At 42.0% G+C, this 129,863-nt stretch overlaps 3 protein-coding genes across 5 annotated transcripts; 1 reads left to right on the forward strand and 2 right to left on the reverse strand.

Annotated features, from left to right (window-relative positions):
- Positions 1-68,579: 68,579 nt before the first annotated feature.
- ATPSCKMT (ATP synthase c subunit lysine N-methyltransferase) lies at positions 68,580-84,423 on the reverse strand. Its single transcript, XM_084881940.1, has 5 exons — positions 84,297-84,423; positions 80,519-80,808; positions 79,235-79,372; positions 77,947-77,997; positions 68,580-71,523 (listed from the first exon to the last, which is right to left on the reverse strand). Exons 1-5 carry the CDS (start codon positions 84,310-84,312, stop codon positions 71,353-71,355), a joined length of 666 nt encoding a protein of 221 aa, XP_084738066.1. The 5' UTR covers positions 84,313-84,423; the 3' UTR covers positions 68,580-71,352.
- A 232-nt stretch (positions 84,424-84,655) lies between these two features.
- Positions 84,656-98,220, forward strand: CCT5 (chaperonin containing TCP1 subunit 5). The gene is made up of 11 exons (XM_084881927.1): positions 84,656-84,853; positions 86,635-86,695; positions 88,725-88,889; positions 89,909-90,107; positions 91,885-92,077; positions 92,160-92,309; positions 94,508-94,627; positions 95,255-95,440; positions 96,042-96,179; positions 96,707-96,887; positions 97,859-98,220. Exons 1-11 carry the CDS (start codon positions 84,749-84,751, stop codon positions 97,984-97,986), a joined length of 1,626 nt encoding a protein of 541 aa, XP_084738053.1. The 5' UTR covers positions 84,656-84,748; the 3' UTR covers positions 97,987-98,220.
- A 5,413-nt stretch (positions 98,221-103,633) lies between these two features.
- On the reverse strand, positions 103,634-119,578 carry CMBL (carboxymethylenebutenolidase homolog). Of its 3 annotated transcripts, none has more exons than XM_084881929.1 (7): positions 119,428-119,578; positions 115,614-115,777; positions 111,734-111,967; positions 108,670-108,777; positions 107,749-107,891; positions 105,416-105,507; positions 103,634-104,259 (listed from the first exon to the last, which is right to left on the reverse strand). In XM_084881929.1, the coding sequence occupies exons 3-7, from the start codon at positions 111,946-111,948 to the stop codon at positions 104,080-104,082; spliced, it is 738 nt and encodes a 245-aa protein (XP_084738055.1). In that variant the 5' UTR covers positions 111,949-111,967; positions 115,614-115,777; positions 119,428-119,578; the 3' UTR covers positions 103,634-104,079. The 3 variants fall into 3 exon arrangements, with proteins under 3 accessions (XP_084738055.1, XP_084738056.1, XP_084738054.1); XM_084881930.1 differs by lacking the exon at positions 119,428-119,578 and adding an exon at positions 118,192-118,923; XM_084881928.1 differs by lacking the exon at positions 115,614-115,777 and having other exon boundaries at positions 119,428-119,574.
- Positions 119,579-129,863: the final 10,285 nt, after the last annotated feature.

A 129,863-nucleotide genomic window follows, 5' to 3' on the forward strand; every position in this document is an offset into this window, starting at 1 on the left:
ACCTTGAAAAGGAAGAGCTACTTAGAGCAAAACGATGCTCGATGCCACACAGGAAAATCCAGAATTACCAGTGTGGGCTAACATATTAAAGGTTTTCCTGTTTATGGAGTCAAGTGTGGGCTTCTCCATCCTATAGCAGAACATGTCCAGCAAGATTGGCCACAGGCAGGGGAGAAAGGACGAGTCGGGGCATGGGATGGTTTCATCAATTCTGCCCCACCTCCTCCCAGCCCCATGGCCTGTCTGCCTGTAGGGAAATAAGTGGGAGCAGTCTCTTCCCTGGAAAGTAAGCAGCTCAGGATGTGATTCATATGGACCATGCACAAAGCCCGTGCCCCCAGCCAGCCTCCCTAATTCCCATCCCCATTCACGCACCTGATCGCCACAGAGATTCCTCCCGTGTAAGATGGCAGGCTGCTTGCAATTTGTGACACTCCCGGACTCTACATGCCCCATGGAAGGGATGCTATGTGGCTTTATCATTAATGTCATTTCAAGGTACTAGCATGTGGGAAGCAATTATAAAAATTTAGAAATCATTCCTGGCCAAAGGTCAAGTTCCGGGAGTCATATAACGAAAGTTAAGAAGAGGCAGAATGAGAACAAAAATGAATATGAGCCCACATCAGAATCAAGACAGAGAATGAGCTGATAAACCTGCAGCAGGGATAGATAGTGAGTGCAGGGCAAGCGGAGTCAGGTGAAGAAGCATGAAGGGGCTGGAAGCACAGGGAAGATGGGGTTGCCTTGAGCATCGCTAATGAGAATGCAATGCAGGGAGAAAGGGTGCCTGTCACTGGACCTCAGTTATGTGAGTTCAGCTCTAACTTCTCTGCCGCCCCGCTCACTGAGCCTTGCCAGCCAGACCCACTCCTGTGCCTGCCTACACCTGCCTGCCTAAACTGGCCTCCATGAATTTGGCCCTTCATTAGCCAAATGGGAAAAAATAATAATCTGCTAGAACCTTTCCTTTTAGCTGGTTCCTGAGATGCTGGTTCTGTGCTGGGCCCCTAGTCCTGGCATCATCCACAGCCTGACATGAGAGTCAGGTTTATCTTTTCCTTTTTTTTCTTTTATTGTTTTTTAATATATTTTTATTGATTTTACACAGAGAGGAATTAAGAGGGACAGAGAGTTAGAAACATCGATGAGAGAGAAACATCGACCAGCTGCCTTTTGCACACCCCCACCAGGGATGTGCCAGCAACCAAGGTACATGCCCCTGACCAGAATCAAACCTAGTACCCTCCAGTCTGCAGGCCGACGCTCTATCCACTGAGCCAAACCGGTCCAGGCTCCTTTTTCTTTTAATTGCCTATTGTATAGTCCTTAAATGTGACCTTTCAAAAGATTTCCTTTCCTCAGTCTGTGATCTTGAATTTTTCTTAAGCCTCTTCAAGAAAGTGGTCTGCTTCCTGTTCTGCCTACTTACTGTAGATATTGAATAAAGCCTTGATTCTCAGCATGAGAACATTTATCCCAACAGATCGCGTTCTGAAAAAGGTTAAAGCAATTGAAAGAAGCCTTTTCCTTGATATCAAAGCTATAAACTTAGATGCTTTCAGGCCAAAAGAAACCCACTATAAAAAATAAAAAAAAAGTTTTTCTGAAAAGAAAAATGCCTGCTGCTTTTTGTGGCCCAGAAAATTATTAGTTCATGAGGTGACTCTCCCCATGAATAAACTCAATATTGATAGAAAAATAAATCATTTGACTGTCTACATTTCTTCTTTGTGACAGTCATCTTGTTAAAAAAAAGACCATTCTTTTTTATGCTAATGGAAGTGTCTGGCTAGATAAGACTTACATATTATCCAAAATATATAGAAAGCTTCATCTCTTCAGAGCATTTTATTCTCTTTAGCCAATAATTTTCTGCAGAAGTGCTACAAAAATAGGTTACAGTATCAACATCTGCCTTCAGAGATATGACTATTGAGAAACTTTACTTGAGTTCACCTTCAAATGACCTTAGCATTATCTTGGATTTTTCACTTCATACACTGTACCAATGAATGCCATCCATGCAGGGATAAGCTATGAATTAACAACCATCTGTCCCAGATTCATCATCTTTTTTCCGATACTATATGCTCCAAGTAAGCTATGTTACTTTTTTGTTTGGAAAATATGTCCATCGGAGCTTTGTCCAGGTCTGGTATCAAACAGAATACTTTGGTATGATACCAGCCAGCAGCCATTCTGATGTGTCGGTCAGTGCCCACACCATACCAGTGGTTAAATAGCTTGAGTAATTACTGCTCTCACTACAGCTCATCCATCACCCATTTCCATAGAGACTCTCTGCTCCCCTCTTCTTGCTCTGCTCCAATCTGACTTCCATCTGCTATGGTCCATTTGAATTACATTTGTCAAAGATTATTCTGGATGTGTCAATGAGGGTGTTACTAAATGAGATTACCATTCGAACTGGTATACTGAGTAAAGCAGATTGTCCTTCCTACTGTGGGTGGTCCCATCCAGTCAGTGGAAGATCTGAATAGAGGTAAAAGGCTGACCTTCCTTCAAATTAGGAAAACTCTTCTTACTTACCATACCTGCCTGCAAGCTGAGACATTAGCCTAGCTGCCTCCAGACTCAAACTGAAATATCCGCTTTTGTTGTGTCTCGAGCTTGCCAGCCTTCTGACTGAAACTTCACCGTTGGCTCTCCTGAGCCTCCAGTTTGCCAACTGCAGATCTTGGAACTTGTCAGCCTCCATAATCATGTGAGCCAATTCCTTATAACAAATCTACTACTATATATACATACATTCTATTGGTTCTGTTTCTCCTAAGAAACGCTGGCTAATGCAGTGCTATTGTACATGCTCTGTAAAGAAGAATTAAAACATGGCAGAACTAATAATCTCCCCATCTGGAACCCATTACACTCTCATTTTCTAAAAATTCAACAAAGTCAACTGATCCATGAGTGGCTTGCTATGGGGTTCAGTGGTCACTCCTTTGGAATGCTGCTTTGTCTAATGCCTCAGGTCTGTAGACCTCCTGGCACATTCAGCACATAATCAGAGCTCATGGAGCCAACTTGCCCTTGACCCTCTGTAATGGCCCTTGACTTCTCTTAAATCCTAGATGCCTCTATCCTCTTTAAATAAATGATGATGATAATTAATATCAGCCTAACAATCGAGAGTTAAAAATGAACCATTGATATTAAATATTTAGCGGATGTTAGGTACTAAATGTAACTTTATTACAGGAGTCCTGCTTTAAAATAAACACACAATATGCCATTTCCTATGGAAAAACACTATTCTGTTTAGAAAATCACCCCAATTAATATACATACATGTAGTAAAAACAAATAGTAAAAAGAAATTTTCTCTTACCCTTATTTATGTGGTCATGCCCAAATATTCAATAAACAAGTAGGCCAAACAGAAGCCTTTTCTATGAGTCTAACCACATGGTCATTATAAGAAAAATGGACCAAGAATTAAGTCCAAGAAAAAGTATAGAGATTAAAACAGAAAACTCCCATGCTAGGCAATGGGAGGATAGAAGTGAAAAATGATAAAGAATGGGGCAGGATAAAACACACACACACACACACACACACACACACACACACAGAATTCAAGGGGTGCCGGCCGTTGTGGCTCAGTGATTAACCGTTATCCTATGAACCAGGAGGTCATGGTTTGATTCTCGGTCAGGGCTCATACCCAGGTTTCAGGCTTGATCCCCAATGTGGGGCATGCTGGAGGCATTCAATCAATGATTCTCTCTCATCATTGTTGTTGCTATCTCTCTCTCCCTTCCTCTCTGAAATCAATAAAATGTGTGTGTTTTTTTAAAGAATCAAATGGCAAGCTTGTGCTACAACACATTCCTATCCCCATTCATACATTTATATCCATGATGAGTATGACTAGAGTACTGGATGCAATATAAAGTCTCTGTAGAAATGCACACATAGAATCACAGGTCCCTAGAACCAAATGGTGATGATTGACCATGGTGGGAACCAAAAAATCTTTGAAATTAGTAAAAGAACTAATTTCTCCAAGGCAACATGGAGGCCCACAAGTTCAGAAGCCAGCAAATTGCCATTGCTGCCTGGGGATCACCTGTGTAAAACACCCACCCCTTCACAGGGCTTCAACCCTAAACATCTGAGTGTCACAGATGTCATTAGCACCAGCCATTTCCCCCAGCCTGGTCCATCACCAATAAGGTTACATTCACTTTTATGTCAAAATTTCCAAATGTCTTTTTCTTCTGTCCATTAACTATAAGTGGAATGCTTGCCCCAGGTAAGATCCTGTGCACTCAAGGTATTTTGGTGCCAAAGATTTGAACCAAATCCCCAAAGACATTCCTCCGCAATAGAGATCCTAATAAGTTTTGATTGAGTGGATAATATTTGACAACAACTTGAAACTTGCCCATATCAATACCTTCATTGCTGACAGCAAGACACACATAGAAAGACAAGCAGGATTCATCTTGAATGACATGTGGCGAAGATAGTGCATGGTCTGAAATTCATCCTAGAGCCAGAATGATGTAAATTATAAAGGGGGGAGATTGACAAGCAGCCAAAGCCCTTTGGGTTTATTTTTCAAAATAAACATATAAAAAGCCCAATCAGCATTGATGTTAGGAAAGACTAAAGATACTTAAACCTAAAAAAAGAGTGTAATACAGCCTATTTTACCTAAAATCTCCCATATTTTTTACCCTCCTACACATTATAGGTGGGTATGCAAATTTTTAGAGCCATTTCTGTCTTTTCTCTGTAAGTTTTCAATTATATCACCCATAGCATTACATAAAGAGGGAATTTTAATCAATTTCTTAAATCCATGTGAAACAGCCAAAACCGGTTTGGCTCAGTGGATAGAGCGTCGGCCTGTGGACTGAAAGATCCCAGGTTCGATTCCGGTCAAGGGCATGTACCTTGGTTGCAGGCACATCCCCAGTAGAGGGTGTGCAGGAAGCAGCTGATTGATGGTACTCTCTCATCGATGTTTCTAACTCTCTATCCCCCTCCCTTCCTCTCTGTAAAAAATCAATAAAAAAGGAAAAGGACCCCTTGGATGTGGCACTATCAACAATTGAATCTAAATATCAAATTAAACATATAAGCAATCTAATGACCAGAATAAACTAGTGAATAAAATAGAATCAGAGGCATGGAAATGGAACAGACTGACAATTCTCAGAAGGAAGGGGGGTGGGGTGGGAAGAGATTAAACAAAGATTTTATATGCATATATGCATTATATGGACACAGACAATAGGGTGTCCAAGGCGTGGGGCCAGGGATGGGAACCTGGTAGAGGAGGTTATAGTTATGGGGAAGTGTTGGGAGGGACACCTGTAATAATCTCAAAAAATGAAGATTAAAAATAAAAAAAGAACACATTAGATAGATGAGTGATATGGGTTTTTATCCCAATTGTCCACTAAGGAGCTGTAGACCTTGAGAAAGTCATTTCACCTGTAAGACTTTGTTTCCTATTCTTGTAAAATGGAGTGTTGTTCATGCACTAATGGCCCAGTTCTTTACCCCTGTTGTAGTTTCACCTTTGCCAAGTAACTTGGTAATTCTCTCCCATTCTGACTCTAGACTCAGCCATGTGAATATGACTCAGCCCAAAGGAATACTCAGACAGTACAAGTATATACTGACAAATACACACATTCTTGCCCAAAGGAGGCAAGTTACTAGGTTTAAATGCATTTTTTTAAACATAAAATTACTTACCAAACACATACTAAGTGTCCACCTGTGTTAAGCACTGTACACAATTCAGAGGACTCAGTAATAAGCAAACCAGACATACTCCCACCCTCTCAGATGTTACAGTCTAGTGGAATGGGAGTCTACTCACCACCCAACAACTGAATGAGGAAGGAGCAGGACTAGAAAGATGAAGTGATGATTATCCCAGAAATCTAGATCTTTCAGGTCCAAAACACAGTCATCATTTTACTCAGCCTATGCCATTCCACTTATTCCTCCCTACTTACTCTGCAGAATAGTTGCCCCAGTTACAGATTCACCCACATGACACAGTTTCCCACATTTAAGTCAATACTTGCTATCTTCCAACTGTAGTTTTTGACAGTTGGGTGAATCTGGATATAGTGCATTTCTCTGGTTACTAATGAAATTGAGCATCTCTCCATATGCTTACAAGCATTTAGCTTTCCCTTTTGCCATATTTCTACTGCTTTCCTGCCTTTTCTTATTCACTTATAGATGTTCCTTAAGTACTCTAGAAATTAGTCATTCTTTGGTTCTGTGTCTTACAAATAACTCTCACCATTTATAAATGCTGGCTATGGTCCCCAGGTATATGCTAATTGTTAGTCTCGATACTACTCACCCTAAGGGGGTATTATAAATGCTTGACTCATTGATAACAAGCTTGGCCATGTGACTTCTTTTGGCCAATAAATGTGAGCAGATGTGATATATGACTTTTTCAAGCAGAAGTTTAGATTCATTGCTTAAACCGCCATGTATTTTTAGGCAACTACAATAAGTTAGGGGATACAGGTATTGGAAAAGAGCAGCCACAGTCACCTAAGCAGAAATAAACATTTGTACTATAAACCACAAGTTTGATTGTTTGGTTTTGGTTTTGGCTTTCATGGTAGAAGAGCTGAACAATTCAAAGACTAACACCAGAATTGAGATGCTACCATAATAAAACACAAATTTAGTGCATAGTCCTTAGGATAGAGTGGCAAGTGGCAAGTAAACTGACTGTAAAGGACATTAAAAGTTTTTTATGTAATGGGGAAGCATTAATAAAGCTATCACCTGTGATAACCTAGAAGGCAGAGAGTATAACTAACAAACTTGTGATCTTAGCAAAGTGGAAAAGCAGAGTGTTGATAACTTTGGGTTTTTGATAATGGCTGTTTTGACAAGGCACAATAAGAAGGAAATGAGTTCACAGAAGAAATGGCCATTTTGCAAGCAGAATTGAAAAGAGAGTTTGGAGAGGCCATAAATTTCAGGATTTGCAGGTTAGAAAATAGAACTGTTTCTCATCACCAACCAGTAAAAGATAAACCTGAGAAGGCCTTGAGCTACAAAGCTCAGTTAAGATGCACTCTCGGGGCCAATATGAAATCAAGTAGCCTTCTTAGCCCATTGTTAAAACTCTAATGGAGTATAAAAGAGGAGAGATCAAGTGTTGTAGGGGAACTAATACTTCCCCCATGAGAGGAAGATGCAAATAGAATGCCTAAAATCAATTTAGAAATATGGATGTGTAATTACTTTTTATTGCTGCATAACAAAGACCACAAACTTAATTGCCTAAACCAACACCCACTATCTCACAGTTTCCATGAGTCAGGTATACTGGCGTGGGTTAGTTGAGCCCTCTGCTCCAGGTCACATCAGGTTAAATCCAGGTATGACCTCATCTGAGGCTTGGGACCTTCTTCCAAACCCACTGGTTATTGTACGAATTCAGTTATTTATGATTGTAGGACTGAGACCCTCAGCTCCAAGACCCAGTGTAGATTTTAGGTACACTCATCTCACACACACACACACACAAAAAAAAAAAAACTGTGTAAGGAAATTATATGTTAATTACCTTGATTATAGTAAATCATTTCACCATATATGTGTATATCAAGTCAACATGTTGTACACCTTATATGGAAACAAAAATATATAAATTTTAAAAAGCAAAACAATATGGTTAAAATAGACACATGGGAAGGTTTTTCTCTGGACAAAGAAAGTTAGTTTACATTGATGAAAGCAAAATTCACAGTGATCATGTTAGTCTTTGCTATGTAGCCAGCCATGCATAACTTAGTAGCCTGAAGCAACAACCTTTTATCTAGCTCACAATTCTCTTGGGTTGGACTCAACTAGGCAATTCTAATGGTCTCAGCTGGGCTCACTGCTCACTTGGGATCGGCTGCCATGGTCTGCAACTGGGGCTGGCTAGCTGTTGGCAGGGCCAACAGTAGGAATCAAGCATGTGTGTCTTCTCATCCAGCAGTTAGCCAGGGCTTGTCTATGTGGCAGTGGTGGCAGGATTTCCCAGATCAGCCAAAGAACAAGTCCCAGTGGCCAGGTGGTTTCCAGGCTGTCCTGCCATGTCTGCATTGCAGATGTTTATAGGTAATTTAGCACCAAAATCAGCCACACAACATAAGAAGAAACAAAAACCATAATCAGCTTGAGTTTTCAATCTTTAAGTAGACAATAACAAATAAGGAATTAGAATTCAAATAATAAATGGGGATAAGGAGGTCAATAAAACCAAATTGGTTTCCTATAGGGAATATACATCATTTTTCAATGTCTTTGGAACATTTATAAAAATTACTCATATTTTTAGGTTATACAAGGAAAACTCAGTAAATCTTTTTAAAAAGAAAAGAAAAAGAAGAAGTTATTTAGGTAACATTCTCTGGCCAAATGCAATAAAAATAGAAATTAACAGAGCTATAAACAAGAAACTTAAACCACCTGGAAATTCAGACATTTTCCTAGATAATTTTGGGGGACTATAATTAGACTATTATAAAAATAAAATTAGTGGCAAAATTATATCTCAAAAACTATGGAATGCTTTCTATCAGAAGCCAGCAAACTTAACCTGTAAAGGGACCCATAGTAAATATTTGGCTTTGTAGGCCACATGTCTCTTTTGTGACTGAGTTCTGCCACGTGACAGCATCCATATACTACTATATATTGGACACATAAATGAATGGACATAGATATGTTCTAATAAAATTTATTTAGCAAAACAGGCAACAGACTGATTTGGCCTGTAACCTTAGTTTGTTGACCCCTACTTTATATTAATTAAATGTTCAACCCTGAGAAATTCCTAACTTCACATGTTTTTACTTATTGCTAAACAAGAAGGAGTAGAAATCAACGAAGTAAGCAATGCACTCTAGAAGCTAAAAAATAAAAAATAAAAACATCAACAACAGCCAAACAGGGAAAGCAGGAATTAAAGCAAAGCAATATGGTTAAAACCAAAAATTAATGAAATAGAAGACTGAAAAACAATAGCATTAATGAAGAAATCCAATATTTTAAAAGACCAATAAAATAAACAAACCTCAAACAAAGGTAACCAAGAAAAATGAGGGGCAAGGGGAAACACAAATACACGTTAGTAAGAACTAGAAAGGAATCGCAACCGCAGATGGAGGAAATGCTTTTTAAAATCGTAAGCAAAGCCTGGCCAGTTGGTTCAATGGTTGAACATCGACCTATGAACCAGGAGGTGAAGGTTCAATTCCCAATCAGGGCACATGCCCGGGTTGTAGGCCTGATCCCCAGTGGGGCGTGCAGGAGGCAGCTGATCAATGATTCTCTTTCATCATTCATGTTTCTATCTCCCTCTCTCTTACCCTCTGAAATTAATAAAAATATATTTTAAAATAAATAAAATAAAATTGTAAGTTAACACTATGAATGACTGTGGTAATGTGTTCAACTCTCAGTGAAAAGGTTAATTATCTAGATAGATTCTGATTACTAAAATTAACTCCTGAAAAGGGAGCAAATCTGAATAGACCAAGAGTAAGAAAAAGGCTAATGTTTATCCAGCATTTGCTAGTATCAGGTACTCTTTGGGTAAGTGCTTTCTTTGTAGTGTCTTGACAACCTCATTTGGTAGGTTCTGTTACTACTCCTGTTTGTTCAGATGAGGGAGAAGTTTATAATGATTCAGAATCTTCCCCATGCACGCAGCTGGAACAGGCAGAGTTTGACGCAGGTGGTCTGATGGCTGGCACACGGCAGAAGAAACTGAATATTAGGTCAAAGAGCATCCTCCATGGAGATGGGCGTAACATGAGTTCCTGGCAAGCTACTTCAATCTCTTGAGCAACTGATAATTTTTATCAAATTAAACTGTGTCAGAAAAGGAAAAAGAAAGTGTTTCATTTTATTTTAAGAAGCTTGAACCATCTAAAATCAAGACGTGATCAAGATAATTGCAAACTAATTGCACAAGTATAGATGCAAAAATTCTAGAATATCAAATCTAGAAATACATCAAAATAATAACATCCCCAAACACAGATAGTTTGTAATAGGAATGTATAGATGGTTTATCATGAAAAATAAATTCTGGAAATAAATTCATTATATTAATAGGTTAAGGAAGGAAAACAATTCTTCTCAATAGATGTTAAATGTAAAGTCTTTTCTTATTAAAAAAAAAAAAAAAAAATCAGCCAAGACCGGTTTGGCTCAATGGATAGAGCATCGGCTTGGGGACTGAAGGGTCCCGGGTTCAATTCCGGTCAAGGGCATGTACCTTGGTTGCGGGCATATCCCCAGTAGGGGGTGTGCAAGAGGCAGCTGATCGATGACTCTCTCTCATTGGTGTTTCTAACTCTCTATGTCTCTCCCTTCCTCTCTGTACAAAATCAATAAAATATATTTTTATAAAAATTAAAAAAAATCAGAAAAACAGGAATAGACCAATACTACTTTAACATTTTAGATGTCTTTTTTTTAACCAACAGTGTGATGTTTACTGTTAAAATATTAGAGTGGCATTTCTCAAATTGTACTTTATAGACTATCAACCACAGAAAAAGAAAAATTCTTTCTCTACTGTTGAAAGAATTCCATATTTCAACAAACACAGAAAATAATACATGTCGCATCTCCATTTGGGAGATTCAAAATATACCTTACTGTATTAAATCTAGAAGAGTAGCAGAAATAGCAAATAAATTCTAAAAAAGTAGATACATAAAACAGGTTATAAATATTCAGTATTAAAATATTGTGGTAATAGTAACTGAAGGAACAGACATAATAAAGCATTCCAAAAAGAGTAAATAAATGATTGTAGCATACGGTACATATGCCACTTCAAAACAAATAACAAAGATCAGATTATTCAATAAAAGATACTGGGACAACTAGAAAAATATCTACCAGACCTCAACCTCATCTTTTACAAAAAGAAAATGCCTGAGGGCTTAGTTTTATGTCAAAAATAAAATCATAAAGGTTAAGAAAATATAGATGAACTTTAAGTGTGAACATGTAAGTCTATATCTATCACTTTCTACTCCTAGAAATCATAAAAGCAACAAGCTTTACCAAAACAACACAGAAACTCTATTCTCATTGAAATTCGGGAAAAGAAGTACAATCAATGGACTTTGAAATTCATGTAAAGATCTAAAAATACAGCTGAAACTGAGCAGAACCACATGGAAGGAAGTAAAAAGAAAAACATACAGGGTTGAGAGAAGACACAGGTTGCCAGAAAGCACAAAATCACAGAGGATGCACCTCCCATACCTGGTGGGTCCCTTGTAAACAATGGTAGTTGTGAGAGGTGGGAAGTGGGCAGAGCCGGGGCAGAAGCTCTCCTTGGTGGTGTCTGGTTGAAAGCAGAGTAGGGTTGACATTACAAATCACACAAAAAGCCATGTTTCCAAGAAGTAGTCTGTCTCTGAAAAGCTATCTTAGCCCCAATGTACCTCATCCCCACACAGGAACCAATTACCAGCTGGCCAAGGAAAATATGATCATTCAAATGATGAATAATGAAAAAGGAGTCAGTGCAGCATTAGTACAAAGATGACCTAGGACAGTGGTCGGCAAACTCATTAGTCAACAGAGCCAAATATCAACAGTACAACAATTGAAATTTCTTTTGAGAGCTGAAAACCGACTTCTGCGCATGGGCCACAAAGTTTCAATTGCACTGTACATGCGCGCCCACACATGGTATTTTGTGGAAGAGCCACACTCAAGGGGCCAAAGAGCTGCATGTGGCTCGCAAGCCGCAGTTTGCTGACCACTGACCTAGGAGATTATGGGAGAAAGAGAATCACAGTGTATCACAGATGAAGAATGCTCACCAGAAAAAGCAGCACAGAGCAAGTTAAAAAAAAAATTTTTAACTAAATATTTCCCTATGAATTTAGAATATGCAATTTGACCATTATCTCTCTAAAGGAAGATGAGAAACACAGGATTCTAGGAAAGATATGCTCATTCAACAGAGCTAGTCTAAGAATAAATGAATACATATTGAAAGAATTGGAAAAGAGTCTGGATACTCTAGAAACTCACTAAGAAACATAAATAATAAGGAGAAAAATAAACTTTATAAAATAAAATTAAAGAAAAGTGGTTGTGTGACGTATGTGTTTTTTAATTATAGAGAAAAATGATAGATCTGGAAGGCAAGTAAAGGAGATTCAACATACATGTCACTAGAATCCCTGAAGAAACTCAAAGCAATGTAACCAAGAAAATAATTAATGACATAATTCATTAAATAAGAAAAGAAGAATGCAATACCGGGTACCAGGAGGGAAAGTTGCCATGAAATGACTAAGATCAAGACCTAATCATAACAAAGTTCCTGGACTTTAAAAAAGAAAAACATTTCCAGACAAAAAAATCAATCTGGTTTCAGATTTACCCACCATTAGACACCAAAGATAATGGAACAGCCTATATAAAGTTTTCATGGTAAAAGTACAACCTGTCCTTCAAGTATAAAGGGTGTAATTGTCTTTAGTTGAAAGAAATTAGGGTGTATTTTAAACAGGAGTCCTTGAGAAAGCTAGCAAAGGACATACTTCAGCCAACCAGAAGATAACTAGGAAAGCCTGGTGGCAAAGAACCTAGTGGTAAGTGTCAAATATAGTTAATGTAATATAGGACCAAACAAATGTGTGGACTAGGGTCACTGAGTAGAAGTAGATGGTATTCGCCATGACAATTCAGAGACGATATAAAGACAAAAGTTGGCAGAAGAAAGGGATGAGAAGGTAAAAGGCAGAGTAACTTCAGCCTCATTTTTTAAAACCAAGAAGCAAATGTCATTACAGCTAACGCAGAGAGTGGCAGAAGTATAACATAGCTGCCTCGCAAGGATAAATACTAAGACAGAGGGGTATTATTGACTAACACTGGGTGTCGGGAGAAGGGAGCACACACTGACTTTATCATTACTGAGAGAAACAAACGGACACTGAGTAATACACAGAAGGCTAAGGGTATTAATTTTATAAAGGTAATCATTTGAAGAAAAGTACAAAGTTTCATAAACTTCAGGGAGATTTTTGAAGAAACAGTCCACCTGGTGGATGACTTTATATAAATGCATAAAATTTAAAACATAATGTAAAATAATATTAAGAACTAAGAGCAGCTGAAACTGGTTTGGCTCAGTGGATAGAACATCAGCCTGTGGTCTGAAGGATCCCAGGTTTGATTCAAGGGCATGTACTTTGGTTGCGGGCGCATCCCCAGTTTGGGGGGGCGGGGAGGAGGAGGCAGCTGATCTATGTTTCTCTCCCATAGATGTTTCTAACTCTCTATCCCTCTCCCTTCCTCTCTGTAAAAAAAAAAAATCAATAAAATATATTTAAAAAAGAACTAAGAGCAAACCTATCTAGCAGTAATAGAGGCTAATGAGCATAACTGATCTATGATTGACAGGAGGGAGGTGGAAGGGAGGGAGGAGGGTAAGGGAAAGGTCGATGCCAAAGCAAAACCCAACTCTAAGCTGCACACACGAGCCATTCCAAAAACAAAATATTTCAGAAAGGCTTTTCAGTCTTTATGAATAAAAGGCTTTCAAAACTCAAGTACCAAAAAAGGGGCAAGGGTTGTGACCTTAAAACCACACAAGACAGACTGCAGACCACAAACCATTTTTTAAAAAGACAAAAATGGGCACTTACATTAGGCTAAATGGTATAATTCCACAAAGAGATGCAATAGTTCTGAATTTCTATACAACCTCCCTCTGCCCTTGATACATAAAGTGAATCAAAAATAAATTACAGAAGACCTAAATAGCATAATTAATAAAGTAGGTCTGGTTTACATATACAGGAACATGCATATGCCAACATTCACACACACACACCACACACACCCTGAAAGAAAATATCTTCAGCTTAAGTGCTCTTGAAAGTGTCATAAAAATTGAACATGGTGAGGCAAAAAGAAAATCTCCAGAAAGTATAACAGGGCAGAAAAGTTTCCATGATCACACTGCAATAAAACTAGAAACTGAAACTAAAATCAAAACACAAAAAGGCCTGGGAGTGGGGGGAATGCCCTTAAATTATCCTTGAGTGAAAGAGAATAAACAAACATTAAATACAAAATGTCTAAAAAACAGAAATGAAATGGTCACAGCAAGAACCCATAGGAAAAAGCTAAGCAAAGCTCAGCAGAAAACACTTCCATTCTATTGATTAAAAAGAGAAGAAACACAAAGAATAAATGGAAATAAATGAATTAAGCTTCCAACTCATAAAACTGGGCAAGCACAAAGTAAACTCAAGAAAAGATACATGAAGAATTATAAGAAAAAGCAGAATTTAATAAGTTCATAGACAGGGGGGAAAAAAACATTGAAAAATAAATCTGAAAGCTGGCTTTGCTCAGAGAAGGGTTTCTTTTGCTGTGTAACTTTTGACAGTTAAGTGCATAATGTTAAATGGCCATGCACGGTAGGGAGGGGGGAGAGAATTTCAAATAGAAGGACTTGAGTATTTGTAAAAGTAAAAGAGAATTTCCCAAGGAAGGACCAGTATGGGCCAGGAAGACAAAGAGAGGAGTTATTTGCTTTGGATAATAAAGTAAAGGAGCTTTGTAGAGACCCTGAAATGAGGAGTTAGGGTTCTGAAGAAGAAAGAAAGCAGGAGATAAGAGAAGTAGAGGGAGAGAGGGAGGGGGAGAAAGGGAAAGAGAGAGAGAGAGAGAGAGAGAGAGAGAGAGAGAGAGAGAGAGAGAGAGAGAGAAATAATAACATAACTGAGGAAGGTTAAGCCTCTGGGTGCTCCACTGTCATCTACATTTTGCTCCCACTTTGTTGCCTGCTTGCTCCTTAGTCTGGGAGCCCACCCTTCAGTAACTCCCTAACACAGGAAAGTAAATTACATTCTGACATGTCTGAAAATGTCTCTGAGTGTCCCTCAACCTTGACGGGTATTTTCAGCATAGAATTCTAGTGTAATTCTACTGTGAAATCACTTTCCCCCTGGACTTTCAAGGTATACTGTTTTCTATGTCTTCATAACCTGCATTGAGCAATTAAAAAATAAAGGATCCATATTCACTAAAATGGATGGCTCTGCAAGGAGCAAAGTGGAATGAAAACTCACGTCTAGGAGAAATTCATAAGGTGTGATACCTTTTATATCAAAAGAATCTAGCAGAGGATCTACCTGTGGTTCCCCTGGGGCAGACGAGGGGCACTGGCATTGTGTATTGCCTATGTATTTTTCAATTTATCTTATAAATACAAGTGCATAATTGTATTCCCCACTAATCCAAAATAAAGTTTGAATAAAAATTTTCTCTCAGCAGAAACACAGTTAAGTACACAATTCTATTTTCCTACAGCTTACCGCGTTTATCACTTTTTTATTTAAGTTTTTAATACAACTGGAATTGACTTAGTCGTATGGTATGACTAGACATCCCATGATGTTATTTTTTCCTATTACCTTACCGATTGTTCCCCCACCATTCATCGTATATTCTTTGCCGTCCCTACCAATTTAAAGTGCCTCCTGGAGGCATATATCCAGTTGAAAAATATGCGGTAGAGAACTCAGTTTTCCAGCCTGGTGATCATTCCACTACATCACTGAGTGGTTTTTAAATTACTTTTGCTTTAGACACTGTCTTTTTCTCAATTTTTAAAGTGTTCCACATTCCGAACTCTCTATTTTGTTTTTGGATTTGACTCTAGTCAGATTTTTATTCTCTGCTTTGGGGATGTTTTTCCAGGACATGGACAAGGGGTGGAGAGGAACACTGGAGTTCATTCATTTATTCATTCAGCAAACATTTCTTGAGCCCTCGCTTTGTTCTAGCTACTCTCCCTAGGGCTGGGGTATTAAGAGATGAGGGCAAGAACTTCCCTCTTACTTTTAAGTGTTGCCTTTTATTTCAAGCTATGTAGCCTTTTTTCCAAGTCCTTGCAGTTTACTTATTCACTCCATCCACCCTATGAACACCATTCCATTGACCAGTAGCTGACAATTCCTGCTCTTTGGTTTGGGATAATTGGTAATTTGGATATTAACTTTCCATTGGTTTTCCCCATGGCCCCAAAAAGCAATTTGCACCCAAAACTTGCAAGACCAAAGCCTGCCCTGCTCCCATCATGGAAATGAATTTCACTGTGGAAAAGTGGGGGTACAAGCTGCTGGCACCTGAATACTCAGCCTTTTTACCTCTGCCTCCGCTAAAAACATCCAGGATCACCCACGGGATCTATTGTACAGTTCCCAAGCAAAAGAGATCACCCATGAGATCTATTGTGCCATTCAGGGGGCACTTCGAAAACTTTTCCAGGTAGTTCTAATTTATTGAGCGAACTCTGGGGCTCCCATACCACATGGCTTCATGGAACGCTCTGCGGTGCTCTGGATCTATAAACCAATGAATAGATATTACATCTAACCGCAGGAATCATCTCCTCTGAGGTGAGTGTAGCATGGGCAACGGTCTTCGTTTAATAAGCCATTTAGATGCAGTAAGTGGCAGAAGGAAGGAGACACTCCATTGTAGGTTAACTCTTGCTTAGATGAAGTAGGCTCATGGTGAACAAAAGCACGAGGGTGTTTTGTGTTTGGATCCACGCTGAATCAAAAAGCTTAACAGGCAGAGTTGTATGTGGTCATCACCCTTTTTGAGAAGCAGGTGGTCATTTTCCTTGACTTTGACTGTGTACGTTACTGCCTTACTAATGGATAGTGTTTGATACCACGGTGCAGGTTTTCGTAATAAAGATAATGGTTTTGAACCTGAAACAGCCCTCAAGAAGAGATCTTCCCAAACAGTGGCGTTTGGTAGCCATTTGCATAGAACACACCAGAGCTGGAGAGGGTCCAGTGAAAGAGAGCTGCCCACTTCAGCAGCCCCCGTCCCCCCAATACCACCAGGAGGAAAACCCAGGAAAGCAGAGGCTGCCTGGCATCTGCCTGGCACCCATCATAGCTCTTAGCTGAAGGAGTGACGCTCAGCACAGCCCTCACGGGGAGTTTGCACAGAATTTGTTTCAATCTTCCTTTTGAATCCAGATAATGGAACATCTGTGGTGAAAGAGAAGCAGGGAGTGAGAGAAGTGTGTGGGTTTCCCAAGCTGATGTAACAAAACTTGGATGTTTAAAAATATTGGTTAGAGTTCTACAGTTAAATGAACATGGAACTAAATAAGTGAGGTAGTGAAGGGGAGGCGGTGGAGGGAGTGGGGCTGAATCCTCATCTCTCTCAGCAAGAAGCTATAGATGGCATTTGGAGTTGATAAAGCAACGGGGAGCCCAGTGAGTGCTTTGTTCAGAGACTCGAGGTGACCACCAGAAGACGCAAACACAGACTTCAAAGCAGTTTTGTTTGAAGAACTGACTGGGATGAGTAGGGCAGAGAGAGGCACTGTTACTTTCATTGCATGCCCTTGGTTTTATTTGGTTTCCTAATCCTATGCACACAATCCTTTTTTATATACAAAAGGAGAGAGCGAGGGAAGAAGAGAGGGAGGGAGGGAGGGAGGAGGAAAAAGAGGGAGGGAAAAAGGAAAGGAGGTAGGTAGGAAAAGAAAGGAAAAGAGGACATAGATTCACCTCTTGGTAGAAGAGCCTGTGGGATGAGAGGTGTTATGGGGACCTATCTTTGGACAATACAATCTGCCATAAAACCTCTTCACATGTCCCACATCCTCTCCTCCATCCTCAGGGATACAGGAACCTCGAAATCCTGGTGACTTGATTATACAAAGTAATTTGCTGCTCCCTTTGCCTCTCCTGGCCAGATCCTGGGAGACTTCCCCCTTCACGCCAGAGCATTTTCCCTAGTGGCCATCACTGCTGTACAGCCTGCAGGACTTGAATCTAGGAATTATGAAATACCCAGTCAAAGGATATCATCCATAAGATTGATTTTGAGCTACTCAGGCACAGAGAATTTGTTTCACCATGTTATGGCAGCCACATCTGCAAAACTGTATTAATACTTTACCCATAGTCAGGGGGGCAAAAATATTTAGTGAGTGAATGGATAAATAAATGAATCAATCAAATATAGACTATCAGCCAAAACATGGAAATAACCTCATTACTAAGAACTGAGTGTTTTAATGTTATTCATTAAATAGATTCTGTCTGTATTTGTGATATATGTGTGCTTAAAATCCATGCAGAAAATGAGGATTTTAATTACAAAATGCTGAAATCATTAATAATTTAAAGATCATCATTCAGCATCCCTTTCTAAGTAACCAAGTCTGCTAGGCCATAGACAAATCAGACAAGTACAAGGGCACAATCAAAGGGAAAGGAGGAAGGGTTAGCTTAAGCCCAACCAGCCAAAATGTATGAAGTGCATGGATGCTGTGGGAGACGGGGAAGGACTGGGAAGTCTCATGGGGACTATGAATCCCGGTGATCCCAGGTTCTACTGAGAGATCATGGCCCTCCCCAACATACAATCACCACCACCACCCCCCCAATCTAGACAACCTCCCCCAATGGCAAAGGCAGCCAAATTCTCCACCTTGATTCCTTTGTAGACTTTGCCTCCACCACCAGAACAGCACCTCTCCTCAAGTTCCATCCACTAACTCAAATCCACCCCTGAGGACCCTGTCAAATGCCAATTCCCCCTAAAAGCAAGAGTACCATCACCCAGCCCAGTACTGATTCTGCCTCTTCTGTGCTCCTCCGTTCTCTGTACCGTCTCTGCTACTATACTTCTCATATTCTCTTGTCTCTAAACAATCACTGAAGCCCAACATTCAGGATGCTTCTTGTCCTCACCGGCTCCCTTTCATCCATGCAGCAGTCCCATGAGGCACTGTGACTGTGTGGACTGTCATTTCACAGAACTGAGGCGGGAGAGTGAGGGGCTTGTTCCAGGCCATACGTCCAATGCTTGAAATACAGATGAATTCTGGGGCACCCACTGGACAGTGTGATCACCAATCACGAGGTCACCTGGAGTGAGGGGCAGTGGCCTCAGTAGGAAGGTCATAGAGGCACCCCCATGTCAGGACCAGTGGTACATTACAGATACAGCTGCCTGGTTAGAGAGATGTGCAGATTATATGCCTTTAAATAGCAAAATCAGTAAAGAAATAAGGGGCCACAGATAACTTCTATTACTTCACAGAGATCCTTTAGTGAAGGCAAGATACTTATCAGAGGTATCAAATACAAAGAATTTAGTTACACTTTACTTGCACCAAAACAATTAGTTTTCCATATTGGCTTGGCTTTTTAAAAGACAATTAGTGGGCATTCGGTTATCCAAATACTTTAATAAAAATAAAAATTAAAAATAAAAAAACAGACACACTCCCTCTCTAATTAAAGATCATCATTCAGCATCCCTAAGTAAAGCAACATTCTAATCTGAGTATAAAAGAGTCTTATGCTATGCAGAAAGCTTCTAAATACAGATACACAGAAATGTTTTCCTTATTGCATGACTTGGTGCCCACAGCAAGATAGATAAGATGTTATCTATTAAAGCAGAACACCAACCTCAGTCAAGGTTACTTCGAGAGCATGACAGAGTGGGACCAAGCAAGCCCCTTCCTTATTTTGTCTAAGCACAGGCATGTCTGCACACTTAAAACAGAATATTCGAATCAGTTTAAAAGATTACAATGAATGTTTTCAATGGATTTTTATTCCATATATTTTAAATTGCAAAACTAGCGGATGGAATCTTTAAAATGAGTTTAAGTTTTATCAAGTATATAAACTCAATTTCTGGAATTTATCATAAAATGGGATTTTTATGAATATTTGCCAAACTTATCTATTAACATCTTAAACATAACTTTTCCTTCTTCCTATGATTGATAAAAAGGAGTTCTTCAACTACAAGTGAAAACAGATTTTAAAAACTGGCTATATTATGTACTGAAAATAAATATGCCAAGATCAAAATTTATAAAAGTCATTGACAAATCTGAAGAAGTTAGACTTAAGAACAGAAACTCTAATGTTAGTATTTGCAAAAGAAAAAACTAGTTTGTACACATAAACATTTATTCCTTTTTCCTAGAAATATATTAATAGAAAAATTTAATATAAATCATACTTTTTTATTTTTTACTATAACTTATTTTTAATTTTTTTTTAAAACTGTACTGAAAGGATTATATTGATACAGTTCAATAAAGAAAAATTTTCACTGTCACAGAAATTACTTTCATGGTTTAGTAAGCACAGCCACTTGGATGTACATATATTTGTGAAGTCTCAGGTGAGACAATATTAAAACAAGTTGAATTTAGAATCAAACCTTCAGATAACCATATCACAATAGATTAATGAAATTTTTAATAAAGTCTATTTTATTATATTGCTATCATTAAAGTTTCTTCATATATTTTAATGACAGCAAAAAGAAAAGGTACAGTAAAGTTCAGTACTGTTATAAGTAAAGAGAAATAGATTATTTCAAACTATTGTGTATTTTATTTATAGATCATTTTTAATTTCTATTTTCATATGTTTTTATTTTTTTATTTTCATATATTTTACATAGTAGTGGCCCAGTGCACGAAATTCGTGCACATTAAAAGGTGATTAATTAGAGGAAATATTTTAATATTGCTATTTGTCCTTTCTCTATTTAACAAGTATCAGAGATGAAAGAAAATTAGTAAAATATATATAAAAATCTTCCTCCTGTCAGGATCTGGGGCACACCATGGAACCCAGAGTCAAGTTCCTGCCCAACCACATGCACCTAAAAATCGTGTGAGACACAGACCCAGATGCCTCCCTCATTGGGCTAGATCCAGACCCAGCTGGTTCCACCCTGTCAAGCCCCAATGAGTGGGGGAAGGGGGGGCACAGCCTCAGGTCCCCTGGCCCGGCCCTGGGGGTGGAGGAGGAGTGCAGCCTGAGGTCCCCCAGCCCAGGCCAGGGTGAGGGGCACACCTTGAGGCCCCCCCATCAAGCCCTGCCTGGTGGGTACGCAGCCTGAGATCCCCTGTCAAGCTCTGCCAGATGTGGGGTGTGGCCTGAGGTCCGCTGTCAAGCACTGCCAGGCAGGGGGCATGGCCTCAGGTCCCCTGGCCCAGTGCCGAGGTTCGGGGCACGGCCTGAGGTCCCCTGACAAGCCCCATGGGGCAGGGGGCATGACATGAGGTCCCCTAGCCTGGTGCCAGGGTGGTGGCATGGCCTGAGGTCCCCCGTCAAGCCCTGCCAGTTGGGGAGTATGGTCTGAGGTCCCCTGTCAAGCCCCAATGCGGGGGCAGGGGGCGCAGCCTCAAGTCCCTGCTGATTGCTTATTAAGGCTCATTATGGGAACTCAGCCTTCGCTGTGGGTGCAGCCATCTTGTGTTACGGAAAACCTCCCCCTCTGCTGTGGGCACCACCATCTTTTGTGGTGGAGTGATGGTCAATTTGTATATTCTCTCTTTATTATATAGGCTGTGTATTGTCAATGCCCTCCAGCCAAAAGCCACCAGAAATTCACTTGTCATTGGACAAGTTTTATTACGCATTGTGATGAGGGAAATCACACAAAATGGGAAATCAGAGGGGTGTGCCTGTAAGAGGATGTTAGATAGGACCTGTTATAGGATTTGGGCTTTGACTCGGTGATTTGGAGGAGGATCTAAAGGAGAGGTTCACTATAGATTGGATGCCACCTCCATATATCTTATCTATGTGAAAGCCAACTAGACAAAGTTGTAATTGGTAAACTATCAACCACTCATTTTGACTGATAGGGGGCTGTTAGGTACTCTGTGGGTGGCATGCTGATCTTGTTTTTGTTTGTGCTTAGGTATCATAAGGAAAGGGGCTTGCTTGGTCTCACTCTATCCTGCTCTGAGTAACCTTGACTGAGGTTGATGTTCTGTGAGATTGTGTCCAACAGAACAACACACTTGGCTGAGTGCCACACCACTTCCAGATGTCAGCATTGCTCAGCTTGCTTCCCTGGTATATTAACCATACTGTATGTTAGTACAGTAGTTCATGTTGGCGACTATAAAAAATAAATATACATATATTGTATGTGCAGGTTCAACATATTTTTACTTGTGGGGTACTTGATCAAAAATATTTGGAGACTAGCTTCACCATATCTTATTGAGAAATAACTATTTCTTTTTTTTAATATATTTTATTGATTTTTTTACAGAGAGGAAGAGAGAGGGATAGAGAGTTAGAAACATTGATGAGAGAGAATCATCAATCAGCTGCCTCCTGCACACCCCCCACTGGGGATGCGCCCACAACCAAGGCACATGACCTTGACCTGAACCGAACCTGGGACCCTTTAGTCCACAGGCTGACACTCTATCCACTGAGCCAAACCGGTTCCGTCAAGAAATAACTATTTCTTGATGATATACAAATAATATACATTGGTCACTTACTCAGCTTCATAATTGACATGACTTTATAGAAACCACTCTATCCTATCTAATAAAGAGGGAATATGTTAATTGGCCATCATGCCCTCACAAAGATGGTGGTGCCCACTGCCATAAGATGGCAGTGCCCAGTCCCCTCAGCCCCACCGGGGTGGCAGGCAGGTCCAGCTGCTCCGCACGCCTGCCTCTGGAGTCCCCCAGTCCCCTCAGCCCCGCAGCCTCCCAGGGCCGGCCCAAGGGACAACCAAATGACTGAACAAGCAGGCTGCATGGGGTAACCAGCCTGGCAGGGGGTTAGTGATGGACCACCAAACAAATGAACAAGAAAGCTGCATTGGGTGACCAGCCAGCAGGGGGGTTAGCAAGGGACAACTAAACAACTGAACAAGCAGGCTGCATGCGGCAACCAGGTCAGCAGGGAGGGGGCAGTTAGGGGTGATCAGGCAGGCAGGAAGGTGAGAAATTAGGAGCTAGCAGTCCAGGATTGTGAGAGATAACTAACTGCCGGTCTAGACCTGCAGTCAGACATCCCCCAAGGGGTCCCAGATTGAAGAGAGTACAGTCTGGGCTGAGAGGACACCCCCCCCCCCATGCACGAATTTCGTGCACCTGGCCTCTAGTTGAAATATAATTTACATGTCATTAAGGTCATCATTCAAAGTGGACAAGTCTTCTACTTGCTCTTAGGTCAGTTTTGATTATTTATATTATCTTAGGAAGTTTTTTATATCAGCCACGTTCTTAATGTATTATAATAGTATAGAGATATTCAACTCTTTTATAATGTTTAAAGGTTAAATGTATCTATAGCTATAGATCTTTTTTTGCTTTCCTCACAATATTTACTTTTGCTTACTTTCTTTTTTCTTGATTATACATGCCAAAAGCTTGTCAACTTTATTAATCATTTCAAATAACTTGCTTTTGGCTTTCTGGATTTACTGAATTTCTGGATTTCACTTTCATTAATTTCTGCTCTTATCTTATTTCTGTCCTTCCACTTGCTTTGAATTTGGTTTGTTGTTCTTTTTTATTGTTTCTTAAGTTGAAAGCTCAGCTACTTTCTTTTCAATCATTTTTGTTTTTTAATAAATGCAATTCTGGCTCAAACTTTCACTTGGCTTTATCTCACAACTTTATATGTAGAACTCTTATAGTCATTTGTTTTTAAGTACTGATAGTTCCATTTTTTTCTCATTGAAACATAAATTATTTAAAGGTATTTTTAATTTCTCAATGTATGTGGGGAATATTCTGAGCTTTTCTTGTTGCTGGTTACTATTTGTGGTGCATTGCACCCAAATAAGGACTCGACTTCAACCTTGGGAAATTACAAATATTTCTTTGTTGCCTAGGACATGATTAATTTTTACAAATTTTCTTACATATTTAAAAAGAACAATACTCAGTTGGACTTAAGTTAATTAACCTCTTCAAATTTTTGATGTTCTTATTAATTATTCTTTCACTTGATTTGTTTTTGAGAATTATATTTGATGCCTGGGGCTGCCATAGCAAATTACTACAAGCTTAGTAGCTTAAAGCAATAGATATTTATTCTCTCACAGTTCTGGAGGCCAAAAGTCCAAAATCAAGGTGTCAGCAGATCTATTAGACTTCCTGAGACCCGGAGGGTGCCTCTTCTAGCTCCTGCAGGCTGCCCACACTCCTTGGCTTGAGACCACATCACTCCAATTGCTTTCCATCTTCTTGTCACCTTCTCCTCTGTGTATTTTATCTCCCTCTCCTTCTCTCTTATAAGGACCCTTGTGATGACATTAAGGGTCCACCAGGATAATCCAGGGTGATCTCATCTCCACATTCCTAACTTAATTACACCTGCAAAGACTTTTTCCAAATAAGGCCATACTTAGTGGTTCAGGGAATGAGGACATGAACTTATCCTTAGAGCCACCATTCAACCCACTACAGCAAGGGTGTGTTAAAATCTCCTCGCCTCTGGGTTTGTCATTTTTTTCTTTATAATTCAAAGAAATCTTGCTGTAAATATTTCAAAGCTATGGTAGTAAATGTATACATTTTCAAAACTATTATATCTCCTTAGTGCATTTTCACTTCTATGAATATAAAATATCTGTCTCTGCCCTCCTTGATACGTTTCATCTTCAGTTCTAACTTACCTGCATGAACGTTGCTACATTATCTTTTTAAATTAGTTTTTAAACTTTCGGAGTCATTTTGTTTCAGCCCAATTTAATACCATCGCATCTAATAAATTTGGGCTTATCTCTGTCATGACAACGTGTGTGTTTTTTTCCCTCTTTACCCTGCTTTCTCTAGTTTCCTCTCAACCCTCTCTTCCCGAAATTTGACTTCTATTTACTTCTAGGCACAGCTGAAACCACAGCCTCAGGTGTTTTCAAGTTCAATTACAATTGCCAGGGTAGGTCTGGGTTATAGGGAAAATGCCATCGCTCCCCAAACACACACATCATGTTTCTTGCAAGCGTGAGTTCTGAGCGCTCTGGGAGTGACCAGTTACTAGTACGTTGTCGTTCTGCCAGAATCACCATTACTTCTGGCCCCAACAACAAAACTTCTTGCTCGCTAAGGTGTTTCAAGTGAATTCGCTATTTTAAAATTCGTCTGGCCGCACTGTTCTCTTGTTGGAAAGTAATAAAGAATTTAAAAGAATCCTGAAGACACGGCCAAAGAGGCCACAGTGAGGGCAGCTGTGGAAGGTGCCCGGTTGTAAGGGCAGCAAATGAAAGCTGAACAAACCCCGTTCTTTGAAATTTGTTTTATCGTCCACGGCCTTTTTTTTTTTTTAAACCACGCTGTGGCAGAGCTGATTCTGAAAAGGACCGAGTTACATAAGGGGGCCAGTGTGCTCAGAGAGGGAGCGGGACCACCGAGGCCAAGCCTGTGCGTTTCTTCCCCACAGCGAGGATTCTTGGCTCCGTTCAGCTGCAGCTGCTGAGCTAGTAAAATCCGAGAGAAGAAGGAGCCCAGTGAATAAAGAAGACAGAAATGAAAGGAGAAAGCTCGGCCAAGAGGATCTCCTGATAAGGCAGAGGCATTAGAGAGAAGAGGAATTTATAACCCAGAGAATACACTTAGCTGGGCTTTCTCACATGTCTACTATCTGAGTTAAAATCATCTGGGTTCAAATAAAAGAATGCTCTGTCCCGGTCATTATTCATGTGTGTTTTTTTAAGACGCAAATTCCAGCATAGGCAATTTTGGGGAGAACGGAGCTATTTATTTGCTAGAGCCTTGCTTATGACTGTTTTATCCAGGCAAGCAGAAAAAGCTCCCACGCGCCCGGAACGCCGGGCCGCCTTCCTCCTGCGATGACTCTGGAGGGGGCTCTGCCGGACCCAAAAGGAGGGCCGGTTATAAAGTCTCCGCAAGGCCAAGGGCAGAGGCAGCGCCGCCGGGTGAGCGAAGCCATAAACTAGACAGAAAGACATCCTAGCCCCGTACTTTCTCAGAACATACCCTCGGGCCTAGGCTTTAAATCACATTATAAACCAGTTTCCACATCTGTAAATAGGTCACTGGGCATCCACGAATTCAGCACTACGATGTGTGTGTGTGGGGGGGGGGGGAGGGGGGGGGGAGTGTGACCTGCAAGATGATTTAAAAACCAGCACAGGAAGGGCTGGGTTGGAACAAAGCATCCCTCACCCGGACCCAGGGCGCCGAGCCTCTGCCAATGGGAGGGATGTGGTGATTAAGGGCTGCAGAGAAGAGGACTCTTGGACAACTCAGGATTTGTCAAGGTTCCCAGTCTCTGGGAATACCTAGTGGACTGTCGATGGAATAACTCAAGGAAACTGTCCGCAAACCTAGAGATGGACATTTTTACAAAGTGGCAGTAAATATAGTGGAAATAGCTTATTGTTGTGTTTTCCTGGGTCAAAACTAAGCCCTGTAAAAAAAAAAATTAATAAAATATATATTATAATTTAAAAAGAAGAAGGAGGAGGAGGAGGAGGAGGAGGAGAAGAAGAAGAACTAAGCCCTGGGGGATGAGGAATGGATACTCCCTGCACCAATGGACCACTCTTCTCACCCCAGCCCTGGGTTGTGGAGTGCAAAGGTGTCGTCAGCGTTGAGAAGAGACTTCACATCCTATAAATGCAGTAATGAGTGTCTACGGCATTCAAGATATGGTTGGAAAGTGTGTTATTCTACCCATCCTATGTAATAAAAGCCTAATATGCTAAGTGTCCGACTGTTCAATCTTGACCAGTCACTATGATGGACACTGACCAGCATGACGCAGATACTCCAACCATTAGGTTAGCTTGCTGCTGGGATCCGGCCAATCAGGACTGGGCAAGATAGGCCAGACACACCCTGTAACACTCCCGTAGTTCTTCCCCAACCCCAATCATGCACCCTCTTGCAATCTGGGACCCCCTCAGCAGATGTCAGGTTTTGGCCCAATCCTGCAGGCCAGGCTGAAGGACCCCACTGGTGCATAAATCCATGCACTGAGCTTCTACATGGACATTCAACATGACAAGAAACATATGATCAAATGATCATTCACATTTTACTGCATTCTCTGAGTCAGACTTTCATTTTTGGTCACTAATGAGGAAGCATAGGAACCACCTTTGAGAAAGACCCTGGAAACCAGTGCAGATGGATAGATGGATGGGTGGGTGGATGGATTATGCACTGTGATGATATAATCAGACTTCAGCAAACAGACTGGGGAACTGCACAGATAAGAAGAGCTATACTGTTTCAGTACAAACAGATTCCAAAAAATCATGGTGTTATGAGTGAGAAGGTGGGAGCTGTGGAATTATTGGGGAATGGCGTCTTTGTCAATAAAGATAATGAAGAGATGGTTCCTAAACCTAAACAGAAGAGATGGTGGCACCTGGAAAGAAAGAGTTTCACCTGCATTGATTAAAGAATAAACAAGTACATACATATCTCTTAGCACCCATCACTCTGAATCGTCATTGATAAATCAATATGCTTCCATGGGCCCATGCATTTTATAACACATTTTTCAATCAAATTGTTAATATGGACAGGGGCCTCATAGCAGAATGTTTATCCATTCTCTGCACAACCTAGGGGAGGCCCTGGTGAGTACCACAGTAAATACTGGTTGAGGAGAATAAAGAAAAAGAACTTTATGGGCTGAAGCATGAGAGCTAGGAGAAGCCAATAATATACATCGAAGGAAAAGGGAGAATAAGACATTAGTAATGAGATGGTAAAAATAAATAAATAAATAAATAAATAAATAAATAAATAATTGATGGTATGCTTTGCATTTCAGAATAGTTATATTGTCCTTGTGTCTTATATTCTGGATAGGAGAGAAGAAAATCAATTCTATTCTTGTCAGAAAATAAATACATTGAGATTTAGAAAGTATACACATGGCTGGGACATTTTCTTTTCTAATGATATACCACTAACTTAGCCAACACAACCAATAGAGACATTAATATAGATTTAAACAAGTGTATCACCTAGGCAGATCCCTAAATTTCTTTAATTTTACATTAGAATATAAAATCGCTCATTCTAATGGGTTAGTAAATACATAGTCCTTCAGAAGTCCCATTGACAAAAATACCGCAAAGGCAGAGGGAAATATATTGTTATTTCTGCTCTAGCTGTTTCTCCATTTCCTAATAACAATAATGAACTTGAAGCATCATATTTGCATACAAATAGGTCTAGATTCCTGTTTTGCTGAGGCTGTACAGTTAAGCATGTCACTGATGTGCACTTCCCAGCCTCAAAACACAATTTAAAGACCACTTTATGGAGAGTCGAATTACAGTAATGTGCTTAAGCATTAGGGCTGTGGTTTTCCCAAAAATCGTTGGCGACAAAGGCAAAGTTCTATGGCACGTAAGTCAATCACAAAGTTCTGAGCTGTTACAGCTCATTGATTGCGGTTGTTCTTTATATTCCTTAATGTCCCAATCCATGCAATATTGCCACCCATTCAATATCCCATGCTTTGACTCTGTCCCTTCCTTCTACTTCTGTCCTCTCATGTTTATAAAGGACTACAGGGCCATGCACAGCACCAAGAATCGGTGCAACCCTGGCCAGTTTGTCTCAGTGGAGAGAGCATTGGCCTGGGCACTGAAGGGTCCCAGATTTGATTCTAGTCAAGGGCACATGCCCAGGTTGCAGGCTCAATGCCCGGTTGGGGGCATGCAGGAGGCAGTCGATCAATGATTCTCTCTCATCATTGGTATTTCTATCTCTTTCTCCTTCTCCCTTCCTCTCTGAAATCAATAAAAATATATATATTTTTTAAAAGAATCAGTGCAAATACAGTCTTACACAGGCCCTACCTTCTAGCAGCTCAAAGTCTCCAAGGCTGACAAAAAGACCAAAAAAAAAAAGTTCAATACAACGTGAATACTGGTGTGTTCCAATTGCCATGAAAACACAGAGAAAGGAACATTTGCCACTGCCCATTCAAGCTAAGCCTTTGCAAATATAAGTTCAACAAGCAAAGAAATGGCGAAAAATAGCATCCCCAATAGATGTGAAAGCACAAAGATGGGTTTAAAACCAACACACAAATGCACAACTTCCTCAGGAGATAGGGGCACGGTGGCAGGTGATGTGGCTGGCTGACCTTAAGACAGGAGAAGGGCTGGGAAGTAAAGGGCAGATGATGAACATCCTTTAACATTAAGCAGGACTCCATTCTACAGGCAACTGAGGGCCACCAAAGAGGTTATATTGGTTTTGATGCTTCTTGGTCATTGCTGTTCTTATTGTTGTTTCTTTGCATAGCAGGAAGAAACAATAACAGTGTGGAGGATGATTGTGATGGGATAGAAAAACAGCAGAGGCAAGGAGGCTAGCTAAAGGGCTATTGCTGTAGTTCTGGACAAATTCCAAGTTTAGAAAGAAGTCAATGACAGGGAGGGCAGAGATCAGTGGAAGACTTTGAGTGATATTTACCAAGAGGATTCACCAAGGGTTTGGTGTCTAATTGGATGTGAGGAAGAAGAGAGTGACAAGTGCATGGTCTGCACTACAGATGTTTGTTAATATGTAAACAGTTTACATTTGTACTAAGAGAAAACATGGATTAGAGTCATGAAAGCAAGACCCTAAAATAAAATTTTATTATTATAAAAACCAGACATTTTCCTTTATAGTAAAATTAGGTCTTCAATATTGCTTGTCTAATTTTAAAACCTTGTTTAATTTATTCTATGCCCCTCTCCTTGGATATAAGATGGCATTTCTTCTCAAACATTCTGTCTTTCAGACTGCTTCTCCCCCAGATCCCAAATTAGTCTGCTTTGATGAGGTTTTAATACAAAGCGATCCTCAGCTGTTGTATAACCTCATGTAGGAGTTAAATGTCTCCACTTCAAGTGTTCTTCTTGAGTGTACAAGTTGACTCTACCATAAAATTTCCTGGTGAACTTAGGCTAGTTAATTAACCTCTCTGACACATTTCTGCATCCATACTAACCATGCACCCTTCATTGGTGAGGTAGAGAGATGAACAGGGTATGGAACAGCACAGAGTAGACACTCAATACCAGCCATTACTAGTCTATACTATGTTGGGAGAGCATTCTATTTGTATTTACAATGAGATATGAGGCTGTCTTTGCTCAATTCTAGCTAAGGAACTTTTGGGGAAATTGTTGGAGAATAAGTGAAATAAAAGCTCATGCTTGCTTGGACAGATGGCTCCTTTCTGTTCTTCGCTGTGGCTCTCTGGGAGAAAGGTCTCCATTGTGCATCTATGCCATTTTGGCAGCATTGACTCATTGCTAAAAGAGAGGAAAACTCAGAACTCTAAATTCTGAATCTTTCAGACAGTCTCACCATTTTCCAAACATCATGAAATATTTTAAAGTCAATAAAAAATGGATCTGGCAGCAAAAGGCGATCATTCATACATTACCTGAAAACAATAAGGTGAAATACACGTCCCATTCACCTTTCAGGATTGTATGCATTGCAGGTGAGGATTTATTTTTAGTTGACTTTCCCCCTCTTTCTCTCTTTTTGCTCCAATTGTTAGTTGCCGAGGGTCAGAGAGAGTTCAGTGGTATAGAGAAAGTACTAACTGCCGAATGGCTCTGTCAGGTTCCTGTATTTAAGGAGACGGAATTGCATATTACAAGAAAATGATTGTTCAGCTACCTTTTCATTAACAATTTGTCTAAAAGGAGACAGACTTAACTGCTTCTATTGAAGTTGGGAAGCAACAAATTGAGTGTGTTCCATAAGGATTATGTCATACTTCAAGCATATGGTAAGCTCCAGACTCAAAGATACCGCATTTGGAAATGGTGGTGGGTCTACTGTTGTTTGGTGGCTATTTAATTGATTAGCTATAAATACTACTTTAAAAAAATAAAAAGGAATTGGCATTATCTGAACAACCTCAAATGAAATACTGCAATGATTTCTTTTTATATATGTGTTTGGTCAGTCCCTGACACACTAAAGAAATATCTATTGAAGGACCTATACTGAAGGTTATCAAGGAAACATCAATTACAAAATGTTGCTCAGCTGAGTTCCAGTAATGGGTTTCCATATGAGAGCACAGAGAAGACATCCAAAGGTGAGGTGAGGAAACTCCCGAACGAGCCCAGAGTTCATGAAGAAGGGGGCTTCACCAAGGTTCATGTCTGTCAATAGAAAGTTCAGTCCTTCCCCATCATCACCCCATAGTATTCTACCTTTATAACACACCAAATGATGGCATTAACTTGCATTGTCTTATCCTACATGGCCAACAAGCCCACAACAGGTAATAGCCCAAAAACTCCAACCATGGATTCAAGGGATCCGTAATTATTCCACACTGTGTAGGAGACATAAGTCCACCAGGAAATCCACTGTTGCTCAGTTGTAGAAGTATTATTTATTAATTCTCATTGTATATAAGGATCATGTGCTCAATGCCAAAACAGCTATTCTATTCTCCTATCCAATAGAAAGAGACCACTCATTACTGTAAGGGGAAAAATATAAACTGAAAAATACCTAATTATTCATAGAACAGAAGAAAATCATAAAGGCCACACTGGGCAGAGCTGACCCCAAATGTCAGCTGTGGGAGAAACAGATCATTACTGAGAGAATAAAGAGATCGTTTTCTAACCAATGTTTAAAGGTGGTGTACTGATATGACCATTGCTGAGATCATGAAGAAAGATACCAGAGCAGTTGTTGTCAACCCCTTTTCATAACAAATATTTTATTACTACCTCTTTACTATCTTGAATAAAATTCATATAAAATGTAAGTTAAAACAAAACTCATTAGTATGGCTGCTATAAAAATAAAAGAAAATAACAAGTTGATGAGGATGTGGAGAAGTTGGAAACCCTGAGCTCTATTTGTGGGAATGTAAAATAGTGTGGAAAAAAGTATGGAGGTTCCTTAAAAATATATATAAATAGAACTACCAGCAATTCCACTTCTGAGTATATAACTGAAGGAATTGAAAGTAGGGTCTCTAAGAGATATCTGAGACTGAGGTCCTGTGGCAAATGGGTATTATTTATAATATTATTATTACAGTATTATTTACAATAGCCAAGAGGTGGAAACAACCCAAGTGCCCATCAAAAGATGAATAGATTAAGAAAATGTGGTCTACACATATAATGGAATATGGCTCAATTTAAAAGAAAAAGAAATCCAGTCACATGCAACGACTCAGCTAACCCTTGAAGACATTATGCTAAGTGAAATAAACCACGCACAGAAAGACAAGTTCTTTACAATTCCACTTGCATGAGGCATCTAAAGTAGTCAAATTTATAGAAACAGAAACTAGGATGGTGGTTTCCAGGGACTGAGGTAAGGTTGAAACAGGGAATTATTTAATAGGTATAGTTTCAGATTTATAAAATGGAAAAGTTCTGGAAACCTGCTTTACTACAATGTGAATATATACGTAACACTTCTTATTGTACACTTTAAAATTGTTAAAATGGTGGCTCAGTTGATTATAGTACACCAAAAGGCTGTGAGTTCAATTTCTTATCAGGGCACATATACCTAGGTTTGGGGTTTGATCCCCAGTCTGTGAGTGTATGGGAGGCAACCGACCAATGTTTCTCTATCACATCAGTGTTTCTCTCTCTCTCTCTCTCTCTCTCTCTCTCTCTCTCTCTCTCTCTCCCTTCTTCTCTCTCTAAAATCTATAAAACCATATTCTTGGGTAAGGATTTTTAAAGTGAAGAAAAAGAAAAAGATATATATGTAACTCCTAACACAAACATAATTTTTTAAAATATATTTTATTGATTTTTCACAGAGAGGAAGGGAGAGGGATAAATAGTTATCAATAGAAACATAGATGAGAGAGAAACATCGACCAGCTGCCTCCTGCACACCCCCCACTGGGGATGCGCCCACAACCAAGGTACACACCCTTGACAGGAATCAAACCTAGGACCCTTCAGTCTGCAGGTCAACGCTCTATCCGCTGAGCCAAATTGGTTTCAGCACACAAACATAATTTTAAAAAATAATCAACACAATGCCATAACTGTAGTAAAAGGGGGGAAATAATTTTTTTTTTCCTAAGGATTTTAATTTTATTGATTTTATTTTATTTTATTTTATTTTATTTTTATTTATTTATTTATTTATTTATTTATTTATTTTTTACATATTTTCTTGATTTTTTTTTTATTGCCCCCCTCCCTCCCTCCCACACATCCCCTCCCTCCCCATAGTTTTATGTCCATTGGTTGTACTTATATGCATTTATACAAGTCCTTCGGTTGATCTATTATCTCCCCCTGATATCCCTACCCTCCCCACTGTAATTTGACAGTCTGCCTGTTGCTTTACTTTCTCTATATCTGTCTCTTGGTTCATCAGTTTATAAAGATCTTTATCATCCACCGATGTGTGAGGTCATGTGGTGTTTCTCTTTCGTTGATTGGCTTATTTCACTCAGCATGATGTTCTCCAATTCCATCCAGGTTGCTGCAAATGATGAGAATTCCTTCTTCTTTATGGCAGCATAGTATTCCATTGTGTAGATGTACCATAGTTTTTGGATCCAATCATCTGCTGACGGGCACCTAGGCTGTTTCCAAATTCTGGCTATTGTAGATTGTGCTGCTATGAACATAGGGGTGCATATATCCTTTCTGATTGGTGTTTCTAGTTTCTTGGGATATTTGTAATATTGATAAAATGGACATATACTGCAACACAGAAATGATCAAAGAAGGCAATACTAGAGGATGCAATATAGTAGTCAGATGCTTATCGCTGTCCCTAAAAGAACATGAAAGCCACAGAGGCAGATGGACAGAGGTGGCCAATGCCAGTAAGTCGACCAGAAGGCACCTTTCCAACTCTCAGTAAAGTTCCAAGCAAAATGATTTACATGGTGACTGACTTCCTGAAAAATTTAGGGCACATGAAAACAGAACATTTTCACCCACATGAGAGTCTAACGGGGCATTTGAAAGGCTGTCAGGACACTGGGCAATACTTCAGCGGGCAGTGCTGCCCCACACATTGCCCCAGGCCACACTCATTAAATGCTAGCAGAGCCTCCTGGTCATTGTCACAACCAAACATGCCCCTCCCATTTTCCATTATGTAGCTCCCCAGGTAAATCACCTTTAGAGGACACAGTGAGAATTGCTCACTAAACCGTGAGACCCTAAGAAATAAATCAAAGGGTCAGGCCTCTTATTTGGAGTTCTTTCCCCTGTCAATCAAACAGCTCAGGCCTCACCTACCAGACACTTGCCACAGTTCTCCAAACAAACAACAGACAAACAGACACAAAGGTTCTTCCTGATAAAAGCCAACTTAGGACAAAATTTAGATTTTTGTGGTTTTAATTTCTTTGACACTCAATGTATGTCCCACCCACATTCATGTCCCTGAAATAGAGTTTTATTTTACTTAGGACTCTTAATCCCATGCCTGGAGCAGCCCATTCTATTTGGCACTGATCCTGGGTTGAAGCTCTAATGTCCATGCATTTTCACTTTGTGATTGGCATCTTTACTCCTGCTGTGCTGAACTGTGCAGCTGCCTGGAGGCTGAACAGACCTGTCACAGCTACAATGTCACAGCTACATGCAACAACGGCCCACAGCACTTACTAGTGCTTGGAGGAAACAGAGACAAAGGGCCTAATGAGGAGTTGTCAAGAATAAAATAATAGTCTAAATGCCAATCAGACATTGGTTAACATCTTAACCACAAGAGTGGGAGAATGGCCTCCCTTCCAGAGCTATGGCGGTGTAGGAAGGATTTTAGAGGTCCTTATGCCAGCCGGTTCTCCCTGCACTCACCCATTCAACATACTACATTTACTGAGCACCAACTCTGTGCTGCTACTAACGCTAAGCACTTATTACTGAGAGAGACCAGGTACACCCAAGCAGCTCCAATTCAGGGTTCCGACAGCTGTATCAGAGGTAAATGCCACATCATCAAGGGTAGGACACAGAGAGGAGTTGAGAGCAGGCAGTGAAAACTTCCCCGAAACAAAATGCCTGAGATCCTGAAATGATTGGGGCAAATGCCAATCATATGCCTGGATGACCAACAACATTAAAAACTGTGGGCAAGTTTTGTGTCTAGACAGAGCTGAGCCTGGGAACTGTTTGCTGATATGCAATTTTCTACTTAGCAGAGCAGGTACGCAGAATTCAATTTGGGGGTGATCTGTATTCTCTTCAGTTTCCACAATAGCATTCAAATGCAGGCAGAGACAGGGGAATTTATCTTCCTGCAAATTCACTCCCTAGGGGTCCGATGGCTCTCAGCATGTCTCAGTGCTAGGGAGGTGGTGGCAGAACAGACAACAGCAAGAAATTACAGGCACAATCGCCCTGCAGGAGCCACTGGCTTCTGCCTGCTCCTGTAATTGCAGACCCAAAACTAATGCCTGGGAAGGAATAACTAGCCTGAAAAAAAACCATGCTTCTCCAGCTACCCATGGAGCTGGTCTTGCTCTAATCTACAGCAGAAATAGTCTTTTCTAACATTTCCTTCAGCGAAAGCTTTTTACCATGTCATCGCATTCTATCATATCTAAAATTTGGAATGTGCTCTGCAGTTAAATTGCACATTTTAAATGGTAGGATTTTGTTTTCTGACTCACACACAACAATACTGTTATTAACTTGAGAATGTGCTTTACAATTAATGATATCTTAGAATCCATGATTTGAAACATATGTCTATGAGACAACTATAATAGAATCATAAAGCTGAGAGGCTAAGCATTGCTTCACACATACAACCATGTCATCAAATACCTTTTGCTCAAATCTGAGCAACCCAGCGGTTCACCTTTTGGAATCCCCAGGGAGACAGCCTTCTGGGAAGACCTACTTTACACCAAGCCCCTGCCAGGGAAGTCCTCTGGCCAAGCTCTCCTCAGGAGAATGAACCAGCCTGTCACCAGTCTTAGGGAACAACTCAGAGACCAAGCTGCGACACATGGGTGAAGTCAAACCACTGAGCTCAGTCAGTGTCCAAGACAAGGACAGTGGCCTTGGCTTCTGAAGGGGTCAGGAAGGGTTGTGAATTAGGTCGGTGAAGGCTTGTGTTTGCCCCAACATCTCTCCAATGCTGTAGAAAGCTGGGCAGCCAAGCTTCATGGATACCCAGGGAAAATGGCATGTTTCTTAAAACCACTGACTGACAATGCTGCTTGAAGAGCAGGAAACCAGAGAACAAGTGTGATGGTGACCTGGTCCTGGGATAGAGCTCATTGGTGGGGAATCAGTCAGGATGAGGTGGGATCACCTTGAACCTTTCACCCTCATGTTCTCTCATTTTTCATGCTATTTAATCTCTTGGGCCCAGAAGTGGCTCACTAAGAAAGAATTGATAACAATGAACTATAAGACACTTATTTTTAAAGTCTTCATCTAAGAACTAGATAGATTTTTTTTTTTTCTAACCAATCTAGGATTTCCATGATAAGCAGCTGAATGTGGAACAAGGTTCAAAGAGCTTTAGGAAGTGCTGGAAACATCATTACTATCGACAGACACAGGCAGTGAAAACTCCCTCCCCCCCCCCCCAAAAAATGCCTGAGATCCTAAAATGATTGGCCAGTGGAGATTTGAGAGTAGAGTCTGGGTGAATCCATTTAAGGAACCTATAGTAGCCAGAGCAGTGTCACAGGGGAACCCAGAAGCATCCAGGCTCTGAGGGAGCTTGTTTGGGCAGGCATCTGTCTAAACGCCTACAGAAGCAAACTTTCCAGCTGGGAAAGAAGAGGAGCAAAACACACACTCTTGGGAAATGAAGTTTTATTGAAAACACACACACACACACACACACACACACACACACACACACACACAGAGAGAGAAAAGGCTGAAGGAAGATAGAAGGCTAACCTGAGATTTTAAAATAATGCATTGGTTGTTTTTTGGAAGCAAAAATTTGGGAGACAAAATTCTCAACATTAAGTTTTACTAAGTTAGCATACCATGGCAATATGGAAATATGAAAATCACCACATGTGAGCACACCTATAGTAGCCTGCATATTCATAGGAAAAGGTAGGGTTCCTGAATGATGAAAAGGCAGGAGCTTAGGTAGAAGCCAACTGCATGTTCCAAGGTCCTAGAGAATAGGAGCTCCACAAGATGGAAGGACCCTGGGGACGAAGGTCACCCACCAACGAGGAACCCCCAGTTGGGCTGTCCCGTCAGTGAGAAACAGAAGCCTGTGTTCAGCCCTTACAAGTGTCCTTATTCAGCCACTAGTGTGACCTAGCAAACATGCAGCTTTATGTCTATTAATACACAGTCTTAATGATGTGTTCTAAGTTCTCTGAGCCTTAGTGTCCACATCTGATCTGTAAAATGAAACTAATAATCCTTCTTTACAGGTGTGTTCTAATTACATTGGCAAGGGGATGGAAATATAAGCCTGACCCATTATAAGTCTTCAATAAAGGGTTGTGCTTATTTGTTTTCTCCAAGGAATAGAGATTAATAACCAGGAACTGCAATGAGGTCAATAAAATTTAACAGCATCACTAATAACTAGAAACAGATATAAGGGGGAAATAAAAGGGTTTAAGTATGGTTCTGTTCCATATAACAGGAGGCATTGCTTTCCAGCTTAGAGTTCTTTTCCTTTGAACTGCTCTCAGTGTTGGGGCAATTTGGAACTGTCCAGTGCAAGATGTGAGGTAGAAAAACTATTCTTGAGTCCTATTTCTCCTCTGCCTTCAGTTCACATGCTGATCTTATCCCGTCAAACTGAGCACATCCTGAGAGTGCAGGAAGGAACTTTGTGGAAGGAAGAAACTTGAGCGGAAGCAATGAGTGCACATCCCCAGTTCTCTCTCATCAACATTTCTAACTATCCCTCTCAATTCCTCTCTGTGTAAAATCAATAAAATAAAATATATATATTTTTTAAAACTGACTAGAATTGAAAACATTCATCCAGTCCACTTCAGTATACTGAGACAGCAAACAGTGCCAGAGATATTCCTGAGTTTTTGGTTGCATGCTTGAGAATAAGACACCCTGTGCAGTCCTGATGTCCCATCCTAGAGGGATGTCACAGTAGAGGACATCAATTTGGTCCATCTAGTTTCCTCCCTGATGAGGACTCCACTGAACCCACCCATCAGAGACAGGAAGGAGATGGCTACAAGCGCCAACAAGCTGTCTGACTTCTCCAATGAATGCATAATTTAAATGACGCACTGGGGTCCAGAGTGGGTGAGGCCTTCTCCAGGTGCCTCTTACTGAGTGCTGTCATAACCGGTTTAGCTCTAGGTGTGATCTGAGCTACTCAATCAGTAGAACTGGGGAAGAGGGAGCAGAGAGACAGAAATGCCTATGTTGAAACACTCCACGGGGGATTCTGACAACAACCCACACTAGGTGAGCTCCAAGTATAAAAAGCAAAATCTTACCTCCCTAATTCTGTCCTTTATCTTTTTGTTTTTTTCTGATAATATGCATGTTCATTATGAATTTTAAACATTAAGTAAAAAGTGAGTGAAGTTGAAAGTGAAAAGCCTCCAAAATCTGCTCATACCAAAAACAAAAAACAAGTAATAGATAAATGTATATCTATAGAGCTTTCTATATCTATGTAAATATTTGACTTTTCTAATCAACTGCATAGCCACACTATCATTGTGCCTTAATGTTCTAGCAGTAATATAGGCTTACAATCCATTGAAAATGAAAATTAATTATGAGAATACATTTAAGGGTAGGTTGATTTTTTTTAAATAATAAAAATGTCTGGCCCTAGCAGGTTTGGCTCAGTGGATAGAGCGTCGACTTGTGGACTCAAAGGTCCCAGGTTCGATTCTGGCCAAGGGCATGTACCTTGGTTGCAGGCACATCCCCTGTAGGGGCTGTGCAGGAGGAGGCAGCTGATTGATGTTTCTCTCTCATCGATGCTTCTAACTCTCTCCCCCTTTCCCTTCCTCTCTGTAAAAAGTCAATAAAATGTTTGTTTGTTTTTAATGCTCTGGCTTCTTAAATTTCCTGGGTTTTTTTTGTGTGTGTGTGTTTTTATTTTATTTTCTACCTACCTCCACCTGGAGCAAAATTCTCCCTGCTCTACACATAGTTTCCTAACTTCCTTGGGTCAAAGTGTACTCAGAAAATCACTGAGGGAAGAGGGGCTAAAATAATGAAACCACTCTCAGCAGGAGAGCATCCAATCTAACACGCATAATGAGCAAGACAGCTTTCAACTGTGTGGTTGTTATTTATTTTTCTACTTCAGGTCATTTATCTGATCATATTTTCCTTTTCATTTGCAGTCAGCATATGAAAGAAGTTTGGGCTTCATAATTTAAGGTGCTTGGAATTTTGGCATAACTATATTAGCCAAGATATTCTTGGGTTGAATTTTTCCCATAGCAATAACTATGGGGCGGGGAATATAAGTAGCCCAGCCAGTGAGGCTCAGTGGTTGAGCGTTGACCCATGAACCAAGAGGTCACAGGTTTGATTTCCTGTTAAGGCACATGGCCCGGTTGCGGCTGGATCCTCAATAGGGGGCGGACAGGAGGTAGATGATCAATGTTTCTCTCATAGATGTTTCTAACCCTCTCTACCTCTCCCATCCCCTGTCTCTAGAAATCAATAAAAACATTTTTTAAATTGTATATAATCAAAGCCTAATAGGCTAAGTGTCCAATCATCAGGCCAGCTGTTCAACAAATCAAAGCATAATATGCTTATAATATGCTTAGGCCACTCAACTGCTCTGATGTGCATTGACCACCAGGGGCAGACACTCCAACTGGAAGGTTAGCTTGCTACTGTGGAGCCAATCAGGACTGAGCAAGACAGGCCGGACACACCCTGGATCCCTCCCGCAGTTCTTCCTTGGCTGGCCAACCTCCCGCATCCCTCCCTGGCCTCGATTGTGCACCCTCTCGCAATCCAGGATCTCTCAGGGGATGTCGGAGAGCCGGTTTCAACCTGATCCCACAGGCCAGGCCAAGGGACCCCACTGGTGCACAAATTCATGCACCAATCCTCTAGTAAATAAATAAATTAAAGTGATGCAGTATATAGTTTCTCATTCCATACCATTCCTGGTTTAACATATGACTTTTATGTCTTTAACATTTTTATCTTTGTGCAAATAGATGGAAAAACAGCTAATGCAGTACAAAATATAACTGTGAAATAAAAGCTCTAAGTAAAGAAATAAGAGGAAATAATCAGCTACAAAAATACCTCCCAAGTTGAATAAAATAGTTAAAGTTTTAGCTGAACTATCAATTCTGAATATAATCACAGCCCAGTAGTTAGCAGAATACTCAGAAATGGATATTTTTAGTGTTCTGCTTTTCAAATTACAATGTGGAACTTTCAGCAATAAAGGGCAGTTTGTAGAAGTGAAAATCATAAAGTGGAGAATGTAAGACATCTAGCATGATCACGGGGAGTGGAGAGGAGGAGTGGAGAGCATTAAATGGGAAGGCTGTCCCTACAACATTAGGAACAGTAGCGTCTCTGATTTGAAACTGAACCATAAGGGGAGGTTGGATGAGTTGACTTTAAAAATAGAGTAACTACTCTGAAATAAATCTGAGGAGAACATTTTAGATGATGTCTGCTAAAATTAAAATCAGGGTTGCTAAATGGGAATTATCAATAGCCCATCGCTATGACAACAACTGCAACTTCAGGACTACTCACACAACCACAGAAAAAGTGATTTAAGCCCACCTGGCGTAGCTCAGTGGTTGAGTGTTGATTAATAAACCAGAAGATCACAGTTCCATTCCTGGTCAGGGCACATGCCCGGGTTATGGGCATGTAGGAAGCAGCAGATCAATGATTCTCTCTCATCATTTATGTTTCTCTCTCTCTCTCTCTCTCTTTCTGAAATCAATAAAAATACATTTTAAAGTGATTAAATACTCAAGAAAAGTTCATAGAGTGATTGTTCACTTAAATTTGGTAAACATCGTGTCTAAATGGTAATCCTTATATTCCAAACCAAAAATCACAAAGCTGAGCTCAACACATCTCCCAACACAAATGGGGAGGTGGGGGAGGGGGGAGGTGTTGGACCTCAATGCATTTAGGACAGCTGAAGACCCTGAGGGAGTTGCAATCCTAACTTCCAAGATGCTAAACAAGCCTACCACTTGCTCCAGAAGGAAATGCCACCTCTATCTACCAAGGCCCTTTGCTCTACAATCACCCTTAAAAAGATGGCCCAGAACAGTGGCTGTCAGTGCCTCCTTTGCAAAACATTCAGAAACACAGATGGTCATTCCAGTGACACAGACTTCTCTCCAAGAGCATCAGATTTCAGAAGACAATGGGGTAATAGCATTGAAGTGATTGACAAAATAATAATAGCCTAGAATTGTGTCACCTCAAGAGCAAGGACAAAATAAAAATATTCTCAGATAAATGTGACCTCCGTGATGGACTAGGCAAATTCTGGGATATAATCATAAAGGAAAGGAAATTTATTAGCATTCACTTTCACCTCATTTTTGCTTTAAAACTGCTAGTGGACAAGTTCCTTCTCTACAGCTGGATAAAGCTCAGAGCCATAAATATACTGGCCATTGTTAGATTAAATGTACTCGTCACTGTTAGAGGCCTAAATCACAAAAGATCAATTCTGCATTTTATTTTATTTTATTTTATTTTATTTTATTTTATTTTTACAGAGGAAGAGAAATGGATAGAGATAAAAACATCAATAAGAGAACAACACCTATCAGCTGCCTTCAATCAGCTGTCTCCTGCAAGCCCCCTACTGGGAATCGAGTCTGAAACTAGGGTACATGGAATTCAATGTACCCTGGGACCCTTCAGTCCGTGGGCTGATGCTCTATGCACAGAGCCAAATCAGTTAGGGCCAATTCTGCATTTCAAATATCCATGCCCAAAGAAGCATCAAAATTCAAACCATAATTCCAAGGAGAGGTTTCTCTACAACTGGCCCATAAAGTGCATGCAGTGGGGAGAGGAGCTGCCATAGCCTCTTCTCTCTTCCCCAGCCTGTGCTTCTACTCCTGCTTGTAAAAGACAGCTTTTGACCTCTCCAGGTCAGCAAGAGGGAAGAGAGGCAAGGAGATCAGAAAAGCTTTACTGACTAGTATGGGACGTGAGCTAGCATCAGTGCTCTGGGGGTTCCAAAGTGTTTATGTCTGACTTTCTTAAGTGTTCCTATTGATTTTAGAGAGAAAGGAAAAGAGAAGGAGAGAGAGAAAGAGATATAGATTGGCTGCTCCTACACATCCCCTACTGGGTAGGGATTGAGCCCGCAACCTGGGCATGTGCCCTAACCAAGATCAATTGGTGACCTCTTCGTGCATGGGGTGATGCTAAACCAACTGAGCCACACCAGCCAGAGCAATCTATATCTGACTCTTTATCTTATGGTGTATTGTGAACTGAACGTTTGTTTCCCCACACACACTTCGCAAAAAAAAAAAAAAAAAAAATCATATGCTGAAATCCTAATCCCCAAGGAGATGGGGCTTTGGGGAAGTGACTTGGTCATGAGGGATGAGCGCCATGGGAGAGTAAAATAAGTAGCTGTGCATCGGGTTGCTGGAAGAAAAGTCCATAAACTCCAGTAAAAAGACGGGGACATCCCAGAGAAAGTGCCAGCACAATAGCAGTATCTTCAGACAGTGACACGTGAAGGCTACCAGTGAAATGGCCACATTCCTGCACATCCAACCAGCCCCATCCATGCACCAAGTCCTGGTCACTTTTTAGTGCGCCACCTTTAAAGATGAACCACAGTCAAAGATCTCTAGACATATGAGAAAAGCCCCTCGTCTGTACAAAATCAACCAGGAAATTTCAAGAGTGAAAATTAGACAAGAAAAAGAAATGAAAGGCATCCAAGTCAGAAAGGAGGAGATAGCTTGTACCCCCAAGTTTATTATAGCATTATTTACAACTGCCAATAATATAAAAACAACCACACACACACACACACACACACACTCACACACACACACACACACACACACACACACACGGTTAATAGAGGCTTGAAAGCTTTTCTTGCTGTAGAAGGTTCATATAGTATATATTATATACATTATATATGTTATTCAGCCATACAAAAGAAGGAATTCCTGCCATTTGCAACAGCATGGTATATGGTGGGTGGAAGGATGGTCAGACCTTAGAAGCATTTCACTAAGTGAAATAAATCAGACAGAGAAAGACAAATGCCATTTGATTTCACTTACATGTGGAATCTAATCAAGGCAAGTTCATAGATACAGGAGTACAATGGTAGCTGTTGGGGAGATGTTGACCAAAGGATACAAATTTCCGGTTATAAGGTGAATAGGTTCTGGGGGTTTAATATAATCAACTATCATTGATATTATGTCATTGATAAAAGAATAAACCTTAAATGTTCTCACCACAAAAATAGGTAATTATGTGGGATGATGGAGTGCTAATTAACACTATGCTGATAATCATTATGCAACATGAAAGTGTATCAATTATCACACTGTACACCTTAAACTTATGCAATGTTTCGTGGCAATTATACCTCAATAAAGCTGGGGGAAACCTACAAAATCTCAGTCATTTACCAAAACAAACATCTACAAGGTTATCTGAGAGGTTTAACCGAGTGGAAAGTTGAATAAAACTTGGGAGGAAAAGAGTTGATTGAGAGTGAGGAAAGATAATGTCAGAGAGGTAAAGAAAGACAGAAATGAGAGAAGAAAAAATAATTCTTACTAGAAGGAATCAAAAAAAATTGCACTTTACAGTGCTTCTGAACTACTGTAATATTCTGCAAAACATTTTATCATAAAGAATTTTTCACACTCTTGTGATTTTCCTAACTGCTCTGAGCTAGAATTCTTTGGATTTAAATAAGCTTTGGTTTTGACAAACACGGAGGGGACCATACATGGATCTCAGCCAGGAGTTTTTAAACTTTGCTCTATGGGACCCTAGAGGAAGGAGGATGGGGTGTAGGAAGAAGAGGGGTGCAGCAGTTGAGGCATCTCTGCTTCCAGTGTGGGTTTATTTTTATTTTACCTCCTAGAATTCTGCAAATGATTTAATATGAACCAAGTTCAAAAGCCACACACCCAAGTGCTATATTGGTGCCAGGCTGTCAGGAGAAACAGGAGCCACTCTGGGACACCTCCAAAGTTCATGGGCAGGTGCCATGCAAGATACCAAGAGCCTCAAGGAGACAGGCTCACGAATTCACAAATTTCCAGAGGATAAGCAAATGCAAATTTGGAGCAAAGGTCCCGGTTGCAAGCTCGGTTCTTTCATTTCTCTCCATAACAACTCTGCTGCTTTAATTACAGGTTGTGGATGGTTATAGCAAGGAAGAGAGCAGAAAGGTGAGAAAGGTGCCTGTAGAGAGATGGGGGGTGGCAACCTATACAAAACCTCATCCAAATGTGCACCTTGCACCTGGGCTTCCAATATTTCACCACTGACCCTTAGGACGCAAGCATGGAACTGGAGGCCAAAAAAGTATTGTATCCCAGTCTCCGCAGCTATCCCTCTCCGCGTTATTCCAGGCAGGAACAACTGCTCAATTTGCAGGACCAGAACAAAATGAAAATGCATGTTTACTTGTAAGAATTTGAAGACAGCAAGAGCAGAGCATTAACCAAGCACAGAGCCCTTGGAATTGGGGGGCCCTGTACTGAAGTCCAGGAGCCATGGCCCTGCAGCCAGCCCTCATTGCAGACCACAGGGGGGACCCTACCAGTGATGGGGAGAGTGGCAGTCTGCTAGGAGAGTGCCTAGAGACTGAGCCCCCTCCCTTTTATACGAATATGATCCATCCTAGAACTTTGCTTAGCTTATCAAATAATTGCACAAAAATAGCAAGTAAATGTGAAGAATAAAAGTAACTAAAAGAAGCCACCTTTTCTCCTCCCGTATTTCAGAAAAATAATCAAATCTTTGCTGCCTGTGCCCTGCAGAGAACGTGCAGGGCAAAAAGGAACAAACTGTCCCCAGCCTTTAGTTTTAAACCTTCTCTCTTAGGAAAGCCGCCGTCTCCCTTTAAAGAAATGCCAGGCACCTGTGAAAAACAGACAGGTATTTCCGGGAGGCGGAGGGTTTCTCCCCAAAGAAATCCCCAAAATCCACATAGGCTGTTGCCTGCTTAGACCAAAAGGAAGGTGAATAGTTCACAACTACTTCTTTGTACATCCCCAAGGCTAGGTACATATTTAACTATAATGGCACAGTTTACGCGCGAACATGAATCTTTGCCCTTTGCTCATGGCCCATAGCTGAGAAGCCCTTTTGTTGGCGCTGGGTCACAGGGGCACAACCTCGGAGTGGTGAGGCCCTCCAGTTCTGGGGTCAGAAAGATTCCTCGCTAACCCAGTTCTACCGTTTTCAACCCGGTGATCTGAGTGAGTTGGTGGATTTTGTTGAGCCTCTGTTTCCTGCTCTATACAATGGGGATAAGAGCAGGTGAAGCAGGTGAGGGTTAAATGAGATGGTACATGTAGAACTTACCCACACTCTGCACATCGGAAACAACTCACAAGTGCCAAGAACCAATTCCAGCGTGTGATAATCACAAGAGTTTTACCAAAAGGTGGGTGAAGCTTGGGGAGCTCAACAAAGTTGAGTCACATGTAGTTTACCTGTTGGAAACGGCTACAAAGCATCTCCCCCAAACCTGAATGGGATTGTTAGCTGCCAGACAGCTCAGAGCATTTTGTTGCCTCCTGTTGGCCGAACACCTGAACAGCTGTAGGCTATTCCCGAAACTGACTATCTCTGTAAACCATTTGATACTCTACCCTTTGAAGTGTACATTTCCACCTTGCCTTGGGACAAATTGTGTTTAATAAAAGCGGTCCTTGATCAAGGAGGAGAGTCTTCTAGCTCCTTCAGCTGAAGCTCCTCCGACCCCCAATGCTTCTCAAAAATATCTTTCATCCACGGACTCCTTAATCATCTATGAGCAGCCCTTTCTCCAGATTGCTGAACCCTTTGTAAGGCTGAGGAAAAGGAACTCCGGCAACCAGGGCACTCCTTCTGATGTCAAGCTCTCAGAATCAACTCAGGAGTGAAAGTCAAACACCAAGTATCCGGGGCTCTGGGATGCTCAGTTCTGGCTCCAGGGACCCTACTGAGAGTCCTGACTTGAAACTTGCCCCTGGTCCTCAGCCTCCCACCCAGCCCTAAATATAGATAGATAGATAGATAGATAGATAGATAGATAGATAGATAGATAGATAGATATAGGTATAGGTATAGGTATAGGTATAGGTATAGGTATAGGTATAGGTATAGGTATAGGTATAGGTATAGATATATCCATCAGGCACTGGGCTCAGCCTGGACCTACGACACTCGGCTCAGGCTCCCCTGCTCTGTCCTCTCCAGGCCTCTCCCAGGCCAAACTTCCCAAAACACAAGACTGCAGATCCATTCACAACCCTGTCTGTTCCTTATCGCCTTGGCCTGGTATAGAGGGGCTTCCATAGCAGACTCTGCCTGGTGAGCCGACCTTATTTCTTCCTCTACTCCACATCCTCAAGCTCCCTTCCACAGGCTGGGCATGCTCCCTGCTGTGAGCACCCCCAGCACTCCTGCCTCCAGCACTGCCCCGCGGGGTAAGTCCTTCCCAGTCCCCTGCCTGCCCACCCAGACCCACGACTGCTTGAACCTATGGGTGGCGCCTTTGGAAATCATAACTTCTAGAAAGCATTGGAAAGAATGTCATTTAGCCTAGGGCCGTCCGCTTTCCTTTAATTCATGTGGAAAATATTAACTTGGATACCTAATGCACTTCATCATAACAAAATAAATTACAAATAAATCAAAGACTTAAAGTTTTTAAAGTCTATCAGTGTTGTTGAGGAAAACTTGCACAAATTCCCTTATGTTCTCAAAGTAAGGAAGGCCCTTTTATGCATGACACAAAATTCAAAAGCTATAAATAAAAGATTTTTTACATCTGAATAAAGAGTATTAAAATTTTCTGTATGGCAAAAACCAGCAGTACTGATATATGCTTGCAGCACTATGGCAAAGGGCTCCTATAAATCAGTAAGAAAAAGTGCAGCCACGTAATATAAAATAGACAAAGAACATAAACAGACAGATCATGGGGGGGATTGCTTTTAAAACTATAAAAAATACCCAATATCATCATTTGAAAATACAAATTGCAAACTACAATTGAATATTATTCTCCATTATTAGTTTAGCAAAGATAAAATTTTTATGTAATCATTGTGTTGGCAAAAGTACAAGGAGAGAGGCATCCATGTAAATACCCTTTTATCCTCGTGGCTGGAGATGCAAACTGGTACAGCCTCTTGGAGCAGCAATTAGGCAGCAGTCAATTAAGATTTAAAGTTCGCATGCCCACTGACCCTGCACTCCTCCGCTCATTGCCGCACTGGGTTGTCTGCTGTCAGCTCTTCATCACCACCACCCCCTTCTCCAGCCTCTGCATCACAGCAGAAAAGCAAGGTGCTCCGTTCCCCAGAGGCCCCTTCCTTGGTGGACTGCGTTACCCACCCCACCCCCAGGAGAAGCCTTTGCAGACCAGACACAGAGAGGAGCCTCCGTTATTTTCCATACACAGGTGGAGCCAGACACAAACATGAAGTTGGATACCTAACACACTTCATCATAACAAAATAGATTACAAACAAATCAAAGAGAGAGGGATCACTGCTCCTGGTGAGCTCTGGAGAGCCACCCACACTGTCCTGCACCCAGGACCTTGGTGAGAGCGTTGAGAGCCCACAGGGGTTTCCCGGTGAGCTTGTGAGACCCACCCACTGTGATGCTCTGGCTGAGGTTCCACTGACTTCTTCCCTGACCTTCGCTGCCCAGGGTCTGCCAAGGATGGCTGAGCCCTCACTCCCTTCATTAAAACCTTTAACGCCAGAACTACATAGACTGGTTTCTGCTTTCCTGACGGACCCATCTGACACATTTATCCTTGAGGAATATATCCTATGGATGTACTCACCCATACATGAAACTATGTATATACTCCCCAAAATTAATTGTTTCTAATAGCAAAAGATTGAAAATAACCTAAAAGTATAGCAGTGGTGGGCAATTAAAAATATTATAATACATGCATATGGTAATGGTCCATTTCCCATTAAAAAAGCACAGTGCTTCATGGATCCTTATGGACTGATCTTCAAGGTGAAAAAATATCCAAATTAGTTTATATTGTATGCTACTATTTGAATAATAAAGAAATGCACAGAATATCACCAGGTATATACATCATAAGAAACTAGTGACATGGGTACCCTTGAGGAAAAATTAGGGAATCTGAAATGGGAAGTAGAACTACATTACCCCAAGTATCCTTTTTATTCTTGAATATTCCATATATTTTAAAAAGAAACTGCTAATTAGTTAATAAGATATCATAATCATTATGAAATGCCAGAGAGGCATCAATGAACAAGACACCAATATTTCTTCCCTTTTCGTCTTCCTGTTTTTAATTTCCTCCTGAAATTTAAAACAAATTAGAAATAGGGAACTTGAGCTTTTTGTTAGCATACTTTAATATAATATCTATTTCACCTTTTTTGAGGATTAATTTCCTACATCCATCTACATCCATTTAGAATATAAAGCTCTTTCCTCGTACCCCAAAAGATGAAGTAAAAACAGGATTGAGATTTAAAAGTTTCCCTGTGTTAGTCTAATATAGGATTACTTAAAGTACAAATGCTTGCACTTTATCTTATTGAGCAGAAGTGACTACTGTCTTTTGGTTGATAAATTCTAGAGATTGATTTGACTGTTCTCTGATCTCTCTAATTAAAAAAGGATCAAGAAGATGGGGCACGCTGACTGCTTGAAAGTAAAATCCACATTTTTTAAGCTGGCCACCATTCTCACCCTTATCTAGAAATTGGGAGTATGAATAAATGCCTTCCAATGAATGGTAATTATTTGAATTCCAATAACACTACTGAAACTAGAACTCCAGTTCAATATAATTAGCCCCAAAAATTCCAGCTTCAAGTCACGATTCACCAAATACAGTTGCTATTTTAACTCCTCCTTCTTTAGACCCCTGTTATATAGGGTGGGCAAATGTAGCTCTACAGTTGTGAGTACATGAAATGCAGTTTGCATTTGTATTATTATTTATGAATTATTGTATTGTTTTCTATAAGAATAACTATAAACCTACTTTTGCTCCACCCTGTATTATGTATAATTTTCCTTATTATTTTACTATCATATCAGCATAAAAATTGGCCATTCACCAATACCTTCAAATATTGGGTGCCCTTTTTAAAAATTTTATTATTGCCATTATTAATTTCTAGACAGTGATAAAGAGAAACCTCCAGGTACTTCCTGGTATCTCCACATGAAGACCAGGAGACATCATATATAATGTCTCCTATCTTCCCAGTTACATGTGTCAATAATTCCCTTCTCCCCATTTTTTACTTGAGCAGTTTTGTGCTGGGTTTCTCTGCCTTCCGACATTTTACAAGAGTCCCTACAGTGCTAATCACACCTTACTGCAGCGCCAATAGTATATGCAGCTTTGAGCCACAGTCGTAACTCTCCTCCTAATCAAGTATTTCCTCCTGACACTGATTAATCCTTCTACAACTCACTTCAGTGTCTCTTCCCTCACACTCACTCTGCCTTCCAGCCCTCAAGTCCTGCCTCCAGTGCCTTCCCTGATTACCCAGGTGAAATTGCAAGAGTCAGAAATTACTTCTAAGGAATTTAAGAAAAAGATATGTTACAAGGTATTATGGGTTGAATTCTGTCCCCAGCACCTGTGAATGTGACCTTATTTGGAAGCAGGGACTTTGTGGATGTGATCAAGTTAAGATGATGTCATGAGAGGGAGCCCTAATCCACTATGACTGGTGTCCTTATAACCAGAGAACAGACACAGAAGAAGAGACAGGGCAAGAATACAACATGAAGAGACACAGGGAAAATGGCAAGTAATGCCAGAGGCAGGAACTGGAGCTATGCATCTCCAAGTCTAGGAACTGCCACCATCACCAGAAGCTGGGAGAGAAGCATGGAACAGATTCTCTCTCTCAGAGCCCTCAGAAGGACTGGGTCCTGACAACACCTTCATCTTGGGCTTCTGGCCTCCAGAACTCTGAGAGGATCCATTTCTGTTGTTTTAAGCCAGCCAGTCTGTGGAACTTCATGATGGCAGCCCAGGACACTAATACACAAAGGCAGGATCACATGAAGCCAGGCATCCTTCCTTGTGCCCATCTTCTCCCCTCTACACACCTGCTTCATTCTTCCTTCTCTCAATACAGATGTTCCAAAGGGACAAGACCACTCTGTCAGCAACTCCGAACTTTGTCTCTTACAACCTTTGCCACCTGAGAGAGACTGGCTCAACTCTAAGCCCTCAGTCAGAAATCTTGGGGAAGAGCCAATTTGGGTCAAGAGCCCCCTTGTGGCAATCAGAGGAGGAAGGGTCACACTGCACAAAATGACTGAGTGAGCAAATGTGGCCGAAGACAACTTCCAGAAGAAAGGAACAATGCTTTGATTTAGACCAGGGGTCCTCAAACTTTTTAAAGTGGGGGCCAGATCATGGTCCCTCAGAGAGCTGAAGGGCCGGACTATATGAACTACTAATCCCTACTGTAACACCTTGGCTGCGCTCACTGCCCAAAAAACCTGGCGGGCAGGATCAGACTCCCCTGGGGGCTGCATGTGGCCCGCGGGCCATAGTTTGAAGACACCTGATTTAGACTAACATTCCACCTTCCCCCTCATATGCAATTCTTTCCAAGAGTTTCTTCAAGATTTATCTCTGCCCATTGCTCTCCTTCACACACACACACACACACACACACACACACCCTCTTTTCTTAAATATTTTTAGAGAACAAACACCCAACCATACAATAGACAACACTTCAGTCTATAGTATAGAATATTTTAAACTAGCCTTAACTCCCTGTTATAACAATGCACCAGACAACACTCTTAGAGCTTCTCAATGAGTTATTGGAATTGAATGGGGTAAAAGTTCTTGGAAATTGCATTATTCGGAAAGGCATGCAGCAGGTATTCCTCAAGTCACTATACAACTGGCCCTTGAATAACACTGATTCATTAAACATCATTTCAATGTACAATAATATTTCAATGCAACCTCCATGGGAACTTAACTCTGGTTTATGTCAATTAGCCTGTGATAAAGCGGGGTTCATATACATTATTTCACTGCAGTTCCAACAGCCTATTGACGACATTAAGTGAGAATTTACTGTATCTTGATTTTATAAACATTTACAATCTCTGGGCTGCCCATCCTGTTACTATTAAGCTAAACAAGATCTGAAGATTCATTGATGATTCCACTTTCTTGCTGTCAACTGTTAGTGCCCATCTGTGGCAGCACCAAGGGAACAGAACAGACATGGGTTTGAGGCCGAGGCTTGCTCTAATCCATGATTACATGTAACCCTTGCCTTACTAGAGGCAGCTGCGCAGAAAAGCATAATGGTTCTAAAAAATCCATTACCATTGCTGACAAATTAACTTAAAACATGTTCTTCCGACATTATTTAATAGCATCCCCTTTGAATACAAAGGACAACTCGGTGTTTAATGGCCAACTCTACTTTTTCATCTAAGAAAGGACAAGCTCCAATATGTTGGATTAACTGATCATATTACACAATCAAATTCTCTGATAATTTTGGAAATTTTCCCTACCCTTATTATTTATTGATTAGATCAGTCAAGATAAAAGAGGTTATGCCACAATAATAAACAGTTTCCAAACTCTCAAAGGCTGAAAACATTATTTCTTGTGACTATTGTTGATTAGCTAGGACCCTGATCCATATCATCTACATTCAGGGACACAGTTTGACAGACTCTCTACCATCTGAAACACCACAGATGCCTTGCAGAGGGAAGGGGAGTTGGCCAATTGTGCATTAGGGATTCTGCCTAAAAGAAGCACCTGTCATTTCTATTCATGTTTCATTGGTCAAGTAAGCCACATGACCATGCCTACCTTCAAGGGCTCATGGATGTACAATCCTACCATGCTAGAATATTGGCAAACTTCTAAAGAGTCCTAATAATAACTGGAATCCAACTCTTTCTAGTTGCCAACTAACCCTCATTGTCTTTTTCCCCCTCAACAAAACTCACTTATTTCCTCCCCAAAAGAGACAGCTCAAAAGTTCCATACAGTCAGGGGTAAATACCTCTGGACAATGCACCTCTCTTCATCAGGAGGTGCATTGATCTGCTCAGGCTGGCATAAAAGAATTACACAGACCGGGTGGTTTGAACAACAGAAATTTATTACACAGAGTTCTGGAGGCTGGACATCCAAGATCAAGGTGCCAGCAGGATTGATTTCCCCTGAAGCCTCTCTCTTTGGCTTGTAGGTTCCACCTTCTCACTTTATTCTCACATGGACTTTTCTCCTGTGCATTCCTGGTGTCTCTTCCTCTTTCTATAAGAATACCAGTCCTGTTGCATCAGGGCCCTACCCTTAGGACCTCACTTAGCTTTAATCACCTCTTTAAAGGCCCTATCTCTAAGGATAGTCTCACTGAAAGGTAAGGTTTCAACATTTAAATTTGGGGGGACACAAATTAGTCTATAACGGAGGCGACTAAATGGGACTTTATGTCTAAATGGGGCTTTATGTATTGCCTTTTATTCTGGAAACTTACAAACTAATAAGCAAATTATCTACCCCATAAACCCCCAATGTAAAAGGATGAAGGAATATAGGAGTTATACATCAGCCACTGGTCTTTACAATTCTGAAATCCCCTAGACAAATACCATGAAGTCTATCCTGGGTGTGGGGGTGGGATATCAGTTCCTAAATGTGCTCTCTGTGAGAAGCCTCATTCTCCATAATCTGCAGTGGCCCCTGGCTTCTTTTTACATTACGCTCTTTGACATTCTGATGTAGGCATCAGAGCATTAGCTTTGCTTGAAGGCTGCACAGCTTCCTGCCCTACATGTTTGGGGCCCAAAGGCCATTTTAAGTCTTTAATAGTTACAGTCTCATTTAGTTCAACCTAGTAATTCATTTGGACTACCCTCTTGTAACAACTTAGCCTCTTATCTATTTGATTCCAGAAAACTCTACCTGGCACAGTCACACTCCCAGCTACCTTTAAGACATCTTATTGATGCACCTTAGTTCTCATAGAGAGTAATGAAGGTGTGATAGCCAAGGAAATATAATCACTTGATTGGTTTTTAACTGATTAAAAACCAGGTAGAAAGGTCATGTCCTTTAAGACTCAGATTTAACTTTTTTTCTTATTGCCATAAGGCTCTCTTGAATTTATTTTCAGCTGTTTAGAATCTAAAATCAGTCAGCCTTCCCAAAATTTCAAAGCCTCAAATTTCCCATTAACTCCTGCTTAGAATCCAGCTAATTCTCTTCTGATCTTGTCTCTTATAATACCTTGTCAAATGCAGCCAACAGAAACCAACATACATCATTAATATTCTGTTTCCCTACCTCTTTCTCTAAAGCTACAAATTCATTAGGCCTTCCAAGTTACTGTGGGCAACAGTTTAAGCAGATTTTTTGCCAATGCATAATATGGGTTGTCATCTTTCCAGGCTGTATAACAATTTTTTCAACTGCCTACTGCTTGTTCTTCATGCCAATAACAAATTATAATTTCCTTGCGATATTGGTACACCACTCCTGGTAGCATATTCTGTTATCAGTCACAATAAGCTGAATTACACTACAGTTAGAAACAACCCCCAATTTCATGGCTAGAAAAAATAAATAATTATTTCTCTCTTCTATGGCATGTCCATTATGCATCAGCTAGTGTGGAGGCAAAGAGCAGGCTTTGTTCCATGTCATCTTCATCAAAGAGTGTAGTCTGACAAAGACTCCACCCACAATCTAGAACTGATATGACAGGAAGAAGTGAATGGAGTAATGAATGCATTTGATCTTATAGACTTCTGCCCACATTTTGACCAAATCAAGTCACATGGCCATGCCTAACTTCAAGAGTTTAGGGAAGTCCAATCCTACCATGTGCCTGGAAAAAAGAATACCAAAATAATTGTAACAGTCCTTATGATTTTCACACTCATGATTAAGACACCTAAGAATAAGCTTCAATAAACTTTCCAAAAGACCACACCCAAAAAGAAGACACCAATTTTTGTTTGTGTTTCTATATGTGTGAGAACACCTTAGGACCTTTCCCAGGCTGATCTTCAAATTGCAAGTTCCAGTGGATTTTAAGAGATGCTATGTGTCGGGTGGAAACTGTGTGTTCAAAAAAATTTTGGAAAAAAAAAACAGATTAAAAGGTTAACCGGTTTCTTCCCTTCAGAACTTCTCAGGAGCATCTCAAGGAACTCGTGTACCATGAAATACACTTTGGGGGAAATGGCTTTTATTTCTAAAAATATAATCCAGTAAATGGATTTTGTCTGTGTTGTGTCTTAAGTTTTTGTTTCTCCGGTGAATTAACTCTAGGCTTGGTTATTTTAGAGGAAATGAGCCATGGAGTCCAATAATTCCCTGTAAGTAGAGAAGGGTATCTCTATGTTAGGGAACCAGCTCCAGCATGCCAGAGTTTCACCTACTGCACTTCCATGACTTAGGGAGGCACCTGACAGCTCATTTGAAAAGACTTGATATTTCATATAGATAATTATCCTATCACAGATTCTCTCTACTCTCAACTTCTGACCATTCATCAGGCAAAGTTGTGAATGAAGTTGTTCCTCTTCCCTTCTACACAATGGTCAGATTGCCCTTTTAGAAATTCCTTTCCCATAAAGCAGGTGTGGAAAACCATAAAAGGTCAGAGAAATCATTGGGTCTGGCCCTGCCAAGGCATTCGGGGTGAATTGATTAAATGTTTGACCAAATACATCAGGCTAATTTTTAAGTTGATAATATTGTAATGCCCTTGAATGAGGTTATAAATATCCAAATGGCCCTTGGCAGAAGAAAGCTCCCCCACCCCTGTATTCTCTTGTCATTCATGTTAATTCAACTTCATTCATTTAAAAATAGAAGAAAGCTACACCTAGATTCTATAACCTCATGGGCCTGACTCAAATTTAACCTGTGCAACCTCACTGATTCTGACCCAACCACTGCTGAAGATTTCTTTACTTTCAGCCACAATATAACTTTTATACCCATTTATATCTAGCTCCCATTGTGTTATGACTTCAGAAATGCAAGACTGATTTATCTCCTGAGACCAACCTGCATTTTGAACAATTTAATCTTTGATATACTCTCAAGAACGAGTGTCCTCTCTTCCTGCTCTCTTGCCTTATTTACTTGGAAGGACACTGGAAGCCTACTGGAGAAGGATAACGCTCCGTGGTTATGTCTTCTCTGGGACTTGCAAACAAGACTCCATCAGCCTGCCAAGCATATGCATGAGAATTACAATTGAAACAGAAGCTTCAGTGATCAGTGAACAGAACAAACCACAGCTGCTAGTTTAGTTCTGGCTCCAGTCAGAAGCTGTGACTTATGCCATCTCCAAGGGCTGGTTAAAGCTCTGATTCATGCATGAGCTACCCAGTCCATATGGGGCAGTCAACTCAGCTTGAGCTGAAACTTTCTGTCAGAGTTTTATAGAGCTCAGGAAAACAGAGATTCTGAAACCAATCCATTATCATTTTCTGATGATTGCTTGAAACCCATCATTTAAAGGCACACACTTTCAATCTCTAAAGATACAATCTGACTTGCTCATCAGTAAAATTTGTGGAGAGCTGCTAATATTGTAGTTATCTCCCAACCAACGCCATCTCCATCTCTTAAATGAAGGCATTAGTCTCTGGAAATCCCCATCTGGGCATTGCTATGCCTTCAGGAACAACTCATTAAGTCTATGCTTCTCACACTTCCCCACTAACAGAGGACAATGAAAATGTCCAGAAGGGAATACAGAAGACATTTCTGGAGAAATGTAAAATTCCTTTGAAGAAGTTCCTGCTTCACCTTTTACATGTAAATAAATGTTGTGTTCTACTCCAGAGATTTTTTATAATTATTCTAATCTAACAATAAATACTGATTGAAGTACTTGTATCAGTCAGGGTCTGGTCAGGAAACAGAAATCCATCCCATTATTTTAACAGAGAATTAAACATTAAAAGTTGATAACCAACTACTGGTGACCTAAAAAACAAAAACAAAAAACAAAAAAAACAAAAAACGGGGTACACTGAGGTTCAGAGATATTGTAATTCAGAAAACAATTAATACACCAGGAATGGGGAACAAAGGGAATATGTTAGGATTATTAAACCCTTGAAGCAGAGGGAGGAGCCCAACAAAGACCCAAGGTTTCGCCAAACCAGTTCGCTCAGTGGATAGAGCTTCGGTCTGCAGACTGAAAGGTCCCAGGTTCAATTCTGGTCAAGGGCATGTGCCTTGTTGCTGGCACATCCCCAGAAGGGGGTGTGCAGGAGGCAGCTGATCGATGATTCTCTCTCATCGATGTTTCAACTCTCTATCCCTCTCTCTTCCTCTCTGTGAAAAATCAATAAAATATAAATTTAAAAAAAAGACCCGAGGTTTCTAAGGAGGGGACATGAACCGCCAGTGTGGGCGTTTCTAAGGAGACCAATGGCACTGGTTCTGGGCACGTGTAAAAAACTGCAGACTGAAAGCAATCATTGCTACAGGGACATGTGATGCTGCAAGGTAAGAACCTTCAATGACAGGAACAAACCGAAGAAGCTGGTCCCTCCTTCCTCCCCCGCCTTGCAGCCACCCTGTAGCACTACCTCTTGGCAGAATCTAGAAGGGAGCAGCTGACAAAGCAACCCAACACCACCATCCTGAACATGGCAGGATAAGGGGTGCTGAGCGACAACAGCTTAATCGTCACAGTACTTACTTTCCAATAATAGCTGTAGTGGCATTGATGATAAGATGTACCATATTAATTCACCCAGTGGCTTTGTATACTTGTGCAAAACATGTTAGGGACTTGGCAATGTGCCAGCAAGGGCTTTTACCTGCCTAGTGTGAGTGAATTGACCAGGGATTTAGCAAAGTCCGAGACACCTGCATTCCCATTCCAGCTGAGCCACTCATTGTATGGCCTGGAGCACATCACTTCTCGGTTACCTCTCATCTAACATGAAGGAGGTGGATTCAATTTCTTTAAAGCCCATTCCAATTTTGTAATTACTAGAGATTATTATGGGAGAGGGCACCTTTTATTAGCATGGTTTGTGTGGAAAGAGGAATCTGGTGGGACCTCCAGAAGTAACTTGAGGGTCCGGGAGGAGGAGAGCCTTGGAGAAAGGAGATGAGGGAGGAAGAATGTGAGAGTGTTGAGGAGATAAACATTTGTAAGGGATGCTGAGAGAGAGCAGACAGCCGAGCAGGAGAGAGAGCCTGGCATTTCTGTGACTCTGATTATTTGAATTTTCCTCGATCGTTCATTTTATGCTTTCTGACTTGTGAAATGTAAGTTTTGGGTGCTCTAAATCCCATGTGGAAACAAGATAGGATGGGCACAAGTCCACTCGGGGGAATTAAGAGTCCAAGGTTGCTCACTTAATCCTCTTTTCCCTCCAGGACTGCAAAGTGGAGGGTGGGAGACCTGTGCATATTGCCATTTGACACAAAGCATTTCTTGACATCACACCACCTCCATATATATGGAATACTTTATGCTCTTGGCAGAATGGTGGTGCTATTTCTTTACTTTCTTCTTCTTCTTTTTTTTTTTTTTTTTTTTTTTTTTTTTTTTTTTTTTTTTTATCCTCACCCAAGGATATTTTTCCTTTGAATTTTAGAGAGAGTGGAAGAGAGAGGGAAAGACAGAGAGAAATATCAATGTGGGAGAAACATACTAATTGGTTGCCTCCTGCATGAGCCCCAACCAGGGCTCAGGCTTGGCAGGAGCCTGCAACCGAGGTACATGCCCTTGACCAGAATCCAACCCGGGACCCTTTAGTCGTCTGCAAGCTGACACTCTATCCACTGAGCCAAACCAGCTATAGCTGGTGGTGCTATTTCAATGCAATAAATGGAACTCACTTCCTTGCAGAGGAAAGAATTGCTTGTAACTGGATCACAGAAAATCCAGGTGAGTGGCAACGGATAGGCAATGTTTGGGGCTAGTCCCTGTGTGTGTAGTGTTGATGTCAAATGCTTACAATTCCTCTATAACTCTCCCACGAATCTAGTTACAAATCACCCAGTAATTAAATATCCTTTTTGAGCTATCATGGCCAATTTAATGAGAGTCAAACCCATCACAACACATTTTTCATCTGAGCTGGTAGGGGTTTTTTTCCATTGTTTCATTTTCAAAGATATTTTATTATGGCAAGATATTTGGTAATATTCTTTATTAGGCTGATAAGTTTTGAATTGCTTTTCATTTTATTATCACATTAGTTCCTTCTTAATGGTTTTACTAGAACTCCGAGGTCTCCGGAGTTTTAATAACCTCCCTTTTTTCAGTACTTATAGTCATGAAATTAATTGTATAAAATCATGATCCTTCACTGAATGTGTCACCCGGGCCAAAAGAAGAAAATTCAGTAGGAAAAATTAGACCTTGAAGAGTGATTGACGATTCATCCCACTGCAGATTTTTCACTATGAGACTTTCATTTGCTTCTCAGTAGCACAATTTCCTTTCTTTCTAAGAATGTCCTTCAGATTGAGAAATACTTTGCAATTCTCTGAACTGGGGTTATTAAAATTAAACTTTTTAGGGATCAGTTGACTTTTCAGAGTATATGAAAGACATGTTTTCATCCACTTAAGAATACTCTTTTTTTGGTTGGCTTTATTTAAGTTATATAGGTTTCAGGTGTACAATTCTATAATACATTATCTTCATATTGTACTAGTATTGTGTGTTCACCACCCCAATATATTTAATAAAAAAAATTTTTAAATCCAGTTTTTAAAAAAGGTAAAGATTTGAACAGACCCTTCACCAAAGAAGATACATGGCAATAAGATTACAAGAAAATGTGCCACAAAATGCAAAATGCTACCCTAGAAAGAAACCAATACAAACCTATTAGAATTGGAAGGAGAAAAACAGAGAAAACCAGGTCCTGATGAGGATGCAGAGCAACTGGAACTGTCACACACCACAGGTGGGGATGCTAATGGCACAAACAGAGTGGGTCGTCTCCTACAGAGTTAGCATACAAGCCAGCAACCCTACTCCTAAGGATTCGCCCAACTTCAGCAAAAATGTATGTTTTCAAAAGAAAGCCTGTACACAAATGTTTATAGTGATTTTATTCATAATCATCAAAAACTGGAGGAAAATCCAAATGCCTTTCTACTGATGAATGATAAAGTCAGTTACATTCTGACAGCCCCGCTCAGCAATGAACAGTCACAAACATGCAACCTGGATGATCGCAAATGCATTTCACTAAGTGAAAGAAGCCAACTCAAAGGGTTACATTCTGCATGATTCCATCTACATGACACTCTGGGGAACGTGAAATTATAGGGAAAGGAAACAGATCAGTGGTTGCCAGGGAGTAGGGTAAGGGCGAGGAGGTGACCTTTGTGGGTAATGAGATTATTCTATATCTTGGTTGTATGGTCGATATGTGACTGAATATATTATCAAAATAGCACTGTAAACTAAAAATGGTGACTTTTTCTGTATGCAAGTTATACTCAAATTTTTCAAAGTGTATAGCTTTCATACTCTACCATTAACACCTTCAAACATTACATTAAAACACTTCTGCATAGTGCTTATAGATAGTATCATGATCAGCCTACAGCTAGAAAATATTTCTCTATTCTTAAGCCAGAATACTGTTTTTTTCTGAACAAAGGATTGAAAACTGAAAGAAAAGTACATCAAACCCACTTTGAAACTTCCTGCTATGATGGGGGGAAAATGTAAATAGTAAATCACTGTCCTTAATCACTGTCCCTCCACATACAAATTGAACTGTAAAATTCTCTTTCTCGTTGTAATTTCGGCAATAATTCATTTGATTCTGGGAAAGAATTCATCATGATCGGTCTGAATTATTTTTATCTTTGCTAACAGTTTGCAGGACTTGACCAATAGTCATATGGATAATTTGAAATATTTTTTTGTTTATGTCAGTCTAAACATAATCCATTGTGTTTTGTAGCAATGTAATTCTTTCATTAAAACTGGTTCAGAAAAAAGAAAAAAAATCCGAACCGGTTTTAATGGAAATTTTCTTAATATGGGATCAAAATTCATATCTTAAAAAACACTGAGCAAAAGCCTGAACAAATAATCAGCAAACTACTGAAGACACAAAATACTGACATGTGAACCAAACCATGAAGCAGAATAAAATGTAAATCCATCACGTACTTATCTCATCTCAGAGAACTGCTGAGCACTCAAGCTTTTTCCTTCCCTCTGCCTAACTACTAAGTGGGTGGAAATGTTTTCCTTTCATTTACTGGAAACAAAAGTGATGCTGCATCAGCAGATAGGTTACAAAATAAGACACACAAAAGCAAGATGACGCCTACTTAAATGTGAACAAAACAAAACAACCAGAGGCTTTATTATGGCGTGAATTTTGCAATTGAAAGTTGTATTCAAAAAAACTAAAATGTGGAAGGAAAGGGCCTAAAGGCCCATCAAGGGCAGAAAGAACACATGGCACAAGCTGTACCCCTGGGGCCCAGGATGCAAGAGAACCAGGACAGAAAAAAAAAAAAAAAAAAAAAAAAACATGAAGGCCAATGTCAGGGGGAACAGGAGAGAAGTCAGCCCCGCTGAACTGATGAATAGAAAAAAACCTACAAAATGGAAATATTTCCTTTTTAGTAGTGATCAATGTGGAGTTCATTGTTCTATATTTGAAATTCACCATTCCTAAAAAACTTAGTTTCTAATTGACATACATGCAAAGTTATTAGTCGAGAGAAATGTTCTCTCAATGAGTGATTATGCAAAGAGAAGACTTTTTCATTAAAAATTACAAGCTTCAGCTCATTTACTCAGGAAGAAACCAGCACTGTGAGAATTTCATAGGCATAAAATGCAAAAGAAAGCTTTAAAAAAAAATAAAAAAAAAAAGAACAGATAATAAAATGTATTCCAACCTGGGTTTTTTCATCCACAGAGAAACAGCTATGTCAGTTAACTGTGCTAAATATAAATCCAACCTCCAAGCAACTATTCCCCAGAAAAACAAGAAAAAATATAAATGAGACAGGCAAATTTTACTGTGGTATGTTGGAGACATTGTGTAGAGCTGGAATGGTGCCAGAGAGCTACAGTGGTAGGCAAACATTAGTGTAAGTCTTGAAAAGGTGAGGACAATCAATTCTGAAAAGTAGACTAGAGCGGTTGATCTTACCTCGGGGGAGACTGGTCTGCAAAAAGGAAGCAGAGACTCCAGCAGTATGTGACGACATGGATGAGCCAGGAGGACTCTCCGCCAGGTGAAGTGCTCTGATCACAGAAGAAATACGGCATGGTCTCCCGTATATGAGGAATCTAAAATAATCACTCATAAAAACGCAGGGTAGAAGGGTGGTTGCTAGGGCGGGAGGAGGAGAAATAGGGAGTTGCTCTTCAATAGGTATGAAGTTTCAGTTGTGCAGGATGCTTGAGTTATGGAGATTGCTGAACAATTGTGCCCGCCCTAGAGTTAACACTTCAGTATTGTGTACTTCAAAATTTGTTAAGAGGGTGGATCTTAGGTTAAGTGTTCTTTTCAACAAAAGTCGATAACAAACAAAAGAGCAGAAAGAAACTTTTGGAGGAGATGGATATGTTAACGGCCCTGATTGTGGTGCCGGTTTCATGGTGGTATGCTGTGTTCCAATTTACCAAATTGTATGTATGCGTGGTTTAGAGGGTGAGGAGGTCTCAGTGCTCCATCTTATCCAAAGTTTGTGTTTATTTCTTTCAAACAACGTGGGTGAGGACAGTGATGGCATGGTTATTAAAGTTGTGTGTGGCATTAAGTCCACAGAGACAACCAATGAGGACCCCAGAGTCCCTTAAAAACCAAAAGCAGCCGAAACCAGTTTGGCTCAGTGGATAGAGCGTTGGCCTGCGGACTGAGGGGTCCCGGGTTCGATTCCAGTCAAGGGCGTGTACCTTGGTTGCAGGCACATCCCCAGTAGGGAGTGTGCAAGAGGCAGCTGATAGATGATTCTCTCATTGATGTTTCTAACTCTCTATCCCTCTCTCTTCCTCTCTGTAAAAAGTCAAATATATATATATATATATATATATATATATATATATATATATATATAAAACAACAGTTGGGAAAATCTAACAAAATGTATAAAGAAATATATTTAAGGTTCTTCTCTTACTTCATAAACTTAAAACTCACTTAGGTTTTAAAAAATAACTCCACTGATGTGGTTTGTATTAGACTACAAGATGGGACAAATTACTTAGAAACATAAGTAAAAATTCCATGAGTCAAGAGTGGCTACGTCAATCTTATTTGAAGGCAAGTTCAAGAGCCAGAAAGAGGGTTGTCTGTTCTCTACTGCACTGGTCAGACTACACTAGGGGTGGGTGTCTCCAGAAAGATAATTTAAAACCTACTTCTGTAAAGAGAACAATCAGCACCCAGGAGGATTGGATTATATGAAGAATTATGAAAATGAAGGACTCACTGAGGACAATGAACTTCACATTTTTGTAGTTCCACCCAATAGAGGAAGCATTAGGTTTGTTAAGGGGGTAAAATTAGAACCAGTGGGTGGGAAGTGCTAGGGAGCCAGGTTCCAGCCAAGTATACAGAAGGCATTTCCAACTCCGGTGCGCCTGGGCAAAGCGGGCTGCCTTGAGAGTTGGGAGTGAATTGGAAGTCCCGGAAGCACTCACACAGGGCTCCATAACCACAAGGGAAGTGTTTCCCACTGGGACTGGGGTGGTCGTTTAGAGTCAATATCCTAAAGATTCTATTCAGCATGTTCACATATGTCACTTGCTGTTCTACTCCATGTGTCCTTTTTTAGACAATATAAAAAGCAAAGGAGAAAACTTTGTGGCTTTTAACTTGCTGGCAAAATTTGGTGTTGGGCATAACCAGTCCTAAAAGTTAGCGGAAAAATCAGAGAAGGCAAAAAAGGACAGTGAGGGAGAAGGCCAGGGGGAGAGGGGTGGGCATGACCTAGAGCTGCAGGGAAGGAGAAGGGTGGAGGGAAAGACATCGCCAGGGAATCAGCGTTCTCCTAGAGCTGCTCCCCTCACCCCTCATGCCAAGTCCATGGCCATGCCCCACTCACCGCCTCCTGTCTCTTACTGCCCTTCTAACTGGGTTCTTTAAGCTGCTGACCTAAGTCTCACAAGCCATGGGTTTCTTTCTTTCCATTTTATGATAAAGACACAGATGGGAGAGGAATGGGGAAGATTGGAGGTAGAAAAATCAGGAACCAACAATATTTAACAAACACAAGTCATTGAAATTCAGTTCTCCATTTTCATAAAAGCTCTGAGTGTGGGTGGATTTGCCCTGAAATATCCCAGCTCTCTGATTTTCCTATCTTATTTTCCTGTGTCCACAGTCACAACAGCTCATCTCAGTCCCACATCTTGGCATCTCATATGTCAGTCAAAACTAATCATCTGCCGAAATCGGTTTGGCTCAATGGATAGAGCTTCGGCCTGTGGACTGAAGGGTCCCAGGTTCGATTCCGGTCAAGGGCATGTACATTGGTTGAGGGCAGGATTCATTCTTATTTAAAAAATAAATAAATAAATAAATAAATAAATAAATAAATAAATAAAAATCCTAGAGGCCCAATGCACAAAATTCATGCACGGGGTGGGGGGTGGGGGTGTCCCTCAGCCTGACCTGCACCCTCTCCAATCTGGGATCCCTCAGGGGATGTCTTACTGCTGATTTAGGCCTGATCCCTGCAATCCAGGACTGGCACCTGCCTGCCTGTCTGATCACCCCTAACCACCTCTGCCTGCCTGTCTGATCGCCCCTAACTACCTCTGCCTATCTGCCTGATTGTTCCTAACCTCTCTCCCCTGCTGGCCTGATCACCCCTAACTGCTCTGCTTGCCTGCTTGATTACCCCTAACCACCTCTGCCTCATCCCCTGTCACCATGGCTTTGTTCAAAAGGGTATCCAGAAGACATTCAATCTATCTGGTCTAATTAGCATATTACCTTTTTATTAATACAGGGTTTGGCTCACTTGATAGAGTATCAGCCTACAGACTAAAGCGTGGCAGATTCAATTAGGGCACATGCCTGGGTTGTGGGCTTAATCCCCAATAAAGGGTGTGCAGGAGGCAGCTGATCAATGATTCTTTCTCATCATTTGTGTTTTTATCTCTTTCCCTCTCCTTTCCTCTCTGAAATCAATAAAAATTATTTTTTAAATAATATATAATTTTGTGCCAAAACCGGTTTGGCTCAGTGGATAGAGGGTCAGCCTCTGGACTGAAAGGTCCTAGGTTCGATTCCGGTGCTGGGCATGTACCTGGGTTCGGGCACATCCCCATTGGGGGCGGTGCAGGAGGCAGCTGGTCAATGATTCTCTCTCATCAATGTTTCTAACTCTCTATCCCTCTCTTTTCCTCTCTGTAAAAAATCAACAAAATATCTATTTAAATATATATATATCTTTATAATAATAATAATAATAATTTTTGCTACCCAATTTTTTATCCTATAATTAGAGACAAAAACTAGCTTGATTCCTCCTTTCCATCCTTGAATTAAACCTACTGATCAAAATATTGTTGTTTGGTTTGTTTTTTTGGAAATTGATTATCTGGTATGACAAGAAGGCCAAAGATGAATTAGTGAATAATTGCCATGGTCAAGAACTCGGGGACTCTCTTTCTTGCTCTGCCATCCTCTGCAGGCTTGCAAGATCTCAATTGGTTGTTGCAAGATGATTCCATAACCTCAAGAGTCACATGATTCAGGACTTCTTTATATTCAACCTCCAATCTCTGGGAGAAGGAAAAATTTCCATTCTTTCTCCTCTTAGTTATTATGAATGACCAGATGACCACCTTCTTGCTCTGTCATCATATGGTCCTTTTCTCCATGTACTATATGTGCCCTTAGTCAAGCTATTGTTTTATCAATCCTCCTTGATAAAACACCATAATATTAAATTAGAAAAAATAAGACATTAAATTTCCCTCACCTATAAAAGTTATGTGATTTTTTTTCATGTTCAATTTTCATCAGTCCATTAGGTCACAAGTGTGCCCATTCTAATATAACTATGCCATCATTACAGGAACACTTCACTTTGAAGGAAGAAGCTGTTCTGCCTAAGAGACTCTCAGATGATTGAAGTTTTCTATCTGATTACAGAAACTGTGTTGTGTGATTTAGATGGAGATTTCCCTACTTTTATATAAATATCAATTTTTCCATTTAAATATACAGCCACACTATCTTTGGGGATAAGTTCCTTATGTTATGACAAGTAATATTTGCATAGGTATGTCATAAAATAACCTATTTCCTAGATGGAGTTCTTCAAGGAACATGAATTGGACAGAATGTGATGTGGAGGCGGGCTGAGATGTTCTAGGGACAGTGACAGCTCTGCTCCTGCTGCCCTGGTTCTTTGGCCCTGTTGGCAGTGGGTGAGGGTGGGCCCCTGGCAGGGTCCTACCCCCCAGGACCGGCCTGCTCTCTGGTCTGACGCCTGATCTAAAAAGAAGCCTGACTGCTATTCTCTTGTCTTTCACAGCCCTCCAAGTTCCTCTGACCTCAGCTTCATGACCTTCACTTCCACCCAGAAGTCCCCAATCTTCCTGTTCCCCAATTTAAATCCTCAACATGGACTCGTCACCTCATCTCTATGGCCTGCCTTTGGCTCAGATGCCCAACCCTGGCCCCACCAACTGAAGAGGCGTCAGGGAGCTCTGGGTGGGACAGTGTCACTTAGGAGAAGAGGCATCCTTAGGGCTTTACGAACAGTCCCTGGTTCTAATAAGTACAGGGGGACACTCCTCCTCTCTTGCAAAGCCCTCTGGGACTTTATACATTCCAACCTTCTTCTCCAAGCATTCCCCCTTCTTCACTGGGGTTTAGCCACAGCTCGTCTTCATTCATCAGCTTCCCCAGCGTTCCGACTACACCTCGGAAATGTGGGGTCTGTCCCAGCCCACCGCGATAAAGTGGGTCTCCCAATAAAGTGAGTCGTAACCTTTTGGCCGGTCGAGGGTCTTGCCTTCAAATTGTAAAAATCACATCTGTGGAGCACAATCAGTCCAAGTGCAGTAAGACAAGGGGTGCCTGTGCTGTGCTTTGCAGTTTCAGAGCCAGCAGCGGCCACAGCCTCCTCCTGTGCGGGGGAGGCTCCGATCTGCTGCAGTTGAACCCTTTACTGCTGAAGACAACTCGGACGCCTCCCAGGTCCACGGAGGTCGGCTGAAAGGACGCGGGCAGGCGGCCCTGCCCGGGTGGGAAAGCTCACGTCATTTCAGGTCGTTTTAGGACTCCACACCTGCTTGCAGCGGATCCCTTCTGCAACATCCCCACCAAGTGGCTGCCCAGCCTCTGCTCCGGCACCTCCAGGAAGGCACTCACCAAGTCAAGGCAATGCTTCCTAACTTTAAAATGACTTTATAAGACTGCACTTCAGACTGAGCCTAAACTTCATGTCCCTTTAGCACCCACCCAATGGCAGAGTTTACACCCAGAGCCCGTCCGAGCAGGTCTAATTGCAGGGAAGCAGGTGAGTGTGGTATACCCTGTGCTCTAGAGTAAATGAGACGGAACAAGGTGGCAACCCTCCTTATTTCAAAAGGAAATGAAGGCAGTGCCTCCTCCCTGAGGATGGGAACAGGATACACCATCATGCTCATGATCCCACTGTTCTGCGTGGCAACTCTCCAACTACTGGAAGGCATCTGTCCTGCCTCCTTCCATCATTCCTCCACAGCCTCTGTAACTGTGCCTCTTGGGGTGTGGTTTCAGGGCTTTTACCACCTAGAATTCATCTCAGCTTTTTATCATGGCTTCCTTTGTTCCTAGTTTCTTATGTTAGCTGAGCCAGGATGGGGCCAAGCAGAGATTGGAAGGCCTTCCCTTGTGAGCATAGTGCCAACCGTACCCCCACTTCAGCCAACTAGCCCCCACCATCACACCAGGGGAAGGCACCCACCTGCTTAGCCAGCCCATGGGAGAATCCTCAGGGAGCTTGGCTCCCTCCCACTGCCTTTCCCAGTGCCGGCCCAGGAAGTGCTGGCTGGATTTGGGACAAGCTGGGTAGTGCTGGTATGGCTCTTCTGCATTACTAGCTTCTCTCAGTCAGCTTGGCTGCTATAACAAGAGCACCACAGACTGGGGGGCTTAAACAATAATATTTATTTCTCACAGCCAGGGGGGCTGACAAATCCAAGATCAGGGCACTGACAGATTCCGTGACAATGAGAGCCCGCTTTCCGTATCAATGACAAGCTTCTCCCTGTGTCGTCCCTGCAATGGAAGAGGTGAGAGAGCTCTGGGGTCTCTTTTTAAGGGTACTAATCTTTTGATAAGGGGTCTGCCCTCATGACCTAATCACCCAAAGGCCCCACCTCCTAATACTATCACACTGAAGGTTAGGATCTCAGTGTACAAGTTCTTCGGGACACTTACACAGTCCACAGTTTCCCTACCTGCCAAGAACAGTCTGAATGTAACTTCTTCCCCTCGTCTTCCTACTTCCTTACTAACCTTGAGAATCATCTCTCCCCATAAAACTCCCTGGGTGCAGGCATACAGCTGAGGCCCTGCTATTCCTCACCCCTGCCCATGTCTTCAAGAACAGGATGCCCTCCGGGGATGACTGTGCCAACTGTGAAGGCCAGGTTCGAGTTCACAGCCCTCTTGACTTGATACAATTCCCCAAACACCACTCTGGAGCTACTCTGGGACATTAACTTCCAAATGTCCCCACCCCAGAGCTCTCCGTGTCTCACACACTCCAGATGCACCTCAGACCCGGCCAACAGGTGCTATCTCCCTAGTGCTCTCCAGGCAGGGAGCTTGGGCTCACAGGGGCCTCGGCCAGCACAGCCTCACACCCTCCCACCACTGCATGAGCAAATAACACAACACCCAAGTCAAAGAAGCTTTAAAACATGTGTATTACACCACTTATAAGATGTCTTAAAGTCGGAGATTTCAGGTCAGTCCAGGAACTCAGTGGCATCATCACACACAGTCTCCATCTTTCTGCACCACCAGCCTCAGCTCCTTGGCATTCACCTGCACTCTTCTCCGTGGTTGCAAAGTGGCTGCCACAGCTTCAGATGTTACTGCTCCTTGTCAGCAACACCTTTCCCGAAGTTCCCAGCAGATGTCCCTCAACCCTCACTGGCAGGAACTGGGTCACATGCCCCAGCACCCACTCTGATGCCCAAGAGATGGGACCAAACAACCAATAGGGCCAGTCATCCCTGAATACCCTGATGCCTGACCCCTGAAATCTGGGGATTCCGTTACTAAGGAAGAGGGGCGGTGACTGTTGGGTAGGAGGGAGCAGTGTCTGCATGTCTCTGGCAGGCCCGCTGGCATCCCCTGCTCCAGGACAAGTGGCCTGGGTCAGAGGCCTGCAGACACTGCCACTGTCGCCCACATGACATCAACGTGTTAATGAAGAGCGGGGCACACTGTGGCCCCAAGAGCAAAAGACACACCACATGACAAAGCTATGTGCTTTTTTATATATATATATATATATATATATATATTTTATTGATTTTTTTTACAGAGAGGGAGAGAGATAGTTAGAAACATCAGTCAGCTGCCTCCTGCACACCCCTTACTGGGGATGTGCCTGCAACCAAGGTATATGCCCTTGACCAGAATCAAACCTGGGACCCTTCAGTCCACAGGCTGATGCTCTACCCACTGAGCCAAACCCGGTCTTGGCGCTATGTGCTTCTTATTTATCTGTTGAGACTTAAGTAGACTCCTATAGTCTACACAGTAATGACTTAGGGGTCTTTCCTGGAATGCACTAAGCCGGGCCCAAGCTAGGAAACTGGGGTTGTAGCACAAGCTTAGAAGACTCCGGGACCTGAGAACATCTATTTCTTTATAGCAGGTCTTTCAGACATTTGGCCATCCGAGAAGGTACTTTGGTAGAGTAGTACCCAGATATGTGGTTTAAATGTCAGAAATCTTCCATTTTTTTTCCTATTCTGTTTGGTTATAACTTGATATGGTGTACGCCAGTCACTCAGCAATGGTAAACAGTGTATGTAGAAGAATCTCATTTCTTACATCTTTTAAACTTGGTTTCGCGTGCACATGGGGAGCTAAGCATTTCAAGGAATCTGAGTGCCAGTCTGGCCGAGGGTCTCCTGGCACACCTAGTTACGATCCTGGGGTCATGATTTTGGAGAAAGACGTGTTCAGACGTGAATGAGCTCAAGTCATGGACCCGAGTGTGGCTGGACTCTGCAGGCCTGTTCACATGGCTCCTGTCAGGCAGCATCAGCCCGAAGCTTATTTCTACTTTTGCTTGTTTGTTTTTTAACTTTATATTTTACCAGATTAGTACTTATCCCTGATTTCAATCTGCAGATTTTTGAACCCTATATTTTCCCTTTTTACTTACTATTTTTAAATCTTTATTGTTGAGGTTATTACAGGTGCCCCCCTTTGTCCCCCTATTATCCCCCTCCACCTGGTTCCCACCCCAGGCCTTCACCACCCTCTGGTCTGTGTCCATAGGTAATACATATAGGCATATAAGATTTTTGGTTAATCTCTTCTCACCCTTCCCATCCTCCCCCTTCCCTCTGATATTAGTCAATCTGTTCCATGTTTCTATGCCTCTGAATCTATTTTATTCATCAGTTTGTTTTTGAACCCTATTTTTGACATCAAACATGGTAGCTGTCATTCATACACTCTAACATTTACTCACCTATTTCTTTGTCTCCCAGCTTCCAGAATATAAATTCCGTAAGATTAGAGGCCTTGCCTGTCCATTCACCATTGAATGGAAAAGCTGATTACACAGGAGACACTCAATAATATTTGCTGAATTAATTAATGAGTCCCTAGTTGCTTCTCGTTTAAATAATTATCAAATTGATCACATTTTTATCAGTTTAGTAAAGACACAAACCATCTCACTTTGTCAGATCTCTAAGACAGTTTGGTACTTAGGTTACAAGCTGTATGGCTGGGAGTTCAATTATTTTCTGTGATAAGCAGAGATTAGCTGAGCCACCATTTGATATTAATTTTTCAGATATATGAAGCCTGTCTACTCAAATTCAAAGATGTTCCTTAACTTGTCTTTATCTAAATCAGTCAAGCCTCTCCTCATAAATGAGAAATGTTAAATAAATGGCTGCTTTCATAAAATAAAGGAGTGACTAGCAGAAATAATCTGCACCTTCTGTGAATAAGCTTTTCATTAGCATCTAAATTAATAATAAATACTATGTACAGACCAAAGACTTTATGCCATGAGTCTTACAAATTGGTCCCCCTGTTCAGTACACCATTATACCAACTAGAGGCCCGATTCATGAAATTCATGCAAGGGCCTTGCCCCAGCCCCCACCCGCCATGGCCTCGGGCCTCTGCCGCCTCTGCTGTGGCCCCCGCCCGCTGTGGCTTTGTCCAGAAGGAAGGACATCCGGTCTAATTAGCATATTATGCTTTTATTATTATAGATGATAAGGATACTCAGGAAACCAAGACTGAGTGTAAGCCACTGTCCAAGGCCTCCTGCTGAGAGTCCAGCAAGGATCTGAACCCCGGTCCGGCTCCCTCCGAAGCTCATGACCACTTATTTTACTATTAAATCACTGCCAACCACTCCACTGCATCATGTATCTTCTCTGAACACCCTATTTCATCAACTCTGAGATCTATCAATGATAGCTGACTAGGTACAATGCTGCCCATCACAGCTATAAAACACCATCTGTTGGAAGAAACCTCTCAATTTCAGAAACATTAAAATATGTATACACATACATATACATCTTAGATTCAATAAAATACAGTCATCTACTAGCCTAGGAACAAAGTATTCCTAATAAATGTTATAAAATATAAATGCCTTTCTAAATCCCTTGTAAAATTAATTTTGTCATGATGTATAAAGAAGAAAAACAAATCTTGGGTATGAGTAAAGTTATAGGAAATTGCAAACATTTACTAATACATACCTCTTTAAAATTGTTTCCTCTCATCTGTGGCATTAAATCATATTCTTTATCATGTGAAGAGCTATCCATATCTTTCCCACCCATCAACATCTATCACTTACCCATATTTTCACACATCCAAGTGCATGAAAAGCTGTAAGCACATTTTTTTTAAATATACCATGAAAGGGAACTTTAAATATACCTGCTATTCTTAACTTGTTTGTTTTCTCCAAAAAATTAAGGGAAGTAATAATAATTTCTCATGCCAAACAAAAATATACTCTTCGCTAAACACACAGCTGTCTCTATAAAATCAAAGACCAACAACACTACAGAAAAAGACTCTCAATAAATTTTATATTCGAATGACCGACTGGAAATGCATCGATCTTCAGGGCCTCTTCTCTCTCTTTCTAAACGTATTCATGTCATAAACCCACACAGTGTCTATCCCCTCTCCGGTGACCTGGGCTGGGGTCCAATGTGGGAAAGGGAACCGGCAAGCGATGACTCTAGCATCCCTCTCAAGTTCAAGCTCAAGTTTCTTCTCCAACTGCAGCATCTGTGGAGAACAGCAGTCACTATTGATTCCCAAATCTCCTCTGTATTTGAGTCCCTGAAAATACCCATGCAAAACTTCTAATTGTAATAAAGATCACTTCAGGGCAGAAGTACATTATCAAACGATCCATCAGAAAAAAAAAAAGTCTTATTGACAACAGTTGTAAAGACATCTTCTAGTATCAATTATGAAATATGCCATTTTTAGCAGATAGGTATCACAGATTTCTCGTTTTCTAACTAAAATCACAATGTGGCAATAATTAAAATGAGAAGCAGATTTATTAAACTAAACATTTCAATCTACTCTGTCTCAACTATTTAATCTATTTTTCCACATTTTTAACAACTTACCATTGACATTGTCTTAGAATTATAATTGGCAATATTTTTTCTTTCTCAATAGCAAAAATGCATCTTAAAATCAATAGCATCTAGATTCAAGGAAATATAGAATTATAAGACTATAAAAAATACACATTCTACCAACTTGAAGTATAATAAAATATCTCATACCTTTTAAAAAATATATACTGATAATTGAATTCTTGATAATCAACATAACAAATAAACTGTAAAATTCTCTTATCATTTTATTGCCAATCTACCTGTGGAGAAAGCATTTTATTGTTTGCTAAAAATAATAACATTGTAATTATATCAGCAAATTAGCAATCACTTAAAGTTTATCTTTAGGTCCTAAAAACAGATTATCACCTTCACCTCTGGAGAATATTTTTTCACTCTCCTTTTAATTTATTTTGAAATAATTTCAAATTTACAGAAAAGTTGTAAGAACAATTTGTCATATTTGCTTTATCTGATTTGCCCTCTTCCCCTCTCCATAAACATGTCTCCTAAATGGAGAATAGGTTGCATACACATGCTCCTTTATTCCTTGACTAGAGGCCCAGTGCACAAAATTTGTGCACAGGTGCAGGCCCTAGCCTGGCCGGCCGTTGAAGCATAAGCATCTGGTATGGAAGGGCAGGTCCCAGCTGACCTCTGGGCCCAAGGTGGACCCTAGGCAGCACCTGGGTCCCCAGGCCCTCACATGCCCCCCTCTGCCTGAGTCACAGCGCCTGAGTCCCCATGCAGAAATGTGGTGAGTGTGGCCAGACGCCACAGGCTGGGGCACAGCATGGGCCTCTGGGCTGCCCAGCAGCGCCACACGGAAGCTGGGCGGGCAGCATACTCTCTCCCAGCTGGCCTCACAGTGTGGTCACTATTTTTCCTCTATAATGAGTATTTTGTGGGGAAATACCTTGAGCGGACGTACATATTCTATTATTCATCAAGCTGACCACACACTAGATGATGTACTATTCACTGATGATCCTGGCCTGAGCCAATTTTTGCTATAATGGTCGCAAAGTATGGATTTGCTAATTACATCATTTCTTCTAGATGAACTTCTACTTTCTACTGCAAGAAACAGCTTTCCCTTCTCTTTTTCTACCTAGCTAGCTATCACTGTAGGATGAACCAGATTATTTCATTCAATGCATGATAATCCACTACTGTCCCGTTTATTCTAGTGCTCAAATCATCCCAGTTTGGCTGTTCTTTCCTTTGGAGATGCCCCATCAAATATCTTGAGCACTTCCTTATATTCGGGCTCAACAAAAATGTTCTGGGCTTTTGTATCTTCCCTTCCTCAGCCCTGGGATCAGCCATTTCTCAAACATTCCTGGTTCCTCTGAGTGGGAAATGGTATTTAGAAATCAAGTTCTAAAGTAAGTAGAGACAAAAAAAAATTGACAGTACTTCTATGAAGGTTTTATACCTTTAAGAAGTAGCTTGGAAAAACTCCTCTACAAGATGTATGGCTACGTGAGCCAGAATTTAATTCTTCATTAGCATCAATACCAAGATAACAAAGAATAAGTTCCATTAAGGATGAAATATTTCTATTCTTTTAACAGCCAGGAAAAGATGAGTTTTTTTAAAAAAAAAAATAAAGTTTTGTTCCTTGAGGGAAAAATTAAATAAGCAAAGAATCTTTTTTCAAAATATCATGGGTTTCTTATGGTAATTCTGTTCATAAAAAGGATAATTGTAAATGTATTCACATTATCATTTTTCTTTTCTCTTTTATTTCCAAATGTCATATGCTAAGTCAAGATAAACCTAAAAATGAAAAGGAGCTATTTCAATCATAAGAAATTAGTAACTGACTAAATTACACATAAATATGCAACAAATCAGGGTCTTGATATCACACACAAAGAGAAGCAGTGATATGTCATGTATGTCTAATGAAATTCAAACTTATTCATACAATTATAGGCTTCAAAGTGACACGAACTCATCATATTCTAGTCTAATTACATCTTCAAAACTTTAAACATAAGTTGAAACCAGCGCAAAGGCCTATCAGACAAATTAGCGCGGCCACAGGCAGCTTGGAGCCCCTCCATCACCCCTCTTCCCTGAGGCACTGGCTTCACTTGCCTCCCAGGGGACAGCCCTGCCCTCACTTCCAACCTCCGACCCTTCCCACCCCTCCTCTCCAGTCCTTTGCTGAGGTCCCCTCACCTGTCAGAGGCCAGGGCTCAGGCCTTGGATGGCTCTGCTCCTTCACTGAGTGACCTCAGCCACTCCTCTGCTTCAACTCCCTCTGGGTGCTGATGCCTAAAAACCTGATCTCCAGCCCTCCCTCCTGGGCCCCAGACCCCTCTATCCACCACTACCAGGCTGAAATTCCCACACACATCTCACACATCACATGCCACCCGGAATTCCGGATCCTCCATGCCACTCCTCCTGCACCTTTCCCAGCTCACTAATGTCAACCCCAAACTTCCAAAAACCTGGGCGCTGACCTTGGCTGCTCTTTCTCACCCAGGGCAGCCTGTGATCCTTTTCAGCCCCAGTCCATTCTGATCCTTCACAGCTCTGCTCAAACCCACGATGGCTCCCACCCTTCAAGGGCCCAGGGTCCTTCCCATCCCAGCTCTATTTTTTCTGACCTCACCTCTCCCCAGCTCCCCTCACTCACCCTGCCTCTGCCACACCTGCCTCCCTGAAGCTCCTACAACCCAACAGGCACACACATCCCAGCTTCCCCAAAGTGGCTGCTCCTGTATGAAATGCTATTCCCTTCTTCCGGACAGACACAGAGCTCCCTCCCTCCCTCCACATGTCCTCTTTTCAGGAACATTGTCTCTGCCCCATCCCTCTCCTGCTTTAGCTTGCCCCCCAGCACCTATCCCCTTCTGTTGCTCGATATATTTTATATAAGCATCCCAATCTCTGCTCTCCCACTAGCATATTAGCACCTGTGGGCCCTGAATAAATACTGGTCAAATGAATGAATGAAGAATAATTCAGTCATGAATGATTTTTCTTCATCAGAACACGCTGATAATATTTTCATTCATCAATTCAAAACAGGATTCACAACTAAAATTAAATTAGTCATTCTTTGAAGTTATGAAATTGAATAGCCCACTGGGAGAAGTGTACTCAATGGGTATTTATGCCATATTTACTCATCCATTTAACAAATGCTTCTGGCTGGGTGATTACTCTCTGCTGGGTGCTGCCATGCTGGAGGACCGGCAGCGAAGACAGGCCAGCCTCCTTTTCAAGCCGGCAGTACAGTGCCCACTGCAAACGCTGCCAGAGCCATCACATGGGAAATGTGCAATGACTCACGTAAGGAGAGGGGAACAGGCACTGTACGAGTGAAAAATAGAGGGCGCTGGAGCTTGGGCCATGGGTGATCAGGGACCATTCTCAGTGGAAAAGACACTGGACCACAAGTGGTCATCAGGTGTTCTTCAACTAGGCCCAGAGCTGGGGGACTGGAATCAGAGGAAGGACACCCACACACACAGCGGAGCCCAGGGCCCGAGAGGAAAACGGGGGCTTGGCACAGGCAGCTGAGGGAAGCAGGGGCCACTCGAGGCCAGGCCTCAGGGCCACGTGGAGGGTTCAGGCCTTATCCTCACCACTTTTAAGCAGCAGGAAGCCACAGAAGGGTTTTAAACAAGGATACGCATGATCTGTTCCACATTTTCAAAAGATTCTCTTGGTGGATAAGCCAGTCTTAAATGTGGCAATTTACAGCCTCCTGCAGGATTTACCAGGTCCAATGGGATTCTTCGCTCCCATAATTCAGACGCACACCAGTGTTGAAATGTTAGAGCACCGCTAATTTCGGGCTACAACTGCGAAGTGCTGCTGGGAATAATCAGTCTGCTATCAGAAGCAGGCTGAGGATTTATAACACTGGGGTTTCTACTTCCGAAGTTCCCTAAGGGTCCTCCTGGCTCCCTCATGGCCTGTGTGTGCTTCAGCTGCCCCAGGAAACATTTCACGCCACACTGGCTGTGTCGAGCCACCGGGGCATGACCAGAATACTGACCAGTGCTCGGGGAAGGGAAATGCATTTTAATAGGAGAGTGAACGATAAGACCCAGGTAGAAAAAAGGACTTTTCAGGACTCACTTCACTGAGGGCAGACCTGGCCCCAGGCTGCCCAGCCAGCCCTCTCCCTCCCCGCTCACATCCTCCACGTAGTAAGCAAAGCTTGATAAAGGTGGAAAGCAGGGCCTCCACTCCTGAAATTGGGCCTCCAGGCCCACAGATGCCACCTGGGCCCTCTGCACCTGTGATTGATCCACCTTCATGAAAACCTGCTAGGTGGCCGAGTTTCTGCCATTCCAGGAGTGTGGGTGCTGCCTGCATTTCAGCTGCTCCCAATTTTCTTGGGAAGAGTGCAATACTACAAGTTCCTTACTAAGAACGTCTCTGAGTACAGAAGAAAGGACAGTAATTGCAGAAGCATTCATCAAAATAATAGGACTCTTATTTCCCCTGAGTGGACAGCTCCAAAAAACTGACTATACTTCAAATATGTCAGAGAAGCAAGCCCACAGGTTATGCCGTGACAGTGACTACCAAAGGCCACTGCTGCCCCCTACAGGGACACAGCGGCTATGGCTTCCTAAGTCCACATCTCAGGCCATCATCAGCCTCTCCACACTGCATGGAAGCCGAATAAATATCAATTTCTATTTTTGGAAAGCTTGTATTTCAAATTAAAGTTATTTGTCTCCAAATGCTAATTATTCTGAAGGACTGCCCAAACATCATAACTAGTAAATATCAAATTCCATAGCAATTCTATGGTCCTAAATAGTTTTGGTTTGCTGTTTTTAATGGCCAAGGATCATGCCCTTGTACCTCTTTTCCTTTCTATAACAAACCTGTAAACACCCAGGTTTCAGCTATATGTAGGCTTGCCGAAAATTTACAAACAAAATAGAATTCTGTTGCTTTCAAGAATATACAACAAGCCGATACCGGTTTGGCTCAGTGGATAGAGCGTCGGCCTGCAGACTGAAAGGTCCCAGGTTCGATTCTGGTCAAGGGCATGTACCTTGGTTTGCAGGCACATCCCCAGTAGGGGGTGTGCAAGAGGCAGCTGATTGATGATTCTCTTTCATAGGTGTTTCTAACTTTCTATCCCTCTCTCTTCCTCTCTGTAAAAAACAATCAATAAAATATTTAAAAAAAAAAAAAAGAATATACAATAAAACCCTTCTAAATTGACTTCAAAAAATAAAAGAAAATGGCAAACACACACACACAAAGAAAATGGCATTGCACTAAAGGTTCTAGTGGTGAGGATTAATTTCTTAAGCATTAAAACTTCTTGTACAACAATTAAGATGTAAATAAAAAAAATTAAAAAACACCAAAAGGAAAAAAATATCCAGTTCTTTTAACTGAAAACTATATCAGTTTTATAGTGTATTTCAGGAAACATCCAATTTCACCAAGACTATTATGGCTACAATTACAGACTTTGAAAAGTGAACTGGGATTTATTTACATGGTCTGTAAACCAACAATTACAACAAACGCATCCCATCCTGGTCATCTTTCCAAAGGCTAAATTTAGGGCCATTTTCAGTGCAATGCTGCGGTACTTTCACTTTTGAAAGTAGATAATCAAAGCTCAGAAGGAATCAGTCATCTGAGGTCAATTGAAACTAGTCAGCGCTCATCAGCCCTGAAAATTATCTGAGTGCAAAATCAGAGAGGTGATCAACTCAAAGGGAACATCCCATTAACTTTCCCGAGTGATTTCAGCTGGATGGAAGTGAGCGACCGTGAAAATCTCCAGCCACATTAGATGCTGCACGCCCATAAAGCAGTTTTCAGACTGGAATTTTTAGGGCTTAGATGGATAATTGAGATTTTATATGAAGCAAGAGTTTAAAAATAACACTGAATCTTTTACAATTAACCTTTTAGCCAATAAACTGGAACCCAGTGTCCCCTCAGACCATCTGGGAGGCAGTCACCGTGCATTTGGGTGAGCAGGCCATAGCGAGGTGGTCTGTCACAGCTGTCAGGGCCTTCATGGCCCAAAACCAAACATACAAGGGACAGGAGCGTGCATACTCACCATCTGGGGCACCCCAAAAATAACGACGTTTGAGTACTGTGAAAAAGTAACCTAACAGAGAGGAAACAATTCATAGATTAATTTTTAAAAGCCGAACACCCAGCTTAACTTTTGTTTCAAGGTGAGTAGCAACTTTACATTTCACCAAATAATAGGTTTTCACAGAGTGGCCCCCTTTTAGATTTCACAATGGAAAAACTACCACGTACACACTTTTGTGCATTTTAGTTCAATCCATCAGTTTTCCAAATGCTTCCCCATGAGTCATCTCATCCTCTCAGCAAATCCATGAAGGGCCTGCCCCAGGGGTCAGCTGTCATCCGTCAGAAAGGCCGGTGACTCACCAATGACCGGCTGGTGGCTGAGCCAGTTGGCCCTGGGCCCTCTGTGTCCCTGGTCCACACTTTCCTACTCTACTCTACACCAGAGTAGCTTTGCAAGAACTCAAGGCATCTCAGACCACTGGTTTTTTATGTTGAACCATCCTTAAAATTCTAGTCCCAATCCTCTTCTCTAAAATACTAAGTGAAAAAAAGCAATAAAGTGGTCTTTAGTTGGAAAGCTAGGGGGAAAAGTGCTTTGCCAGTCAAAACTCTTATTGCCCTATAAAAATCTTATTTACTCTACCGAGAGATCATTTATATGTATATGGTATAAAAATGCAAGCAAACACTCAAGTAAATTTTTATAGGCTACTGATGACACCATTACAAAGGAAAATTCTTATTCAAGAAAGAGAATTTTATGGAGCATTCCTAAAGCAAAATTACAGGGCAATTTTTTTAGAGTACAAATAAACTTGGAAGTATCTTGTACTTTATGAAGACCAGGATGATCCATAAGAGCATGGCTGGTAGATTCTTTCTTTTCTTTGGACTTCTCTCTACACATACACATACATACAGACACACACACACACACACACACACACACGAAAGTCCATCATTCTCCAAGAACAACATTAATAAGTGAATGCCTATGTTATAATTTATTAGATTTCCAAATGATATTTTAAGAATCTCATTCTGTAATGAATAGACATAAAGACTTTTTTTAATTGAGCAAGTTCTTGGAATACACATTATCTATCCTGTCATAAATCTTAAGCTTATACTCTAAAGTAGTCAATTTGCAAATCTACCCATTTAAAAGGGGTTCATATTTCTTTATGCTAAAATACACACCTGTACTTTCATTATTTTTTTAAACATTTTTTCAGTTGAAATACTAGTTATGAATTAGAAAGTTTCGGTTTGAGTTTCCTAGGACTGCTCTCTGCCTTACATACCTTCCACAAATCTGAAATATAAAATTTTGCCAAGTGCTGTACTCCTTCTCGCCATGCACGGTATCTGGAGTACCAAACTAGCCATGGGTTTAATTCATAGCCAACAGCTGTGAATCCTTCCTTTGCTGCTGCTATCACCTGCAGAAAGAGGCCAGTATTTATTCAAGAGAAAAAGAAAAACATCCCCCAAACACAGACAACAGGGAGGTGAAGATCTGAGGGAATTGGGTAGGGGCTGGGCAGAAGTGAGTAGAGATGGCAGTAATAAAAATTCATACATTATAAAAATAAATTTAAAAAAGAAAAATAACTTACCTGGGAAAATTATATGAATATTTTCTGTTTATGGTTTATAATCATAAAAAAGACAAATCAAAAGTCACCTCCTTTGTTCAAGACACTATTAAAAGACAGACCATTTTCTGAGAAACCATAAAGGTACTATTCCCATATGTAAAGCATTCAAATCTGGATTTTAAAATGTCCTCCTGATTAACATCTACTTCTCATTTCCTAAAAACACACGGCACTTTCTAACCTCTTCCTGATTATTCCAGGTCACCACGATGAAACTGCAGGGCCTCTGTGGTCAGGGGCTAATGAAAGCATCGTGGCCTGCTCGTCTCCACATTGAATGCTTCCAGAATACCAGCCTTGACCACTACCCCCTCACTTTTCAGCTCATCACTGAATAGAGGCCTAAATCCTTAGGTGCTGCCTTGTCCGTGGAGGAGCTGGATTTGGGACACCTGTTTGCCAATCCGTGGCCTTGAGTAAGTTAAACAGCTTCCCATGAGGATAGGGGGGAGTGGAGGGCAGGGATTGAGGTCAGTAAAAGGCTGATCTTTCCCTTTCAAAAAGTGGGGGTTATTTTAACTCTATGTTACCCCATAGGAATTATACACGTGTAAGGATAGGTAAGTGTAGAAGCAAACATTTATAGTGCAAAATGTGAAACTCCATGTTTCTTCTAGTTATGCCATCTCTATTGGCCCGTTTCTTAACAGGCACTTGCTTTCATAATTACCAATTACTGGTTCTTTTTTACTTGGCATATCTACAGAGAACTTTCTTCTTTAAAATAATAAATAAATAAACCTGAGAAAACGACATTCCAAATTCATGCTGAAGGGTTTGATAGTTCAGCCAAACAAACACAAAATGAAATGACCACTTTATTAAACTGTCAGGTTTAGCAAGTTTTGCCTAAACCTCATAAGAAATGGGAAAGAGAAATACTAACAATTCTGATGCCAAACCTTAAAACATCTTAACGTAACTCACAATCCGACCGTCGCCACTGCCAATGTCCACCAGAGGTCCTCTTCTGCTTTGCAACATTTTCACAACATTTTCGATCTGCTTTGTAGTTGCGGGTACAAAAGGCAAGCAAATTTTTCGGAGTGCCGGTGTTACAAATGGAGTGGCCACAGCATACACAGCCACCAGTGTCCCACCAACAAGCCCAGTAATTAAGAAGCCCCATCTGTTCTTCTTCAAACCATTGGCTTCAAGACTTGTAGGTAGAACATATCCTGGCTGACCTTCTTCGTTAAGTGTTTCCTGGGGTTCACCTAGATTGAGAGCAAGCAGTGATGACAGTCAGCTGCTATTATTATTCTCAATATCATCATGGGATGGGGGTGGAGGGGAGTCAGTAATTTTTAACAACTTTCTTGAGATGTAGTTTATATAGCATATAATTTAATGTGTACAATTCGAAGGTTTTCAGTGCATTCATAGAGATGTCACAATCAACTTTAGAACATTTTCAATACCACAAAAAACCCCTTCACCTTTAATCACCACACCTCTATTCTCCCTCTCACTTCCTAGCCCTAAGAAACCACAAACCTGCTTTCTGTCTCTACAGCTACTATTCTGGACTTTCATAGGAGTGAAATCATATAGTATGTGGTCTTTTGTGACAGGCCTCTTTCAGTTAGCATGCTTTTTTTAAAATATATTTTATTGATATTTTTACAGAAAGAAAGGGAGAGGGATAGAAAGCTAAAAACATCGACGAGAGAGAAACATTGATCAGCTGCCTCCCGCACACCCCCAACCGGGGATGTGCCCGCAACCAACACACATGCCCTTGACAGGAATCGAACCCGGGACCCCTCAGTCCGCAGGCCGACGCTCTATCCACTTAGCTAAACCGGTCTCGGCCACTTAGCATGCTTTTAAGATTTATCTAGGTTGTACCATGTATCTGCACTTTATTCCTTTTCAGAGACAACTAGAGGCCCAGTGGGGTCCCTTGGCCTTGCCTACACCCTCTCACAATCTGGGACCCTCAGGGAATGTCGGACTGACAGTTTCGGCCCAATCTCCTGCAGGCCAGGCCAAGGGACCCCACCAGTACATGAATCCGTGCACTGGCCCACTAGTATGTATATAAGATCTTTGGTTAATCTCTTCCTTCTGAGATTCATCAATCTATTCCATGTTCCCATGCCTATGCATTGAGCGTCAGCCCCCTGATGATCAGTGCATGTCATAGCTACCAGTCAAAAGGTCAGTCAAACGCTTGTTTAGGCATAAATATATACACACACATACTAGAGGCCCGTGCATGAAATTCATGCACGGGTGGGGTCCTTAGGCCTGGCTGGCAATCAGGGCCAATCAGGTTCCCTACCTCCCCACCTCCCCACCTCCTCCTTCCCTCACCCCCGGCATCTGCCACCACCCATCCCCAGGGCCTGGCCCCAATTTCTTGATCAGGACCTGCTGGCCAGGGAGGAGGAGGAGAGAAGAACCGAAAGGTTGGCCAACAGGTCCCAATCAGGTTATCAGAGCCTGCCAGCCTGGGGAAGGGGCCAATCACCACCACCACAGCAGGCAGGTGGCAGGCTGATCGGGGCCTGCTGGCCAGGGGGAAGGATGGGGGGAGGTATCCAGGAGGTTGGCTGCTGGCCCCAAGGAGGGAGCCAGCCCTCAGCTCCCCTGAGAAAGGGGCTGCATCTGCAGCCACCCACCCCCGGTTCCCTGTCCTAGCCTGGGGGTCCGGCCCTGATCAGGCAATTGGAGCCCTGCACGCTGGGGACAGCTCCTATTGTACATTGAGTGTCTGCCCTCTAGTGGTCAGTGCACATCATATTGACCAGTCATTCTGGTCATTCCATTGTAATGATCACTTACGCTTTTATATCCTATATAAATAAAAGGCTAATATGCAACTGAATAGCAGAATGACCGGTTGCTATGACACATGTCTAGTCATAAGTTTATTATGATATAAATGACAGAGACTTCTACACTCTGCCACTCCATTAGAGAAAATGCTATAGTGGCCACTAGCTGTTTTTGTTGAGCACTTGGAGGGAGTCAATCCTTGAAAGTAAAAAATTCGCCCAGCTGGCATGGCTCAGTGGTTGAACACTGACCTGGGGAGGTTATGGGAACATGCCCAGTTGCAGACTCAATCCCCAGTGTGGAGAGTGCAGGGGGCAGTCAATCAATGATTCTCTCTCTCTCCCCCTGCCTATCTAAAATCAATTAAAAAAAAATTAAATGGCAATCTACAGATGAGCAGAAGAGATAAACATTTTTTTTAAAAAGAAGAAGAAAGTGAAGATCTCAAAGAGGTGAACTTTGGTTGCCCCACACTTGCCTAGTTACTGATTTCTGATAATGGGTGAAAAAAATGTCCAGGGACCGATCTGGGTCACTTAAAGGTAGAGGTAATGACTTACACACATACACACACACACACACACACACACACAAAAGGTAGACAGGATTCTCATCCAAGTTCAAGCAAAGGGGAGAGGGCCAGAAAAAAAGAACAAGTCTGTTTGGAATTGTGACCTGCCACATGTGTTTAAACTGGAGTTTATATATTAATGTTTATATATTAATTTATATTCACATACCAGTCGAAAAACTACAGCATATACTTCATGTCCCTCTAACATATTTTTTGGTCCTTAGGAAGTCTTTCTTCTACTGGTTTAATGTCATTTGTATCCTTTGGTTAAATCTAATGATACTAGGAAAATCCTTTTCCCCTGATGTTTTAATAGGAAGCAGAAATTGCAGAATTCACCATTTTGAATAAGAAAACGTTGTTTTGACCAAGTTAAAGTGAACTGAGACCTAACTCCAAAATCTAAAATGCCCTTGGATCATCACTGTCTTGAGGATACGTGAGCCACGCATTAGGAGAGATTAAATGACCACAACCCCCCAGTGACAAAGCCAGTTCTCCACTTTCAGGCTGGGGTTAACCATGTACTAGTATAACTAACTCATTCGTTCCAGCATTTGAGTATCTGATGAAGACTAGGACTAATACAATAAGGGTAAGTCCGTGTTCTTTGGCAGTTGGGGTGCAGGGAGGGTGGAAACCCCGTAACGAATAATCCATAAAATATGGAGTCATGATCAGTGCTCTAAAGAAAAAGCAGTGTAGGGGGGTAGAGGATCGGGTACCTCTAGGGTTGAGAGAGCTTTCCGAGGCAGCAAGGCTGTGCCATTTTGCTTACTAGCAAGTTGTGTAACATAGAGCAAGTTACTGGGCCATTTCCACAAAACGGGCAAACACTTAGACAGAGCTTGCTAAGATCCAGGCACTGTCCTCCCTGAATCCGTGTAGCAGCTGCGTAAGGTAGGTGCTACAATGTTATTGCCATTGTTGCAGACAAGGAAACTGAGGCACAGAGATTAAAATCACTGCCCCCAAAAACACAGCAGGGGAAATGGCAGGGGTGCGATTCCCACCCGGACAGCGTGACCCCAGAACCGCTGTCACTTTAAGATCGTGCCAAGCACTACGTGACTTATTGGCCCTAAAAGCGCTGAGGACAGCTCCTGGCACCTAGATTCCAGCAAAGGCACCCGCAGCCCCCGACCCTAGACCCGGGGCTCCCGGGCAAGCCCCGAAGGAAGGAGGCGCGCGGGGGGCCTGATGATTGAAAACTGTGCACCCCGCCACAGCTGCTTCCACTCCCGCGGAGCTGGGTGGAGGAGACTCCGGCCCACCAACCGTGAGCCCCACGGCGTGCCTGCACTTAGGCCGGCACCCACAGAGCCCGCCATGCCTGGCCAGCCTCACCTCCTCCTCCTGCCATCGCGAGACTTCCGGCAGTGACACAGAAACCCGGAAGTGGGTTATACCATCTTGAAGTCGGGGGAGGAAAGAGGGAGGGGGAAAAATATGCTCTAAGTAAAATGAGCTCTTTGTTGGCATCAACCACCACGAACTCTCAAATGTATGACTACACGAAATTACTAAATTCTGTCTACTCTCAACTTGCGGGTTCCCAAGTTCCCATCGGTGACATCGAACGTCCCCCCCCACAGCTTCCCAGATGATAGGCATTTCCGAAGGCCGCCGATTCCAGAAAGTACTGTCTGGCGTGAAACTAGTCTCAGGCGAAACATAAGTCTCGAGCGGGCTGCTCTGCGCACGCGCGAGCGGTTGAGCCCTCCCGCGAGCGGAAGGCGCGGTCTCAGTTCCGGAGTGGTCTCCGCCGGTTGTGGGGAGGTAACCCCAGCTGCAGAGCCATGGCGTCCTTCGGGACTCTCGCCTTCGATGAATATGGGCGCCCTTTTCTCATCATCAAGGATCAGGACCGCAAGACTCGTCTTATGGGACTGGAGGCTCTCAAGGTAACGGGACCGGGACGCACGGACGCTGGGATGAAGGAAGTGGCCGAACCCTGGTCTCTGCGCCTGCGCAAGCACGGGAGCGGGTCTGCCATGTGCTTTGGGAAAGGCCGAGGGGATCCCTCTCGGGTGCAGCCCCGCACCCCGCAAGTCTTAGGGGTTGTGGAGGAGCTGCAAGCGCCTTTCCGAACTGGGTGGGGCAGTTCCAACTAGGTCACAGAGCTAGTGAAGAACAGGCCATGGGTAAAGCCCACTTCTGTCTAACTCCAAAACCAGGGCGTCTAGATTTGGGTTCTCAGCCTTGGCATTGTAACATTTGGGGCCAGATTATTTATTGTGGTGGGAGCTGTCCTATTCGGGATCTTTAGCATCATCCCTGACTGATCTCTTTACCTATTGCCAGTAATAGCCGCCTCCCCATTTTTTTAAAATATATTTTTATTTCAGAGAAGAAGGGAGAGGGATTACGAGATAGAAACATCAATGTTGAGAATCATTGATCATCTGCCTCTTGCACACCCCCCACTAGGGATCAAGCCTGCAATCCAGGCATGTGCCCTGACCAGCAATTGAACTGTGACCTCCTGGTTCATAGGTTGATGCTCAAACCACTGAACCACACCAGCCAGGCTCCTTCCCCGGTTTGACAATCAAACATGTCTTCAGGGATTGCCTAGTGTCTCCTGGGGAATGAAATATCCCCTGCTTTAGGGACTACCTCCCTACAGTTATTATTCTTTAAAAATTCCAGTATATAGACACTAGAGGCTTAGTGCATGAAATTCGTAAATGGGTAGGGTCCCTAGTGGCTCCTGGGTGCCATCTGGGACCTCCCTTAGCATTCACCTTGGGCTGGTGCAGCCTGCTCACCTGCTCCAGCATCCCGCCATGGTCCCACTCATTGGTGCTGGCAGTGCCTCCACTGCTACCTACTGCCAGTGCTGTGCCCTGGTGATCAGCGCATGTCTAATTCCCAGTAGAACTCTTCCCTGTAGGGACAATTTGCATATTAGCTTTTTATTATGTAGGGTAAGTCAAAGTATATTTTTAAGAATTACATTTTCACAAATCTAACGAACTTTGTGTCTTCTTCTCTGTCAGATGGGGTAACTGGGGAAGGAAGGCCTCACAGAACATGTGCATTTGAACTGCTTTAAAAATTGGTCCGGGTTTCGGTGGCTAGGGGACATGTTTGGGGGAACAGGCATAGACAATCCTCACTGGAAGGAACTAGGTCTCAGATTTGGTAGTGAGGAGGCTCTGAAAAGCTGAAGCCTTTAGACCTGCATGTTGGGGGCAGGGGGCATTTAGGTTTGGGGACTGATGAGGGGCAGAGAAATGGACGGATGGCTTCGGTGGATGTAGGATGAATCTGAAGGTTAAGAGGTGAGATACGAGACCCTGGATTTCTGTAGGGTCTATGGATCTGAGTTAGGCTATGATAGCAAGAATAGAAAGGAAACCAGATATGGAGGGAAAGTGGACCTAATTATGTGTGGAACTAGGAACAAGTGATTTTAAGCTTCCATGTTTCAGTATTGATACCCTTGGCAGGTAACAGCAAGGGTGACTTTGTACAGGTGGTTTGTTGGCTAGACCATTTGAGAGAAGCATGTTTCTGCAATGAACCATCATGTGACTGTTCAAGGTGCTGTATGTCTATGGCTGGACTCTCACATGAAGTCAGCATTGCAAAGTGTACTTATCATCAGTCATCAGCTGTATGCTTTGAACTATTAAAATTATATGTAACTTGAATATTTGCTTTTTTCTGTTTCATTTAGTCTCATATAATGGCAGCAAAGGCTGTAGCAAATACAATGAGAACATCACTTGGACCAAATGGTAAGAGACTAACATTCTGAGTTTGACAAAAATTTTAAATCAGAGGCTAAACAATAAAACCTCTTGACAGAAGAGGGGAATGGAGGGGGCCAACCTACTCCCCTAATACAGCCAGAATTTTGGTATATTTTGTACTCTAAACATGGTGATAGTCATAATGTATGTTCAACTTTAGGTCAGATGTCTTGTGTATATGTGTGTGTTTTTTTTTAATATATTTTATTGATTTTCCATAGAGAGGAAGGGAGAGGGATAGAGAGCTAGAAACGTCAATGAGAGAGAAACATCGACCAGCTGCCTCCTGCACACCCCCTACCGGGGATGTACCCGCAACCAATGTACATACCCTTAACCGGAATCGAACCCAGGACCGACCTTTCAGTCCACAGACCGACGCTCTATCCACTGAGCCAAACCAGTTTCGGCGGTCAGATGTTTTTTAACATAACATTATTTTATTATCCTTTTCCAAATCATGTGCATATGTTACATGCACTTGAGTCAGCTCTGACCCCTAGCAACCCTATGGATAGAGTCATGACACAGTGTCCTGTCCTCACCTGCTCTGCTCTGCTCCTATAGACTCGTGCTTATGGCTTTTATGGAGTCTCTCTACCTCATAGTCGGTCTTCCTTTTTTTTCTCTGCTACCTTCTATTTGCCCAGCATTATTATCTTTTCCAAAGAACTCTGCTTTCTGATGACATGCCTATAGTAGGACAGTTGCAGCTTTGCCATTTTTGCCTTCAGTGGTCTATGTCAGGCTTAATTTGCCAAGATAAGCAAAATCTTTAACAATTTCATCACTAATTGTATGCTTTGAACTATTAAAATGATATGTAACTTGACTATTTGCTTTTTCCTGTTTAATTTAGTATCATATAATAGTAGCAAAAGAAGACAGCTTTGATTTATAATCCTGCAGGACCCAATGTCTTCATTGTCTGTGTTAAAGTTGTACGTTTCTTCTGTGGGCATAATTTTTGTCTTCTGGATGTTCAGATGCAGCCCAGCTTTGGCACTTTCTTTCACTTTCATCAGAAGTCATTTCAAATCATTGCTGCTTCCTGCCAGTAGGATGGTGTCATCTGCATATCTTAAGTTAATAATATTTCTTCCACCAATTTTCAGTCCTCCTGCCTCTAAATCTAGCTCAGTTCTGCCTGCAGATTAAATATATAGGGAGATAAAATGCAGCTTCTCTGACACCTTTGCCCATAGAAAACCATCTGCCTCTCCACATTCTGTCCTGACAGCGGCTTCCTGATCATAATACAGATAATCCAGTGCTGAGGTACACCTGCTTCTTTCAGAACAACCCATGGCTTTTCATGATCCACATAATCACTGCTTTCCTTAGTCTATAGAGCAAGAGTAACCTCCTGAAATTCTTTGGAGCACGCCAGTATTCAGCGAATGCTCACAGTTGGATCTCAAGTGCCTGTTTTCTGAATCCAGCTGGACACGCAGCATTTCTGGCTCCATATAGAAGCCTTTGCTCCATCACCTTGAGGGTGACTTTACTTGTGCGGGAAATTAGAGCTGCAGTCCTGTAGTTACTGCACTTCTTGGCATCTCCTTTCTTGAAGACTAGGATGTGTATTGAATGTTTCTAGTTGGTAGACTATTGTTGTTGATGCTGGCATATTATTGTTAGGATGAATGGAAAAAATATCCTCGGGTGAAGATTTTAAAAAAAAAAAAAAAGGAATGGGGGGGGCGGAATGCTGGAGTGGGCCGTTGGCTGCTGCTGCACAGTGTGTGGGGTCCTACAAGATTACAGATCAAAGCTGTCATCTTTTGTGATACTACATTTAGTGATGCTCCATAATTTTTCTTCCTAGTTTCTCTGGTTTTAGCCATTTTACATTGCTTGCAATGCTTTATTTTGTATTGACCAATCTAAAATGTCTTTATATATGTTGAATATTTATGATAAATTCCTTGATAGGACCTGGGTCAAGACTTGTTCTTTATAGGCTGAATTCCCTCTTCCCTCAAGAACATTCTAAACACGCCTGTCTTTTTAGGGCTTGATAAAATGATGGTGGATAAAGATGGTGATGTGACTGTAACTAATGATGGTGCCACCATTTTGAGCATGATGGATGTTGATCACCAGATTGCCAAGTTGATGGTTGAACTGGCCAAATCACAGGATGATGAAATTGGAGACGGAACCACAGGAGTGGTTGGTAAGAAAGGGCAAAATAACTTCTTATTTAAGAGGTGTTATTTAGCATCACATGGCTAACATGCCTACTCAGAATGTTTGCTTTGAATCAAATTATGAGGAGATGAACAAATTCAAGTTGAAGGACACCCTACAAAACAAGTGTCCTAGACCTTCCAAAACTAATCAGTATCATGAAAGGACAGAAGGGGACAGTAGTTAGATTAAAGGAGCCAAAGAGAAATGGCAACGAACTGTAATGCATAAAACTTGATCAGATGCCAGATTTTATTTAAGCCGTGAGGGATGTTGAGACATTTGGGGGAATTTGATTGTGGATTATGTGTCACTACATTGTGTGTGTGTGTGTATATATATATATATTTTTTTAGTGTTAAGTTTCCTGAGTGACAGGTACATTGCATTGAAGTAGAAAGTTCCCTGGTTCTCAGTTGTGTGTTCAAATACTTAGGGGTGACAAGTCATGTTTCAACAATTCTCAGTTGAACAGGAAAAGAGTGCATATACAGAGAAAATAAATCTGTGTCACAAAATGTTATTAATAAAGAGTGTTCATTTTACTCTTCTCGCATTTTTTTCTGAAGTTCGGAAATGTTAAAAACTTGGGGAAGATTAAAGAGCTATTTTTTAATGTTTCCTTTTTTGCAGATAGAATTTTAATTCATTTATTCAGAAATCTTAATTGGGTATCAGACACTGTCCTACATGTGCTTAGAGTGCATCAATTTCACAGGATAGAAATCCCTGACCCAGGAAACAAAATTTTTTTTCCTTTATAAAATGTTTTCACATTATATTCTCTAGTTACATTGTTTACATCATAGACAGTTGAGCATCCATCTATTAGTATAATGGGAGACCTGTTAGACCTTTGCTAGAACTGAAATAAGAAGCTCTCCTTTTAAAAATAGATTAGATCGTCAGCCTATGAGATGCTTCCAGCTTAATTCTAGAACTTTTAGAGTTTCAGGGCAAAGTTTTAACGTTTCCTGAACCAGTTGTGCATTATCTTGTCTGCAGTCCTGGCTGGTGCCTTGTTGGAAGAAGCCGAGCAGCTGCTGGACCGTGGCATTCACCCTATCAGGATCGCCGATGGCTATGAGCAAGCCGCCCGCATTGCTATCGAGTACCTGGATCAGATCAGCGATAGTGTCCTTGTTGACATGAAATTAACTGAACCCCTGATTGAGACTGCGAAAACCACGCTGGGCTCCAAAGTGTACGTTCTCAGTGTTACGAGTGGCAAAGTTTTCTTGTGCCTAAAGGCAGTAGGAAAGAGCCTTGTTGGCTTCCTATTGATTTGATGAGTTTTCTTCTGTTTCTATTGTTAGTTTGGTTTTGCTTTGTTTTTAATGTGGTGTAGACATATTCAGCATAAAGCAAAATATAGTTTCATGGTTATTTTTTTAAATGATGTAAGACTTCAGATACCATTTCAATTACTAGATTTCCCTTGTGTTTTTTCCAGAATTAAAAGTAAATTTATTGAGCAGTCTATTACAATGTTTCAAAGCTTTCAAAAAAGGTAACATCAGTGTTGCAGTGGAAAATTCTGAAGGTAGGCACTAGCCCAAGCATGTCAAACTCAAAGGTTAACACAGGCCAAATAAACAAGGTTTAAGTTTATATGAGCCACAGAAAAAACGAAAGCTTCAGTTTTCATAGGAAGGTAGATTTATTTCAGTAGAGACATGCTGAATACAGAAAGGCTGAAATACATGAATAATCATTTACATAAAATAATAGAACATTTTAATAAAAATTAATATTTTTTCTTAAACATTAACAGACAGTGAGTAACTGCACAAATTAATAAGCGTAACACAAATAAACCTATTTTTCTTATTCTCTGAAAGTAAAATATTTCCTGTTGCGCACACCAAACAAGTCAGTATAAGATTAAAGGCGTGGCCGTCGGCTGCTAAAATATTCGCTGCTAGTGTTAGTGAGAACTGGTTTGCCTGTGCATAAGGCTTGTAAGGGAAATGAATGCAACACCATTTTTTACACGCTGTTATATTGGCTGGGCCACAAAAATACTCATTTCGGGCCGCAAGTTTGACATGCTTGCCTTAGCAGGTTTGGCTAACTGGATGGAGCATCAGCCTGTGGACACAGGTCCCGGGTTTGATTCCATGCCCAGATTGTGGGCTTGGTCTCTAGTGGGGGCATGCAGGAGGCACCCGATCAGTGATTCTCCTTGATGTTTCTATCTCTCCCTCTCTCTCTCTGAAATAAATAAAAATAAACAGTTTTGTCTTTAAAAAGAAAGAAAATTCTGCAATGTAGGATACCACATTAATTCACTTCCTAGTAAGTTGTTACACCTCATTAAGATAATATTGGCTTTTCCTGGGTGATTTCTTTCTGATTCTGTTTTAAACTTATAAAATATTAATAGTGTTCTTAAAGCCGGGACCGGTTTGGCTCAATGGATAGAGCGTCGGCCTGCGGACTGAAGGGTCCCGGGTTCGATTCCGGGCAAGGGCATGTACCTTGGTTGCGGGCACATCCCCAGTAGGGGGTGTGCAAGAGGCAGCTGATCGATGATTCTCATCGATGTTTCTAACTCTCTGTCCCTCTCTCTTCCTCTCTGTGAAAAATCAATAAAATATATTTAAAAAAAAAAAATAGTGTTCTTAAAAAGTAACAGAGTCTTAGGAAAATCTTTGTTCTTTTCATACTTCAGTAGTCACTTCTGTGTGCATTCATGTAGAAGGAAATACTAAATTTTAGAGTTAGTGAAAATAAAGATGTAAATTTTTCCCCCAAGTTTCCGGTTCCCTTTGGATCTGAGGTTAAGAATCCCTGTGCCAGACTGTTGACAGTACAGGTTCTGATGGCATTCCTTTCTGAGACTCTGAGCATGATTTTATAAAACATTTGAGTTGCAATATATTATCTTACATTTGAGTTACCATGTTACATTATATAGTCTACTTTGGTTTCAGTACCTGTTAGTGAATATGAACGGTGTGTTTGCATGTTTTCATTAGGGTTAACAGCTGTCACCGACAAATGGCGGAGATTGCCGTGAATGCTGTTCTCACTGTGGCTGATATGCAGCGCAGAGACGTTGACTTTGAGCTCATCAAAGTAGAAGGCAAAGTGGGCGGGAGATTGGAGGACACTAAACTTATTAAGGGCGTGATTGTGGACAAGGATTTCAGTCATCCACAGATGCCAAAAGTAAGTCATTGCGTTTCACAGCTTCATCAGGCTTTTTAACTCTTAGAGCCACCAACTCAGATGATTCTGTTCTTCCCCATAGGCAGTACAAGATGCTAAGATTGCAATTCTCACATGTCCATTTGAACCACCAAAACCAAAGACGAAGCATAAGCTGGATGTGACCTCTGTGGAAGACTATAAAGCCCTTCAGAAATACGAAAAGGAGAAGTTTGAAGAGATGATTCATCAGGTAAGTCTCCCCATAGCTCTTAGTGACATTGCAGTTCCTGAAGGATGCTGTTAGGCAATTGTTGTAGGTAATAAAGGTGTGTGGCATTACCCTTTACTAGCTTAACACTTCCTTGTGTGACTACAAATAACATTAACAGTATAGGCCCCGTCTTCATTTTAAATTCTGAAAGTTACAAATAGTCACAAGGAGAACAAATCAAAGTGATAAGGGGTAAAGAAGTCTGATTTTGTTTTAAAATGGTCATATGTCTAGGGTATCAGAAAGAGTAGACTCAGTTATGTTGAATTGTACTTACTCTCTTGGACACACTTAACTAGTAAGTTTGAAGTTTAGACAATTTTACCACATACTTTAGACCTCTAAATATAACTCTTAAAGAAGTTCCTGGGTACCTGGAAATTAAACCCAAATGCAATCATAGAAATCCCAGCTCTTTGCTTATATAAGTTAGAGTATTATTTTGTAAATATTTTCCCTCTTCCCCTTCTGGCTATTACTTTTCTTTTTTTTTTTTTCTTTTTTTTTTTTTATTACTTTTCTTTTTTTGGTTGTTACTATTTTACATGTATCTGCTCTGTGGCATAGCAGTCTTCTTTGGCAATTTAAAACAGTAGAACTCAAATATAGATGAACATGGACATCATAGCAAGCAAAAACTGGAGGTGTTTGATTTTTTTCGTGTGTATTAAATTGAATCCTTCATAGTATATTTCTGAGTGCCTACTTTATGTCAGGCACTGAGATAAAGAACTGAACAAAGCTGAGCTCTTGCTCTTAAGGTGCAGAATAAGGGAAAAGAGGGAGGGACTGTGTTACAGACATTGGCAGGTGAAGAGAACATCAGAGCTGAGCTGGAGCATGCTGGCAGGAGTTTGTAAATACAGGTCCCTTACCTGGGTGGTCATGGGAATGCCGGCCAAGATGCAGTGGAGGAAAAGCGTGGGAACTGAGGCCAAGGGAGTTGGATGGACTGTGTTGGTAGATGTTTAGGTTGCCAGGAATGATAATGGGAATAGTGAGGTTGCCAGATGCTAATGTTTTAAAGAATTTGAGAGAGTGACTCAAGAGAAATGGGGAGGCTGTGAGGAGCAAGAAGGATCCCTCTCCTACTCTGAGCACATGGAAGAAGAAAATAGCAAATTGAGTAGAGTGCAGGGGACAGCCAGGGTTTGTTCACAGCAAGAATGTAATGGAGACATTGCAACAAGGAATTTTCTGTTAATGTGCTGAGTTCCAGAGAATTGGAGATGGAAGGAGAGGTGGAGAGCCAGGTGCAGTGCATGACCTGGGAGTCTTGGGTGAGGATAGAAGTGAAATGGAGGCTGTGACTATAGCTCAGTTATTGCAGGTGATCACTGAGAGAGGGAGGGAGAGAGGGACAGTCGGCTGGTAATCATGCCGCCTTGGGCCAAATCATGAGCCATTTGCAAAGGGTAGAGGATCTTGTTAGAAGCAGGATCATCTTTGTTGGTCTCTAAATAGGTCTACCCATGAATCCACAAAGGACAGCCCGCTTAGGTGAGAAAAGCAAGTTGCGCAGCAATGTATGTCTAAAATGTCCTGTTGAAACACAAGTGAATGAAACTGCTTCATAGGTATTTGTGACAGGGCAGAGCTGTTACCTTGATTTCCTGGGAGCTATCGGGGTATTTAGCTTTGTTGACTCTTGTTTTGCTTCACTATAACAATTGAGGTCAGTATGAATTACTGATTTTTAAAGCTTAGTTTAAAAGTGAGGTGATTCAGCACTCGCCAGTTTGGCTCGGTGGATAGAGTGTCAGCCTGCGGACTAACGGGTTCCAGGTTTGATTCCGGTCAAGGGCATGTACCTTGGTTTCGAACACATCCCCAGTAGGGAGTGTGCAGGAGGCAGCTAATTGATGTTTCTAACTCTCTATCCCTCTCCGTTCTTCTGTGTAGAAAAATCAATAAAATATATATATTTTTTAAAGTGAGGTGATTCCCATTGACATATGCTCATTATTTAGGATGTGGAGCTGACCGAAAGTAGTTGTATGTTTCCTTTCCTGTGCTTTTATTTCAGTTTACCCACCTAACTCAACTATGTATCTCACCTTTTTTAACCTTTTTTCAAACATTAGAGCACAAAGAATACTTGTTTTTTTCTCACTCCCTCTTTCCTTCTCCCTCCCAAGAATACTTTTTCTTAACATGATTGTGGCATGTCTTCCTAGATTAAAGAAACTGGCGCTAACCTAGCTATTTGTCAGTGGGGCTTTGATGATGAAGCGAATCACTTACTTCTTCAGAACAACTTGCCTGCGGTTCGCTGGGTCGGGGGACCTGAAATCGAGGTAAGGAAGCTCTGTGGAAAGAGACGGATGAACTTAGGGTCGGACCTTACAATGCATTTGTGTATCTTGGGGTTGCTTTGATAGCGCTTGTCTTAAATTACCAATTCATGCTAAGGCTTTATAGATTCGAGGGGGATGAGCTTGGAGAGAGAAAAGTGCTAGGATCTTTTTTTCTGGTTTTACTAATAGTGCCATCTGTTCCCGGTGTTCTGTGGCTTGTGCTTTCCATGGATCACCTTATTTGGGCTTTCCTTGGCTCTCAAGGGTGGTCTTACCCACTCTGTGTCTGCCGGTACTGACAACCATCCTAGACATGCTCTGTACCTGGACAACATGGCCTCATTGGTCCTCACTGCATCCTGGTTTGCAGAGGGACAGCTATGCAGGGCTCTGATTCAGAGGTACAATCAAGAGATGGGGTCAAGAACTTCAGGGTGACAGACCCAAACAAGACACGGCTCCCGACAGCTTTGTTCATTTATCAAGGTTTTGTTGTTGTTGAACTTGAAATTTTTTTTAGCCAGAATGGGGCAGCAATTCTAGTGAACAAGCTCATTTGTGATCCAGTTGTGAAAGTTTAATGTGGACCAACATTGTCTTCCTTCTCTGCCCGTCCCATCCCAATAGTTGATTGCCATTGCAACAGGAGGGCGGATCGTCCCCCGCTTCTCAGAGCTCACAGCTGAGAAGCTGGGCTTTGCTGGGATTGTAAAAGAGATCTCGTTTGGGACAACGAAGGACAAGATGCTGGTCATTGAGCAGTGTAAGAACTCCAGAGCTGTAACCATTTTCATCAGAGGAGGAAATAAGATGGTGAGAATTGAGTTATTTGTTCTACATATTTTGCAGTTTTGATGTATGGTTTGGCTTTGCCCATAACATATTAACAGAGAGAGACACCATTGCCATAACTAAACAGGATCATTTTTCTGAAAGAAACAATGATATATTGTGGTATTAAATTATTGAAAACCATGTTCTGTTGTCAGTTCTGCAAGGCACATTTGCCTTTCTTCAGTCCCGTGGGTAGAAATAGGGAAGCTAAGTAAATAACCATTGATCTCTCCATTTTCCTACAGTGGATTTTTAGTGCATCATAATAAAGGACTCATTGTGAGGTTTTTCTTTGTCTGTTTTGTGTGACCCCTTCGCTTGGTTGTGTGTCTTGGAATGAGTCACTGGCTACCTGTTTCATGTGTCTTGATTATATTATAGGGAAAGGAAGTAAAAATAGAAACCATGTGATAACAGATATTCTGGCAGGCTCTCTGCATTTGTTTTAACCAAGCTGGTTTTAATGGGGGAGATAGGAATATTTTCAGCAAGCACTGACGTTAAACTGGAGGTGCCAAGTGTTTGGCTCTAAAATGAATAAATCAAGACCACATTAATTCAGGCAGCACTGTTTCCCCAGATCATCGAGGAAGCAAAGCGATCCCTTCACGATGCCTTGTGTGTCATCCGGAACCTCATCCGTGATAATCGTGTGGTGTATGGTGGAGGCGCTGCTGAAATCGCTTGTGCTTTAGCAGTCAGCCAAGCAGCAGATAAGGTAAGGTGCACCGGGGGCTCAGGAAGGACTAAGACGGTTCTGGTATGTGAGGAAGCGGTGCTCCGAAGCAACCGGGCGCTAGACTGAAAGTAAACAAGAGCATCAGAGGTGTAATAGGTGTTCGATCTGAGAATATTCTCATGTTTGTGTAGGCAAATTCAGTTACCGTCAACTAGCATTTCTCAGTTCATTCCAGATCATTCCAGCCTTGCCAACTACTGTTTGTGTAAATCTCTACACTTAAATGTTATTTGAAATTCAAAATTAATTATATAATACAAACAAACCAGGAAGAGCTGATTCTCAGACTTCTCTCAGAAGTATACCTTCTTCCTTATTCTGTGGTGACATTTTAACATTTTGATAAATTAAAAGTAGACCAGATAGCCTGTGCTTAGAATTCTTTGTGAGCTTGTTTATGTGGGGTTTTTTTTTTTTTTTTCAAGGTATGTAATTATGTTTCTACAATAAATTGCTCCTGGGGGTGTTTTTGCCAAGCACACTTATATTAATCCTGTACCCTCTAGTGCCCAACCTTGGAGCAGTATGCCATGCGAGCATTCGCCGATGCCCTGGAGGTCATCCCCATGGCCCTAGCGGAGAACAGTGGCATGAATCCCATCCAGACGATGTCGGAGGTCCGAGCCAGACAAGTGAAGGATAAGAACCCTGCTCTTGGGATTGACTGTATGCACAAGGGTACAAACGGTGAGGAGCTGTTACACCTGTGGGTGGGGCTGTGTTTTGATTTAAATTGAGTAGTTACATAGGATGTAATGCTTTCTGTGAGGTTACCACAGCTTTTTTAAGACTTACGCACTTGAGGTATTCAGGTCCTGAATTTCAGATACTGGTTTGGTTGCGACTACAGTGTGGTATTTATGCCAAAGATGGCTTCCATTTTCATCTGTTTTTTAAAAAATCTTACTTTTTTTACACAAATGTCTGTCCAAGTGTTTTGGTTCTGAGTCTTTCATAAAATAGCCCTGAAACTGACTTAATTCATAGCTTATTCTATGCTTGTATTGCATAAATTATGGGGTGTTTTATAAATGGGATGTGCTGTGGCCACGTGAACAGTTTACTTGCTGAAAGGTAGTATAGCATGAGCTTGCTGAAACAGTGGTCCTCACACTTTTTGTACTGCTTGTGCTGTGTCTGAAGTTTTGCAGAAATGGACAGTTTATGTTTTCACTTAGAGGTATAGATGTGTTTTGCTTTTCATGTAAAAGCCCAGAGATGTTATAACAGCAACAACTGTCAGGTATTTAATTTTTTAAATCTGAATGCTTGGTTGTGCTTAAATTTACCATTTTTAGGTCTTGTAATTATCTTACACTTGAAGTACAGTCAGATGTCACTTATTTCATGTTTACTAAGTTATGTAATGTTGGATAGTCTTGGGTGAGATGTCACTGAAAGGTTTCACTTAATCACCTAGCATTTTAGCTTAAAATTGAAAAGAGGTGCCCCCTGTCCCCACCTCCACCCTAGCTTTCTGGTAAAAACCAGGTTCAAATTCCAGAATGTCCTTGGCAGTAATGAAATTTATTCCTCAGAATTTAACTTGCTTCCAAATTTGTAATTTCCGCCTTTTAGTCTGATTTCATTAATCAAAACAAGTTTTCAAAATTAAATGTCTGATATTTTAGGATAACCAACTTACTTGTATTTTTCAGATATGAAGCAACAACATGTCATAGAAACCTTGATTGGCAAAAAGCAACAAATCTCTCTTGCAACACAAATGGTTAGAATGATTTTGAAGATTGATGATATCCGTAAGCCTGGAGAATCTGAAGAATAAAAAAAAAATTAAAATAAAATGTAGTAGTAACAACCACTACTGAATTAAATAAAAGGGTGTCTTATGATGCATTTACGGTTATTTATTTTGTTCTTTTTTAGACACTGTAGATGCTATAATAAAACTAGTTGTTTAGTAACTATAGTTTCACTTGTTCAAAGATGTGTAATTGTAGGAACACTTTCTGACAAGCTTTTGTATTCGTTATATTAAAGGGATCTCTTTAAAAACCACCTTTCTGCTTTTGAAGTTTTGGGTTTTGTTTTTTTTTTTAATTTTTATTTTATTAATATATATATATATATATATCTTTATTGATTTCAGAGATGAAGGGAGAAGGAAGAGAGAGAAACATCAGTGATGAGAGAATCATTGATTGGCTGCCTCCTGCATGTCCCCAACTGGGGATCAAGCCCACAACCTGGGCATGTGCCCTTGACCAGAATCAAACCTGGGACCCTTCAGTCCACAGGTTGCAGCTCTATCCACTGAGCCAAACCAGCTAGGGCTGCTCTTGAAGTTTAATAGCATTCACTGTGATCAAATATTGCCTTCATTCAAGGAGTTATTTGTTTTAATAAGCTCTGGGAACTATTTTAACAGCTTAAACATTAAGATTGTTCTCAAGATTTAACATTGAGAGGAATATGGGCTTGATCCTCAAGTATATTTAAATGCTCCACCTACCTCAATGGCTGGATCTTTTGATTCTAGAGATCTGTCATAGATGGGTGTTTCTACCACAAAATTCTGGGCTGTCTTAAGTGCTATTGGGTTACATTGTCATAACCTAGAATAGTGGTCGGCAAACTTTGGCTCTTTGGCCCCTTGAGTTTTTAGCAAAGGCCAGCTTATGAGTACCCTAATTAAGTTAGTAACAATGTACTTACCTATATAGTTTAAGCTTAAAAAATTTGGCTCTCAAAAGAAATTTCAGTAGTACTGTTGATAGTCGGCTCTGTTGACTAATGAGTTTGCCAACCACTGACCTAGGATATTACAGTGCTAATGAGACCAGCATTAAAAGTGTAATCTCCACTTAATCCCTATTGATTTGTGTGTGTGTGTGTTTTTTGTGGGGTTTTTTTGTTGTTGTTGTTCTGGACCATCCTGAATGCAAACCATTTTGTGTAGGGAGAAGGCCACCTGGGCTCAGACTCCAGCACCTGCAGATACCTAGAACAGCGAGTGAGAACCCATTTGAGGTTATCAGGGCAGAACAAGTGGAGGGTAGAATGAATTCTAGGAAATAAGAGAAATGGATCCAGTGGGAGGAAGTGCCTTGGCAATTGCCATGAATGGGGACATTGACCTTGGCTTAATTCTGTACTGAGATACACTGGCCGCTGCAGCAATGGCTGCCATTGCCACGGGCCACCCAGTAGCCGTTCTGAAGATGAGTTCAGCTCAGTTCTCATCCTGTGAAGGAGATGCATTTCTTATTCACACCCTAAGGGGATTCGATCACTTGCTAGGCATCTCGTGGCCTATAAATTGTAGAGCCCGGTCAAATCCAGATGGTCTAGGTTACCCTCTCATCCCCGAGGCTATTTTGCTTGAGTATGTTTCTGTGTTTTCTAAAAGAATGTTTCTTACAGAGAATCATAATAAAGTTGACTTATGTGCTACTGTTAGGAAGTTAGACATGAGCGGATAGGGTGGGGCCTGCCCTGGGGTCCTGAACAAGGTTCTCTGCATCTGGGCAGCTAGCAGCCAGCAGACCACCAGTGGGCAGGTTCTGAACAAGCTCAGAGGAAAGTGACATGACCTCAATTGGACCTTACTAGGGTTCTGGACTAATAATAAAATTGTATTGCAGTTTTTACATACACACACACCCGTGGATTTTTTTATATGCATTATGGGTAAGGGCATGCACAGAAGAAATAACCTTTTTCCGTCAATTTATTTTATAAGATATTTTATTGATTTTTTTTTACAGAGAGGGAGAGGGATAGTCAGAAACATTGACGAGAGAAAAATATCAATCAGCTGCCTCCTGCACACCCCCCACTGGGGATATGCCCGCAACCAAGGCACATGCCCTTGACCGGAACCGAACCTGGGACCCTTCAGTCCGCAGACCAACGCTCTATCCACTGAGCCAAACCTGCTTTGGCTTCCATCAATTCTTGAATGCAAATGACAGTTTCTACCTAGATAACCCCTTATTTAAAGCATATAACCCAGGACTTTGGGGCCATTTCTTTGGACTGTCCCACTCCTTACTTGGAATGTATCTTTCAATAAGTCCCACTTCACTTTCATTTCATTAAAATCTTTGTGTCAACAAGAATTGAAGTCCCAGCCACAAACCCCAATCGCTAAAACCACCACATGTAGGGGCTTGCTGATAAGGCTTGTCAAATTTCCTAAAATTAGGAAATTATTCTTCCTGACTAAAGTATCAGGATTGCCTTCTGTGAACCTGTACACTAACCAGTCTTAACCATTGAGTCACTGTGTTTTCTCTGTTCATGCATTGGTTGTTTTTGTTGTTTTTTGTTTTTGCATTGATGGTTTTACTAAACAACTATACTGTGGATTTTGGAATAAGTGCTAATATCTTCCTAATTTTAGAATGAGTATTTCATCATACAATGAATTATGAAGTCACACTGTTATAATTTGTGCTACTGTATGCTGGGTGCCACGTCAGGTTGCATCTATTCTGAGAGCAGGTTCTCATCAGACATAGCCCTGCTGAGAGAAGTGGCTGGTAGTCCTGATGAACTGACTGACAAGGACTGATTCCAGCCTGCAGGGAGCAGCTTGCTTTGGACCAGAGCCTGGCCTGAAGGGGTTCATGGCGGTGTGAGGAGAGCCACTAAACTGCTCTTCCCTCCTGAAAACAAACCTCAGAAATGTCCCTGGTGCTTTTTGTGATTGAAAAGAAAGTATGTGGCCTATGAATCGGAAACCATGTAGGGAGGTAGTTTCACAACTGTTGACTTAATTTCATTAAAAGCCCCTCTTCGAGGCAGTGTTGCTTTATCTTCAGATCCCAAATCACTTGTCAAGTCTCACACCCCTTGTGTTTTAGATGACTCCCATCTCATGCCATGTGTGGCAAGAGCAACTAAAGGAACATGACCCCAACGTGGACTTACTTGATGTTTGTTAAATAGTCTGGTAGTTATTAACCACCACTCAAAAGTGCAAATGCTGCCCCGTTGGCCAGTGTGGCTCAATGGTTGAGCATCAATCCCTAGCATGGGGCCACCGATCAATGTTTCTCATCCATCTTTCTATCTCCTTCCCTCTCTCTAAAACCAATTTAAAAAACTTAAAAAGTACAATGCCTCTGGAAGGGCTGAGAGACTAGTCTGGTCCATGTGACTGAATTTCTTTAATCCTTTTGTGTCTTTCTCTGTGAAGTAGCTCCACCAAAGGACTGAGAGTTTAAGATTGGGGGCAATGGCGGTAATTAAAAAATAAATTATTAAATTATTTGTAAGCACGGAGAAGTGTTCATCCATTTCAAGTGATCTTCCAGGCACCCTTGCAAGATGGGGCCATCTAAATCACTGGTAAAGAGGGTACCCAAGACAGGAAATGTGCAGGGTCGGCAAAAGCGGGGAGAACCTGATGGCAATAGTAAATGTTAAACGTTAGTTGTGTCCTAAGTGCTATTGTGTGTGTTATAGTTATTAACTGTGGGTTTCAAAGTGGCCCATAGGCCTCTTGGGGTCCTGGACACTTTCAAGGGGCCATGAGGGCGAAAGTATTTCCTTACGAAGTTTATTTGCCTGGTTCACTGTAGCACTGAAGGTACAAAGGCAATGGAGGGTAAAATTGCTTTCATGTTTACATGAGTGGCCAGTAGCACCAGATGGTACCAGTGAGTAGTCATGTTCTTCACCCCCACACACTAACAAAAGCATTTTCACTGAAGGATGGCCCTGATCAAGCGATACTGGTTACTAAGTCATTAGCTCTCAGCCCTCAAGTGCACGGCTTTCCAGTGTTCTGTGATCCATGTGTAGAGATCCGTGCAGCGAGCATGGTGGTTGTCTCAGCTGACCTAGGCCTTTGTGAGACACCAGCTGTACTTCAAAGAATGACTGGCGCACTGGTTACTCAGACCTGGCTATATAACAGACGTCTCAAAAAAATGAGTTACTCTACTCATCTAAATAGCACAGGCTGAGGGCTTACATAATAAACATTTCTTGCAGTTGTGGAGGCTGGAAGTCCAAGATCAAGGAGCTGGCAGATCCACGGTCTGGTAAGGGCCTGCTTACCGATTTGTACACAGCCCTATTCACTGCACCTTACATGGCCCAGAGAGGGAGGGAGCTCTCAGTTATGGTCTTCCCTCAACCTTTTTTTTTTTTTTTTTACTTTTTGAAATTCCTGTGATTTTCATGGAAGCTCTAGTTGTCTTTGTGCATCCCTGGTTCCTCTCTCTCCTCTTCTCTGAAGAATGTGTAGTCCCCACCCTAAGCCAAGGCAAGGTACGCTGTTAATACTCCCCTTATTCCCTGTCCGGGTTACTTCTGAGCTGACCTGATACTTAGTTCACTGTGTCCATCTAATGGCTCTGAAATCCCTCCTCTCCATTCCCCAGGCCGGGGTCAAGCCACTCACTGCTCCCTTTACCCTCCCTCTCCCGAGGGACCCATGTGTTACCCCTGCTGCTGTCACAGCTGGGACTCTGCAGCCCCACTCAGCAATGAAAGAGACAGTGGATGTGGCTCCCTGAGGCTGCAGGGCTCCTTACTCCCCACCTTCCACGGGGTTCCCTCCAGGAGCCCCAGGGCTGACAAGGAATGGCCCCACGTTGGCCCTGGCACATGGGGATAAAGTATCCCACTCTCCATCTAGGACCCAAGCAAACCCTCCTTCTCATCTTCCCACCCAGAGGAGGGAGCCTCCAAGGGCCCAGGCCTGGGTGGGCTGGAAAGTAAGCAGTTCTTGAGCTCTCTGCAGACTGAGAAGGTCCAGTGGGAGGACAACTCCCTGGTCTAGGTTTGGTTAGTTTGCCAAGTAACCAAATTCTCAGCAGGAACTGGAAAGACCAACCACAGAGCTGTCACATGGGGGATAACAGGATTAACAGAAAGTCAGCAGGAGGTGAAAGGCCTTCACTAGTGTAGGTGAGCACTGCCCCATATGGTCCCCACTGGCCACATGCGGCTACTGATTGCCCACCGTGTGGCAGGGCTACTGAGGAGCTGGATTTTTTATCTGACTTCATTTTAATTCTGATTGAATGCGTGAGTGATTTTTTTATATAGCCCCAACCCCTGGGGCCCAAAATACCTAGGAGGCAGCTGGATGGTAACTCCAATCCATCATTTTTTAATTAGCTTCTAGAAAAAAGCCACAAATTCAAAAACTCAAAAGTTTACTAGCTTGATATAATTAGGCCGATGGACCCCTATTTTAATCTCTGGTTCTCATAGTGCAATCTATGAAGGTGAAATTCATTTGTATTAAGACAAAGATAAACATCTAACTAAGTTGGGCTTTTAACTACCTGAGTTTATAGTTCATGCTTCCATAGCTTTGCAACATCAGTCATTTTAAAAGATGTCCTCCACTGAAGAACAGAAAGGTCACACCTGAGCTGTCAGCTGGTTCAGAATAGCCCCAGGATTTTGACTAGTTTTAGGATATTACTCTATCAATCAAATTCTTCAGGTACTAACCCATTTTTTAATTTTTTATTTAGGTACATTTTTTTTAAAAAAAATGTGTTTTTATTGATTTCAGACAGGAAGGAAAAGGGAGAGAGAAACATTCATGATGAGGGAGAATCATTGACTGGCTGCCTCCTACACCACCTACTGGAGATCAAGCCCACAACCTGAGCATGTGCCCTTGACCAGAATCAAACCCTGGGCCCTTCAGTCTGCAGGCTGACACTCTAACCACTGAGCAAAACCAGTCAGGGCTATTTTAGGTACATATTAAAAAATTATTTCGTACATTAACATTTCCTACTGAATCTGTGTTTCAGAGGAAGTAATGAATTTCAGGATTCCTTGATTTGTTTTATACAAAACGGAAATAAAATAAAATGATTAAATATTTCAAAGCCAATTTCCAGACAAACCCTATCTTGAGAAAAGTTTGCATTGGCCGCTGCTAAATGTACTTGCTCAGCCATTCGAGTAAGTTTCTTCTTGCCTCATCAATATAGGGCTTATCTTCAGATGAACAATCTTCTCTCTTTCGATGCACAAACCCATGAGTTTGCCCAGAAAATGTTTTAATTTGATATTCCACTTTGCAGTGTTCTTTCAACTTCTGGGTCAGCGAAGAGACCTGGTATGCAAAGATTTTTACAATGAAATGATTCTAACCCTGAAGTAATATTTCTTAATCTTAAAATCTCATAAAAGAAATTCAACATCAGTGCTTTAAATTGAGTTCCATAGCCATAATGAATTTTTTACTTTTAATGTTATAACCAACACAGTCCTTATCTTTGGCAAAGGAGGGAATCCGGGGCAATGTAAAAACAATACAACATCAACTATTTTATTTTTATTTTTATTTTATTTATTTATTTATTTATTTATTTATTTATATTTTGTTTTTATTAAATTATTATCTGTGTACATATCTTACCATCCCCCTCTCCCATTCTTACCCTCCCTCCCCAGAGTTTTGTGTCCATTGGTTGCACCTATATGCATGTATACAAGTCCTTCGGTTGATCTATTATCTCCCCCAACATCAACTATTTTAAATTATATAATTTAAATTATTCAAGTACATATAATATACAACATTCAATATATTTAATATAAATTTCAATATATTCAAGTGTAGCCGAAACCGGTTTGGCTCAGTGGTGGAGCGTCGGTCTGCGGACTGAAGGGTCCCGGGTTCGATTCCGGTCAAGGGCATGTACCTTGGTTGCGGGCACATCCCCAATAGGGGGTGTGCAAGAGGCAGCTGATCGATGATTCTCTCTCATCGATGTTTCTAACTCTCTATTCCTTTCTCTTCCTCTCGGTAAAAAATCAATAAAATATATTTAAAAAAAAAAAAAAAAATATATATATATATATATATATATATATATATATATATTCAAGTGTAAGCTATTTGAAATATGTATTGATATAAAGTATTGCTTATGAATAACAACAATTAATTCCTAAATGACTGCTTTTGAACCACAGTTTTCATCTGCATTTTCCTTACCAACTCCGGGATTACACATGTGGGGACAGGAGGCAGGCCCTCATATAGGCCTAGTAACCAGGTCATGCGAAGAGCACGTTGGGGAGGGTTGAAATCACACGGTACCTCCCCAATGAAACCCAACTTTAAAACTTAATATTAAAAATAAAAATTTTTGAAAACTTAATGTTGAAAAATATTTGGAGCGACCAGTGAACACTTTAGTATGTTTCCCCCCAAATGTCAAATCATGTTATTAAATATGCAAAAAGAATAGATGCCAACTTACTTGATCAAGAGGAATCACAGCATCATTTTCTGCAAAAATGAACAACGTGGGGTTCTTCAAACTGTGCACGTCATCAGAATCCTTGACGATGCCTGCAGGATGGAGATGGGAACACGAGATATGATTTCCATTCATGCACGTGCCATAGAAAACTACATGGGTTTGGTTTGATTTTTCAAAATTATATATATTTTCTTTTCTTTTTTTTTAAAGCAATTCCACAGAAGTGGGCTGCCCTATAAAATTAGTCTCAACAAGGAGCTTATCTGGTGGGGATTTATGACCAAGGAGCATGGTGGGAGCCGTGGATGGAAAACTAAGAGGAGCCCGGCCAGCATGGCTCAGTGGTTGAGTGTCGACCTATGAAACAGGAAGTCAATGGTTTGTTTCCCAATCAGGGCACATGCCCAGGTTGCGGGCTCAGTCCCCAGTTGGGATGGTGCAGGAGGCAGCCAATCAATTATTCTCCCATTACTGATGTTTCTATCTCCCTCTCCCCCTCTTTTTTCCTCTCTGAAATCAATAAAAATCAACTAAGAGGAAACATCAGGGGAAGGGGTTTTCTGGCGACACAGCTTGGTAAGATTCCTGCTGAAGACAGGCCAGAGGGGCAAGTTACAGAGGATGAGGGGTGGGGGTGAGGAGTGAGGGGTGAGGAATTTAATCAGGTATTAAAGGTGAGGGATCCTCCCTAAACTGACCCAGTAGGCCAAGGACAGAGGAATAGAGGACCCTGACTCAAGTTTGGTCAAGGAGTGTGCTAGTCAGTAGGAGGGAGAAAATAAGGGGTGGCTTTTCCTCCCATTTCCTGTTGGCAGCAAAGCGAAGCTAAATAACCTATAAGTCCTCTCACCTGTAAGTCCTCTCTAGGAGTCAGAGAGCCACAGGACAGATGGCCACACTCCTGCCCCACCGCATGTATGGTTCACTGTGTAAACCTGTACAAGGCAGATTTGATGCCCCTAGACCTCTCTTAGTCCTGCCACTCCACAGCTCCTGCATTGTGCAACAGAGGCCAGAAGGGGGTGCCAGAGAGCCATTCATGCAGGAGCACTTCAGCTAATTGGCACAAAGGCACTGCATGTTCTAGCAACCCCGGTGACAACTGGAAATGTACTCCTTTCATGTAAAGTAAATACTTGAAGGAACTTTTTAATGCTAAAACTAAGCAAAAATACTACAGTGAGGAGCTATTAAGCCAAATGAGAATCATCAATATAACTACATGATATATATTATGAAAGAAGGCCAAAATTTCTTTTCTTTTTTTAAACAACTTTTTATCGTCTGACTGTTTCTATATTGTGAACTTAGAATGCCATTTCTGTACACAAATAAAATGTTCTCATCAATGCTATGATACCTTTGGTTTGTGCCAGGGTTCTTTTCCCAGCCTTACAAAGGGTTCAGCATTCTGGAGAAAGGGGCTGCATGTAGATGATTAAAGAGTCCGGAGATAAAAGATAGTTTTGAAAGGCATTGGGGGTCAGAGGAGCTTCAGCTAAAGGGAGCTAAAGACTCTTTCCTTGACTCAGGATGCTGCTTTTATTCTAACACAATTTGTCTCAAGGCAAGGTGGAAATATATACTTCAAAGGGTAAGGTATCAAAGGATTTACAGAATCATTGTCAGATTGAGGAATAGCCTACAGCTGTTCAGGTGTTTGGCCAACAGGAGGCAATAAAATGCCCTGAGCGGTCTGGCAGCTAACAATTATCCTATTCAGGTTTGGGGGAAGTGCCTGTTTAGCCCTTTCCAACAAGTAAACTACTTGTGTGGCTCACCCTTGTTGAGCCGCCCAAGCTTCACCAACTTTTTGGCAAAACTCTTGTAATTATTACATGCTGGAATTGGTTCTCTGCAGGTTTGTTTGGGCTGACATGTTCATGTTGCTATTTACATTTCAGAGTAGGTTTTCCTTTTCTTCCTTTCTTTATATAGGTGGGGTGGGGGTGGGGGGGGGAGGGTTGCAGTTGAGAATAATTTTTATCTTGGGAAAATCCTTTCTAAATATCCCTCATGAAAATATTGCTTAGTATTAACCATTATCACGGAAACAAATGTTATCCCCTTTGTCCCAAGTGAAGAAACTGAGACATCAGGTGACTTTCCCAAAGCAACACTTTTGGGACCCAGGACTGCCTACTCCCAGTGAGATCCTCTGGTTACTGCAGTACAAACCTTCACCTGGACTTTTGGACTTTCAAAACCAATTTCATGACCACTGGGTATTGTGTTACACCCGGGACCCTTAGCTTGGGAAGAGGCTCATGGCACGGTCACCCACGAACCTTCCTGTGTTCACGGTGTAAACCTGTACAAGGCAGACTTACCATACACGGATACCCCTGCCCTCAATTCTGGGTATGTCATCATCACGTGATGGACAGCAACTCCTCCCCAGCAGAATCCCACGACGCCAATTTTCTGGGCGTGACACTGTTGTTTCAGATACCTCAAGACCGCATCCACCTCTCTAGAGCAGAAAGAAAAGTTATCCGTAAATCAAGAGGTATTTTGTGAGGCCCTGGGAAGGGCACTGGGCACGTAGCAGGAGCTTATCTGCAGCTCTTCCTTGAGGTTCTGAGATTCTTACTTTCTGAGCTGCCTCCTCACCACCTCCTGCCCAGTGCTGAGGGATGCCTCTCCTGGCAAGTCTCCCTGCCAAGCCCAGTTCCTCCAACCACCTGACAGGGCTGCGGGCAGGCTCTTTCCAAAAGACCAACAAATCCCACCAGCTCACTGCCCAGCTGAAAGCTGAGCAGCAGCCTTCCCCAGCCTCAGCGTAAAGGCCAAAGGCCACAGCATGGCGCTAAGACCTGACCCCAAGATCTGTCCCTGCCCAGCACCCCAGGCTCCTCTCTCCAACAGGCCCCGGTCACAACTGGGCAGCTCCCCAAACTCTCTGACTTGGCACATTGTCTCTCCCACTTTGCATCACCTCTCCTCCTGTGTCCAAAGAGTGGAGAAAGATTTGGAAAGCCACCAGGACTATGTAAGCCAGGAGGGGCCTAAGGGCAGTAGCCCTTGCTTTGCAAACAGTTCATTTGCTAATTGGTTATTTGGAACAACTCAAAAGACGTTTTCAGCTAGAAGCAATGTACTTAATTCGAGGTTCCTGGCCATCCAAGTCCTACTCAGAGGGAGGGGAGGTGTCTGGACCGTGAAGCCAGACCCACCTCTCCCTCAAGACTCTGCTCTCTTGGGTTCCCTGGGGGACCCCTCCAACACAGCCACGCCCGCCAATTACTTACTTGTCGATCTTCCTGGCATTCCTTGTTTTTAACCACTCTGGAAAAGTGGACCAGTCCCCAGAGGGGTCCCATGGCTCCTGCCCGACAAAGAAGTCTGGAACGATGGTTCTGTAAATGAGAGACAGTAACCGGTCTTAGTTTCTGTTGCTGTTGGGACTCCGTGTTTGCCTACATTCATTAAAAAATGTGCTATGTCGGCTATTCTCACTCAGGAAAAGAGAAGTCATGGCCACCAGGGCCAACTTTGATCACAGCAAAGAGGCCAACGGGCACTAGGCCAAACCATCTCGGATTTCACAACGGAAGATGCAGGGCCTCTGGTAGCCTGTCTGTAGCCCAGCCCATCTAAAGTGACCAGGAGACTCGGCTGTGCACACACCCCAGGAGATATCACTGCACAGGACAAGGGGACCCACCAGCAAGGGCCTGCAGCAAGGTGGGCCCCTCTGTCCCCAAACCTCTCAGTTGGCCTTTCCCATTAGTCTCAGGTCAGAAGGGCACACCTGGTTAGCCCATCCAGTCACTATGACCAAGCAATTTTCCCCAGCGCCGCCCAGCATGCCAGCAGGGCAGTTTCCTGTCAGATGGTATAAGTCTAATGAGGGTTCTCAAAGGGGCCAGCTTGCCCGAGTCCATGTCGATTGTAGGGGAGGGAAAAAATTTCCCTCCTTCCCTTCTAGGTTCTTTGGCTGGTCTAGTAATTATATTGACATGAGACAGATGAGCAAGTGAAAAACAAATTGGATTTTGTGGGTGAGAAAGGGGGTTCAATGGAAAGTAACCTCACAGGGTCATCTGATCATAAATTCCTTAACGGGGCAGCTGGTGGTGGGCAGTCATGTCCCAGGCACATACTTTTTTAGTAACAGGTTTTTCTTTGCCTTAAGCAAGCCCTGTCCATTGTTTCTGGGCATCTAAGTTAACACATCTTTGACATAAGCATAACCACCCTTAAAAGAGCACATCTTCTTGTTAACTCTCCTGTAATTCAATCCCCACCTTGCTTCTCTCACCTCCATGTAATCATCAATCCCCTTTCACTATCTTCCCCACAAGTCCACCCAGGAGGGTGAGACCAACACTGACCCACCCAGAGACCGGTTTCCAACACAAAGGGCCGGCGCTACGGATGGGAACCCACAGCGCCTCCTTCTGGGGGGAAAGGACACTGACATTTGGGTCAGAAGAAGGTAAATTCCAGCCCCAACCAGTTTGGCTCAGTGGATAGAGCATCAGCCTGTGGACTGAAGGGTCCCAGGTTCGATTCTGGTCAAGGGCATGTACCTTGGTTGCAGGCACATCCCCAGATGGGCTTGCCGCTGGGATGTTAAGGCAGCTAATCAATGTTCCTCTCATCAATGTTTCTAATCTCTATCCCTCTCCCTTCCTCTCTGTAAAAATAAAATAAAATTAAAAATCAATAAAATATATTTAAAAAGAAAGGTAAATTCCAGTTCCAGTACTGCATCGTCTGCCCTGTATTCTTCAATCATCTAACAACATGCAGCCCCACGTTCTCCATCTGAGAAATAGACTGCTCCCAGCCCCGCCCAGCCTCAGAGGGTTATTGTGAGGGAAAAATGAGTGGGACATGTGAAAGGGCTCTGTAAAACACAGGCGTCTGGACTCTAGATCGCCAACCTAAGCAGCCACCTGAAACAACAGGAGCTGCAGCCCCATCCGATCAGCTCCTGGGTCAGGGTGACCTGAGGCCCCTGTCTTCTTGCCCTGCTTTCCTGCTCCCGAAATGAGAACAATGACGGAGCCTCCCAGGAGGGGTCGCAGGGAGGACAACAGCCCTTCACAGCCTGAACGCAGGGCCTGGCTGAGCCAGAGGCAATCAGGACCGGCTGTCCTTTGTTTTATTACTGGGCTTGCTGCTGGGATGTTAAATTGCCTCATCTCGAAAATAAACTGGAGGATATTAAAAAGTGAAAAATCGAGTGAATCCTCTATTGAGTCAACACTAAATTTGCCCGCTTCCTTTAGATCGGTTCTTTTTGTAGGAAAGCTGGGAACGTGCACCCTTGGCTTTCCAGCTTCTCTTTGGGGAGAAAACAAAGGCAATCGGGGCTCCAAACTCAGGGCTTGCTGGGTTCCAGCTTTCTGCAGCCAGAGAGGAAGGAGTGGTTCCTCCCCTCCTGCATGCATTTCCCTGTAGCTGTTACCAACGCCGGGGGACGTTGATAAGCGAACAGGTAGCAGCATTCGCCAGGCAACTGGACAAAGGCAGAACCTTTGGGAGACAGCGAGGTCTCACTGAGCCAGTTCCGGAACCCAGTCTAACGCAGGGCCATGATAGCTGGAGGCTGACATGCTTCAAGGGCCAATAAATGGGTCATCTCAGAGCTGTCGAGGTCTGCCCAGGGACAAGTCCTGTGGCTGTGTCCCGCGGGGCCCCACACTGAGGGCATCCCCAGGAAGACCTGAAGCCTGGGAACTTGGTGGCTTCTGGTGGACAGCAGGTGGGTGTTTTTAAAAATATATATATTTTATTGATTTTTTTTTTACAGAAAGGAAGAGAGAGGGATAGAGAGTTAGAAACATCGATGAGAGAGAAACATCAATCAGCTGCCTCTTGCACAACCCCTACAGGGGATGTGCCCTCAACCAAGGTACATGCCCTTGACCAGAATGGAACCTGGGACCTTTCAGTCTGCAGGCCAACGCTCTATCCACTGAGCCAAACCGGTCTTGGCAGCAGGTGGGTGTTTTAAGTTTCATATTACATTTTCCAGAGAGATAAGGAAGTAGATTAGGGATTGAATAAGAGAAGATGAGGAAATTAGCCAAAGAACACAAATGCATAACCTGTGGACACAGGCAATAGAGTGGTGATGGCCAGAGGGAAGGGGGTGGAGTGGGAGCTGGGTGGAGGTGTGCAAAAGAAGGGGAAAGGGGGACATCTGTAATAGTGTCAGCAATAAAAATAGTTATTTACAAGAAGAAAAAAGAATGCAATCAGGGTTTTTGGGGTTGCTTTTGTTTTCCCTAAAGGGAACACAATATATATCACAGAAATTTCCATGGATTTTATCAAAGAAAAATAGGATTTTATACGCACGTGTATCCATTTCCTGAGATCATGTCAGCCATGTATCTGGTATTGGGCATCTCCCAACCGAATATATCTTGAATGACAATCACGGCTTTGCCAGCATCAACGGGGCATCTGGTGATGTAAGCCTTGATATGTTCAACTTGAACTTCACGCCCCATCCCTCCATACTCCATCTTATGGCCAATGTCACAGGGACAAGGATGAGCTTCGTTCGCCATTGGAGATATTGAAGTCGGGCTAGGGAGAGAGAAACACGCTTTATATTCCGAATGGGGGAAATCTGAAGATTTTGAACAGTAAACAAACCAAAATCAAGATTGACTCTACTCCTAGTGTACTCATGCAAGAAATCAGTGCTGATATTTAGTCATCTGAAGACATCATAGGGGACAATTTTATATTAACTTAATATGTTCTCATATGCCTTCAATATGTGTAATATCTATTAGGCACACCTTTAATATCTGTTTTCTGGAAGAAAAACAAACAAACAATATTGGCTGCTGGTTCTGGCAACACCACAGGTTGGAGATAATAAGACTCCATTCACATTGCAAACACTGGAAATACCAGAGTGAGTGTAACCAGCAAATAAAAACACAACGTGGCGGAGCTCATGGGAAGAAGGGAATAGCACCAGGGCTGGAACTGGAGAGGAAGCCAAAACCAGGGTGAGGGTAGGGGGAACAGATGCTGCCGAGAGCCCGGCCGGGCTGGAGACAGGCCAGACCCGGGACCAACCTAACCTAGCCTGGATTCTCCATCCAGTCAGGCCTTGGGAACCCATGAATTGGGATTTGTAGTTGAGACCACCCTCAAGAGTTCTGAGTTAGTGCGATACATAAGAAACAACAGCAAAGAAAAACTGTGGACCAGGACTAGGAATATGTAAAGAAGCCTAGGAGGTTATAAAAAGAAATCATCACCCCAATTTACAAGATCCTTAGTTTCAAGGAGGAAAACCTGGCTGAGAAATGAACATAACTGGCCCTGGGCATCTGGCAGAAGCAAAAGCAAATCTACTTTATAGCCAGACATTCACAATCCAGGCGGAAAATGCTACCCATGGAAAAGGAACTCACTATAAAGTGCCAAATGGAAGGAAGCGCTCCAAATAAACAATAATCAGGAGAGATTATGGTGACAGCGTGGGGAGAAATGAGGACAGGACCTACCTAGCAAGCTTCACCAAACAAACAGAAAGCAGGAAAGGAGACGAAAGAAAAACTAAACCTATCATCTGCAATGGGAGAAAGTATGTGATTGAAATAGATCTGAATAAATAGAAATAGAATAAATTCATTATGAGACAGATTCTCAAAATGAAGTTTTAAATGTTGAGGTACCATAGAAAAGAGACCATAAAAGCACTGAACCCAAAGATGTCTCTACAGATACAATGACCAGAGGTCTGGCATGTTGGTGTCTCCTGTTCAGGGTGCCATAATGCTGGGGTTCTTTTCCCAGCCTGACAAAGGGTTCAGCATTCTGGAGAAAGGGGCTGAGTGTAGATGATTAAGAAGTCCAAGACAAAAGATATTTTTGAAAGCCATTGGGGGTCAGAGGAGCTTCAGCTGAAGGGAACCGTAGACTCTTCCTTGACCAATGACCCATGCTTTTATTCAACACAACCTGTCCTAAGGCAAAGTGGAAATATACACTTCAAAGGGTAAAGTATCAAAGGATTTACAGAAACATTATCAGTTTGAGGAATAGCCTACAGCTGTTCAGGTGTTTGGCCAACAGGAGGCAATAAAATGCCCTGAGCTGTCTGGCAGCAGGCAATCATCCTATTCAGGTTTGGGGGAAGTGCCTTTTAGCCGTTTGCAACTGGTAAACTACATTTGACTTAACCCTGTTGAACTCCCCAAGCTTCACCAACCTTTTGGTGAAACTCGTGTAACTATTACATGCTGGAATTGATTCTCTGTAGTGGCAGTGGCAGTGGGTGTCCTGTGTCACAGTGTTAGAACTGTGTGGTGAGTTTAGGAGCATCCTTTGTACTAGTCTGTCTACTTTTATTTTTTATATATTTTTAATTAAATATTAGAGAGAGAGGAAGGGAGAGGGATAGAGAGATAGAAACATTGATAAGAGAGGAAATCATCTATCAGCTGCCTCCTGCATGGCCGCCATTGGGGATCAATCCCACAACCCAGACACATGCCCTAACCAGGAATCGAACTGGTGACCTCTTGGTTCCTGGGTCAACACTCAACTGCTGAGCCACATCAGCCAGGCTCTACTTTGATATATGCTTAATATTTTCCTCAACAAAAAAAAAGTTTAATTTTTATTAAAATTTAAAAAACTATAAGATAAACAAAGCAAGAAGACAAAGTATGAACTAAAAGAATATACCATTCTTAAAGCAGATTTCGTGTCTAGATAAAATATATGAAGAATTCTTATAAATCAAGAAGAAAAAGACAACATTAACAGAAAATGCTCTAAAGATAATGAGTGGGCCATTCACAAGAGGGAACACCTGAATGATATGAAAAGATTATTAAGGTCACTAGTATATAAGAAAATTATACAAAGAACATCAATGACATATTGATAACACTAGGAGATGGTGTCCATGAAATATAAGCTGATATAAACTCTAAAAATATGTATGTCAAGGTCTAGTAATGATGAAGACACCCTACAACCCAGAAATCCCATCACTCCATATATTCTCTAAAGAAATTCCTGTGTGTGTGTGTGTGTGTGTGTGTGTGTGTGTCCATGCATGCATGCAGTGGTTGGTACGGAAATACATTCTTGGTAGCATAGATAGGATGGCAAAAATTAGAAGCAACTAATTGACCATCAGGAGAAGAATGGGATAAACTGTGATTCATTCATTGTTGTGGTTTGAATTCTGTTCCCCCAAAAAGATAGGTCAAGTCCTACCCCCAGAACCTGTGAATGGGACCTTATTCATTCATAGGGTTTCACAGAGGGTAATCAAGTTAAGATGAGGTCATCCTGGTGAGGGTGATGCTCATCTAATTAATGACTGGTGTCCTTACCAGAAGAGGGACATGTGGGTATAGAGACAGACACACAGCAGAGGAGTGATGCATCTGCAAACCAAGGACCCTAGGATAACCACTCAACCCCAGAAACTGGGAGAGAGGCAGGAGGTATTTTCCTTTAAAGGTCTGAAGAAGAGCATGGTCCTACCAACACCATCATATTCAGTTGTGGACTTTAGGACTCCACCACTGAATAAATTTTTTGAGAGAATAATTTCTGTTGTCTTAAGTCACCCAGTTTATGGCAACTCTAGGGCACAAAAAACTCATAAAAGGAATATTCAAAGCAGTTCAATGAACAAACTATATATATCAATATGATAAATCTCAAAAACATAATGCTATAATAATGACGATAGCTTTTTTAATGCTAAATAAATACTAAAACCTCAAAGTAATACATATATTATTAATAAGTATAGGGTTTTAACGTATAACTCAAGAGAATGAAGCCTCCATTAGAGAGGTTATTGGCGAGGAAAGGAGATTGTCTTTAATTGTATTTGTTATATTTTATTTCCTTAAAAAGTTTTGATTTGAAGTACATAAGAAAAAAGATAATGTTGTTTTTTTTAAATCTGGGTCATGTGAATATGGGTGCAGCTATGCTATATCATGTACTTTGCAGGACATTCTACATGTTCATAACTAGAAATAACATAATTTTAAAGAGAGAAATTAAGAGTAGCCATTTGATCACAGGAAATTTGATTCTATTTTGTATGGCTTTTTGTTCATAAGCTACATCATAAAACTATGATTAGTGAGAGAAGTCAGAACAACCCAGTAGCAGTAGCAGTGCATTTTATGGCCGCTGCACTGTTGTTGGGAGTGGATTCCTTGGGCTAGTTTCTTACCTGGGCTGTCCTGAGGGTGAGGGGACCACGGAAAATCCTGGTCGTTCCAAATTAGCCTTGAATCTGAATCTTTTAACTTTATTTTCAGTTGATATCCACTCTCCGAAAGAAGTGTTTACAGCCAGGAGACCCACTCTCTGGACTGATCTTGCAAGGTTCTTCTCCTGCGGAAAGGGGAGGTGCCAGGACAGGACTGCGTTGCTGTGTGTGGAAGTCTGGGCTCCTGCCAGACCCTTCACGTGGCACAGCAGCCTGTGTGACGCCAAGGTCACGGTGGGCAGGGCAGTTTCTACAGACTGTACCCCCTCGTGGTGTGAGAGCCTCAGGGAACATAACCTTGACTAGCTACTGACTGTACTCTAAAGAAATTTTCTATATGCATATACCTTTCAGGATTATGGTTTTTTCCCCCAAAAAAAGACACATTTATGAAAAGGTAATTTTTCTTAAAAAAAAAAAAAAAAAGGAAAACCATAGATATAAAATGAATATATTAAAGATTTTATTTTACAGATAAGATAGGAGGGAATAAGGCAGATGTTATATAACTGTTCAAAGGACAAAAAGAAAAGAACACAAAGTTATATGTCGTAAAGGAAGATTGAGATGAAATGCAAGTGGAGACAAAACGGATTTTCCACTGGAGTGGAAGAAGCCAATAAAATCTCTACCAGATAGGACCGAATTTACAAATCTATCAGTTACCCAGGACTTTCAAAGAATTGCAATCTCGTTCAAACACAGTGAACAGGGCTGGAATCAGACAGCCCTGAAGGGTGTGCTGTGGACAGTGAGTACTTTTCCATTGACAGTTTTTTCTATATGACCTTATAGAGTCATTCACTGTGAGTGGGAAGGCTTCAGTTTCCTTCTAGAAAGAATGGATATGTGTGATGGGGTCCTCAGAAAATGTGTGTCCAGAAAGGCTTTTCTGTATCATGGCAGCTGGGCATGGCAACACATCCTGCCACCCTGAGACCAGCTCCTTGTCCCCATTGGTGAAGCCGCTAGAAGCCGGTGCCTCTTTATGGCATCAGGGCTGGCCAACACGTGCTCCTGCAGAGGACACCCGAATGAGCACGCTCATTGGCAATGCCACACTAATCTCACCACTAACGCCCGTGGTCCCCCCACAACGTTCATGCAAGATGCCACACCTGACACCTGTGTGAATGGCTGCCAAGCCCACGCCCCTACACACTGAGGGTCCCTTGACAAAGATTTCTCTCCTTGACCAAACTCCTCTGAACCCTGTTCTCCATTAGGCCCTGACTTTTGGGCTTCCGAGTTCATCTCTGCATTGCCCAGTTTTAGTAAGAATCCTGCTAAGTCAGTTTATCAGAATCCCCCACCCTCCACATCTGATCCTGTCCCGGACCCTCTGCCATCCACCAGGTGATGTCTCCTGCCCTTGGCTTTGTCTTCTGCCAAAATCCTGCCAAGTCAGTGAGCAGGATTCCCCAAACCCTCATGCTTCATTAGTAATTTTTTAGCCACTGATCCCCTTACTCAGATCCTTGACTAAAAAGCCCCACTTTTCCTTGTTGGATTCAGAGGGGGGCCCAATCTCTCTCCTGCTGCCAAATCCCATTGCACTTGTCTGTACACCTGTTGCAGTGGCCCTGCATAGGGTCTGCCCTGTTCTTGAACAAGTGCGATGAATGAGTAACCTTCTCCCGCACAGCCTCCAGCCCTGCTTCACACAGCACGCGCCTCCACAAAATTGTAAGCCCATGGAGAGCACGGGTGCGCACTGGGTCTGCAAATCTCTCCTCTCCCAAGGGTACCTTCCTGACGCAGTCCTCTACTCCATGTAAATCTGTCTTTCTTGACATCTTTATATATATAAATATATATATATATTATTTTTTAATTGATTTTGGAGAGGAAGAGAGAGGGGGGGAGATAGAAACAATGATGAGAGAGGCTCATTGATCGGCTGCCTCGCTGCCTCTTGTATGCGCCACATGGGGATGGAGCCCGCAACCCGGGCATGTGCCCTGACTGGGAATGGAACAGGGACCTCCTGGTTCATAGGTGGACGCTCAACCACTGAGCCATGCCAGCGAGCTTGACTTCTTTTTGTAACCAGTCATAATATCTTTCTGGTTCCCTTTAGTAAATAAAACAGAACCTTTAACATGTGCTCATTTTTATATCTGTAGAAGAGTCATGACTTTACCTTTCATGGAAAATTATCTTTTTTTTTTAAGTAAATCTTTATTGTTCAGATTATTACACTTGTTTCTCTTCTCCCCCGCCCCATAGTTCCCCTCCACCAGGTTCCCCCCCCCTCTTTACCTTAGACCCCTTCTGTCCTCATCCATAGGTGTACGATTTTTGTCCGGTCTCTTTCCGCATCCCCGACACCTTTTTCTCTTTCTATGCCTCTTATTCTATTATATTCACCAGTTTATTCTGTTCATCAGATTTTTTATTCACTTGATTTTTAGATTCACTTGTTGATCGATATGTATCTGTTGTTCATAATTTTTACCTTTACCGTTTTCTTCCAGTATAATTGAACAACATTCCCCTTTTCTCCCCGGAAGACAGAAAGGTGAGAAATGGTTCTAACGTGTGGTGAACAAGTGCGGTTTTCCTGCTTTCACACCCCCCAGGATCTAAATAACTCGGAAGTCATACTTCCAACGCAGTGAAGATCTCCACCAGAGATGTAGAAAACGGTTTGGACGAGCGAAGGAGATTGGCGGAGATGGGGTTGTAGCATGCAAATTAGCCTAGGAATACATTTCTGGAAGCTTCGGAGATTTAGAAATAGAAACCATCTGCTAGCCCCGCAAAAGCGAGGCTGAAAGATAATATGGGGAGGGCGGTGGCTCCGGGGGAAGGCTGGCTGGGCGCTTTTCCTCTTACTGGGTAAACAGTGTGGGAACGTGCCTGGAACCGATTTTCCGTCTTGCAGGGGGAGGCAGGGCCCTGCCCCTCCTTGGATGAGCCTGTGAACGCCATCTCCCCCGAGGATGACCGGCCAGCAGTCCTGCTAGCGTTTTCCACGGGTGCGCGCTCACACAGCGGCCAAGTGCAGAGCCTTTGACCTTTCCCTGGGCGCTTTCAGACCGAGATAGGGTTTCCCCGGATACTCGCAGGGCTCCCTCTGACCACCTCATTATAAATGGTCCTTTGGAGGCAACAGCGGTTCCTGCCATTTAAGTTTCTTTGCTGATTTTCCACCAGCAAAGAAACCTAAGTGGCAGGAGCCACTGCTGGCAAGGCCTGGGCAAGGCGACACTCCTGCCCCCGGCCCTCCCTGGGCTGTGGGTGTGGCCTGTGCCCTCCTTCCTGGCAGCACGTACCCTGCAGCCTGCGTGCCCACTCGCAGACCCAGCACCTCCTCCCTTAAAACTCACCGCCAACCGTGGGCAATGATCCTGATGCCAATCTGCTCACTCCCCCCCCCCCCCCCACCATAGTAGTAAAAACTATACAACCAAATTGTTCCACTGTGGGGAAAATCGTTACAGAGTATCTAGTGGCACCAAGGAAAGGCTTCTGGCCAGCCTTTGGGGGTAAAACGAGCACTCGTTTATACACTTTCCTACGATTTCAACTATTTTCCAACTGGTTGGCTAAACAATACAGGCAGTTATGCGCAGGTGGGATGGGAGGGTGGCTTTTCTGGGTCACAAGGTACTGCTCCGACGTGAGTCCGCTTTTGAAAACGGGCTTGGCCAGGCGCATTACCTGTGCGCACGGCCAAGACCTCCGGTACCGGGTGCGAACCCCCCGTGGGGTGAGTGGAGCCCAGATCCGGGCGCGTTTCTATGATTGATTGATCGGGGAGCGCACGTACCTGGTCGCCGCCTGCAAACCGTCTACCCGCGCGGAGGAGGCGAGACCGGAGCCCGCGGAGCCCGGAGCCACGGTCAGGGCAGCGGAGTGGGAGGCGCCTTCTCCGGGCGGAAGTGGACGCGGTGACCCAGGGCGCCGGGAGCCTGCGGGCCAGTGGCTGCCCCGGGAAGGAGGGGAGGCGGGCTGTGCGGGTGAGGGAGGTGAGAAGGGAGGAGGAGAGAGAGAGAGGGAGGGAGGGAGGGAGGGAGGGAGGGAGGGAAGAAAGGGGACTTGGAAGAGGACAACCAGCCTGTGAAACTGACAAGTGTGCCTGGCTCCTAAGACCTGGGACTTCTTTGTTATAAATCAAAATTAGGCTAAATTTTTTTCCTTTCCTTTCCTTTCCTTTTCTTTTCTTTTCTTTCTTTCTTTCTTTCTTTCTTTCTTTCTTTCTTTCTTTCTTTTTTTTTTTTAATATATTTTATTGATTTTTTACAGAGAGGAAGAGAGAGGGATAGAGAGTTAGAAACATGGATCAGCCGCCTCTTGCACACCCCCTACTGGGGATGAGCCCGCAACCAAGGTACATGCCCTTGACCGGAATCCAACCAGGGACTTTTCAGTCCGCAGGCCTACGCTCTATCTATTGAGCCAAACCGGTTTCAGCAAAATTAGGCTAATTCTTAAAAATAAATGATTACATACTCCTACTTGCCCTCCCCCACCGCACCCCCCACTCCATATTTTTTTTTCTGGTCATCTGATCAGAAAAGGTTGTTGATAATTGTCTTGGTAAGAAAAACGTGCAAACTTGTAGAGAATTTTGATGAGTTTGTCTGAGCCAAACTGAGAACAATTGCTGAGAAACCAAATTTCCAGGGATTGAGGAAATGCTAGAGAATGGCAGTTTTGCAGCTCATGTTGTGTGATAGAATAAAAGAAGGATACATAGGAGGGTTACATAAAATTTATTGGTGGTAGATGAAGGGAGGGGAGAAAAGCAAACCAGGCAAATCTCTGGGGTTGGATAAAAAAAACAAAATGATACCACTCGGTGGATCCAGGATTAATTAATAACATATAGAATACATAGGATGGCATGTGGGCAACAAAATGAGGGGTGGGTTTCTGTGTCATGCTCTGGCACTGGCAGTTGTGGGATCTGGAAAAGAAGGTAACTCTGACATTTCAAAGGTTTGTTCTTAGATGCACAAAGACAATAGACAGGCTCACTGAAGGTAAAGACTGATTTGTCAAGGAAGCTAAAAGCCAAGGAATGACTATCTGCCATGACCGAGTTTTGCTAGGAATTTATGATCAGAGCATCCTGCATGGTTACTTTCAGTCTTTGTGTGCTTGTTTTCCAAGAAAGAGGATAAAAATTACAACATTATATGGCAGACAATAGCTGAATGGCACTGTGATTCTAAAAGGCAGAATGAGACCCTAGCTGGTTTGGCTCAGTGGATAGAGCGTCAGCCTTTGAACTGAGGGTTCTCAGGTCTGATTCTGGTCAGGGGCACATGCCCAGTTTGTGGGCTCAATCCCCCTTAGAGAGGCATGCAGGAGACAGCTGATCAATGATTCTCTCTCATCATTGATGTTTCTATCTCTCCCTCTCCCTTCCTCTCTGAAATCATTCAAAATATTTTTTTAAATAAAATAAAATATGAAATGACAACAAACATTAGAAACAATAAATTGGGAATCCAATTTAATTCAAAAAGGTATTTTTGTGCAAGATATTTTGTTAGATATTTCTTCTTTCTTTATTATTGTCTAAAGTTTTACATATGTCTCCTTTCCCCCCTTACATCTCCCCCCCGCCCCTTTGTTAGGTACTTCTGTGATACAAAAACGAAGACAAAGTCAGTTTCAAGTACAGTATGTACAAGCTGTGGATGTAGAAAGGATATAATAACCCAGAAAATTAAAAGCAAAGCAAAAATCTGATGAATGCCATAGGAAAGATATAAATAGCAAGCATTGGGGGGAAAAATAGAGGAGGGAGAGATCATACTACTCCAGCGGAGAGAAGGTGGATCAGGATCAGGAAGGGGTTCAAGGAGAATGTGAATGATGAGCAAGCTTTGAAGAGACAATGATTGGAGAAGAGGAATATATGCTAACTGGAGAAAATAGTATGAACAAAAAGTATGAACAAACTGAAGGGGAGATGAGTGGTCCAGCTTGGCTGGTTTTAAGGAACATTCAAAGTCATCTGAGATGCTTGTAATGGAAAGGCACCGGAAGATTGTATATAGAGGGTGACACAGTCAAAGCTACACTCAAATCTGGCAGGAGGGTGCAGGACAGAATAAAAGGAGGGTAATAGATCATTTAAAGAAATCTGCCGGGACCGGTTTGGCTCAATGGATAGAGCGTCGGCTTGGGGACTGAAAGGTCCCGGGTTCGATTCCGGTCAAGGGCATGTACCTTGGTTGTGGGCATATCCCCAGTAAGGGGTGTGCAAGAGGCAGCTGATCAATGACTCTCTCTCATCGATGTTTCTAACTCTCTCTCCCTTCCTCTCTGTACAAAATCAATAAAATATATTTAAAAAAAAAAAAAGAAATCAAACTTCTTTAGCAGTGTATCAGTAAGTGAGCATTTGATGTCATTCCAAGCAGCCATCCTTCCTCTGGGTACCCACAGATTTCTCCCCACTCACGTTTTTAAGTTTTTCATACAGCTGAGTCTATTTCCTCATCTCTTACTCAGTCCTACACCTGCATACACTATACTCTGCTGGGTCAACTCCCCTTTTTTTAAAAAAAATTCTGTATTGTTGAAAGTATTACATATGTCCCCCTTTTTCTCCCATTTGATCCCACTTCAGCCTGTCCCCACTCCACGCCCCAGGCCCTCACACCCTGTTGTCTATGTACATGCCGGCCCACGCCCTTTTAAAAGCCTCTCTTCAAAGTCACCAAGGATTTTCATATGGCTTAATCCCAGAAGATGCTGATCAGCCCTTCCTCTCTGGACCTGCCAGCAGCATTTGACAACACAGACTAATGTCTCCTTCTTGGAACACTTTCTTCTTTGGCCTCCATGACTTATTCGCAACACTTCCTTTGCCATCCCCTTAAACTGCTGGTATTCCTCAAAATTCTAGCTCAATTTCTTCTCTTTTTTATTCCTAAGTGACCTTATTGAGTCCCCCGATCCCCACTTTTTAATTTATTTTTTTGTTTTTATTTATTTTTTGCTTGTTTCTCTCTCTCTTTTCTTGGTGGTTTCTTTCTTTTTCTCAAGACTTCAGTGAACTTTCCACCTATTGATCACTCCAAAATTCTTTGCTTCTGCTGAGATTTCTGAGTTGTTTTTTGTTTGTTTTATCTCTAAAAGTTAAGGATTTTTAATTTATTATTTATTTTTCTCCCCCGGCCCCCCTTATTGAATTTATTGGGGTAACACTAGTTAACAAATTGGTCATCAGTTTGGCTAAAATAAACTCTCCACAGGTTTGGACATTCTTACAGGATCATGTGTGTTATTTTGTAGTTGACAAACCCTGCTTTCACATGTATAGTAATCTGAAGTTTCTTAAGCTGGAGCCTATGACTATTCTCCCATTGAAACACCAGAGCTCATTGAGTGAGTGACTTCTGCCCACACCACTTTCTGCTAACCCCAGGACATGTCCTTTCTGTTTCGAGTCAGGTTCCTTAACTAGAAAATAAAATGGGGGATTAAACAAGATTTGGCTCTCAAACTTTAGCATGCATCAGAGTCCGCTGGAGGTCTTGGTAAATCACAGAGCGCTGGGCCCCAACCACAGAGCCTCTGGCTCAGGACGCCCAGGGTGGACCCCAGGAAATGACATGCCCAACAAGATGGGTGATGCCCTGATGCTCCCGGTCCGAGGACCACACTTGGAGAGCCACTAGACCACAATCTCAGAGACTAGCAGACTCACTTGGGAACTTGTAAAATTCAGACGTCGTGGGCTCAGACCTATGGAACTATGATCTTCAGGGGTGGCACTGGGGAATCTGTATTTCAAAGGGGCTCCCAGATGACTCTTATGATGAATCAAATTTAGAAACTAATTGAACTAGAAAATCTGTTCAGGTCATGTCAGTGTCAACCTTCCAAGATTGCATGTTTTGGTTCAGGTTCAGTCAGGATGGAATATTCCTAGTAGCTTGCTCAAACTGGAACTATACAAGGAAAGGGAGTTCTGGGGAAAATATCTCAGCCTAGCCAAGTGGGTGCATTACCAAACCATCACACCATGGTGGGTATTCTCCAGTCCTCCTCACTGCAAACATGTTATCTTGCTAGTTATACATAGATTTACTATCAAACAGCTCCCTTCACACCCCATTCGGAAACATCAGCTAACAAATTATTTTACTGCCTTCAGATTTTTCCACAATAATTTTTTTTTTTACATCTGAATAATTCAAAGAAATCACAAGAGTGTTATCACCCAGAGCAAACTGAGGATGGGGAACAAATCCTTGTTTCCATCCTAAAGTGTACAAACTGCTTGCTTGCAACACCCAAAATGGCAGTTTTTCAGCTTCGCCTATTTTAATTCCAAACTCCTCTGGAAAATTCATCACATAGGTTAATATTTAACCCAGGCTCAAAAAAAATTTAAAAATTTAAAGAATTAAAAATTATTCTTATAAAAACTCAAAGTAAATGAACACAAGGATTTCATGGAGTTCCTTAATAAATTAAAGAGCTGTGACTCGACAGTCACAGCTGGTTATCCCTCCAAAGTTGTTTTCTTTTTTATTATGAAATAAAGAACTAAATTCCAGAGACTGGATGAACCCAAGCTGAATTAACAGAGAGCAAAGGCAAAGTTAAACAAAACCGCTGACTCTGCTAAAACCCCGTGATTAACGCTGATCTTGAAGGCAAGGTCAGGAGAAGTATTTCATGGAACTGCTTTTCCCAGGAAATTTTGGATCAAAATCAGAAAAAGTGCTGGTGTGTTTTAGAACATCTCAAAATACCTGAAGGAGAGCTTATTCCGCTTCGTCTGTTACCATTTATGGGGTGATGGTGCTGACTCAGCCTCCCACCCCTTGAATGCAGCAGCAGGCAGCCAGCAGGGAAAGCACTGAGTCTGATGTGGAGGGCAGGTATTGCTGGTGAAGGCAGGTCACAGGCTGGGTCCAAAAGAAAGTACACGGTGCTAGAAGATTCTTGAGCCAATAAGCCATCACTTCCAGACAGACAGAGAGCCTCAATTAGCTACTTTCTGTTATTATGAAAATTACAAATATAAAAGTAAAGAGAAGAGTAAACTCCATGATACCCTAGACTTAGATATAATTATTGTTAATAGTTTGCTTAATTTACTTTATCAATTTCTTTTGTTGTTGTTAAAGCATGTGAATTATAGACAACATGACATTTTGCCGTGAGTAATTATGTGGTAGTCAGCCTTCCAGATGACACATAACACTCCCTGCCCCTGGGAATCCACACCCTTCTCACACTGTACCAGGCCTGGTCTGTGTGGCCAGTAGAATCCAGAAATAGTGATGGTATGTCTCTTCTGGTATTAGGTTGTAAAAGACACTGTGGCTTCCATCTTACATTTTCATTCACTCTCCTCCTCCTCCTCCTCCTCCTCCTCATTGCTTCCTCTGGGGAAAGTCAGCTGCCACCTCATGAGCACCACCATGAAGGCCCATGTGGCAAAGTAAGCCTCTGACCTATAGTCATGAGCTGGGCCATCACAGACACAGATCCTCTAGCCCTGGTGAAGTTTCACATGACTGCAACCCCAGCCATCTGACATGTAACCTTGATGGTAACCCCCTGAGAGCCACCAGGCCAGAACCACCTGGCTGAGTCACTCTCAGATTCCTGACCCTCAGAAACTGTGCAAGATAATAACTTCAATTGCTTTAAGCTACTAAGCTTTGGGCTACATTATGACACAGCAATAGATAGTTCATAGGCATTTTTATTTTTATTTTATTTTTAAAATATATTTTATTGATTTTTTACAGAGAGGAGGAGAGAGGAATAGAGAGCTAGAAACATTGATGAGAGAGAAACATCGACCAGCTGCCTCTTGCACACCCCCTACCGGGGATGTGCCCACAACCAATGTACATGCCCTTGACCGGAATCGAACCTGGGACCTTTCAGTCCGCAGACCGACGCTCTACCACTGAGCCAAACCGGTTTTGGCAGTTCATAGGCATTTTTTTAAAAAAAAATACATTTTATTGATTTGTTTTTTACAGAGAGGAAGGGAGAGGGGTAGATAGCTAGAAACATCAATGATGGAGAAACATCGACCAGCTGCCTCCTGCACATTCCCTAAGTTCATAGACATTTTAATACCTGCAAGTGAAGAGCTCGTGACAAAACCCCTAAAATGTGAGAATGGCTTTGAAACGGGGCAGGGGCTCCACTGAGAGTGTGAAAGCCTGAAGTGCCTTGAAGAAAATGTTAACAACAGAGGCGATGTCTTTAAAGATTTAGGTAAGAGCTTGCAGGAAAGTGAGGCAAATGCTATTAAGAACTGAAGGAGGGGGATTCTGGTAATGCTGTTGCCTGCAGATATGTGGTCAGAAGAAAACGTATCAAAGGCACTGGTGATCTGGTTAAGAAGATTTTGAGCCAATGTGTTGAAAGTGCTGCTTAGTTTCTTCTAATTGCTCACAGAGGAGAGCGATAAATCAAAGGAAGGGCTGTTGAGAGGAAAAGAACTAGGACTGGATGGGTTTCAAAATTCTCAGCCTTTACAGATGGCAAATTATGCTAGAATTAAGGAATGGTTTCCAAGCAAAAATCAAATTCAGGATTCTGCCAAGAAAAAACTATGAACCAGAGATAAACCCTAGAGTGTGCCTCTAAAATTATTTTTAAAAGATTCACAAAGATATACTTTGTGAACCAGAATACTGCTCAGACAAAAGTTCCTCTAAGAGATCAGAGGTGTGCCTCACCACCACTGTTTGAATGTTGGCTTTTTCCCAAACCCTAATCCCCAGGGTGATGGCTTTAGGGAACTTGGGGAGGCAATTAGGTCATGAGGATGAAACCCCGAAGAATGAGATTAGAGTTCTTATATTATAAAAGAGCCCCAGAGAGCTCTCCTTTTCCCACGTGAGGATACAAAAAGTCTGTAACCCAGAGAGGGTCTTCCCCAGCCCATGCCAACACTCCGATCTCAGACTTCTGGCCTCAGGAACCATGATAAATACATTTCTGCCAAAACCGGTTTGGGCTCAGTGGGTAGAGCGTTGGCCTGCAGACTGAAAGGTCCCGGGTTCGATTCCAGTCAAGTGCATGTACCAGGCAGCTGATCGATGGCTCTTTCTCATCCATGTTTCTAACTCTCTATCCCTTTCTCTTCCTCTCTGTAAAAAAAAATCAATAAAATATATTTTTTTAAAAAGAAAAAAAAAAAAAGAAATACATTTCTGTTGTTTATTAAGTACCCAGCCTGTGGTATTTTGTTATAGCAGTCCAAACTGGCTAAGACACCCCAGACCCTCTCAAACGAAGGATAGTGTTCCTGGAAAGCTTAGCTTTCTTAGCCCTCAGGTCTTTGCAGTAGCCCTGCCTGGAGAAAGGCTTATCTCAGAAAGAATTGTGGGCATTGCTTTTGTCTAATGGAGTGGATCCCAACGAGATTCACAGAAAATCCACAGAAGGTTTTAAGAGAATTATATGTACAGAATTATGACCAGAGGGACAGGGATAGTATCAAATAAAAAGAGGCCTTTGGACCCTCAAAATTCTACTGACAGAGAGTAGACTGAGAATATCACTCAGCTGCAAACACATGACACCTTTTATGAAAAAGGATAAATGACTCGCAGGGAAGAACCAAGAGCCTGAGAGCAGAGCCTGGAGCCTTGGACTATAGTGCCTAAGGGTCTAAGACAGAGAATTTACACTGACCTGGGTATATTCTAGAATCTATATGGACCAGCTACTTCTTCATGGCTCTCATTTTCTCTGTGTTTGAGCAGCATGGTCTAGAGTGATTATTTTATGTCTGTCCCATTATATGTTCAGTGGGAGATGGTGTTATGGATTGAATATATGTGTCACTCAAAATTCATAACTTGGAGCCCTAACCTCCCAACATGATGATATTTGACATTGGAGATGGAGCCTTTAGGGGTAATTAAGTTTAGATGAGGCCATGAAGGTAGGGTCTTCATCATGGGATCAGTGTCCTTATAAGGAGAGATCAGAGAGCTGGCTGTCACTTTGCCTTGTTAGGATACATCCAATAGGCAGCCATCTCCAAGCCAGGAAGAGAATCCTTACCAGAATTTGACCATGGACTTCCAACCTCCCACACTGTGAGAAATAAATGTCTGTTGTTTAAGCCCTCGAGTCTACGACATTTTATTATAGCAGCTCAAGCTGACTAATACAGAGGGGTGGTGGGAGAAGACAATTTGTCAAGAAGAACTATATTGAAGGAACTATATTTAAGGAAATATAATTACACATGGACATGATTTATATTATGAAATTCTGGACATTAAGCAGATGCTATAATAGACTGAGACTTCTGAGGACTCTGGAAAAGGTTGACTATATGTATATATATGTGTGTGTGTGCATATGTGTGTGTGTGTGTGTGTGCATGTGTAATATTTTTTTTTTCACCTGAGAATATTTTTCCATTTTTTTAGGAAGTTGAAGGGAGAGGGAGAGATAGAGAAACATAGATGTGAGAGAGACACATGGATTGATTGCCCCTCACACGTGCTCCAATCAGGGCAGGGAATAGAACCTGCAACTGAGGTATGTACCCTTGACTGAAATCAAACCCTGGACCCATCAGTCCTTGGGCTGACACTCTAACCACTGAGCAAAACCAGCTTGGGCGAGTTTGACTCTATTTATGTGGGTCATTGGTGGGCTGTGGTAGTATGGAAGTAAGCTTACTTTGATACCCACCTCCTGGTATCACACTCTATGTAGTCTTCCTCCACAATTGCACCATAGTTCATCTGTATGACCAATAGCATACAGAGGAAGTGATGGTACATCACTTCTGATATTAACTTACTGGTGGCCTGGTGCATGAATTCGTGCACATTGAAAGGAAATTAATTAGAAGAAATATTTTAATATTGCTATTTGCACTTTCTCTATAATAGAAGTGTCAAACAAATTCATAATCAACAATGACAGATCCATATGAGTGTAATTGGTGCCAGTGAGAACTTTATATGTATTGTGCATGTGTGAGTTAACTTAGCCTTTTATAGCTGCTATAGAACAAACTTGCTTAATTAGACCTGCTTTCTGATTTAGACCACTGAAGCACTCCAACTTCTCTCTCAGGTACTTGTCAGCAACACAGCAGTAAATATCAACACAAAGCAGGTTATTATTGTAGATCACTCAGAAAGAACAAAGGATAAAATATTTAACTGCAGCAGTGTTTGACTATATTCTGTGCAATGAGAAAACGTGAAGTCATTTTCAAGGTCCACCATTTCTTACTTATATTTAGTCAAGTCAAGTTTCGAAACTTTCTAAATCTCCATTTTGTGGCTAATGAAAAGAAAATAGGATTCCACCCAGTCTCCTATCTACCTACTCCAGGACTTCTGTGAAGATCAAATGAGATGAGGCATGGGAAAACACTTCACAGTCATTTGGTTACAGTGTAAAGTATTTCCACCTGGCTATAAAGCAAGCCATGTTCCTAGGCTAAAGAAACTTCAAGGAGGCTAGTGTTTGCTAGGGAGAGGAAGCCAGGCATTGCTATGTGACATTAACCAGATGGAGGGAAGGACATTTATCATATTAGCCATATATATATATATATATATATATATATATATATATATATATATATTAAGTGTGGCTTTTCTCTCTCTTTCTCTCTCTCTCTCCTCCTCTCTCTCTGTCACATCACTTGTTTTACAAGAAGCCAGCAGACCTATGAAGAACTGAGGCTTCTGGCCAAAATCAGTAAAGAATGTAAGCTTCTTTCCAACAGCTATGTGCTTAGGACATCTTGGACACAGATCCTCCAGCTCCAGTCATGGTTCAGATCTGGAGAGTACGCTCCTGAGAGATCCTGAGCAAAACCACCTGGCTAAGCCACTCCCAGATTCCGAATTCTCAGAAGCTATAAAAAATACCAAGAAACCTTTAAAGTCACTATGTATATCAACCACGTGATCCTGGGGCCTTGCTGACCCTGGAAAGACGGTCCCTCCAGGGCTGGCCAATTCCAGAGAGAGAGCACGTGCTTTCATAGGCAAACCCACTCACTAATCCAGAGCCCATACCCCAACCACCTCCTTGATGGGACTCTCACAGAGCTCTCCCACGCTGGCCCACTGTCTGCCTGCACTAATCACCCCAGGACGTCTAGCAGACTAGAGACAGCCCCTGTGTCCCAGAGCCACTGAAATCATTCAGGTCAGCCAATCCTCAGCTTGCCTACCCTGCCTCACTTGTTCCTCCCTGTGGAAACCACATTAAAGG

The sequence above is a fragment of the Pipistrellus hanaki genome, assembly GCF_964339955.1.
Source record: "Pipistrellus hanaki genome assembly, chromosome: 4".
Taxonomy (NCBI): domain Eukaryota; kingdom Metazoa; phylum Chordata; class Mammalia; order Chiroptera; family Vespertilionidae; genus Pipistrellus; species Pipistrellus hanaki.

What these genes read in the sequence shown, in the direction of transcription:
- ATPSCKMT (XM_084881940.1), bottom strand. An exon ending in GCAGTGGCGACGGTCGGATT is followed by an intron (nt 79,373 to 80,518) that starts GTGAGTTACGTT and finishes CTCTTTCTGCAG; the next exon opens with GTGATAGCAGCAGCAAAGGA. An exon ending in ATATTTCAGATTTGTGGAAG is followed by an intron (nt 77,998 to 79,234) that starts GTATGTAAGGCA and finishes CCTCTCTGTTAG; the next exon opens with GTTACTTTTTCACAGTACTC.
- CCT5 (XM_084881927.1), top strand. Translation starts at nt 84,749, where the DNA reads ATGGCGTCCTTCGGGACTCTCGCCTTCGATGAATATGGGCGCCCTTTT. An exon ending in GTCATCCACAGATGCCAAAA is followed by an intron (nt 92,078 to 92,159) that starts GTAAGTCATTGC and finishes TCTTCCCCATAG; the next exon opens with GCAGTACAAGATGCTAAGAT. An exon ending in TATGCACAAGGGTACAAACG is followed by an intron (nt 96,888 to 97,858) that starts GTGAGGAGCTGT and finishes TGTATTTTTCAG; the next exon opens with ATATGAAGCAACAACATGTC.
- CMBL (XM_084881929.1), bottom strand. Translation starts at nt 111,948, where the DNA reads ATGGCGAACGAAGCTCATCCTTGTCCCTGTGACATTGGCCATAAGATG. An exon ending in AATGCCAGGAAGATCGACAA is followed by an intron (nt 107,892 to 108,669) that starts GTAAGTAATTGG and finishes TTTCTGCTCTAG; the next exon opens with AGAGGTGGATGCGGTCTTGA. An exon ending in GGCAGGGGTATCCGTGTATG is followed by an intron (nt 105,508 to 107,748) that starts GTAAGTCTGCCT and finishes TCCATCCTGCAG; the next exon opens with GCATCGTCAAGGATTCTGAT.